The sequence below is a fragment of the Hyalella azteca genome, unplaced genomic scaffold, assembly GCF_000764305.2.
Source record: "Hyalella azteca isolate HAZT.00-mixed unplaced genomic scaffold, Hazt_2.0.2 contig15442, whole genome shotgun sequence".
Classification (NCBI taxonomy): domain Eukaryota; kingdom Metazoa; phylum Arthropoda; class Malacostraca; order Amphipoda; family Hyalellidae; genus Hyalella; species Hyalella azteca.
Genome location: NW_025945296.1, coordinates 460,774 through 604,952, shown reverse-complemented (window position 1 = coordinate 604,952; position 144,179 = coordinate 460,774). Strand labels below are relative to the sequence as shown.

Sequence of the window (144,179 nt, the reverse complement as noted above, 5' to 3'; positions counted from 1 at the left end):
GTCCGGAGGCTGTTATCAATATAATCATAAAATTTGAATCAGTCTCTTAGTCTCTCTCCTATCTATAATAGTGATGTTTTTATCAATCCAATGATGGTAGGTCAAGCCAAGTAATGTTAAATGCATGCATGAGGCTGTATGCAGAATTGGAATTTCCATCTCACAAAAATGCTGTGTGACAGAGGACCCAAAATGACAAATCGTAAAAACGTATGGAATTATCTGTCACTATTGCGTATTTTTGTTAGAAATTAAATGAATGTTGATATATCTTGCTGGAATGTGGCGTTTAGGGAAATGGATAGAAAGCTCTAGGAGTAGTAGTTGTATGTCTGATTGTACTAATAAAATACTAAAATTGTACTAATAAAATACTAAAATTGTACTAATACGTAATTCTGACATCCACGTGTTTGAAATCCGATTGCTGTGTGAGCTGTATTAGAATACGACATTGCTTTGAATTAGAACACTGTATTGAATATGTTAGTTAACAGTTATTAAGCTTTTAATTAAGAAAATTTTAATTTTTGCACACAGCTTGGAACAAGCTGTGTGTGTCCAATTCAAGTTGTGTCGGAATTAGTTTTTATGTGTCTAAATATGTTTCTCAACTTAATCATCTATTAATTTATTTACCACTTGAAATCAGCAAATACAAGTATACTTAAATGATTCCTAATATTTTCACAGACGTATTTGAAAGTCTCAAACCATAATATTCTTTCTACACAAACAGTTTATATCTATTTGGTAGAGCAAGGTCAACTGTCAACTTTGACACATTTTTTAATGATCTCATTGGGTGGCATGCACCATCTCTCTTTGGATCTCAACATTTTCCTGCTAGATGGCCCAGACCTAGTGTTTTGGCAGTAGTTTGACGTGCAAATGTATGACGTCACTATTTCAACCATCAACAAACGCATGGAACTAAAACAAAGCTTAATATAAAGGAAAAACTAGAGAGGTGTTGGAATTACCCACGATGTCGGAATATACCGCGTTAACCCTAACTAGGCTAGGGGCTAGGGTACCGTAAATGCGGTATATTCTGACACATTAAGGACGCATCGAGAAATGAAAAACTATAAAAAAATAACCATATGCGTTACTCGAGTTCTGTTTGCTTTATGTGACTCTCAAAAAACCGCACTATGCACCAGCAACGATGAAACGTCACAAAATGTTGCCATATTTATTTAAAAGCCTTTAGAATGCAAACCTACCAAATCCCTATATTCAGACACTGTGTGTGACTATATTCGGCATGTGGTGAGACGTATTCCGACCACGCTTCAAATTGTACTAATACGTAATTCCGACATCCATGTGTTCGAATTCCGATGCTGTGTGAGCTGAGATGGAATACAACACGGCTTTGAATTAGAACACTATTGAATATTGAGCACTACTTAATTAGGCTTTTAATTAACAGTTATTAAGCTTTTAATTAAGAAAATTTTAATTTTTGCACACAGCTTGGAACGAGCTGTGTGTGTCCAATTCAAGTTGTGTCGGAATTAGTTTTTATGTGTCTTAATCTGTTTCTCAACTTAATCATCTATTAATTTATTTACCACTTGAAATAGGCAAATACAAGTATACTTGAATGATTCCTAATATATTCACAGACGTATTTAAAAGTCTAAACCATAATATTCTTCCTACACAAACAGTTTATATCTATTTGGTAGAGCAAGGTCAACTGTCAACTTTGACACATTTTTCGATGATCTCATTGGTGGCATGCACCGTCTCTTTGGATCTCAACATTTTCCCGCTAGATGGCCCAGACCTAGTGTTTTGGCAGTAGTTTGATGCGCAAATGTATGACGTCACTATTTCAACCATCAACGAACACATGGAACTAAAACAAAGCTTAATATAAAGGAAAAACTAAAGAGGTGTTAGAATTACTCACAATGTTGGAATATACCGCGTTTACCCTAGGTAGAATTCCTGTATAGTTTTGTAGCTTGAATATAACCATTGCTTCTGTTTTTGTTAATGTTATCAATATCAATACTATTTTGGCTCTGTTTGGCATTAACTAATTGCTATGTAAAATTGTTACGTCAATACTAGCCTATACTTAAGTTCATCTTTATACCACTATTGGGGAAAAATGGTATTTTGTTTTGTTTTCGTTTAATTATTTTCTATATAAACTTGTCATATCTACAGTCATTTGCAAAAGTTTAAGACCACCTTCTGAATTTGGTTTTTTTGTATTAAAAAATGATAATGAGGCAAAATATTCAAACTGTTTGTATTTGATGAGACAAAGTGAATAAATAACAAGAAATTTATGATACATTTGATATATTCAGAACCTAGTGTGTCCCTCTTTATTGTCAATAACAGCCTGGATTCGTCGTGGCATACTGCTGATAATATTCTGGCAGTACTCCTTGCAAAATTCTTTGCACCATACCAGCTTAATGCATTTTTCTGATGACTTCAAATTTGAAGGTTGCATTGCTGCTACCTTATCCTTCATGACTGACCACAAATTTTCAATGGAATTCAAGTCTGGGCCATTTTTAGGCCAGTCCAGCAATTCAATGTGGTTTGAGGTCAAAAAATCTTTCACCTGCCAGGCCCGATGGCATGGAGCACCATCCTGCATGAAAATACTACACTGGTATATTCCCACGTGTAGTACAAGCTTTTCTTGAAGCAGCTTGAGGTACCCTGCTCCATTCATGGTTGTTTTCTGAGGCAGAAAGTCCAATCCAGCTGTCCCATTATGGCTAAATGCCCCCAAACCATGACACTGGGTGGATGTTTCATGGTAGGTACTGTATATTTCTCTTCAAATCTTTTACCAACTGGTCGCCTAATGTTTTGATGGCGTAACCCAGACTGCTGAAGTGCAATTTCATCTGAAAACAACACTGTGTTCCACTTGGCAACCGTTCAATCTTGATGTCTCCAAGCAAAATTCAATCGCCTAATTTTCATGGCTGCAGTTAACTTTGGTTTTTGAGCAGGCGTGAAACTCTTTAGGTAAAATTGTTTGCTTAAACGGCGTGAAATAGAACTGATGCTCAGCTCACATCCTTTTCGAAGCAAAATTCCTTGAATTTTCTTACAGGAACTTGTTAGAGATCTTGCAACAGTAAGCTTCATGATGTTGTCATCACGGCTGGTTGTTTTCCTCGGATGCCCCGACCTTTTCTTGTCTGAATAATAGCTATCATGTTCAAACTTGCGTATTGCATTGTTAACTGCAGTCTTGCTGCATCTCATCTTTCGCGAAATCTGGCATACAGAATAACCTTCGTCATATAAGAGCACAATTTGAGCCCTCTGGACTTCGGTAAGAGAAGCTTTTCTACCCATTTCTAATAAAAGAATATTCTGCTGTCTTGCAAATCTTCTCATGCAAGAGCTGGGAGGTAAATGATGCACGAACACACTTCTCTGATCGCCTGCAGCTACCGTTAGGCCCGCCGCAGGCTCAAACTTGTACATCACTTGTCCAAAAAGGGTCATTTCCTGATTTAGTTCAAATTCTGTGGGTGGTCTTAAACTTTTGCAAATGACTGTATATTAGCATATACTTCATTTTCTGCATTACTGGAAAACATGTGCATATTGTCAGACTCTTGAGTCTCACATGCCTAGCCCTAGCGGTGATGATAAGAATATTGTTCCAGAAACACCATCACAATATGCTGCTGGCCCTCTCCTGCTGCCCTGCAATCTGTACTTCAGCCATATTCAGATCAATCAGATGAAGACATCACGTCATCACCTGCTATCAAGCTAAGCCCAAGGCAGTAGAAAATGATGGAAGAACCAGATCAAGCATGGACTTGCAAGAAAGGTTTCCTTATCCTAGCATGCACAAACAACAAATTAGCACAGAATCTGAAGAAGAATCAGACAACTCAATCAGATCAACAACCACTCCTGCTAGCACTTACATCAACAAAATTCCTAGACTGTCTGCCAAAAGAAAACAGTATAAAGCATTCCCAACCAATGCAAGCGATAAATCATCTGGAAAGTCAATACCCACAAGTCAATAATACCAATTCAAAACTGAAAAGATTCAAAACAGGCGTACCACAAGACAGAGTCCTATCACCCACACTGTTCAACATATACGTTTCAGATATACCCTCACCTCCATCCAATATTAAAATAATTGCATATGCAGATGACATAGCAATCTTATACTCCCACAAAGACTATAACACTGCTGCACAAGTCACAAGTCCTTCTTCCATACCTACAAACCATACACACATGGACCACAGAAAACCAACTACAGCTCAATGCAACAAAAAGCACTGTCACTCTTTTCACACCTTACCCAGCCTAATATTGCACACAACTCAACCTCAATATCAATAATACACTCATTCCAATAGTACACAACCCTAAAATACTTGGACTTACCTTTGACCCAAAGCTCACCTTCAGCACACACATTAGTAAAACTAACAACAAAGCTAATAATACCAATAAAATAATCAAATCACTTACAGCCACACAATGGGGAAAACAAAAAGAACTACTCACAACCACATTTCAAACAATCACGCGTCCAATCTTTGAATACGCAAACATCCTGGTCACTAATTATATCACCCATGCACATGAACATACTCCAAACAGTCCAGAACGCAGCACTTAGGATAGCCACAGGCTGTACTGCAGATGCCAACATCCATCACCTTCACCGAGAAACCAAACTCCTACCCCTAACACAACACCTCAAACTTAACACCTCACAACTCAGACAGAAAGCACAAAACCCAACCCACCCACTACATACCCTCACCCTTCAGTTGCACCCACACCGTCTCATGAAACAAACCATTTTCCACAACTCGGGTTTCACCACCAACATAGATACTCCGCCTGCACAAGCTACACAGGACTCAATTGAACAAAATCTCTAAACAATCCACACTAAAATCACAGAAAACTATCTTGCAACGCTCCCTCACAATAAAATTTTAAACATCCCCACACCACAAATCCACCCATCTGAAATCAACCTACCTAGACCTGCACGCAGGAACCTTGCCCAACTTCGCACAAACAAATCACCGCTACTTCTCTCATATCTAAATAAAATAGACCCTGCCACACACCCTTCTCCACTTTGAACTCTGTCTGCCCACTCTGTCTATCCAACATGCATGACACCATTAATCTTTTCTCCTGCCCTGAAATGCCCACATCCCTATTGGTAGGTGAACTTTGGGTAGACCCCGTAAACGCCGTGGGGCTGCTGGCCTGCTGGGGTAACCAACTTGGCTGGCCCCTGAACTGGGTCTAGGCCCCGCCTCGCATCGTGAAGCGAGGCGGGGATGGGTCAACAACAACAATCATCAGGAAACAACAACACGGTGATAATCAAGCAGCTGTCTCCTGACACTAGAAAAATTTCCTTGGACCTCATTGCAGTTGCAAGAGAACTACAAAAAATAATTCAGAATACCTCAATCCATGATGTACGCATCAATAAATGGCACAACATTATTGCAGTAGAATTTAAACCCTCTGCGAAACAGGAACAGGAAAAACTACTTTCAGCAACCAAGCTTGGAAACTGGCTAATCAAATGTTACAGACTGACATTGGATCTGGGCAATTCCTGCTCAGGTGTCATTGGACCAGTAGGCCTGGATGTCAACATAGAAAATCTTCTAGACCTACAGAAACAACCCTGCAAAATAGTCAAGATTGCCCAACTGCCAAAATTTTCTGGATCAAAAAAAAAAGAAGAGTCACTGGTCCTTAAAGTGGAAGAAGAATCTACAACCCACCCACACTCAGATGCTACAGATGTCAAAGACCTAGGCACCTCTCCAGAGGATGCACAGCCCCTGTGTGCTGTCTACTCTACACAGGAAATCAACTCAAAGGAAGTGTGTACATCATAATCCACTTTTAAGTGTACAAATTGTGGAGGACCTCATATTGCCAGTCATAGGGATTGTTGATACAACATACAAGCTAAGGCAATAAACATGCTGACAAGAGATGTCATTTTTTTTTAGTCCTATGATTCTGCCAGGAGGCAAACAGACTTGTTCAGAAATTCTCTTTAAAAAATAACACCAATGTGAACCAAATCAGTCAGGCAGTAAAAAATTTGCCAAAACTACCAAGTGCACTAAAAGAATCTTCCTTCCAGGCAACTACAACTCGAGTAGATGTGCATAGACCCCAGCCTCTTACCACAGCAACCTGCCCACCTTACAAGCCACATCAACAGAAGAGAATACCTCCAGCCAAGTGGCCCAGTCTTCAAGGAGACACAACCTAATTCATAGTCCCACCCACCTGACCCCTGAACAACCATCATTGGAAGATGCCATGGAGATTCTAACCAACTTTATCAAAATTAAGATCCAGAAACTTGGCATATCCATCTGTAAGTTCCTGAAAGATGTCATTCTCACAGACCACTCAAAGGAAAACAAGAAATAAAAGAAACTACTGACCAACAGTGCCATAAGGAAGCACTTTGGAGGCAGTGTTGCTGAAGCCTTACTGGAAGAGCTTCACTCCAGGAATACCAGTGCTGCAGTACCAGTTAACTAATGAAGAATCTTTGATAGAACTTTGCACCCCCACCCAGCCCAGCTCTTCAGACTTACCCATAGACAATTGCAACAAAAAAGATGTTAACCACAAATTGAAGTCTTACAAGACTGCATCTGTCCCTGAAAAAGAAGAATCACAATCTACTCACAAGAGACAGAATACGTTAACCAGAAGCTCAAAGAAAAAGAAAAATTAAATGGCTGCAGTAAATTTTAATTCCATACAACAAGCAACTGAATAGAGTCCCAGCTTGAAATCTACCAACTAAACTGCAATGGTCTCAAGAGAAAAGTTTCAGGACTTGAGATCTATATGTACACTAGGAAGCCAAATCTGGATTGGCGAAGCAAAACATGGCTAAAGAAAAATGAACCAAAATTTCTTGGATATCAGTCACAGTGGCTACATAGAACTAGGGAAAGGGGAGGCCTGAAAATTTTAATAAGGGAGGTTGTTAAATTTAAGCCTAAGCAAATAATTCTTTTCCCAGCTGACCATCTGGAGTGCCAAGCCATAAAAATATTTACCAAGTCCAGTAGCATCAGCATTCTAAATGCCTACAACCCTTGCAAAAATGTATCAGTTCAAGAATTGCAACACTACACCAATCAGCTTGAAAATGGTTTCATTCTGATTTGGGACTTCAATGGGCATTCACCTCTATGGGACTCTCACAACAGGTCCAACTTCACAGGCAGAAGTATTGAAAGATTGCTAGACATCCACAATCTTGAACTGCTCAATGATCCAGACACTCCAACATACATTGATAACCACACTGGCTCAACATCCACTCTCGACCTCTGCAGGGCAACTCAGAATTTGGGTATCCTTGGTGAGCAGCATTGGGGTGATGACATAGGTAGTGACCACTTCCCTTTAGAAATTACCTTTGGCTTTGGGTGTGCCAAGGGCAGCATAGGTCCACGCCAAAACTGGGCTCTCAAGCATTCCAAGTGGACCTCTTTGTTTCTCCAAAGCACCAAACCTTTAAGTGAAATGACTGCTCCTCTTGACGTGAAAACCCTCAACCAGTGTATTACTCAAAAAATCATCAGAATTGCCAATGACTGCATCCCTAATACATGCAACAGCACACAATGCCATCACATCACTCCATGGTGGGACGAAGAGTGCAGAGCTGCTGTTGATGAGAGGAAAAGAGCAAAGAACCTTCTCTGGAACTATCCAACTCCCTCAAACTTGATACATTACAAATGTTGAGTTGCACTGGCAAAACATATTGTACATATTACTAAACATATTGACTAGGTGCACATATTGCACCTAGTCCCTGGGGAGCACTAGGCCCTCATCCAGAGTGTGACGTGCAATTAATAGCTCATTGGTGGGAAACAGGGCACTAGAAACCTACCAATTGGCAAGCATTCCACCTCAAATTATGAAATAGCAACTCTTTTTCTTGAGCATTTCACACATGACTCGGCCTATGCACAAGAATGCTGGATGGGATGAGGGGGTGATTGGAGAAGTGGAAAGTGTAGTGAGTGGTGCTAGTGAGCCAATGTGTCCAGAAGTTAATCTTCAAGAACTTCAGATGTCTATTCAGTGTTAATGAATGCCTCTCCAGGGAATGATCTTATTGCCAATGCCTTCCTAACAAGGAGCCTGGATTGCATCAAAATTGAGCTCCTCAACCTTTTCAACACCAGCTTTTTCAGTGGAGTGATGCCATATTCGTGGAAACGAGGAGTCATCTGCCCCATACTCAAGCCTGGAAAGGACCCAACCCAAGTCAGCTCCTACACACCCATCACCCTGCTGTCATGCATAGGTAAACTTATGGAGAGAATTATTCGAAGGAGCATTGAACACTACATTGAAACCAAGCACATACTGCCACCTACCCAAACGGGATACAGATGTGGCAGGAGTGCCATGGACGTTTTGGCGGTGCTAACACACACCATTAGACAGGCAACTATGGAGGGAAAGCATAGTCTGGTAGTCTATCTTGACATCCAGGGCACTTTTGACAGTACGTATGGCACCAAGGCCTCATCTACAAGATGATCAAATTGAAGTTTGACCCCCAACTAATCCGATGGATGTATCATTACCTCAAGGACAGGACCAACTCTGTGCAGGTTGGCAAATACCTTTCTGAGATGAAACCTCTTAATAGGGGGGTACCCCAGGGTGCAGTTCTCTCTCCAACACTCTTCAACATAATGCTGAGTGACCTCGCAAAATCCCCTAAGTCAAGTGAAAATCCTCTCCTACACTGAAGACATCACATTGGTTGCTGTCTCCAACATGGTGGAAGTTGCCCAGCAGAGGATGCAAAGTTATTTAGATTCACTGGGTTGTTGGCTTGAAAAATGGCAGTTTATGTTAAACCCATTAGAGTGTTCTCTCCAAGCTTCATGCAAAAATGTAATGTCCCTCCATTAAATGTTATTATTGCAAACTAAGCCATTAAGAATGTCCCTGTGCAGAGGATCTTGGGCATTCTATTTGAGGCTCCAAAGTTGACATTTCAGGCACACATTTCTTACCTGAAGAATGAGGGCCTCCGCTGACTGGCACCTCTGAGCGCTATCGGGCAGCAGCTGGGGGGGTGCCTCCAGCCGCCTGCTATGGCAGGTGTATATCAGTTTTATCCGTAGCAAACTTGAGTATGGCAGCATTTTATTCAAACTTTGTGATATCCCTGCAAAACACACACAAAAACTGAACGTTATACAGTCCAGCATATTAAGAATTGTTCTGGGTGCCCGAAACGCATCTCCTATTACTTCTCTGGAGATTGAAGCCTATATACCCAACTAGTGATCAAGTATGACTAACTGTTTTTAAAATGGTTCCTAAAAATCTTGCACTGTCCTCAGGGTACATCGGGAAATGAGATTTGCCATGAAGTTGGAGTTTCAGAGCATAATTTTGCCAACAGCTACTTTGCAATGAGAGCCAGGGGCCTCCTAACCAGCCTGGCCATACCCAGCTTTAAAAGAATTCCAACACCTAACATCTTGCCTATTCCTCCACATCCCAGTTTGAAACCTCACATTCAGCTCTCCACCCAAAGCACCTGCAGCCATGATGCTCCCTCAGCCATTAACAGGGGTATATTCAACAAATACTGCCACAAAAATTTTCCATCCTATGTGCACAATGATTCATACAATGATAGATCAAAGCATAGCAATGGTTCTACAGCTGCAGCCATGTATACCTATACTAAGTCTTCAGAGTGCCACTACAGGGAAGCTGAACCCTTCCCTTACAGTCATCAGTTCAGAACTCTTTGCAATCATCATCAAGAGTTAATTCACAGAAGATGAGCCTCCACAGTACTACAATGGGTGCGAGGGCACTGTGGTGTAAAGGGTAATGAAGTGGCAGACAGGGCAGCCAACATGGGCCATCTCAATGCCCAATCTGCCTTGAGTACATTAAGCTTAGAAGAATCCCTCACTGTCCTAAGAAGCAAACTACAAGAGCACTGGACAAGAACATGGTAGCCTTCCTGTTGCTTGCTCCCAGAAAGGAACTTCTTTGAGCAACATCAAATAGAATGGCCAAATACCAAAATAATTACCAAAATAGAATGGCCTATATTAATTTAACCCGTGATTGTCAAAAATCACCAGCAACATAATCATTTCTACATGAAGTTTTAGAAAGTTTGAACCAATATTACAAAATGTAATGGGTGAAATTGGCCAGATTCATGAGCAGTTTGAGCACTTTTGTCCAATTCACAGGTTATTTTTGTCCAATTTTCCAGTTGCACCATATTTTTGGTTGTGGTGCTCCCTTTATTTTTTTACTTATTTAAAGAGATTTGCTAGTTTAAGAATTTATCAAATGTGAATCAAATCAATGAATCAAAGTGATGCTTTGTGACTGTTTGTGATAACTTGTAAAAACTTTGATTTTTAAATTTTCACGTTAATAGTTAGTTTGATTTATTGCTGGATAAGGTCACTTCTGTAGTGTATACCGTCAACCGGGGCAACTCGGGACTGGCGGGGCAACTCGGGACGCACCTCTGATACATCGTAAAACAGTCATAGTAGCAAAACTAATTGGAATATTGCAAAACTAAAAATAGTGGCGTAAAAGTCAACATTTTTCCTATCTATGTAGTATAAAGGAAGTCGAAAAATACTACATTTACTTGCTCTGAAAAATTCCTGAAAAAAATGGTGAAAAACTATATTTTGTAAAGTTACAACTGCTAAGGTATGTAGGAAAAAAATATTTGCCGTATTAAAAAATTTTACTTACGTAAAAGTTGCACCCAGGTGTCGGCTTGAAAACGTAATTGACAGAATTTGCCCATCTCATTCCAAAAAGAAATGGCAGTCATTTACGCATGGCGGGGCTACTCGGGACACCCCCAAAAACGCATTTACGGTAGAACCTCAGTTAGCAATGGCTCCAATTAAAAAGAAATTTATTAAAAACAAAGAATATTGATCACATTTTCCTTGCTCAGCAAAAAAAATTTCACTTATTAAAAAATTAGTGCATCATCGGTCATCACAAAATTGTGCATAGCATGTCATGTATAGAATTGTGCACCAGGCATCATAGAATGAAAAGTAATTGACCTAAACTATGATTTATTTCTCCAAAAGATACGTTGGTTGTCACTGAAACATTCCTTTCTGTTTCAGGTATGTTTTTCACGATCTTTTTTACTATAGTAAATTCACTTAACCCAATTAAAATGATGCGAAATTACGAGCCGTCCTGTAAGCTTACAGATACAAAAAAAATGCTATAAGGCTGCTGATATGAAGCTTGCAGTGGACAAGGTTGTTGTAAATGCTCAATGGCATGTTCATGGATACGGTAATATTGCATCAATAATACGATAATTGCACATCAATAATACGGTAATTAATGTATATGGCAATATCATATCAATAAAGGAAAAACAAGTAAAAATCACATAAAATTTCATTTATTCTACCTCTACATCATCTACAATGAAAGAGGAGGACTTCAGAGTACTGTTAGTAATGGATGAGTACGCTCTGCATGCTTCAAATGTTTTGAAATGAAGTTTTATTCCCATTGTCCCGAGTAGCCCCGACTGACGGGGCTACTCGGGACAATCTTTATTTTGCGTCTGGTGCCTTACAAATAGCATATGGAATTTTTTTGACAATGCCATTCGATAGCCCTCGCATGGAGCTATAAAATGAGACTAAATTTGTTTATGAAATGTTTCATCATAAGAAGTTATTAACAGTTATTAACAAAAAAAACTATCAAATCTGTCCCGAGTAGCCCTGGTTGACGGTATTGAAGTTCTCATTTCATCTCATTCTGCTGGTCATGAGTCATGATGAGTGCAATTTGTTCCTTTAAGCCAGGGTGCAGAAAGTGAGTGAATATCGAAAGATATTTGGTGATGCATCAGCAGCAAAATTTATGCCTTCTGAAGATCTTGCTGACACATTTGGATTGAAATTATTGCATATTAGAAATTACTTTGAAATTACTGCAAAACTGAAAGACTGCAAGCACACACAGTAAGGTTTCTGGTATGCCGGATGGATCAGGATGCAGTGAAGCTTGTCCGGAAATCAGTTGCAATGTGTGTAAGTGATCCGGTGTGTGGAGAGTAAGGGATATACTTTCAATGTTGCTTGCAGCACTTTCTTATTAAAAATTACCTGGTAATAAATCTTGAAAATGGCTGCCAACACTTTGGGCTAAAAATCCATATCTTGGTGACGCTGCTTGCATCCTCTGCACCCTGGCCTTTAAGCAGGTTCCATTGAACTGATTGAAACCCTAAAATTTGTTTGGTTGACAATTTCCTTATGCGAGTTATTAGTTTCTTCAACGTATAAAACAAAATTTTTGGTTTGCCAAATAAAAAAATCCTGATAAATAAAAAAATCCAGGTCCTGCAGGACAGAAATGCTGATGGAAGGACAGCATGGTAGAAAATTTGAACTGTACACTTATTCATTACACTAAGTTTTTAGTTATAAAAGATTGAATATACCTAACTAAAATTAAAATTGAAGGTGTTATCTGTTTGCATCTTTCAAGTGTTACTTCAACGTAAAAAAGAGTGGAAACTGATGCTCTCAAGGAGCTAATTTTCTCTGAGAAAAATTGAATGATTCAATTTTAAATTAATTTATATACAGGCAGTGGCAGTTTATACATATAATATATAAATATGTATATATGTGTCCAAGTTACGCTAATCTATTAGCAATGCTTTCCTTTTTTAGTAATCATGGATCTTCATTAGACATATAGGTACATAGCTAATGGCTTTTAAACTATTCTATAATATCTACATTTACATGTCACTATACTGCTTGTGGGCTTGTAATCAATTCTGAAAAGCAGGCTTACAATTCTCTAATAGAAAATTTGATTTATATTAACCATAATTTTAATATTATTGATTTTTTGCCCTCATGTTGAAGCATTTTGAGATTTTCATAGTCATTTTGCAGGCTTAAGATGGCCAGTGTGTCAAGCTGTAATTCAACCATAAGAAATAATGCTGCTGGTTCCAGCATGTTGCATCCTACTAATAATGTGATAGAAGATAATCCTGCTTCAAATGAAAACCCACCCACTGGGTCTATCAAGAGGAAATTTGAAGAACCTCTGGGTAAGTGGATACATATACTTTATCAATTTTTCTATTATAAAGATGTTTATAAATCCTGTGGACCATTAGGGTAATTCTCATTCAATGTATTTTTAAGGCTGCTCACAAGTAACTTAACATACACACAACTTGATCATCATGCATTCTTCTTTATAGATTATTTTCATTTACTGTATACTTTTATTAAAGTTTCTATTGCTAATTTATTCATCATAATTACAGGTTCTAAACAGCAGGAAAAATTAATTTGTAGAAATCCTAACTTGATTATTATTACATGTAACAACCCTGATCACTCAAGAAAAAATTATATAGGTACCTACTGTTGGTGCTTGTAAATATTGATCTTGTGAATGAATGGGCAGTAATTTATTAATAAACAAGTAATTAATACAGATGCAGAAATGAGTGTCAATTAAGTTTTATTTGTAAACAAAAAATAAGGTCTATATTCGAGGAGCACCAAATAAGCTACCTACTGGTACCAAGAAGTAAATTCAAATATGAATCAGGAAATGAGTGTTTAACCCCCATGGGGAATAGGTACAGTGATTCCTTGTGAATCAAATTATCCTTAACACAAGTAGTTATTTTTCTGATATTTTTGGCAAATAATTTTAACTTCCAATTAAAAAATAGACCTCTTGTAGAGCATTGCTTTCATTTCTGTGTCTTGCTACTATCAACATGCTATTGATACTTCTGTCTTGTCGTCTTCAGTGTTTTCAGCAATTTGAGACTTTTTTAGCTCCAATCTTCCCAGTAAATATTCCAGTTAAAAATTAATTCATCTTGATTTATCCACAGGATCGATTGTTGCTGGCCACTACAACAATTTGGAAGAGAAAGGACTGTCGGCTCGCAATGAAAGTCGTATCCTATATATGAGAAATTTCAACAATTGGATCAAGAGTTACCTTATAAATAAATTTATGAACATGGTTAGAGAAAATTTCCACACTCATTCCTTGGCTGCAGTTGATTTGGGTTGTGGCAAAGGAGGCGATCTTCTCAAGTGGACAAAGGTCAGTAATCAAGTCAGGGATCAAGTGCCCAAGTGATACTATGTATCCTTTATAAATTACATTTGTATAGTAAGTAAGAGTGACCTTTATTTTCTGTAATTTTTCAATTTTTCCTGCATGGGAATGAGTTGCACATAACTTGAAGTGTTCAAAAGTATCTTGTTTCTTGTATGTTGGAACATGAGTTAATGTACATGTTCCCTGGAATTTTTGGTTCATGTTAAAACTAAAGTAAATGATGGCTTGATGATGGTTGTTACCTACGCACAGTACCTACTTCCCTTATATTTTTCCTTTGAATTTCTGATACAAGAAATTATCCTTGCTGGTAAAAGTACTTAACCTTGTGAATAAATCCATTGGAAAAGATACAAATGGTTGGGAATCAAACTTTATTTCTCTGATTCTACTTATTAAGAAAGATAAATTCATCTATTATATATAGGTATACTAATCATTAAAACTAATCATTAGCATCATTAGCAAATAAAAGTACTGACTAAATGAGTTCTCTTGAAAATGAAACTGAGGCTTGTAGATGGAAATGTCATTCACTTCACTTAATACTTAAGCAAGCATTGCCAGGAGCTGTTTAAAATGTACTCAAATTAACTTCATTTGCCCAGATTAGTGTAGTTTGGTGGAAGTGGTTTCTTTATACAAATTAGATTGAAGACCAGAAAAAGGATTTTATTAACAATTTTCTTGTTTGATTTTTGAATGAGTTGCTTATTCTTTATTATATTTATTGCTTTATTTAATTTTCCTACTTTCTTTGGCTGATTAAAAAGAATTTTGCCAAAAGTCATTTTAATAAAGGTCTTAACTCAGTTTGAATAAATATATATTATGCATGTCAAGGAACATGTAGGTGTTGCAAAACCTTCGTTTCACTTGATATTGAATATTTTAATTTTTTAAACATCACAAATCTGTTAAAATGTCATCTAACAACCTTCTTTTTGATCTGCCAATGCCAAGATGAATACTGTTCAACTCATGGATAAAATGAACAATATAATTGACACTCTGGTCATCAATCAATATTAATCTAGATGAACTGAATGTTGCAACTATCACAATAAAAGAACATTTGCTTTCTCCAGCCATCTAACCTTCATTTTGTATTAAGGATTCAGTTATTCAATGTAGGTACATTAAGGATTGATTATTCAAGAATCTTCCATAATCTGCCTTTCATACCATATTTAATATTCACAGTTGCTGAAATAGTCAAATATGGTATTTTTTAAGTAATTAGAGTAGACATATCTTACAAGATGATGTTAGTTACATATTGTTTCATAATGCCTTTTCATACTCATCTGTTGAATTTGAGGTACCGGTATTCAAAAATCATCTCGTGTACTACAATGGCTTTGCGTGACAACTCATCATTTTGATTTGCATTTTTAGCATCAAAATTAATTGACCTTTTAGATAAATAATCATTTCTCATTTATTCTAAACAACATCATTGTCCTAGTTCTACTATAATATCAATTACTGAATCTCATCACACAATTTCCTGGCTTATTATTCATCTTTATGATATTCATAATTTGATGCCAAAGCTTCCAAATGCATTAGGTTTTTATGTTTAACTCTCTTTCAGGCCAATATTGGGCACCTGATACCTCAGGCCATCAGGCACCTGATATGTGTGGACAAATTCCTGCCTTATTCATCTTTGTGATATTCATAATTTGAGGCCAAAGCTTCCAAATGCATTAGGTTTTTATGTTTAACTCTCTTTCAGGCCAATATTGGGCACCTGATACCTCAGGCCATCAGGCACCTGATATGTGTGGACAAATTCCTGCCTTATTCATCTTTGTGATATTCATAATTTGAGGCCAAAGCTTCCAAATGCATTAGGTTTTTATTTTTAACCCTCTCTCTCAGGCCAATATTGGGCACCTGATATGTGTGGACATCGCTGAGACCTCAGTAAGACAGTGCAAAGAGCGCTATGAGTTCAACAAACAGAAGAGGTTTGGAGCACCCAGGTTCTCAGCGGAATTCATTGTGGCAGACTGTACAAAGGTGAGCATTTTGATCTACATAACAAATTTATTTCTATGTAGTAATGTTGTCACACTGGTTTTTGATATTTTTAATTCCCTAAAATTTCTGCATTACATTCAAATATTGATGTTATTTGACATGGAACAATGCAAAAAATACGTTTTTAGACCTTGAGAAAACATGGCCAATTAAGTTGCAAGCAGTTGATTGTTATCTTTTGAGATTTGGAAACAAAAGAAACTATGGGAGAATTATTTAAATTTGCATGAACAACAAACTCAATTGAAATTTGATGAGAAAACAAGTGTAACCAGTTCATATTATTGAATATTTTCAAATTTAATTTGCAGGCAAAGTTTAATAGTTGAAAAGCAAATTAGTGGGGACAAAACTATGAATACTATTCAAGTTCATAGTAATTGAATGCAATATTCAAACAAATTATTCAATTGTAATACGGTACCTATGCTAAGATAATTTCATATTTTTTCTTGAATTTGAATAGATTCTGGAGCTGATCTCCCAACTTGTTTACTAAAAGTATGGCCATTGCTTGGCATTTTGAGATTTACAATTTTTTGCTTCTGAGTGATTTATTGATTTAGATTATTTTTATTATTAAATCCAATAAGATACCAATTTATTTTTTTTAAAGGCCTCCCACACTCACCATTCCAACAAAAAAAGAATTGATTTGATTCCAACCATTCCATTCCAACAAAAAAAGAAGAATTGATACCAATTTATGATGCTGGATATGATCCAGCAGACAAGAGTTGATTGCTAGAATGGCAGTTGACTAAAATATAAAAATTGAAACGAGTGGAATATTTTATTAGGTAGAAACCTAACAAATCATTGATGTTAAGTCTGTAAAAATCCTATACATGTTATTTGTTTTCTATTCAAGTGCTGTCTAGAAACAAGTCTTTTTAAAGCTTTAGTTTTTACATCACAGTATTTGATTTGAAGTGCTGACAGATATCTCACCTAATTTGGACATATAAATGCATAGGCTGTATATTATGAATGAGATGCTAGCTTCATGGTTTGATTTATCTTGCATGTTGTTAGGCCTTTACCTTTTTCTCCCTATTCATCTCAATGATCACAAAGGGAAGATATCATTAAAAAATGTTTGCTAAAACTTTGTAGAAATTCAATAATTTTGCACTCATCAATAGCCTGTTCTGCAGGCACATTTAATAACAAAAAAGAAGTGCAGAAATAATTATTGTTTTTGTATTTGTGTTTCCTCTGAATCTTATCAGTAAGGGAAGCCTGTGCAATGCTTGAATTATTTATAAAATGCTTCAAGATAGACGTGATGCAAAGTTGCTTCAAGACTTCAAATTTAGAGAGCAGAAAAGACACTGTAAGTCAATTCCGCATTTTGATGTTGTTGGGGTTCCCCAGTCTCCCTTTTACAGGAGACCCCTTCATATTGATATCGATTAAGCATGCAGATGATTGTTGAAAGTTCTTGTTTTATGTAGGGAAACTATTCTTTAATAATTATTATCTTGGCAGGTGTGCTTCCAGTCTTTACTTGGTGATCCCACTCGTAGGGTACATATAGTTTCCTGTCAGTTTGCCTTCCACTACTGCTTCGAGTCGCTGCAACAAGCTGAAACTATGGTCAAAAATGCCGCCTCCAATCTCGCCACTGGTGGATTTTTTTTGCTCACGATACCTGATGCCAATTACATAATGTAAGTGTAGTGTTGTTAGTGTCAAATACTTATTAAAATATGCTCATCTTAGATTCATGTACAGTTCAATCGATAAATTTTGTTTGTAGCTAAAAGAAAAAGAGATCCCTGTAGTGCAGAAAAATTTAAAACATTTTAATCCGTGAAACTTACATTGTTATTAACTATGTGAAAGAATATTTTTCTAAATTTGTGACCATTGTTTTTCATTTTGCATTTCATTCTTTGATTTTTAAAGGAAAAAGTTATCATCTGAAAAAAGCAATGCTTTTGGGAATGAAGTTTTTCGAATTGAATTCCCCGATGATCGACCAGAGGTGCCTCTGTTGTTCGGGGATCGCTACCAATTTTTCTTGGAAGGCGCGGTCGACTGTCCAGAGTTCCTTGTTCACCAACCTACATTAAAGAGGTGAGTATACTTGCCTTGTGTATTTTACCTGACTCGGGGTGCACTATCTAAACTCGTTAAAGTAAGTACAATAAGTACATGAAGCGTACCATTTCTTGCCTGTGATTGGTGGGTTTAACTTTTAAAAACTCGCAGTGATAGGCAGGTGGAGTCACAATCTCATAAAAAATTTTTATAGTACAGCCTCTGTACTTCTTTTCAGATAAATAAGGCACTTTTTCAGGTACGATTTACATCAGATGATTTGGAAATTTTAGGTCACATGAGTCATAGTATGTGAGTTAAGATTTGTGAATACTGACATAATCATGAATAGATGTTGATTAAAATTTTGGAGCAGCTTGCATAGTAAAAAAGAAGACTGCTAAAAATGTCTCATTTGACACCATGATCACACACATGTGTTATTCGAGCGATTTATTATGTTTGTATTGTTGCAAAAAATCATTTTAACTGGAACATAAATGCTTATGTTGAATGCATATGTTGGTACTTCTCCATATTTTTATTCATAGACACGTAAAATGAGGGATATTACCTTCATTTGAGGGATATTACCTTCATTCAAAAATAGATTATAGTTTATACCATTAAGAGTCATGAAAATTTCTCTTTTTATTCATGATTATGTTTGATTTTTTCTCAAAATGGAGCCCATTGAGATAGAGTTGTATAAATGTTTTTTAGGTTTAATAGCTTTCTTTACTGTTTTTTATGTTTATATTTATCTCCATTTATAACTGTTTCATTTTCATTTAAAAAACATATATATAGAGCCTGTATCTTCACATACTAGGGCTGGGAACCAATTATTGCTATTTCCATTCTTTCTTATTAGGGAAACTTTTTGGGTAAGGAACATTTCCATTAACGTTGAACTTAATGAAGAACAGATTATTGTCATTACCCAAGGTTCTTCTGTACTTAATCAAATTCCTTCCTTGAAGGATTTTAATAATACTAGTTGCCTTGTATTAACAATATCCTTATATGCTTTAACTATGTTTTAGGTTAATAATGATTTTTAATGTTTTAAATCTATATAATGATTTTAATTTCTTATTTAACCAGATGAGGAAATTTTTTTAATAAAGAGCGTGTCAAATGTTGTTTCAGACTTTGCAATGCAACAAGATTTCAAGATTGTTTGCAATCAGTTTTATTCTCATGATGTACAGACTGTGCCTGAAGTATGGCTTGAAATCTGTTTTATTCTCATGATGTACAGACTGTGCCTGAAGTATGGCTTGGAATGCGTATACCAGAAAAGATTCTCCGACGTCTACAAGGATGCCATGCAGGACGAGCAGAGCCGCATGCTGCTGCAGAAGATGAGTGCTCTCGAGGTGAGTGGTGTCTTTAAAAGGTCCATCTTGATTTATTTATTGGAATGTATAAGTTGATTTTAATCCCATCATGGTTCATCTTAATTCATTTATTGGAGTGTATCAATTGATTTTAATCTCATGGTTCGTCTTGATTCATGTATAGAAATCTATAAGTTGATCTTAATATCTGTATGGAGATGCATCATTTGATGGTAATGCATGTATCAAGATACATTAAGTGATCTTAATACCAGTGTCAAGATGTATAAATTTATTTGATTGATTTATCTGCGTATTAATTAAAAATGTATAAAGTGATAATTCGAGTACCTATTCATATCATTTGATCAATTCAATTGTGTATTGCTTAAAAATTTGTATATCAAAGAAAATTTCACAAAAAGTCACTATATTTACATAGCAAATTATTTGTTATTGCGTGCATTGTACAGATTTAATTAAAAATATTATTTTTAGCTGTTTAATTCTGTATCAAAGTGCACAGTTTTCATATGCTATTCTGCTCGTTTACCAACTGTCCAGATTTCATTATAATGTTACTGAAGTTTATTTATTTTTTGTGTGATGGCGGTTAGTGTTGGTCCAGAATTATTTTTCTTTTGCCGCAATGTTCCTTAAGTCTGTTTTTGACATAAATCCTAGCTTAAGCCTTCATTTATGAATGTTCCGCATTATAGAAATTTTTTCCAGGTTATGGATAAAGGATGGATGTGTTCATAAGATCTCAAAGCCTGAAACGATATGAGAGTATTGCAGGGTTATTTAAGCAATTAATCCTGATCCTACTTGCTGACAGCATTTCTGATTGCATGCAATGCACGCATGTACCTAACTTACATGTATCATTAAAATGGAGTGCCTATTTTCAGATATGTTTGATAGGGAATATATAAATTTTACTTGTATAACTAAATGTTAATTTGAGGTTTCTGTTGTTTCTCCTGATCAAATTCTATCCTATTTTATGTTCATTTCAGCCATACCCCAGCCCCTCCGGCACCCAGAGCAGCAGCAACTCTCAGGAATACGTGGCAGCTTGCGAACATCTTAAGCAGCAGCAGAGCGACTCGAACGTCAGACCTTGCACCCTCACACTCTCTGCCTCCGAGTGGCAGGCTACCAGTAAGCCCTTTAGTCCTCCGAGTGGCAGGCTACCAGTAAGCTCTTTAGTCCTCCGAGTGGCAGGCTACCAGTAAGCTCTTTAGTCCTCTGAGTGGCAGGCTACCAGTAAGCTCTTTAGTCCTTCGAGTGGCAGGCTACCAGTAATCCTTGCGGTCCATAAATCAACCAAGCCACCACTCATTGCATACGGGGCTATCATCAAATTACAGGATAATAATATCCAGGTGTAATGGTTGTTGTTCAGGCAACTTATTGCTACAGTTTATAAAGAAAAGAAAAAACTGTTTCATTAGCTAACAGAACAAAAGACTTGACTACTACGTTGGAATCACACAATATAACCAAAGAACATTTTCAATGTACGACTGCAAAAATTACATAACTTGAATTATTAAAATATTATCTAAGTTGTATCGAACGTAATCAAAGCAAAGAGCATTTTCTTCATGAGTGATAAATTTGTATTTAATTATATATTCAGAATTGCTTGCAAATTTGAATTTCCGGCCGAGATCAGAACAAATGTTTCGTTCAATATCAACATCCATTACTGCAAACCTTTCAGCTATCACAACTTTACCTCTTCAAAACGTATGATTAAAAATCACAAAAACTCTGTATGAACAATATGATTATGTCTTTAAAACTATAATGATCGCCTCACCTTGTTAGAATTATTTTTAAATGAATATTTTGTTATAGCTTTACTGTATTTTTATTTTATTTTATTTAAATCAAAGGCAATTAGTCAATAGTTTACCTTGTGATCTAAGCAAATTGTTCTTGCTAAAATAGTTAGGCATTGTTAAGTAGGATTTTGAAGAAGTCAATAAAAATTAATTGTGTAATGATCTCTACAAATTCATGTTGCATTAACTCTTACCCTGTAGAACTTAAGACCCCCGTTCTCTTCTTGCCCATACGTCGACCGCTTTTGTTTACTTGTCCATATTTTGAGTCTATTCCTATACTTATTTTTGCTAGTACATCGTCTCTCGTTTGTCTTTCTTAATGTGTGGCAGACATAAAGGATGTTATTGTGGCGTGCAAAAATATTGTGGGTTTAAACTTCTCTTTAATTTCCCTTTTAGCGCATTTTCTCGTTTATGGAAAAAATGCACTATTGTGCTCGCCATGTCCGTCTGTCTGTCTGTCCGTCCGTCCGTGACCTCAAGTTTTCGTCGACGAGAAAATGCGCTCTCTGTCGCTCACTGCAGTGAGTACTGAGTTATATTTTTTTATTTTTCAGATATATACACGGCTTTGGCGTTCAAGAAGATTGAGCTTCCTTGCCAGTGACGTCTCCACTGTCGTCTGTTGTCCATTAAACTTAACTATTTTTTAGCTAATTGTAACTATCGTCTCTGATTAATCTCACTTCGTACGTTACCTTATAACACGAGTAAATGATGACGTACGTGAACTATGTTTATCAACAATGTTGATTCGTGACAATTTGGATCCAACAAATATGTATTTAAACATGCTTTTGATGTTTAAAAAAAATGATCATTTGCAATGTAGAAACGTCATTTTTGTTATCATTTCAGATTTGCTATCGGTTTCTTCAATGAAATTCCATAACATGTGTAGAATAAATTAATTTTTTTCGTTACCTGCACTTTATTTTTGTTAACGTATCACCTTGAAACGTATGAACGGATTGGACCAAGAAGACGTTATTAAAGTAATAGTTTTACTTGGTTTAACTATATTAATTTGTTCTCACGCCCCAGAAATATTGATGACATATTGGTATTATTTAGGTACATATGAAAGTAATACCTTTGATGTCTTTGAATGTGAACATCTCTTCATTACTTGCACCATGCAATTTTTTCCCCTTTTACTCTTGTGCAAGTAATGACAAGTCTGTTACTCTGCTTGTGGCGCTTTCACACAAAATAACTCTTCTCTTATATTATTACTTGTTAATTATCTATGCCCAACTTTCTCTCGAATTAACGGTAGTCTGATACCATAATTTGATTACTATTATTTTCTCCAAGGCTTTTCGGATACCTTCTTCTCATATTTTTCTGTACTCAACTTTCTTTTTTGACGCTTCTCCGATATTTTCGCTAGCCAATTATCGGCTCAGCTATTAACTAATTTGATTACTATCATTTTTCCAAGGCTTTTCGGATACCCTCTTCTCATACTTTTCTGTACTCAACTTTCTTTTAGACGCTTCTCCGATATTCTGGCTAGCCAATTATCGGCTCAGTGATTAAAAGCATGGGTCAAGTGAAATGTCATTATTGCACCGGTGGTCAGTACAAGATTTTACGGCGAGCTTGGTTGCTTTGAAGTCGCGCTTTCACATGACGCGTCGATAGTTGTCACAGAGGCAATGCCTAGGCATTCGTAAGTAAACTTCATCATTTTCTTTGAAACTTTTCTTCTTCGCGCACGGTGCATGTTTTTTTGGATCAGATTTAAACTTTAAAGGCATTAATACTATCGTAGGCTAGAAAGCGAAACCTGCAAGTACGAGCTTTCATGGCAAGAAGCTTCTACCTAATACTGAATTTTGCTGCATGGATGGCCATTATTTTTTCGAAGGTTCTTCTTCTTCCCATTTATGCATTAAAAACGATTTTGTGTCGCAAAATTGTTTTTCTGGAGACGTTTCTCTCCCTTAATATCTCGACGGTTCATCTTGCAACATCCCTCTACCAAAAACTATTTATAAATTGCCATACTGAACTGACCCGTACAAGGAAAGTCATGTACCTGCACTACCAGGCTGAAATGAGCTGACAAACTGATTTCAGATGTATTCAATCTTGTACTGAAATTAGGTTTACCAGAAGAGGTAATGCATGGTAAAATGATACACAAGAACACCGTGGAACCTTGATAACAATTGAAACTTCTTGATTAATTTCTGCAATGAAAAGACAAGGATGAGAAATTGGAGTTGAAAGAAGGAAGGTTCGACTCAGGGGGGCAAGATTAAAATTATTACAACCTTATAAAGGATCATATTTTGTCATTGGTTGAATATGAGCCTGGCTTGCTTCTGCTCTGTGGGTTCGCATTGCTAGCTGTGCACGAGTCTGAAGAAGCCAGCAAAGCATTGCATAACATCATGTGCACAAAGACGCTGTAATTTAGGATTAACTCGAAGCTTGAAACTACTTCCTAAGCATGAATTGTACTCAAATGTATGTCCCAAGACGTAAAAATTAAGTCTGATTTCATAATGATTTGGTATTGAAGGTCACAAGATAATCAATTGAAAGCCATCAAAAATTAACGATTGAGAGCCTCGAAGTATTGTAATGAATGCCGATACAGTGAAATGTGAAGACTCGCCGTTAAAATTACATTTCAAGAACTCTTACGACAGTATATACATTGCTGCCAAGTGAATTCCGTTGAAAATTGAATTTACTAAAATTCTAATTTGAATTTTTTCTATAAAACAATTCAAGTCTATTTATATAAAACAATTCAAAAGTCTATTTCAATAAATTATTTCCCATTCTCCCGCTTAAAAAACCATTGCTAAACCATCTCGATAATTCCGAGTGCTTAAAGTCGAATTTTTGGTACACAAGAGCGCAAATTTGACACAACAACAAATGTCAGCGATAACATTGTGGACCAGCATGACAAAATATTCGACCGCTAAAGCGCAAACACTTGCACAACAAATGCTCATTCCAAGACATCAGGCGCAAGCCGGCAAGCTATAATATAATTTATTGCACGATCCAATAACTTAGTGCACAAAAATTTGACTTCTACATATTTGACACTTCTTCTTTGACTTCTATTTGACACTAAAAATTTGATCGACACTTCGATTCTACTCTATGAAAACTTTGACCTAAAATAAAATACGGATTCAGTGGGTACAAATTAGAGTAATAATCACAAATTTATCTATGATCCGGTGATATTGAGTTTTAAGATACCGCCAAATTTTTTCGGAAACTAAAGATTCACTCATCAGAGTTTGGTAGAAGCAGGGCATTATGAAAATGCGATTAGCATAATACATAAATAACAGAATAAATAGAGAAACACGCATTAGCTAATGAAAACGCGTGATATTGAAATTATTAAAACCATAATAGACTAGAAGGCTCATCATTGTTAAAAAAATTCTACCCCTTCATACTTATGTTCATCAATTTTAGTTTCCGGCATAATAATACGCCCTTTTATATCGAATACCATGATGTAGGAAGACGTTCTCCCATCCACCTCTTCAGACTTCACAGCTAAAATAATTTCATCGCGCGTGTTTGGTACGAATTTGAAGCTGGAGAAGCCGTGCGTGTCGATGACTTCGCCGACGGTGGCGTGGGTAATACGAGTGAAGTCTTCGGACGCGGTGAGCATGAGGTTTGTGCCCCGTCGCTCGTCAGTCTTCTCGTCGTAGGGCTGGGGGCTCGCCCTGCGTGGTAGGAACACCCATTCCCGGCGGTGAGGTGACCATGACACTGCCTCGTGGATCATGTAACCTGCAGGCCAAGAATAAGTTAAATACTTTATCAATAATAACTACCGTTAACTGGGGTGACTTCGGCCGCCGGGGTGACTTCGGCCGCGTTTTTTATTTTGTTTTGCAAACAAAAACGGGGTCGTAAACGCCGGGGTCATAAACGCCAGGGTCGTAAACGAGGTCATAAACGCCGGAGTGACTTTGGTCATCGTTTATGACCCCGCTTTTGTTTGCAAAACAAAATCAAAAACGCGGCCGAAGTCACCCCAGTTGACAGTACTATTCTCTTGTAAAAATGAGACCGGGGAACCATAACAACAACTATTCACGCTACGTGTCGACCCTATACATTCTAGTGGCTCAGTGCTGTGGCTAAACCCAAATAACAATAACAATTTTTCCTATCAAACTTGGACAGGAAAAATGATAGATCATCAAAAACAACTGATAGTACAACGTTCAAGTGAACTCAACTCATCGAAGTTTAAACGCGTGAAAAATTGAGCATACGAATGAGACCTTTGAAAACCGTCCATGAATGATTATCTGATGAAATTCTAGGAAAACAGCATCAGCAAGTTCAAATTTTTCCGTCTCTCATTTCAAGTCCAGGCCTGATGAGCAATACTCCACTATACATGCTGATGTGTAAATTATTCAGATAATATACTGGCAGTTATTCTCAATCTAGCCCATGAATGCCACAATTTCGTCACTACTTCTCTGGGCTAGAGACTAATCTAAAAACACTGTGTTGAAAACAAATCTTGCAGGCTGCATTGAGACATCATTCAAACACACTACTGTACGAACTGGCAAATTCATTGGCTGGGTGGATAACGTGTGTAATACATGCATACGAAAGTCGATCGCAACGAAACCGGCCGAAAACATGCTAATGTGAACAGTTTTTACCATGCGACCATTTTAGGGTTAGGACGGAATTAATATGCACCAAGAAACATTACATTCTAGAATTTCCTTATTAAGTTGGATTAACTAACATTTAAAAAAACAGGTATCAAGTTTCAAATTTAAGCGTTGTTTAAAGTTCATATTTACCGCCGTAATAACCCAATACCCTACTAAAGTAGAATCATCACGTCGAATAAAAACTCACCAGGAAATTCTATGCCAACAGCTTTACGCAGCTGAATGTAACGCTCAGTCCAGTTGTGGTTGTGCACTTGTCCCTGAGAATTGATGGTCTTGATCCACTGTGGGTTGTGGTTGATCATCTCTCCGGTGCTGGTGGTCCATTCCTTGCCCAGCCCTCCGATGTACAGCACCTCGTCCTTCACAGTCGCCCACTCGCTCTTGAAACCTTTAGGAGAGTTTCAAAACTTACTCATAAATTTAATTAAACCTTACTAACACTTTCATGTAAAGATTACTGTAGAAAATGTTATTGATTAGACTGTACTGTTGAATTAATATGTTTTAAGATATTTACTCAAAACGTGAATGCATTTAAAAATAGCCTCAGCAATAAAAACAATTTTTAATGAAAAAAAAAATTCGAAAACGAAAATGAGATTTTGGACTATAACATAATGATTAGATACTAACTCTCCCAAGAGAACATGCTTCAGAGTGCAAACTTGGGACTCAACTTTTTCCGTGAAATGTTCATTTCCTGAAACACTTTTCATAACTCAAATATTTCGCACGTATAAACGCTCGTAGGAAGAAATGCCACTCCAGAACCAAACCAGCAACGTCAAGTAATCTATTAAAACATAATTTATATTGTACGTTTTATGACATACACTGCGCCTTTTACTACCTTCTTTTGAGAGGGAATGTAAAAATCTACTTGAAATATATCTAATCTTAATCAAAACAGAACTGTATCTTAAAGACACAGTACAATAAACTGCAACCTCATTTAGTAAAATTTCCCATCCAGAATTAAACTTATTAGCGGAGATAGTCTAAAAATGGAATGGAATTTCAAAATCACCAGTTGACAAATTTAAAATCAAGTGGTCGAAGAAACCTGGGAGCAACAATTAGCTGAAACGCGTTGATTTCTATATGATTAGTGAAAAAAAACTGACTTTCTGAAATAATAACTGCATGCATTACATATTCCGTAATAGAAACTAAAACAACATTAGTTAGAAAATCTATATCTTAGCTACCCATGCAATAATCATACAAAATCGTCCATCGAGAGTTCAAGGATTCAATTTCAACCTGCATCCGAAAAAAATAATGCCAAGGATCAGGGGCCATACTTTCAAAACTCGCTAAGTGAACGTAAGTACTTATGCTCTATTTTCTTGTCTATGATTGGTGGATTTACTTGAAAGGCCGTCAATGATTGGCTGATGAACTTACGATATCTTAACTTTGTTTGAAAGTATAGGCCCAGTCCAGCACTGTCACCTTTCTCGCTGTTGCCATCACCGTCGGTGAGCACAACGTAAGGCACAATGCCATGTGTGACAGGGTCGAGGCGGTACACAACGCCCGTCCTGTCATCCACGCTGTACACGCGCCCGTTGAACACCACCAGCTCGCTCAACTCTAGACCACGGCCGCCGTAGCTCAATTTCGACGATACTTTGATTACGTCAGCGTCCCAAGACACTTCGGCGCTTCTGTATTCTCGGTGAAGTTCAAGGTATCCCTGCAGGTGTAAAATGAAAGCTTTAAGATCAGATTTTAAAATTCGAACTTTGATTTAAAAATATATATGATTCAGAGAATAAATATAATTTCCCATTGACGAGCTGAACAAGTTAACTCTGCTCTTACTAACTGAGTATTGACAGTTAATGGCACCCGTGAGCTAAAATGACAAGAAACTTACAACAAAAAATCTATAACACAAGTCTATTAAAGAAGCACTTCCTATCGTTTTCAAATAAATTCAGGCAAGTGTACTATAGTTTATTATGCAAACTTTGTCAGATTTTAATGATTAACTGAGTAATGTTTTGAAGCAAAATTAAATTCCTCATACTTGCCTTTCTAATGAAACTATTCCAAGTGTGGTTTTCCACAGTGTCTTTACTGTCAGTGTCTAGGTCAGCAACCACAGCAATTCTGTACCGCATTACACCGCGCTTCTCCAGAACTACAGTCTTCGTGAAAGGGTAGGTGCTGGAAAGATAGAAATGCATGTCAATGACCTTACTCAAAATTCCAATCAATAACAAAGATGAGATGAACTCCAAGCTACTTACCGGTATATAATAAGACAATTAATTTATAATGCAAATGACAGATTTACATATTTAGTAACACTCAAATGTTACCTATGAGAAATTTTTTAATTCACGAAAATCATAAATGGCATGAATTGTTCAATCTTGCATAACAATATACAGTAGTCCAAATAACTGCTCATTTTGACCAGCATAATATTTGAATGTGGAGATCATTTATTCACAATATATCACATAGAATATGAAGCAATTAACAGGAATCGCACTATGGACAGAAATAAAAAAAAGTTTCAGGAGAATATTTCTGTGGTATGAAGTAATTAGTAGTGCTAATTTCATCAAATTGTTAGATTTTATTCAGGTTTGAAGCTCAGATCTACTCATTTATAGAGCATTCATCAGAACCTGACTAGAAGTGCATTATTTAGAGAAATTGCTTGAACTAAAGCTGGAATGCAAAATTGATGTAGTAAATGCTATATTGCTCTGAATTTTGAAGTAAATACAATCACTGTTTCAATCAAATTGTTAATGAGGCATAAATTTTTACCTTATTTAAAGAAAGAGTTAAAATTTCATTCTGTCAAGAACTTACCTGTTATAAGGTGTGGGAACACAATGAGATGGAGAATGACTGGTTCCAGCAACATCAGCTGAATTTTCATGTTTTAATTGCATCTTGTCACCAAAACCATTAGATGACTTGCTCAGATAATAAGAATTCAGAGATTGAAGAGGTGAATGGTAATGGTAGTCTGTGGTGCGTGATGACGGCACCAAAACATACAGAAGAAGCAAAACACCAACTCCAATGAGAGCAACGGCTGTGACAAACTTGGTCTGCATAAAAATAGAGGAGGGGATATATTATTCTCCAAATGTGGAAATATGATGATCTGTTAAACAGAAGTAATAATGATGTTGAGGAAGGAAACTAGCATTTTTAATCAGTAGTGATGCTGTTAATCTCAGTTTCAAAATTGATTGTAAATTTGTAGATAGAGTATTGATTGCACATTAATTGTACTATGTAAACTTATATTATTATTTGACTTTACTCAGATCAGATATAGGTATAGTTTTTAAATAAATTTTCACTAACCAATAATAATATTAATTATCACTCCATCAACTAATAATATAAATTGATGCTCAGCTGCTAATAAATATTCAACTCAATTTTTCTGATTTTATGCCAATAATATATATTACATGCATAGATTTAGATTATCTTGACATTTTTTCAGATTGGTGGAATGACTATAAAATAGAAACACAATATAATTACAATGTTATTGATTCAATGTATCATCTCAAATTTGATTGAACAGAGCCATACAAATTTCATTATTGATATGTAACCATTTTCCAGGTGGCCAAGAGGAATAACATATCCTCATTACATTCCACAACACAGAAAAACATAGCAATTATTACCTGAATTCTCATAGTAGAAGATCCAACCTTATAGGAAAGAGTTGGAGAAGAAAACAAAGGTGGCCTCATCTTGTCCATTGATGACAAATATTGAGCAGATTCCAGGTGATGATAAGAACTGGTATAAGGTATTCAATACCAACTGGCAACTGCCTTCAAGGGACCTAAACTGAAAATAAGAAAAACCCAATTAGACTTTTACAAAGGGAGTTGCTGTCAATTAGTATATGTTTGAGAATCAAGGCAAGAAAAACGTATAACAATTCTACGTTACCTGCAAAGGGAGATGAAAACATTGAGCAACGACAGCAGCAGAATAGTTTTTAAATATTTTGGGGAAGAACATTCATTTAACATTGTTCTATGAAAATTGTTAGTAAGTATGTTCAATTTTATTGAATTCTATAACAGAAATTTTACTTGAGACATGGGCATGGATAAAATTCTCCAGAGGCATTAGTCATTTAGCCTCATTGTGATGGCTTGCTTGATCTCCCAATTGTAAGTGTACCTATATCAGTATATGTATTATACGTGCATGAGTTTTCTATTTTCATAAATTACTAACAACGTTTACATAACTAAAAATAATATAATAAAAATGTTGTATGCAAATAAGAAAATTAAGAAAATTTTACAATTGTTTTATTTCTATCAAAGTTGGTCCAGGCTCCAGAGAGTGTACTAAAATTTAGCCATTCCAGTGGCTCAGCAGTCTGCCACTGCCAGTCAGGACCATCTTGTCAGTCCTCCACTGTGCAGAGAGTGGATGAATATTGCAAGATCTTTGGCAACGCTTCAGTAGCCAAATTTTTGCCTTCAGAAGATCTTGCCGACACATTTAGATTGAAATTCTTGCATTTAATATATTTCTCAGTCTTCGGCCAACTATTTAGAAAAAAAGTAAGGTTTCCGGTACGTTGGATGGATTATGATGCAGCAAAGCTTGTCTGGAAATCAGTTGCGATGAGTTCCCGCAAAAAATGTAAACAACGTTTTTTTGATTGCGTAGTTTCGGTCACATTAGAGCGGTCAGACTGCTTTATTACATGTTCAGTTGACACTTGCTGTACAATCGGACTGTTTTTAGGGTAAAATTAGTTATTTGGGGTAACACGTGCATGCAACCTTGTAAATAAGTTCATGGCTTGTAAATAGTTCGTCATTACTCAGCGTAAATGGCTTTTCATTAAAAATTACCTGGCGACGCATCTTAAAAATGGTCGGCGACGCTTTGGGCTTAAAAACCCATATATTGGCGACGCTGCTTCCACCTTCTGCGCCCTGGTCAGTCCTCATTGGAAAATGGACATTGCAATGTTTTAAAGACAACTTCATTAATTAGAATAAAATAATATATAAAAATATATTTTTTCAATCAAAATAAATTTGGTGATTGTAATTTGTATATACACATCACACAATACACAGTAATGTATTTAATCAATAAATTTGATAAAAAAAGCTCTACAAATGGCTTGGAAAGTAGATAAAAAATCAATGCCTGTGGCTGTAGTCTTGTAGAGGCTGAGGCCTGTGGTGCAACAAGCAAATTTTGTTTAATTTTCAGAAGTAACAGCACTACAGGCTACAGCTGCACAGCAGCACAGGCACACAGCACTCGGTGACAGCAGGCGCAGGCTTTCTGGCTTTGTACTTTAGAAGTTAAATTAGAACAGGCAGATTTCCATTTGGAAAATTTCATCAGTTATTACCTAAATGATAATTTAGCTGCAAGATTCAAAATTAAAAATGCAAAACAGAGACAAGACTCAGTGCCCGAGTCAGTGGATTGAGTGGAATCTTTTTGCTGATCAGCTGCAGCTGAATGAGCTGATGATATGTCCATAAAACCCAAAATTACTGAATAACTAGGCCTACCGTAAATGGATGGCATTGGATGCTTTTACATAAATGATAAATTATTAAATATAGTAGGCTATGCGTCAGCCGTCAGCGTAGCTATATTAAACATTTTTTCATCTATTTCCAAAAGCTATAAAGTATAAGCTTTCTGTGGCATTATCCAGTCCCAGTATTTAATGCTTCTGCTTTGATCTCATTTGGAGTGAATTCAGTTAAATACTTAAATTGACGTTGAAAATTGAAATTGATACTCACGGCGTAAATTGAAAGTCATAATCGTCTTCCAAGTTCCAGGAATTGATCAAATTTGCAGTTCTTGATCATTCACCGTTATAATCCATAGTTGGAGGTAACTTGCCACCACCAGTCTCGTAATATTTCTTCGGTGTTCATCTAAAACGGTGGCAAAACGGGTCAAAAAACCATGCCATCATTCGATCCAACTCCAACCGTCCAAGGAATTACTATTCCATTATTATCGTGACGCAAACGACGTGGCAAATACATGTTCCTCACTGACATGTTACCCACAGCGAATCCGTAGCGGACTAATAACCTCATCGGACTTATATAATGATCTATAGCTAGTGTGAATATGATTTTCAAAAAATTTATTTAGTTTTACATGACTCACGTTATGATCAACCGCCTATTTTCCAAGGGACGCATCAGCCACTGTACGAAACTAGAAGCTAAAAACGCCAATTACGGTTTATAGTAAAATCGCAGGACAATGTGTTTAGTTCTTCTGCAAGTTTTGACGGAATAATTTGCATCAATAGTATCATTATGATTAAATAATGTCTAGTCTCCCTTGTAACTCTTCCGCAACACCTCACGAACACTTTTCCGGCCGGTCTTGTCTCCGTAACTATCTTCAGTAGTCAGAAGGCTTGAGAGGAACAGGTAGTGAGATTGGAGATTTAATAAAAAAGATTTTAGATAAATGTACAGACAAAGACATGAGATTTAGTGAACCACGGAAGTTACTTATATTGACCATCATCTGTAAAGACGATCATAATTACACAATATACCTACTCAATAAATAAGCCATTACAATATTTATTGATATTACAATCATTGCTTTGATTGGTCATCGCTTAAAAAATTCTGTCAACTTTATACTAGGTATTGAGTAAGAAGATTTAATTCAAAGTAATATACGTACCCTGCTTCCACGTATATGAGACATTTCTGTCTTCGAAAAATTCTAATTGATTAATTGACTTCATTGTCAACCTCAGTCGTAACACAACACAACATATTCACTCAGCGCAACACAACATATTCACAAACTCATGAGGGGGGAAATGGAATTGGAATTAGGTGCGTGCTAACCTTCGGTCTAGAGTCTAGACTCTAGACCCTAGATTTCATCTCAAAATAATCTCCTTAACTAAATGACAGATGTTTGTAAAATTTCGTACGCATATGTTAATCATTAAAAAATTGTTGCTGAAATGAATTTTTTGGAAAACTGAAATAAAACGTGAAATAAATAGAAAACGACAAAAAAGGGGGACCTATATGGGTCCCCCTCTCTACAATATGATATGAAGTAAACGCATAGATAGAAGTAAACGCGTGCACTTCAATTTTATTTCATTTTTGAGGATATATTAAAGATTTGTCTGAGTTTTGTCACATGACCCTTTCACTGGCTATATTCATGAGAATAGGGAGCACATAATGTGGCGAGTTAAAAAAAATTATTTGCACAGATTAACTGCAGTTGTCTATATAAAATTGAAATTATCTCTCGGCTTGGATTGTTCGATTTATCGAGCAATATAACGGATTACAGGGACATTATATGCTGTCTTCTATGATCTGAAAAATAATCATAATTTTCAATTGAATTTGTATTTTTTTGTCAGTTGTCAGCACCAATTACGCTGTTGCATCAAATGAAGTATTTGGGAATGGAGCGTAATGTGCTCAAATGGATCAGAGATTTTCTAGTAGGGAGACGACAACGTGTCAGTATTAATGGGACCGTATCAGACTGGGCTTCAGTGCGCAGCGTCGTGCCACAAGGAAGCGTTATCGGGCCTGTTTTATTAGTTGCGTTTATAAACGATCTGCCAGCAGCTGTGTCTAATGTATGCTGACAACACAAAAGTTTTATAGTACAGTGAAGAATACGTCGCAAAAAGTACAGTTGCAAGGCGATCTTGAAAGGTTGGTTGCCTGAGCTGATATGAGGCAGCTGCGTTTGAATGCCGACAAGTGTAAAGTAATCCACCTTGGCAAGAACAATGACCAGCAAGATTACAGTATGTGAAGACAAGGTTGCAACGACAGAGTGATGATGTCGAAGTCGACAATGAAAAAAAAATTTAGGAGTTGATATCAATAATGAATTGAAATTTTCTAAGCATATGGAAGCTCAAGTTAATAAAGCCAATAAACGACTAGGAGTGATCAGACGCTCTTACGGGGACCTAGATGCAGAAGCGATGAAGCAGTTGTTTGTTGCTGTCGTGTGTCCGAACTTGAGGGTTTCGAAACGCCCTGTGGTCACCAAAGCTAGAAAAGAACAAAAATTAGGTCGAGAGTGTTCAAAGACGTGCAACAAGGATAATTCCGCGATTAAAGATTATGCCTTTGTTATCGACGTCTGCGTGGTGACCTCGTTGAAGTATACAGTTATACCCACGGTTTATGCAAGGTCCCAGATGGATTACTAAAATTTTAAATAAGAACCAACTCCACGGGCCACGGCTATAAACTAAGAAAAACTGCGTTTTAACACATCCATGCGACAATATTTTTTCTCGCCTCAAGCCACCGACATGTGGAACAGCCTCCCTGATGGCATCGTTGACGCTCCGAGTAGAGTATGAACGCCTTCAAGAAAAGGCTAGACAAAGCTATACAGGAGCATATGTTCAGTCTTGAAATGCCTAACGCCTTACGGACTTGGCAATCAGTCCAGCATCTATCTCAAACAATAGTCAGTTATGGAAAGATCGGATTACATAGGCCTGATCCCTTGTGAATCAAGTCACGAAAAGTTTATGAATTAGCAACTGGCAGTTGGCTATGGGCCTATTTCTTCAGTGCCAACACTTTTATTCTATTTACATTAGATTATTTATAGTGAGTCATCTATAATAAATGACATGTTCTGAATAAAAATTTTTTATTTTTGCATAGTGCATACCTCTTCAGGCCTTATTATCTAATCATTCTAATGCTTCTTATAGACTGAAAGAAACTATATTGCCTGCACTAATTTATTGATGCGTCAAATGCGTTGGCAGAGGTGACTGGAAGCTCCCTCTGAGTGAAGGCTGAGATCTGAATAAGGTTGGTTCACGGTTCACAACTTCACCCATCAGTGTTGGCACGCTAGTCGCGGTGGGAGGTTGTAAGGTTTTGATGCGGGCGGTTGTGTTGCTTCTGCGGTATCGGTGACTTAGGACTCCGAGTTGACGAGCTCAGACGTGATTTTGTCATATTGCAAACGTAATTTGTAATAAAAATAGATTCGTAGTTCTTGCTTTAGAATTAGAAGTTGGCTTTCGAAAGAACCATTTTGTTAAAATTTCGTTCTCACGTTCCTACCTCATTGAAAGAAAGTCATAAGTTGTAGGAAATTTGAAGGACGGTGTATCTGTGTTTTTTTTTTTATTATCACCTACTTTATTTAATGATGTAGTGCTCAGACTGCGCCCTGTCGATTAGTGTTGCAAGTGAAGTGTGAACAAGCTGCAAGCATTCTAACTCCAAATAAGGTGAGTTGCATTCTCTTGCTCCGTTTCTGCGGTGTTGCGTAAGTCTAAGTGCGTAATTTTGACTGATGTTAAAACTTTCTTCATGCGCTTCAAGCAGCCATGTGAAGATTTTGTAGGAGCGTCTGGTCTGATTTTTAGATTATGAATCATAGTCACTGAGGCTAAACAGTTTATTTAGCGTGATTGTAATTTTTTGCGCAAAATACAGCGTCGTCATTCTAATATCTTTCTTCCTAATTTATTTATATTATTTCAGTTATTGTACGAGTCATGAGTGATGAGGGTATATATTACTTGAAAATTTCAATCAAAATAGAAATCTTATGCCAAAAATGTTTACATCAGTTCCACTGTTCCAGATCGCGTTAGTTGCATCTGCTATAAACTAAAGTATAAGTATAAGCGATCGCAATTCGCAAGCATCAGAAGTGGAAGCTCAATTCCAACTGCAACACTGTCATTGACTCATTAGTCGTTACTATTGTAGTAGCTATCCTTGCACGCTGCCTTATCAATTCAATTTGTAATTTCCTATTGATTCAACAATTTGATAAATTTGCAGTTCTAGACTACCTACTAATTGTTTCATAGGTACCTACCACAGAAGTCTTCTTCCCGCTAGAAGCCTTCAAACAGTCAACCGTCTCCCGTCAATGCCACATAAGTCGCCGCTCGTCATTAAAAATCACATAATAATGATCAGAACTACGATTTGTAGGTTTCGATAACCACATGATGATTTGTTTTCATAGGTAAGGTACCGGCAGTAAATCGTTTGCATTGAAGAATGGTGACAGTGCTGCGGCGACGTTATCGACATTGACGATATGGTTTCCCTTTAGTATTACGTATCCAGGATTATGTATGTATTTATTACTTATTGGTTTATTCTACCAGGTTCTAGTATGTCTGGATTAGCCTGGATTTAGTTGTCGTAGATATCGGTCACCAAAGACTATCTGGAAACGAATAACTTCAAGCGCAATGTGTAAAACCCCCATAACAACTACGGTACCGACGGCTGATGTCATTTGCCGCAAAAATAAGATACCATCAGTCTATTGAGGATTTGAGGTAGCTTCCATCCAGAATTGTGTTGATCTCGCATTAGAAAATTATATACGTACGAGGGCACTAAAATTGGTTATTGGGTACTGCTTCTGGTAAGTGGTAACCATTCTTATATCGCCTGAAAACTGGCCATTGCTCCCAATCAGCGCGGCGACAAAGAACTGTGGTTGGGAAGATTACGAGATCGGGGGTAGATCCTGAACTTAAATAAGCATTTTAACGAGATTCATAAATAGCGAAATGTTATGAAGATATTAACCGAACTGAAACGTGAGCTCTGGTACAAAGACGTGACAGCGCCAGACAGGTAAAGGAATGTATATTTTTTATTGAATATTCAAATCCCATTCTTCCAGAAGTTTTGAAGAAGCTGAAAATTGTTTAGTCCTGCACAATATGTAAATAATGTAACTTAGGTACTGATCGAGGGAGGCGTGTGGTCGCGAATAATTTCATTTAACCGGCTGTTTAATCTTATTATTCACTCAACTCGATCGTATCGTTTAGGTTTTTGCTTTTCTGCCATTCTAAGTCAGTGATAATTCCTATTCGTTGATGAATTTATATTTAATTTCATAGGCAATGATAATAGGCTATCGCAAAATCGCGACTTATTTCAACCATTATCATGTTTATGTTGTCAGTTATGATATATAACGATTCAGCACCTCATCTTCCCTATGATTCTGCTCAATAGTCTCACTTTGCTTGCTTAACGATACTCAATTTGATGGTTGAATTAACCGCCGCCCAATCATCACATTGTCTGCACGACAATAAATATTGTCAATTTTGTTGTCTCCGCGCCACATTCACGAGCGACATTCTCGGCTCTTTCACTCAGAGAAATACGTGAGGCTTTGCACAATATGACTCATCATTTAGAAAATATGATGCATTATTTGGATTATATGATCCGTTATATTGACAAGCGCGTAGCCTCTGTATTCGCACATCAAACGTCTTTTCGTACTTCTGGACTGTTGCTCACTTTATGTAGATGAGACCCATTGAAACTTAATTTGTTGACAAAAAGAATAATTGTCATGACGAAAATAATGATGTGACTATTAGATAGGACACATTGAAAGTTAAGCTGTTGACGAAAAGAATGATGAAAATAATGACGCGACAAATATTAATTTCTTCTCCGGACAATTAATCCGTATCAATGTTTTCTTTATTGCGAGAAAGTTCCCTAGTCCCGGACTGCTATCCAGGCTCGAGGCTTCTTCTCAGGCGAGTGAGGAATGACCCGAAGGCTGCAATAAACTGATTCAGTTTCTCCTCACCTCCCTCATAAGAACTGGTTTGTTTTTGTGCAGTCTTAAACGAAAGCGAGTTTGAATGAAAGTCTTTATTTGCGTTGAAATTGAATTATCAGTAACTAAAATATCCACACACGTTAGGAGTACCCATATGCGGCGGGCTCATTATCTAGTATCTTAACGTGTAAATAGTTGAGCAAAACTGAATCTTCGACTAAATATTATTAGTTATAGAACGTTAAGCTATTAACATGCAAACGAAAATTCCTGAGGTCAAAAAAGGTAGAAAAACAGCGAAAGCTTCTATATTGTAAAGGACTAACAACAACCAGCGAACGTCGAAAACAACGGATCAATTAACACGAGATGCTCTCAAAATTTCTCTCTCGTTTGTATCATTATTTTCGATACACATTATTATATATTAGTACAATTCATATTGTAGTTGCAGTGTGTTGTATGACAGAATTAACTCGATTTTCGGTGTATGATGGATTGTTATTTTGATTTATCAACATTAGCATTAATGCTATTGTATAAAAACTTGGGAAATAAAAGGTAATAACTGATTCCACCTGTTTGTACTTTCATTCACACCCAGTGCCACTGCCCTCACGCCCCTGTTTGTTCATCTTCTTACCGCAGGCAATTTCATTCATCTCTTCCCTTGCTATAATCTCTCTGGGAATCCCTCTAAACTCTTCCCTCGCCCCGACCTGTGCTAACACATCCCCGCTATTCTTGACCTATAACCTCGGGTAACCTCACTCGCTGTTCCCATGACTTACCTCTGACAACCCCTCATAGCTCTTCCATTTCCCTCTCGTACACGTACGTATAACCAGCGCTTCTCTTACCCCTTATCACCCCCACAACTCTTCCATTTCCCTTATACTCGTATGTCTAACCAGCGCCTCTCTTACCCCTTACCTCTGACAACCCCTCACAGCTCTTCCATTCCCCTCATATACTCGTACGTCTAACCAGCGTTTCTCTCACCCCTTACTTCTGTCAACCCCTCACAGCTCTTTATTTTCCTTCGAACGTCAAACCAGCGCTTATTTTATATCTTAACTCTTGTAAACCCTCAAATCTCTTCCCTTGCCCTCAGTCGTTTAATCAGTGCTTCCTCTCCCCTCTTATGTTAAGCAACCCCTCATAGCTCCTCCCTTGCCCCTTACCTCAGGCTTCACCTCCCCTTGCCTCTAATTTTGATAACCGTTCATATTACTTTTCTTACTATGCACCAAATCTAACACCTCTTACTAACACTTCTCCCACCGCCCATCTCGCCCTTTACCTCTGACAATCCCCTATACCTTTTACCTCACTAAAGTCTAAAATATGGATCCAAATACGTGTAATAAAATAGTGTTGAATACTGAATTTTATACAATTCTTATGATTGACATTAGAATGATAAAAGGAAGAAACTTTGTCAAAGTTAGAAAGAGGAAGTGGGTGCCTGGGGTTTACTAAAAGTTGAAAATATTGTTTTCAAAAGTATATTCGCATTGACCCTGAGCTGTCAGATTTATGTATTCGTGGACTTAGTGCCCTGCTAAGCAAGGTTTTGTAAAGTTATGATGCCAGATTATTAGTTTTTTGGGGTTTTCTCATCATGTACGAGTAACTTAATAAAACTATAGGTCTAATTGACACGTTACCTCGACAATATTTATCTGCCTGGTCTTTTATAGAGTAGCATCGGTTTCTTTCCTATGGTTATTAGCCAATGGTTTCATGGTTTCTAATTCCAACTCAGCATAACGGTTTTAATTTTCCACGGCTACAATGACTTATACCATTGAGCTTTGTTTTATCCATTTGCTGACGCATTCAACTCTGATATTTTGTCTTGTTTGTGGACCTCCTACACGCATGGGCGTCGACTTGAAAAGAAGTGTACACATTCTTGCTTATTAATAAATCTGCTCATGGTCGACCATCTTTTGATCCTGTCAGCTCTCGCGATCACAGACTTACACAAGCGACTGCACTCGCACCCTGGCATATCAAAAAGCTTGCAAGTGATAGTAGCCTTTGCACGATGGTGCACGCTCATTTGCATAGTAATAAACTTTTAGATGTTGGTCTGTTCACGCTAGGGCCTGCATGATGGTTTAAGCCTGTACATGATGGTTTTAACACGGTAGCTCACTATCCCTAGCATACTAGCAAGCCTGCAGAAGATGGTCCTACATGATAGTAGACACGCCCTGGCATATTAACAACCTGCATATGATGTCCCCTACATGATAGTGCACACCTTTGTATATTAACCAGCCTTCATAGGATGTCCCTTACAGGATAGTAGACACATCTTGGTATATTTACAACCTGTATAGGATGTCCCTTACACAATAGTGCACACCCTGGTATATTAACCACCTGCATAGCATGTCCCTTACATAATAGTGCACACCCTGGTATATTAACCAGCCTTCATAGCATGGCCAATGCTCATGATCTCAGGGACAAGGTAATTCCCTGTAGCTGAGCTCGGCGCCCGGACTGACGCACGATCCAGATATGTCTTGGGTGTAGGTGGCTGCAGACTAGACGGCTGTTCGGGCGTTGCCTGTAGACAAGTGGTTTACAAAAAACTATTTTAGGTAATTTAACATACCGTACCGTAGTTACAATGGTAGCCCAATATTTAATTTTTTATTGCATCTGAAACTTTTATTATTTTAGGTAATTTAACATACCGTAGTTACAACGGCAACCCAATGTTTAATTTTTATTGCATCTGAAAATTGTACTGAAACCACTTTAATATCTATGAGCGATTCAAAAAAATTTTACCCGGGTTAATATTAACTAGAAAACGAACTCCTACCACAGATTTCCCGACGTTGTGCAACCGAATGTGTGCAAACGTAGATTATATAAAGCAATAATCCAAAATAAAACTAATATGATCATAGGTAAGAAAAAATGAGTACTATGTTTAGTACTAACTTGTACCGTACTCAGAATCTCTTCATGTTAGGAAATCTCAAGGTGTAGAAATATAATTTCAATGAATTTAGTAGCATGTGGGCTACTTATTCTTGTCAAATCATTGATGGTTGAGTCTTACAATTAATTTTGGTATTATATTTAAAACTATTATATACATTATCGTAGCCTCTACTCAAGACGCATCTTACGAAATTCGGGGAACGATATGCGTGTGGTTTAGTCGAGTTTGGTGATTCTAAGTTCAAAATATGGTCGGTATACCATTGGACTATACCAAACACATTCGACTATAGTCCAATGTGTTTAGATTTTCATGATAATTGTAATGTGGCTAGGTAATTCAAATAAGCTAGGTAATTCAACAAGTTAAATTATACTTATAATGATTAGGGGCAGACCGTTTTAAGAATTGAACGTTCACTCACCGCGAAAAATACGCCGGTATCGTGAACTTTTGAATTGATAGGTAATGGAGGCATATAGGAATTAGCGTTTGGGCCATGCGTCAGTAACCATATTAAAATGCTGGAATCTCCACAATATGTACAGGTCTATACGTATCTTGATTTCGAAGGTTGATGAATGTTTTACAATTGTTTCCGTTTGTGGTATTGATAATGTGCTTGAAATCATCGATTCGACAAAGTAAGCCCAGACAAAGTATGCCCGGAATTTACTCTGACAGTCTAAATAAAGAACAGAATTAATTGTTCTTTTCCTCTCTCTGTGCGATGCGAGGTATTTCACAATCAGTTTTTGTCGAATGATTAAACCTTTTAATATCAAATCCTAGGAACTATAAGGCTGAGATAGTGTAAAGAGAAAACTTGGAAGAGTTTGTTAACTTTGTTAACATTAGTGAAGACGGAACTGTCACTCACGGCGCGACCTCCTGTCGCGACGCCGATTGGTTTTAAATGAGATTGGTTTACTAATCATCAGAAACATTCATGACTAGTTCAAGATGTTAACTTACCCAAATAAAACATAGGTTGGCTATCTTCCGCCAATTAATGTTCGATTAGATGCAGCTAATAATGTGTCTTTCTGTATATGAACGGAATCTCTCTGCTCCGGACGCAATCAGGCTTGTTAATCTGTACGGTATACACAGCGAAATATGTCGGTGATATTTCGGGTAGTCAGACCTGTTAAGTGATGGCATGGTTACCTACATAGATGAAGAGTTGCACTCTCAGAAGAATCTTGCCTTTACAGAAATGAATACATACCTATCGTCTTCGGCCCATCGCTATACATAATAACCTTCAGAAGCGTATTTAATTCAAATCCTAATCGCTGGTACGTGCCATTTTATGTTTTTCCAAACGGCCCAACTTGCCTTTACAAAAATGAATACTTACCCGTCGTCTTCAGCCCATCGCTACTACATAATAACCTTCAAAAGCGTATTCAATTCAATTCCTAATCGTTGCTACGTGTCATTTTATGTTTTTCCAAACGGCCCAACTTGGAACTGGTGACGCCACGACAGAGTGGTCGGGTAGGAACATGTCGTGCATGTGTGCCTGGGAACTCGTCGCGCGCAGTATTGTTCGTGCACCAGCTCACCTTCACCGCGGCAGGAAGGGATCCTCATAAGTTGTCTTTGCCAATTTCACTATGAATTTTCCATCGAATTTTACATGGAAGAAATCACCAATTTCACTACGAATTTTCCATCGAATTTTACACGGAATTTAGGAACCGCCAATTTCACTATAAATTTTACATGGAAGGAATCAGCAATTTCGCTATGAATTTTCCATCGAATTTTACATGGAAGGAATCACAAGTTGTCTTTGCCAATTTCACTATGAATTTTTCATCGAATTTTTCATGGGAGAAATCACAAGTTGTCTTTGTCAATTTCACTATGAATTTTCCATCGAATTTTACATGGAAGGTTCACAAGTTGTCTTTGCCAATTTCACTATGAATTTTCCATCGAATTTTACATGGAAGGTTCATAAGTTGTCTTTGCCAATTTCACCATGAATTTTCCATCGAATTTTACATGGAAGGAATCACCAATTTTATTATGAATTTTGCAGCGAATTTTACATGGAAGGATCACAAGTTGTCTTTGCCAGTTTCACTATGAATTTTCCATCGAATTTTACATGGAAAGAATCACCAATTTTACTATAAATTTTGCATCGATTTTTACATCGAAGGAATCACAAATTTACTTTGTCAGTTTCGCTATGAATTTTCCATCAAATTTTCCATGGAAGGAACCACAAGTTGTCTTTGCCAAATACGCTATGAATTTTTCATCGAATTTTACATGGAAGGAATCACAAGTTGTGTTTGCCAGTATCATTATAACTTTTCCAATGAATTTTGCCTGCAATGGTAGTGATTATTGTATAACCAAGTTCAAGTCATTATCATGAATAAATTTTGAAGTTGATCAAACTCGGTGAGGACAATGCCTCCCTATGGTTAATTCAATTTCAAAAACCCATTGGAAAAATATCGAAAGAGAGTGATGTCCATTTTTGCTTAAATCAGGGCGGGTGCTAATAGATGTATTCTAAGCATGTAAATCATGCATAATTTCTGTATAAATAAGATAAGGTTTTCGGTTATCTTTCGCCACAAAATTCATGATTATGTTCACAGCTTTTAAGTGGTTTTCAGACAACCGATAGGTAATAACAATTTTTATTTTCAAACATTCTAACTAGAGTATAAGAAGACAGTAATTCGTAAGGATTACCTTTGTATCGTTACTATGGAGTATTTTTCCTGCAAAGCAATACAATATTTACAAACCTTTTTTAATTAAGATTCTTTAGTCATTCGGCATAAGTGTACATAATCGAAGTATCCAAATCAATCAGCTTCCTCCGATATCGTACCTGAATTAATTCTATTTTTGATCTGACTTGAATCGGTCGATGAGCAATCATGCATGGAAATTCGAAAAATATATTGTATTGAACTTGCCGAGTTTATTTTATTATGATGGTTGTACATTGCATTTGTTCGTTGTGTTTGAATGAATTGTCGGATATCAATGTATTGTCTGCCGCATCGAACTGCAGAGACTCGCTCCTTTCATGGTACGAGTATCACAGAAGCAGGATCGCGTATCTTAATCGCTAGTCTTCGAGGTGAACTTGTTTCTTGTCTCCCATGATCGTCATTTGGTAGATTGCTGGGGTACAAAGGCAAGTTGGTACAATCAAGTTGGTAGGGTACAAAGGCAAGTTCACAGGAATTAACGAACCTTCGTTGTAGAACTTTTTTGGATTTATTGATCATTCAGCGAATCCTAGCGAAAATTAAGTTAAATTTAAATTAAGTGCAGCCGATTTGAGTTTAATTGTATTTTAGAGCTGCTAAAAACGCCTGTAGATTATTGTACCTCGGCTTACATTGATAATTTTTTAGCATAAGTACTGTAAATTTGCAAGTTTTTTAGCAAAAAATTTGCACACTGCGCTGTCATGAATACAGGAAATTTATTTATTTACAGCAGATAAGTTCGTGATTTTAAATTAATTTACTCTATAATAACTAGTTTCTTGACTTCTTTCAGTCTCTCTGAGAAAACCGGTTATGATAAAAAATAAATTTTAGTGTCATCGCAAGAGAGGTTAGCGCACAACATTACGCATCGCGGGATCGGTTATGATTAAAAATAAATACAAGTGTCATCACAAAAGAGGTTAGCGTTCAACATTACGCATCGCGGGAGGTATATAGCGCAGTGCGTGGGAACAGCCGCGGCGCAAGGTCAGATTGCTTCATACGCATCGCCTCATCAGCGACGCCGGGGGCCAATTTTCCATGATTGCAATTTGACTTTTTCAGTTTGTTAGTTAGAGTTGTGTATCATTTTCAAGTTTTGTGAATGCTGTTGAGTTCTGAGATTCATCGTATCATGATTGATATCATTAATGCATAGTATCATCATCGTATCTGAGGGCTTCTGCCCTCGGACCCAAACATCCGAGGATGGTAATGTACAATTTTCAAAATTTTAAGGGGTACAAACATATTTCATTAATCTAGAGGTTATGATGACTTTGTTCAGTGATGAGACTGGTGTGACTATACAGTTGCAGTAAAACCGTAAATTTTATCCCTAACAGCTAGTCAATTATTATATTCCAGATTATGTCCCAGCTACTGATTAAGGAAAGGCTACTTGCGAAGAATGATTTCTACATTCTTTTTATCTTCAGTCCGGTTGGAAGAAATGCGGCGGCTTACATCCAAACTCAAAGAATTTCATATGCGAGGCCAAAAGTTGGCTTGCTACAATTAATGGCACCTCAGATGTCAGTAGTTTACAATGACTCTGGTCTGGCAAAATTGAAAGATATTATGAAAGATGTTATTGATAATTACCGTATCGTTATGTGACAGTGATTTTCTTTTATATTAATAATATTATCTAATGTTTACTAATAATTAATAATTGAATTAAAATTTCTCTCAAAAACATCTGGAAGGCACGATTGTTTACTTGAAAATGCCACTCATCTATATACTTCAGCCGTAAGTCGAGGCAAAGAATTATACACTATTTTCTAAAATTGAATATGAATGCACTTACTTTGAAATCGTGCTATATTCTTACGCGTTGAATACTTGGAAAGTGAATAAGTTATCGGCCACTGAACTGTTAACGTTGCTTATAAATTTTTTACAGCTGCGTATATTTTGGATGCATTTTATTTACTATATACCTTTTGCGAAAACCAGAGAGATAAACTGACTTTATATCGAGTATCCGCACTGAAATAACGGAAAATATCACATTCAGCGGTTGACCATGATGAAAACTTAACTTTTCTACGCGGTGTTTGGCGTCGGCCATATGAAACTGACTTTTCATCGAGTTACCACACTGAAATAACGGAAAATATCACATTCAGCGTTTGACCATGATGAAAACTTAACTTTTCTACGCGCCGTTTGGCGTCGGCCATATGAAACTGACTTTTCATCGAGTATCCCCGCTGAAATAACGGAAAATATCACATTCAGCGGTTGACCATGATGAAAACTTAACTTTTCTACGCGCCGTTTGGCGTCGGCCATATGAAACTGACTTTATATCGAGTATCCCACACTGAAATAACGGAAAATATCACACTGAGCGTTTGACCATGATGAAAACTTAACTTTTCTACTCTCCGTTTGACGTCGGCCATATGAAACTGACTTCTCATCGAGTATAGACACTGAAGTAACGGAAAATATCACATTGAACGTTTGACCATGATGAAAACTTAACTTTTCTACGCGCCGTTTGGCGTCGGCCATATGAAACTGACTTTTCATCGAGTATTCACACTGAAATAACGGAAAATATCACATTCAGCGTTTGACCATGATGAAAACCTAACTTTTCTACGCGCCGTTTGGCGTCGGCCATATGATCTCAAGGATAACAGAGGCCGCGAAGCGTGTTTGTAACGCCCGAGTCTTCACGCTGCGACGGCCGTTTTCCGCCGCTATAGAAAAACATGACTCGGTTTCCGTAGAGACTTGCAAGCATGCGGCAACATTTTGCTGCGAGGTCGAGGCAACAATGCGCTGGATGGAGGAGGATATTGACTTCCTTGTTGCAGATAAACAGCGAACGAAAAAAGTTTGATAGGAGATATAGTATGACGCAGTTTCCTTGCAATGAAACATTTCTGGTTGAAAATATTTTAGTTAGTTTAATTTGTTATCCCGAATTTTGTTGTTATGATTGATGATATTTACTATATAAGTTCGATGATAGGAGTATTTATAAATCAACGCAGTTTCCTTGCAGTTGATTATTTATTGGTTAAAAATATTTTAGTGAGTGCGTTTTGAAATGCTACCTTTTCTTGTTTTGAGTGATTTTATTTTATCGTAACCCATAATTTAGTATTCATGTTATGTGAGAATTTTGGTTCTTTCAAAGTATGAATAATTTCAACTTGACGATTTTTCTGATTTACGGTCTTCTCAAGTTCATCGAAACTGCAAACTTGAATATATATTTGACCTGAATATAGATTCATGAATATGAATATATCTCCTCCTAGTTTGTATTATTATGTAGACGTTTCGAGTATTACCTTATTTAATATTGTAGGATATTCACGCTTCATTTGCTCGAAAAAAAAACTTGTTTACTCTTTCATTTTTTGCAGTGCTTATCAGAAAATTTTTATAGTCTATTAATTATTACCGAAATGCATAAATTTTTCCATAATGCTTTCCACAAAATTGACGCGTTTACTGCAGCTTACCTTTTTATTTTAGAATAAACGGAGTTAGCCAAAAAAATTAACATCCAATATTGACTTTATTAGTTTATTACTATACATAAATTGAGTACTATATATTGAAAAATTTTCGTTGTCAATAGCCAGTTCGGTTGCAGTTGAATTTTTGGCCAGCTTCATTTGCTGTTATTTTAAACGAAGATGTGGTATCTACGTAAATGATATAAAACGTATCTTATTGTGCGACTAGAGAACAATTGGTAAACATTGGCCTTATATATGTCCATTTGTGGCTTAACATCGAAAACGTTCAGAGATAAGTTTTCTTCCAGAATTGTCGTAGGGTTTTAAATATGGCCAAAGTATTGTTCACGTTAGCAAATGCTGGACTCGTGCACAGTAACTTGATTAATCTTAATTGGTCGTGCGCCTCAGCTCTGAGTATAAATTCGATCGGTTGTCAGCCACTCAATTCACCATGTAGAAGCGATTCGTCATCGGATGTTTTCTAGCCTGGAAGTGATACTTATTGTGACACCAGTCCGTCATGGTCAAGTATAGCGTGTTTTTAATGTTTTTTTTATGAATGAGATGCAAATGTAATATCTTTTGGGTCCGCAAAGATTTTCCTTTCGAATTTACTTCCATTTCCTTGATTATTTTAATGAATCACCGCAGTGCCATTATTTTTTTCCCCCTCAAATCATAACTGCCTGGTGAATGGTGATTGAGAAGAACTTAACCACTAATTGGAGCTATCCACGGAAACTGCTTGCAATTTTCAAAGAATGTTCATCATTTTGACTCTCCATTCAGAGTCAAGCTTTTGTAAATCGTACGACATCTCTTCATGGCTTCTTATATAAATGCTTCGGAACGTTTCTCCTGCACAAGTTATTGTGCATGCAGATTGAATTATAAGCAATTAATTACAATTTTAGTGCGGAAATTCTTGGCTTCATTAAACTCATATAATTTCATAATTAAAAGAGAAAGTTAAAAAAAACAGCAAATTATTAAGATTAAGAGCAAATTATTTTAGGCTTTCGTAAATGGAACAATAAACTGCGGCTGATTTTTTTCCTGTAGGCTTATTGTTAATATCAACGACTATTCAGGCAGCATTAGTTAGTTAATTATGTATATCATCATAAAATGCGACCATCTGCTTTTTGAATTGTATTATGTTATCGCTTCATTCGGATGCACAAGCAAACCAATCTGATAAATATTGCCTTTAAACTTTTGTGCAAAGCGTTACATTTACCTAAAGACAAGAAAGAGTTATTTTTTACAATTTCTTCCTTCCTATTCTGCGCGTTTTAAGGAATTGCTATACATTATAACCGAAAAATTGCCAAACAAGTCAAAAAATAATTATAGAAATTCCTTTAATTCTTATTGCTTGAACTGCAAGTATTTGTAGAATATTATTATCAGTTTCTTATTATTAATTTTCGATTTGATGTCAACTGGCTGCTCTGACGGTTTGAACGATGATTATAGATATATCAAAAGCTGCAAGTCACAAATCTTCAAATTATTCGCAAACTCTGTTTTCTTCGATGTTGAGTTTATGCAAATGCTTCATTCTATATTTTTAAATGGACAGCTTCAGCATATTTGTTGCACGTCATATAGAGAATACCATGAATTTACGATAGGTATGGTCGTTTAGTGACTTCATGACGTTCGCCATGATTTATGGAGTGATATATTGATGGGATCAGCGTTTAATATATAGGTATAAAGTGTTGAGATCTGCAGTTAATATAACTTGCCGTAATCCGAAGTTGTATTTTACGCCGTTGAAGTTTGTAGCGTCTGCCTGTTGAGCAATGAATATATAGGGTCGCCAGCCAGTTACGCTAGTATGTCGAAGTGAAAGTTATCTAATATTCCTCGTATGAGATACATAGTTTCATAAGCATCATATTGGCTAAAACTTACCGTCGAGATTAAGGTAAATGTAAAAGAGTTGTTTTCAGAATAATATTTTTACGAATGCCAAAAATTGAGTCGGGTTCGTCGAAATCTTTGACTGCAAAAAACACACGGCGTCGCAAGCGGTGTTGAAGGTCAGGAAAAGCGTGTCGAGAATCGGCTTGCGTTTTAAAGCCGCTCTTATGCTGTTGTGGCTCCAGATTTTTTAGCTTCTGTGCTGCAATTCACGCTCAATTCATTGGCGTTCTTATGGCGAGTGAAAAACTTTAAATTGTTATAGCTGAAGTACTTGCATTTTATGTCAAATGTTCTCTGAAGATTAAATTTTCAATCAAAAAAGCATTGCCAAGCCATGTATTGTTGGCTCGAACATCGCTTTTTTAAGTCTGTATATATAGTGTGCATGTAGAACAAGCCGTAGCTTATCGCACTTGGGCGAAAAATTAACTTGAGTCGGTCGAAAGCAAAGAATAAAACGATTCAATTGAATTGTAAGACTTTCGTCAGTACAAAGAAGCCTCCATGATTTCTTCACAAATATTCTCATTATCTGGTATTACGGTTCATAGCTGATATTCCGATGAGTTCAACACAACCGCTCTACTACCATCCAGATATTAGAATATGAGTAATACCAAGTACCTCTTTATAAATAACAATCTTGTTAATTACACACATTTAAAAGATTTCTATGGACTTTGAATAGGTAGATTGAAAAGTCGACGGTCACACCATCCGAATTTTTTACGCTGACTGGAAATTGAGAACTCGTTTTGAGAGTTCGAGAATTGAAATTAAATAAATTCAAGGTGCTTCTCATTATTCAACTTGAATTAGCTGCGAGCATGATTATGTTGATAGTAAGTGAAATTAATGGCGATGAGAGAAAAGAGTTACAGGTCATAAAATTACTAATTTTATGGTCAGTTGCGTAGGTACTAATTTTGCGAACTTTAGGACACCTTAAGTTTTGGAACACAAATTACGAAACATGTTTCCGGTTTCACAGTTTCAAAAAAAGTATTCCGTTTCACTGTTCATTTACTATGTTTTGCATGGAGCATCCCGTTTCACAAGGTTATTCGTGCGGAAGTCATGAACTAACGTTTGATCGACTCGCCAAAGCTCCTGTATATCTCAAAGCTTCGTTTTTGACCAAATAAACTTCTGCTTACAATTTTAGCCGCTCATTGCGAATAAGAATATTTTGAAAATTGTTAACACCGCAACAGAAATTAGATTGTTGATTGGGGAGCAATCTCTTTTAGAGATCTAAGTGCAGGACCTCCCATTATTTGCACAGGGTTGAATTTGACAGCTTTCTTTAATTGTTTTAATTAAAAAAATTAAGTGTCTAAGTGAAAATAAAGTTAATAAAAAGTCAATCAAGCCCAAAGATGTAATCTAAGGGGAAAAATGATAATATGTACTATATTGAATTTATAGACATGGGTTGAAAATGAACAAGCAAGTGAAAAGTGTTCCATAATTGTTACTCAATGTTTTATAACTGGCGTGAAATGGTATTATCTGATTTTTGTAATCAGATCAATGATTTCTTGCAATACTCAATACTCTATGAGGCCTTAATTTTTCCAGTTTTCGAAAAATATTTATAATTTTATTTTAATCCCTAATATGAAATAAAATATTATATAGAAAAATCATGAAATAACTTCTAGACAAGTCATTTAATCGAGATGAAAGCACTGAGAAAGCGATACATCGATGGCTTGAAGCTATTGAGTGAAACCTTGGTCTTGGGGCACAGCCATGTATACGAAGGAGGAATGGGTTGCTGCTGTCACCTCGACTAACTTTCGCTTCGTACCATCTATGTTGTTCGTGTCGTGCTTTTCCACCCATACCTTACTCATAAATCGTGTTGTTTTTGTACGAAATTACTCGTCCAAAATAGTGTTGAACTCGGTGGACTTAACCCTTTGTCAACGTATACCAAAACCGACGTCAATGCTATTCGTACTGAAATACCTGGGAACTAGTGTTATTGTCATGATGCAATGGATTACAAATTAGAAATTTTCGCGATGTTTCTTATAATTTTCTTATCTGATTCTTGAAAATCCGTTGGAAGTCGGAAGGACTCTTTGAAGCACTAGAAGTAAGGTAATAGTACTTCGATATAACAACGTTGCTATACATCATTAAAAATGCTCATGCAATCACGTCTTGTCTCGAATAGCAAACGAAGCTCATAAGAATTGCAGTCACGCAATTTCGGGTGAATGCAAAACCTGCAAAAATGTATGCTGAAACTTTAGGAAGTCGATCTTATGCTAGATCGGCTCTTCAGGTGCTAAATTAAAAAGTCACGTTTGGATTATTTATTTATGAGCGTTTTTTTCACAAAATAAATTTTATTCAATCGCTTTTTGTCTTGAAAAAAGCCAAACAAAAAATTTTATTCAATTACTTTTTTTGTCTGAAATTTATACGCATTAGAAGTATCATGGATTACATTTACTATTTCCATTCTAGATTGAATTGCATTGCAATTCGCAATAACGTTAGGTATTTATATTATTATTATCTGTGCATAATATCTCGCTCTATTTCATCATCAACCTCCTTTCCATTCGGATATTTCAGTGAATTATATATTAATATTCTAATTAATTCTGTTAATTATAAAACGGGACTGATATATAACTGAATCGTGTTATGTAACCACATTTTCCCCACATCTATAGACCAATGAATATTTATTCTCTTATCCACTGAGTAATAGAGAAGGCATATTTCGTATGCACTCTTATCTCCGACTATGCAATTTATTATACCAGTCATCGCTTGCTGTTGTTAGCTGCAGAAATATGCAGTGTAGTGCGCCGGCAACCTTGGGTCGCGTGAAAGTTCGCGTGCGCGAATACGTCTGACTCGGTGACTGCACCGCTGCGTGATGCGGCTGCTGAGCTCAGACTCGCGCGTAGCAGCGATGCTTCTCGTGTCTCAAGTGCTGCTGCTGCGCTGCGTGATGCGGCTGCTTAGCTCAGACTCGCGCGTAGCAGCGATGCTTCTCGTGTCTCAAGTGCTGCTGCTGCACCGCTGCGTGATGCGGCTGCTGAGCTCAGACTCGCGCGTAGCAGCGATGCTTCTCGGGTCTCAAGTGCTGCTGCACCGCTGCGTGATGCGGCTGCTTAGCTCAGACGCGCGCGTAGCAGCGATGCTTCTCGTGTCTCAAGTGCTGCTGCTGCACCGCTGCGTGATGCGGCTGCTGAGCTCAGACGCGCGCGTAGCAGCGATGCTTCTCGGGTCTCAAGTGCTGCTGCTGCGCTGCGTGATGCGGCTGCTAAGCTCAGACGCGCGCGTAGCAGCGATGCTTCTCGTGTCTCAAGTGCTGCTGCTGCGCTGCGTGATGCGGCTGCTTAGCTCAGACGCGCGCGTAGCAGCGATGCTTCTCGGGTCTCAAGTGCTGCTGCTGCTGTGCCGAATGACATGCCGTTGTTTTTATTGCGGAAAATGTTGTGTGTATTTTTCTTTTTCAATGTGTACGCTTAGTTGTTTGTGCTTGCAAATGTCGCTAAAACAAACACTTTTTTTGTCAATCAATTCATGTTTCATTTTAAATCGGCTTACAATATATTTTGAAATGAATTTTCAGTCGCATTGTAAGTTTGTTGCGAAAATTGTTTTTTTTTTATTTACTTATCGCTGATTTTTGCGTCAGAACATTTTTAATTTTCTTCAGCGGTTTAACCGAAAACTCGACGGACTGTTCTTTTGCGCAGAGTTATCAACTGATCTCATCTTTCCCTATCGGCGAATCCTGCTCATTATATGTGTACCTCTTTAGATGCAATATAGACGTAATCTATTTTGTAAATCGGGATTTCATTTCCGTATTCTCAACACGGTAGACAGAGTAAAGTAGTAGAAGACCAGTATATATAGTATACAATATGCTAGAGTGGTAGTATAGTAGTAGTAGACCACTCTATATTCTTTAAAAAAAGTATAGTAATAGTGTGCTACTAAATATATAGTATATTATATAGTAGAGTAGTAAAGCAGTGGACACACTGCTTGTTGAGTGTTTTATCCATTTCAAGTGAAGCAAAGCCAGGAGTGATTAACTGCATCAATTTTTATTCATTTATACTTATATTTGGGAAATTTCCGCAATTCATCAGAAGAGAATAATATTGCTCAGATTGCATACACAGCATGAGTGCGCACTGTCCTTGAATAGCAAGCATTACGTTTTACGTGCCAGCTGCACGGCTGTATCGTATCGCAGTTAACCTAAAAATTCGTGATAACGTAAAAACATCGCCAAGTTTTAGTTGTTTTATGAAAGCTCATCTAATATTGAGTTCATTCCACTTGCTAATTAGGGACAATTTTAAATTCAATATCATGTTTATCGGTATGCAAAGACACTCGTTTCTTTAGTCGTTCACTTTTGTTTTTTGTCCAGTTTGTGCTGTCCGGTACACAAATGAAAAGAGTATCAATAATTATATTATTATCAATGGCTACATGCTTTATGTGCATATGGGCATAATTGATTTAGTGTTATTTTGTTCACGTTAAAATATATTTCCCTAATGCATTTTCATGTTATTTTCAGGACTCCAACGGCCAACAGGGAAGACTTCGAAGCCGGAGTAGCAGCCGGTCCCCACGTTCTCCTACGTACATTAATATCACCAAATATAAATTTTTTGGCCACCATGAAAAAATCAATCTATCCAATCGTTGATTCACCAAATAAAAAGTTTTCTGTCTCAATTATGTGATTTTTTGGCCAGTCACAGCAGCTATTCAATCTTGCCTTTTTGAAAGTCATCCGCCCGGTGGAAGTCATGCATTTCGCATTCAAAGTTCCTCCGATTTGAGGTCATGTCTATGTTACCATGTGGCCCGTCTTCCCTTCTTCTTCCTACATCATGCGGAGAAGAAGGTTAGTGCCTTAACATAATAAACAACGAACTTTCGTAATATTATTCCTGATTTGAATTATTAATTGAAATAAATTTTAATTGATTTGAATTAATCATTCCTTATTTTACTAGCTCATATTTTTTTTGCAATATTTATTTCGCATCAATCGATGGATGCATTGCTTATAAAGTGATGATGGTTTAGTATCCATTTCACTAATGCTTCCATAGAAAAGTTTTTCGGTACACTTTCATGAGTATAGGATATTGCACTGACAATAAAACTTGTAGAGAACAATTATTGATCATTTTTAATTTTGTATCGCATCATTACGTAGGTTTCTATGTCAAAACATATCACTATTTTGGCTTGTTGAGATGTTAACATGAAACTCACTCACTACCTCGTAAATAAATAGCTGGAAAACAATCATTTGTGGATGTTTCATTGTGCCATAATTACAATGTCGGATTACGTTCAGTATGTTTCATTAAATTTTAATGAATAATCTTGATCACTTCCTGATATATTTTTCGATAACAAATAATACCAACTTATATAACTAAATCAACCTTTTTTTCGATCTTGTAAGAAAGACTTCTATTCTTCGAATCTTATACGTACCTATGTTAGTATTATTTTCTTGCATTTTATGTCTTTTTTTTCATCTTCCAGGGCACCACAGACGAAAACGCCAGACTTTACAGCGCCTGCGACCTACCAAAGCACTCAGAAAATCAAGACTAGAAGACTGCGTGGCACGCTGTACGCATGACACCCTGACGAATGGCATGTCTATTGACCATCGCCATCCTCGTCCTCTGGAACGCGCGCTGTCTAGTGCCGAACCTCCGGACACTGGATTCCTTACGGCGTTGCCCTGGGACTTTGCCCCCAAGCTTGAAGTCATGAATATTGTTAGTGGTACTGACGCTAGGGTAACAGGTGTTCCGAGTTCAAGTGAGGTCAACGGAAGTAAAGTGGAAGACTCGGTGAAGAATAAGTTGGTGTATGAACTAAGCGATGAATTAGAATGCAGAAGAAGAACTGTAACGTGTGAAAATATTGAAAAAGTGGCCTGTGTGAACAGTGTGGTTGAGTTGAGTCAAAGTGTAAGATATGATAATCATTTTAAGTGTAAAAAATTAAGAATATCACTAAATAGCCTTAACGTAAATAAAAATTATTGTTCGGTGCCAAAAGTTGTCCCACCAAATGTAAAAAGCAAAATTAATTTCGACGTTGTTGTAAGAAACTCAAAGATTTGCCAAAAAACCCAACGCAAAGAATCTTTTATGTCGCTTTTTACTTCAACTATACGAAGAAGAAATAAGTTCTTCCTGTTGCCTTCTCCAATTAACTTCTTGCATCAGTTGTTGCTGATGGCCCTAACCCTGCTATTTACTCTACCTATTGCCCTGTCAACGACGGGATCACCACCTCGGTACTCACGCGACGCCATGCCCAACACCAGCTTCTCGTGTGACGACAAGGCGTCGGGAGGTTACTACGCGGACACGCAGGCCGAGTGTCAGATGTTTCACGTGTGTGTTCGCGTCAGCGAAGAAGAGGTGAGTGATGAAACTAGATCATATCTTAATACTAGATCTATCTAAATCTAAGATATAATATAATAAGATAATATAAATAAGATTATATCTTAAGATCTCTCTAAAACTAGATCTATCATAATCTAAAGATCTTATCTTTATATTAAGATAATATCTAAATCTAAGATGATATAACGATATACATTAAGATATAATCTAAATAAGATTATATCTTAAGATCTATCTAAAACTAGTACTGATTAAGATCTATCTTTATACTGTCTGGGGTGTTTCGTATCTTCCAGCCTAAAAGGTAAATAGCTGAAATAGCTTTTTAGGTAAATAGCTGAAGCGCTAGTAAACATATGACCACTAAACTATAAGTTGTTTGCTGTTCCACAGCGATTTTTCAAGTACAACATTTCCTATGTTTGAATGCGAATTTATAATTTTTCGAAGACAATCTTTGATTTTATTGCTTGCTAAGACAGCAGAAAACAGGATTGCTAGCGGCAAAATTCCTATAAGTGATGAATCGAACTAAGAAAAGCTATTTACTTTTTGAATCTTTTATGCAAGCGATCCTTCAAAAAAGATTGTTTCTTTTTAATTTAATAGTATTCGCGAGGAGTCCTTGATATAATGAGCTATGTAGCCGTATCAATTAAAAACCGGACAAGGTTCGAGTCTGATCAATGTACTTATAGGCGGAAGGTAATAAAATGATAATATTTATCAACATGGGATTTAGCTTTAGTCGTAGGTAATAAAAGAAACTTAATTGGCATTTGGCACAAGCTTTTGTTAATAAACGAATCGCCTAACTGTTTGACTATATCAACCTTAAAATACTGGCTATAACTACGATTTGTAAGACTCGATTATCACGTTAAAAATATGAAGCTGCTTCGCGCTCTCGCTAGAAATTTGTCGTTCAGTTTTGTTATAAAATAACTCGTTTCTACTGAAGGCCGGCGTCATATGAGATGTAGCTGCTTAAGTGGCATTGACGTTATAATTAATCAAATGTACGTATACGTCTCTCGCATTTACGGTTAGAAAACATTCATTTTTGGTAATGTGTAGAACATAATCCAATTATCAGTAAAAATCGTCTAGACACACACCGTATCTGTTATCATTGTCGTGAAACGTTGTACAACTATCATCTGAATATTAAAAAGAGTAACATTACGTTTACGTACGATGTTATACTCATGGCAGTGAATGTTACACATCGGGACGCTTAATTTACTGAGCGTGTTAACAAGATCTCATTATATATACAAAGCGTGTTACATCGCTAAAGGTTCATCCATATCGTGGCACTTAAATTTTAGAATCAAGGCTATACAATCGTGTCAAGGAATGGTTATCTAACTAAACATTAACCGTACTTTGCCTTCCGCTCCTGTTCGTATCACAATATTATTCAAGTTTCAGAACATTTAAATATATTGGTACCCTATTTGAAGCATGTTCGTAATTTTTTCATCTTTCAATCTCTTGTGGTTGTCAGCAAGTAGCCAATTGTCGTGTGGGTCATCAAAAAATCATTTGTGATTGCTAAGCAATCACTTGTCGTGATTGCTTGCAAGCCATCACTTGTTGGCGCCTTTCCTAGTTATCCAATGCATGATTGATAGACCGTAAACCTGTGCCAGTCTTATGATCTTTGCTGTCGTCCATGAAGAGATGTGGCTGAAAATTACGCTACAAGGTATTAGAGATCTATTCTTGAGTTACGTACCTGGTAATGACGAATGTTGAGGGTGATGAACGTTTTAGAATCGTTGGGTATTGTGTGTTGATAGTGATGAACGTTTTCAAATCGTCGGGTATTGTGTGTTGAAAATGATGAACGTTTTCGAATCGTCGGGTATTGTGTGTTGATAGTGATGAACGTTTTCGAGTCGTCGGGTAATGTGTGTTTTGATAATGATGAACGTTTTAGAGTCGTCTAGTATTGTGTGTTGAAAATGATGAACGTTTTCGAATCGTCGGGTAATGTGTGTTGATAGTGATGAACGTTGTCGAGTTGTCGGGCATTGTGTGTTTTGATAATGATGAACGTTTCAGAGTCGTCTAGTATTGTGTGTTGATAGTGATGAACGTTTTCGAGTCATCAGGTACTATTTTGTGTTGGTTGTTGAAAATATTTTGGAGTCGTGTGGTAATGATGTATGTTGGCAGTGATGAATGATTCAGAGCCGTCTGGTTTCTTACTTCACCAAATTGTTTCAACTTTCTCTTCTATTCGACTGTGAAGTTTGCTGTCTCGAGTTTCCTGCAAAGTACTGTTGGCATGTCCAATTCGAAGTTTCTGCCAATTGTAGCAATGGGGTAGGACGGAATTTTTTTGATAAAATACTAAGAAATTTTTAACAAATTGGATAGTATTATTCGTAAGCTTGACTGTTCTTCCAGAAAAGTCAGATTTGTATTTGGTCACAGCAACGTTGCACCAGATAGATATAATCACTAAAATTCTGTCTTCAGCTCTGTGCATGCAGTGTTTTAGATATGAAAGCAAACTTTTTCCTTCCTAACCGTACAATTTTTTTCGTTTTCGATACATTTATAAGTGCAAAACCAGCCTCATAACATTGCAGTGCCAACAATGTACCAAACACTTATTAACCTCTGCAAATAATTCGTTTGTAAGATCGATAAAAACGACTCAAAAATCGGTTCAATGGGTACGAAAATTACATCTTTTGGTTACAACACTCAGTTGATATAGTCTAGTAAGATCAATAAAGAGAGAGTCAAAAATCGGTTCAATGGGTACGAAAATTACATAATTTTGGTTACAACACCCACTTGATATAGTCAAACCTCGCTCGAGATCATAGAACTTACATACATACTTAATTGACCCCTCACCTCTCCCAATGAACCAATGCTATAGTGACTGGTCTACGTGCATCGCTGCATGATACATGTTCCCGGTTGCGACGCGTGTGTGGAGATTGTGAAGTTGATTGCCTTTGTTGAGGCACTCGGAGGCTCATTCTGAACTTTCTCTCGCATTGGACGGTTTGCTTTGTTCCTGCTTAGACTGGCAGAGATCGAACTGCCGCCGACGACGCTGACCCCGTTCACTCTTACTGCGATCTACCAAGTTGATTAAATTCATAAAAAAATGTAAAGGTATGGATGGGTGATTAATTCATACCGAATTGAATTCGTTCAGGAATCATTTTCTAGTTCTTGGTAACATTTTTTATTTGTTATCAGTGAATTAATTTGAGACAATCTATTAATATTGTCATGTGTGAGAAGCAAGAGAGAAGTGCATATCTTCCTCTTCACCCTCAAATATCATTAATAACTACTAATGTTATCCTTAGACAAAGGGTTAGATTGTGGACAAATTTTTTAGAGTAAAATTCATCTACATCCATCGAAGCAACAAATTTAGATTGTGAGGGGTCGGATAACTGTTGAAAAAGCTCATTTTAAATACTCAAAAGGATTTCTGAAATTATATTAGAGGTTAAGCTAGAAACTTGGGGTTCCGTTATAGTTATACTATCAAGAAACAATAATATTGCGTCTAAAGCAACGATTAATATTGCTAAATGATTTCCGCTCAAATTTGCCACTGATAAAACATTCGTATGGTATTTCTTTTTCACAAATCTGTAATAAGTAAATGAATGACTGATTCATACACGCTAAACCAACTTAACAGCGAGTTACTGATTTGAAGATGTGTGGATGTCATTTGATTACATCTATAGATCGACTAATGTTTATACATCCTTTATGTCTGTACTCATATTTCTTTACTAAATATTTGGTATACCTGACCCTAATAAATTGTAGTTATCCTAAAATAGTCCCTAGTCTTTGTAGACAAATTCGTCTGCTTCGCTCAACCCATTGTTTAAATGTCAGCAACGAGCTGGAGAATAAGCTCTCTATCGGTCAAATGCCGGTGAAAAATTCTGATTTACCATGGTTCCCCGATTGATACGATTGCTCTGTAGATGGAAAATGTTAAATGATAAGTTGAATCATAACTTTCTAAATATTTAAAAGAGGTATTTAGTACCTATTTAAGTTCGACAGGATTTTCATTAAGCTTAATCTCAATGTTGACCTGTCGGTTTGACAACGCCCGTCCTTTCAGCCTCTGTCACCACCCACTCCCTTTCACACTTCTAGTTCTAATTGATAGGTTCGTTAAAATTGACTCATTAGTCCTAATTTCGTTGCTTAAAAACTGCAATGCACATTATACAAGCTCACTGTAATAAAATTAATCATATGAAAATAATTTTCAGTGAAATGGTTACTACACCTTCAACAATTATTAAACTCATTCCATTCAAACTGACTAAATTGATCAGACAAAACCAAAAGTTGTCTTAATGCATCTCATTTGTAGTCTTACTTTACCTAACATCAGTTTAATCTATTCTTTTCACCTATACCCAGGCAACATTGTTGAACAACGAAGCGCCAGCGTCAATTTAGTCTACCATTTTTTTTTTATTTGAAAAATATTCAAGTTTTACTTATCTCTTGGAATTGATGAATAATCTTATTTTAATAATATTGATTTAATTGATAGATAATCTTATCTAAGGGAATGTTGAACTTACTAACAATTAACAATGTCAAGTTGGCGAGCGGCAGTCATTGAGACGCCGCCGAAGGAAACACTTTCACTGCAAATATTTTTTATCGCCAACAATCTATAGCAACAAGTTTGTGTTCTAGAAGAAAGTTGTGCACTGATGCTCTCACAAAAACGTAGAACGCAGCAATTTTCGTGAGAAATGTAATCGAGGTAGGGAGGTTAACGAATCGTGCTTGAATGGGAGGTTAATGAATCGTGCTTGAATGGGAGGTTAATGAATCGTGCTTGAATGGGAGGTTAATGAATCGTGCTTGAACGAGAGGTTAATGAATCGTGCTTGAATGGGAGGTTAAGGTATCCTGCTTGAGTCATATTTTATTTCTCAACTTTTGTAGAGAGTGCTGGTGATTGTTTAGGGTAAATTACGTAGTGAAGCCATTAATTTCTAGTTCAATTTACTAATTGATAATGAAAGTTACGATGAAGAGAGTTGAAATCTTGCTACTCTAATTTCAGAGGAAATTCAAGGCAGTGATTGCTGAGCGAGGAGATTTAAAAAAAATTGTTAATTTCAAATAAATTTAGGCGAATTTCAAATAAATTTATGTGAAATTCACATAAATTTTGAGGAATTTCCAAAAAATTGTGGCAAAAAATACTTAAAAATTGATTTTTTTTTATTCTGTAACCTTGGTTTATCTGAGTTTTAAGCAAACTAAAGATATGAATACTTTAAAGCGAGGAGCATTTCACGACCAGTAACCTTTCTTTCATATCTCAGGTTCCATCGTATAAATTGTCTTCGCTGTACACCACACATGACTACAATATAGTTTATATTCAATATAGTTTATATTCAATATTTATTTACAGCACGAAAAGTTAAGAAGGCGCCCGAATAAATGACGCCTATTCAATTTTTTGCTGCCAAGCAACGTAATAGGCTGACAACCAAAGCAGTTTAAATTTATTATGAAAGCATTGTGCAGGGTAGAAAGTGCGAAAAATAAACTTTAACATTAATGATTCGTTATGTGTTTTGATGCTTTAAATCGTTGATTTGCTGTAAATTTGATGATTCTTCTAAAAATAAGAAATACTGTGCATATGGCGACAGAATTCATGTTGGAATATGAACTTTCATTAGAACCATCAAGCTATAATTGCTTATATTATCAAGTTTTAATTTAGCTTGTTTAATAAGCAAGTTAATTGCTTATATCATCGAGTTATAATTGTTTCTGGGACCTATTACTGTTTAATAGAGCTCCAATATCTTATTTTCCTGTTTCAAGTTAAGTTGCTTTTCGTTGTAAAAACTTCGTAAATTGCAAAAACTCCATTATAAGACGCGAGTGTCTTCGATATCGTCAAAACTTTTACTGTGTTGAAATGAACTCATAATTCACGTCCCTTTTTCTTATCTACGAACCACAAGCTGTTCAATTTAACTTTATTCCCAACTTTCCTCCAGCCTTGCTGTTTATGACAATGACTGATTCAATTTAGATTTACAGTCAGATTGACTGCGAGATGAACGTCAATCAAACCATTAACTATATTCATTCCTTGGTTACGAACTTTGTTTTTTCTCATACGCCATTCGTTTTACCGATAGATTAGAGAAGAGCGATTCTGTTATGAGAATACGACTCAAACAGCGTCATCACAGCTGGAGGATGTTGCTTACAGTTGGAACTTATTTTTCTCAATTTTGGGTGTGTTTAAAAGTATGTATTATAGAATACGAATCCTACTTTCCTTTTTTATTTCGTTTTGCCTCATTTCATCAAAATTTTTTATCTCGTTTCTTAACTTGAAAGGAAAATCAAGGTGTTTTTCCAAGCATTTTGGTGACAATTTTCCTAGAGAACACAAAAAAATATAATTTTTTAGAAAAAATTTAGCTTTTTTGGAAAATTTCAAAATTGTGAGTTTCCTAAAATTTTTTATTTTTAAATTTTCGTTTGTTGCAAAATATTACTGTAACTCTTCCTTCCTCTAATTACATTCTATAGTAAATTTCCCTTCGGAGTGTGTAAGTGAAACCTGACCTCTAGCCCTTCTCATTTTCTGAACGCGTATCAACGTAATGAACTCATTCATGATTATAGTCCCACTGCTATTGTTCCATGTCAGTAGTGTCCTTGAAAAAGTTTCGAGTTTATAGGCTAGTGAGCCTAAGTTGAAGTAATTTTACAGAGGCAGTTCTGCTACGGTATTGTGCAGCACCCTTGACACTAGGCTGGCGTGACGCTAGTTCACGTGTCGCAATGAGCTTCGTGGCACGATCCTTTAATATGCTTGCTGAACTTGACCCTAGACGGCTTGAAATTTCTTTATTTCTCTGTGCCGAGGTCTAATATGCAGAGATCGTTCTTGTTTCGAGCTTCTATGTTAAGCTTATGGGTTGCGGATTGATAATGTCAATACTGTTTAGAATGAGTAAATAACAGTCTGACTTAACTCAGGAGCATATATGTCCTCTTTTTTGATCGATATTTACAGGAAAATTTTGAACTGTCGACGAAATACTTCTTACTCATCATCAAGATACCCTTAAAAGTGAAGCAAGAACAACTTTTGGGCGCAGCAATTTTTAAGAAATAACATCTTAATCTATAGGTAACTTGTATCTGGACAAGTCCTCCGCTTGTTCCTATGATTGCAGTAGGGCGTATTCAATAATTATTTACCTCAACAGTTGAATTCACTATATCAATCTTCTCGCCACGAAGGTCTGTTAACGGCTTGAAAATATTTGCTATCAAAGTCATTGTTGATTTGGTCTTACCGTCTATCGATCGAAGTCGCATCGCGTCTTCAGTATGCGAAGAATTTCTTAGGCGCTGCAGCGCCAGTCACGCCTTGCTGGAGTGCCTGCCACTTTCACTGCCACAAGCCTTCATTTCGTCTCGCGCTCTGGGCTCGCTGCTTTGTACAAATATTATGTAACATGTTAGTAAGATGTGTATCGGCGTGTTTTTTAAGGCGTCTCCAAGTGATTTTGTTTCATCTAAATTTCTAGGATTGTTTAGAATCGGTGACACGAATGGAGGCTAACGCGGACCACGATTCAAATCAATTCGTGTTCCATGTGTAACACGAACCAAATAAGCGCGAACGAAATTTAGTGTTACTGATTACGTTCTCCGGTCGTTATTACGTCTGAGCTAACGGTGCGTGGAAAATGTCTGAATTATGGAAAAGAGTTTCCCTATTTACTTCACTTGTTCCCCCCCCCTCCCTCTATTTAGCATGATTACTTTTTGTAATGGCTCTTGTACAAAAAAATACGATGAAATAATACTACATATCAAGTTAATTTTTTGTTATCTCGATTTTAAACATTACTGAAACTTACCTTCTATACTATTATCGTGGTAAAAGATTAGTGATACTATTCGCCCAACTAATTTTTTTTTCTTTTTACAGATCCGCGATCACAAATTCTTGTGTCCGAACGACACAATCTTCGACCAGCAGAATTTTATCTGCGCCAGCTGGTGGGACACCGAGTGTAAACCGCTGCCATCTTACGACGATAAGAACGAATTAATTCGACCCAACGATCCTTGGGCACAACAAACTCCAATAAAAGAAGAAACTAAACCTCTTTCCGAGAAGGAGTTCTACTACGACTACTTATTAGAATATGAAAATGCCAACAGGCCTTCGGCGGGTGTCACTGAATATGAATACCAGTATTATGACGATGCCGGGACACAGGAGAGAAATTCAGAAAACAGAAATTCAGAAAACCGTCAGAATAAGGGTTTAGGATATGTGATGTCGTCTCTTGCTAGGTCTGTGTCGAGACCAAAGTCAGCAGTAAACGATATTAAAACTACTTCTGATTACGTTGTTTCTACCAAAATCGGCTCTCAATCTACATTAGATCCCGTCGTGGAATCTTCTGCCCCGACAACCAATAAACCAATTATTTTTTCAACGAGACGCACAACTCGTCAGACAGAAATCCCTACGACCTCACAATCACCGATCTTATCTCCATTTGCTGTACCGTTCGAAGTCGGCAAGCCTGTCGTTTCTATTAGTAGCACTTCGTTGAAATTCGAAGTGTCGTCTCCGAGATATGTTGAGTCTACTCCTCGTTATGGTTATTTTTCTGTTGAACAGCCGTCTTCTACACCCAACTATCCTCGACAGAGCGTATCGACTATTTCTGCCAAAGTCATACCAGAATCAACCACCTTGAAAAGCACCACTCCTGCTCCACTACTCACGTCGACACCCAAACCCTATCACTCTAACAATAATTCTACTTATCAAAGAGTGAAAGAATATAAAGCAGAAGATTTCGCTGCGTTTTCTGACGCAGAGGATCCTTTTGCAGACATTGACTGGAAAAAGGATGTATCCGATGGGACTGCCATAACCAGAACACGCTACGAAACGGATTTCGGTGACCAGGAGTTAGGGAAGCAAAAAACCTCCACTTCAAAGCCAGTTAATTTGAGGCGCAACTTGGAAGCAGATGTGACTACAGCAGCCAAAAAGCCGCCTGAACCTCTAAAAACTGTGAGCGTCTCAAGCAGTTCTAGCTCAAGCATTGGCACCAGAAATATAGAGGCGGTGACTCCAAATTCTAGACGGCGATCACGACGCAGAAAGATCAATAGAAGTGAAGTTTCATCGACTACTACGGAAGCTTTGTCTTCGGACCACACATCAAATGACCGACGTCAAAGAATTTATACCGGTCCTTCGCGGCAGGATTTTTCCAATTTTCGATATTTTAAGACTGCTTTCGGCAATACCGAAGTCATTGAGCCCAGAATAAATTCAACTCGTTCAAACCGATCTCGTCTTGCTTCGGTGCGCGTTGGCGAGCCTTTCATTGCGAGGAGACGAGGAAAACAGCAAGACGAAGCTTCCGTATCTGCATCTCGAAGTACACGCTACTCCATATATGCTTAATTACGGTCAAAAAATTCCGTTCCGTGCCTCATAACTATTTCTGACTTAATCACCTAATATTGATTATTAACTGAATAACTTTTATTGTTAACTGATAATATTCCGCCATGTGGTTTAGAATGAATTTTTAACACCACACGGATATGGACACCTATGCAGATTTGTGGGATATGGTCTCTCGACAAAGAGAAGTAAAGTTGTTGATGTTGAACTAATAAAATCAAGAGAGTAATGATATTCATTACAAATCATCAGCTGGTTTGAAGCTTTGCCACGCCATCTAATTTCTATTGAAACTTGCGTTCTCAAGAGAGTTCTGTGTCGGAATGAGTCTTCGTATGAATTGCATCATAATGTAATGATACAATAACATAATATTATTCCCGCTGTAATGTTATCCCGCGTTGAGTGGTCAGACTTCATGGTTGTTTATACAAACTGTACTATAACCAATCTGTACAAACTCTACAATCTCATTTAGAGATAAAATAGCTCGATAGTTCCTGTGGGATAAACTCTTCGTTGGGAAATTCTAAGTCAAATTCAAACTAACATTCGCAGAATAGTTTTTGATATATTTGCTGTGTGACACCTCGTGTTTCTCTTATCAATAATAAAAATATCAATGATTTCTCGATAGATGAATGATCAATGGAGCTGATAAATTTCAGAAATAATTTAGATAACCTGAAGATATTGTGTTAAATTTTTGAAATTGTGTCAGGTTGTTACCATTTAAGCAGCTGGGAACAAGTACAAGAGCACGATTTATTTGAGAGAAGTTTCATTAATCCTTACATTGTGAGTAGGAATGGGATTGTTATACTGGTAATAGAGAAGCGCATTTAGTTATTGATGAAGATTCTATGTATGCGGGCGGCTTGTTCGCAGTGCAAACTTTGGTTAAGACCTGTTGAAATAAGTTTCATCGTCGAACAAATTTCATACATTTTTCAATTAAATCTTTCTGAAATTCTTGTCTTGTGCGAATTCATGCAAACAAGAAATTTGAAACGAGGCAGAAATCGATTACTCTTGAGGTAATTTGTTTGTTATGTTTTAGGCATATATTTAGCATATATTATCAGATAATAATTGAAGAAACATCAATTAATATGCAGTCTCTTTGAAAGACCTCAAATAGTAATAAAGATTTTGTCAATTCAGATTATTTATTCATGCATAGAATGACATTAGACATTGTACATTATGTTGCAACACACAGTGTGCAGTTACGCTGGACATTTAAGTAAATAGAAAACACTTGGTACCAAATGCATTTAAACGTTAATAGAGTAAAATAATCTCTATTCGTTGTTTTGACAATTTACGTGGACTAAAATAGGACGGTTTTTAAATAATAACAGGATGTATTTACATGTTCATCTTGAAGCGATGCGATGGGGAATTAGATCGAGCTTAGATTATTTAATGAATAAAATGTACAGACCAAACTTTAGAGATTGTGCAATACGTAATTGATCTACTGCACTTAACTATAAAGGTAGATCTATCCTATGACTTTCTTAAATATTATAAAAGGCAAAGAGTATTTCCACTTTCACTGTACATTTCTTTTTACATTTCTACAAAATCGAAGAATGGTGAGATTACAGATTATCTGTGATTCATTTCATACATGAAACTAGATACCAATGCACACGATTCATAATGATCGCGTAACTCGTCTGATCCGAACATGAATTGTACACCAAGTATTAATTAAAAAGTAAAAAAAAATCTGATTAACTCATCGCAGGTCCTTGAAGTAAGGTAGTTGATTCTTAAAAAGATTCGTGGAATATTATACTGGAAGAATACGAAAATTTGAACTTCTATGTTAAAAACCTGAAAAAGCACCCGGGATTACTCACGCACCCAACTGTGGCGGCATATATGAATATGAATTAAACCAAGGAACATCAATGCTCAGGAAAATAACTTGTCGCCAATAGGCGATTTAAGGAGGCTTCTAGTATAGGAATGAGTTTGTAAAATGCTTTTATCATTCACAATTTTAACGCTGCGTTGAGATATGTTCCAATATATTATAAAAGCAATAGGCGACATAAGTACATGTCTTCGTAGAACAAGCTTTCGAGTCTCGTTCTGGAAATCATGGAAGATTTTCGATTCTGCCAAGACTAAGATAAAAATTTAATGCAAAAATTGGAGACTGCAAAGCACAGTTACACGCAGAAATTTTTTTTATTGTAAAGATTGCGAGATCTTTATTTTCCTAGCGTCAATCGACAAGTTATACGAAAACCCACAACGGCAAGCACATACAATACTCTTTGGCAAACAATAAATAACGTATAATAATGTACAGTAAGTTCTCAGAATGCGTCTTGCGTAATAGATATGTAAGCGAATAATTTACGAACGACGATGGAGAGAACTGTCGATGTCATGGCAGCATGATGTAAGTCATAATGAAAGTCAACTTCATGTAAGTCAACTTCATGGCGGTAAGTCATCATGTAAATAAAATATCTTGATCTTCATATACAAAGAAGGAAAGCTCCATACCCGGATAGAGAATTATGAGAGTATCTCTGATGCCAAAAATGACATTAATAAACTAGGCTGACACAGTTCTTCGGGCACTTTTATTTTAAAACGTTGACTCCGATTGCTCCATCTTGTACCATTATATAATTTTTTGTACTATTTTGAATTAAATTCCAGTCCTGGAGAAATACACTTCGTGGTACGCACATGTACCACTTCAGAGTCAACGTGTTAACTTCCAATTGACAAGTAGTAACTTCATAAAAATTATCTGCGGTAAAAATTAAATTAGAACAGCAAGTAATGAAAGGTGTTTCTTTCAGTCGTGAGAGTACGATTTATCTTCATCAAAAACCGTTTTCCAGATATCCAAAAGTTTCATTTTCACAAACACGGAATTCGGTTGTAAGCTTAAAGACTTAAATATCATATTTTAAGTGAAAGTTCGCACAATTCCAGATGTTTGCTCATTAATTTCTCAACTTCACGAAATCCAAGCATTCACGAATGGCATAGAGAACAATACATTGCGATAAAAACATTACATTTTACACATTACGAGTATTCATTTCGCTTTAGACACTGGGACGAACATTGCGTTTAATATTCATTTCGCTTTCGACACTGAGGCAAAAATGTTGCCTTATAGTTCATTTCGCTTTAGAGTTTAGACACAGGCAAAATTTTCGCCTTGATATTCATTTTGCTTTAGACACCGAGGCAAAAATTTCGTCTTAATATTTATTTCGTTTTAGACACAGGGGCAAACATTCCGCTTTAATGTTCATTTCGCTTTATACACTGAGGCAAAAATTTTCACCTTAATATTCATTTCGTTCTAGTCACAGGGGCAAAAATGTTCCTTAATATTCACTTCGCTCTAGACACTGGTTTCAGAGTTAAGTCTGAGGACGAACTTGTTGCTCTTGGGATGGATAATTTCTTCACTAATATTGTAGTGTGGCAAGGGCTGCACACAACACAGCAACGACACGTCGTTCTGTCGGAGCTGGAAGACCGTGCCTGCTTTGATGGGTCGGGACAACAGCTGCTCGCACACCAACCCCCACGACTGAACGCCCCGATGCTCTTGGTCGTTCTGAAAAGAAATAAAATTAATAAAGAACGTTGTTGTTTGAAGTAGCAAGGTCATTTTAATTAAAACAATTTATCTGCTGCGCGGATCGAATCAAAAGCAAGTGATCTGAGGCGCATAATTGAATTAATGACAATTTGTAAAAACTTTCGAGTCAATTTTGAATAAAAGAGTAGGCAATGTAGTAAATTAAATTACTGCTGAGTTCAAATATATTGTAAATACAGATTACGGGAATAAGTAGGTAGTTTTTTGATCTTCAATGTTAACTTCAAACAAAAAAGTCGTGTTGGGCACTAAAATACTTTTTTGCTCAACTATATTGTGAACATTGTGAACAGTGGCAGTATGCACAGTAACAGTATGAACAGGAGCATCAGTTCCCTATTGTTGAAAGAAAGCTTTATAAGCTACAGCAACTAAGTTTTCCAGAACATAAACAGGGGTTGGACAAAACAAAGGGAACACCTTAAATATCTACAAAATATTTCTTATTATGGTGTAGGTCCATTTTTTGCGGTAATCACAGCCTCAGTTCTCCGAGGTATTGATCCATTTTGTCCAACCTGTTTCTCGGTCCCTAGGCTGTCAATGTCTTGGCACTGACCTGCAGTATGGGCGTAGGCTGCCAATGTCTTGGCACTGACCTGCAGTATGGGAGTAGGCTGCCGATGTCTTAACACTGACCTGCAGTATGGGAGTAGGCTGCCAATGTCTTGTCACTGACCTGCAGTATGGGCGTAGGCTGCCAATGTCTTGGCACTGACCTGCAGTATGGGAGTAGGTTGCCAATGTCTTGTCACTGACCTGCAGGATGGGCGTAGGCTGCCAAGGCCTTGACACTGACCTGCAGTATGGGCGTAGGCTGTAGATACTTCTCCAGGAAGGCCCTAGGACTCATGTCATGCTGGAGGCAGAGGGCCAGGTGGCTGAGGATGGCATCCATGCTGTGGCGCGGCTGTTGGCGCGTCACTCTCAGGTACTTCTGAAGAGCTCGAGCTAGACCTGGGAATATGGACTGCGCTGCTTCCTGGGGGTTCATGGGTGCAGAAGGACCTGAAAAAAGGTGATAAATTTATTTCTAAACTTACTGTAAGGATGTAAAATTAGGGATGTAGAATTAGGGATTTAAAATAAGTTTTAAAAGGGACTGTATGGGAGGCGACAACAGTGGAGTGAAATATGGACTGTGCTGCTTCCTGAGGGTTCATTGGTGCAGAGGGACCTGGAAAAAGTGATACAATTTATTCTGTGAAGTTACGGTAAGAATGTAAAATTAGGAATGTAAAATTAGGGAAGTAAAATTAGGGATGTAAAATTAGGGATGTAAAATTAGGCATGTAAAATTAGGGATGTAAAATTAGGCATGTAAAATTAGGGATGTAAAATTAGGCATGTAAAATTAGGGATGTAAAATTAGGCATGTAAAATTAGGGATTTAAAATAAGTTTTAAAAGGCACTGAATGGGAGGCGACAACAGTAGGGATCGACCGCGACATGTCAGTTTGGAAGCCAGTAGTTATACAGTAAGTCAATTAAAGTTTTACTGTGCATTACTGTCAATGACACTTTAGTCGCCATTTAGCAGATATTGCATTTAACTCGCCGCTATAAACCGTACAGTTACAGTTTCGAATACGATATGAAAACTCCGAGGCTGTTTTGATCGTGCGTAGGAAATTTTTTGGTCAGTTTAATTAATAAAAATCGTTTATTTTGAAGGCCTACGACCTAAGTACTACTGCAACTTAAGTGGCATTGACGTTAAAGCTTTATAAAACTCGTGTAATAAATTGAAACAATGGTTGAATTGATCGTAGATCAATAACGCTTGATGTCAATTTTTCTTGAATTCTTCTGTAAATATTTATTAAATATTATTTTTTTTCGATTTATCATTAGAAAAAGATGAATAGAAATAATACAAGGAATAATCCGAAGATTTTTCCAGTTGCGCAAGTTAAATCAGCTATTAGAGGTGCTATTAGAGGTGCCATTTGGCCAGGAGAATTTGAAGTAAAGCAGTAAAAAATATTTCTGTTGATTGATATCAGTTGCGGCGAACCCTTTTACGGAAGTTGATAAATAATATTTAACATTTTAGTGAGAAAAATCTTTCTCTCAATTAGTAAATCTTTTTTATTGACACATTAGCAAACAGAAAGAGGATATGGACTGTGGAAAATAAATCAATGAAACTACTCATGGAAGGTGGAAACTCATAATATTTTGATAACTATTTTTTATGATAGATATTTTGATAATTTTTTTTATGATAAACATTATTCTAAATATTTTATGTGATAAATATCTTGATAAATATTTTCTATACTAAATATCTTGATAAATATTTTTCATGATAAATATCTTGATAAACATTTTTTTATGATAAATATCTTGATAAATATTTTTCATGATAAATATCTTAATAAACATTTTTTATGATAAACATTTTTCTAAATATTTTTAATGATAAACAATTTTTTATGATAAATATTTTTCATGATAAATATTTTGATAAATATTTTGGCCTAACCATGTTCCTCGTGCATGCGCTTGATGTGCGTGAAGGCCTCCTCGGCGGCGGTAAGCAGTCGTGCGCGTCGCTTCCTGACGCGGCGCTCGTACTCGTGCTCCTCGTAGAAGCGCTCGTTGTGCGCAGAGTCGCGCCGACGCGCGTTGGCTGTGAGCATCGCGCGCGTCTGGCCCTGCCGTCACAACGGTCATGGTTATGATAATATATTAATAAATTAATTAATTTCGTAGTTAATTTAGTATATCTAGCAATCAGTCAAATCAATTTTGTAATGTAATGCAATTATACGAAATATCTTTTTCGTAGTTAATTTAATATATCTAGCAATCAGTTACATCAATTTTGTAATGTCATGCAATTATACGAAATATCTTTTTCGTAGTTAATTTAATATATCTAGCAATCAGTTACATCAATTTTGTAATGTAATGCAATTATACGAAATATCTTTTCATAGTAAAAAAGCGCTCAAATAAACAATATTATGTAAGACATGACAACCATCACGGTTATGTTAATATATTAATAAATCAATTAATTTCGTAGTTAATTTAATATATCTATCAATCAGTCAAATCAATTTCGTGATCTATGCAATTATGAAATATCCTTTGGGCCTATTTCATCAATGCCGACACTTCTATTCTAATAAAAATGGGTATAAATAAACGATATTAATGTAAGACATGACAACCAACAGGGTTATGCTACTATATCAATCAATCAATCAAAATAATTCCGTAATCTATGCAATTACGGAATGTTTTTTCACAATAAAAATGGGCATAAATAAATGATATTAATGTAAGATTTGAATACGATACACCAATCAGTATATATATGCTATCAAAGAAAGATATTAATACAAGGAATTAAATAAGATATCGACTAGAACTTTAAAGCGCAAAATATACCAAGCAGGTCCCAATTTTGAAATAAATCCTTCATCTGAAGATCGACAAATCGACAAGCAACAATAATTAAGGAGTAAGACAAAATTGACGCATGTTAAATCCAAATCATTCTCATGCATCAAATGAATTACTTTATTTAATAAGTAAAAATCTCACCTCAGCCCCGGTCACTGAACCATCAACATCGTAGTATTTAAATGAAGAAGAGTTCGCGTTATTGGACTTCTTCCTCATGGGGATGCGGTCGAGGTAGGGATTGTAGATGGGGAAGTCTTGGTAGTATCTCTCCAGCACCCAGGCGGCCGCTCGCTGTACGCTTAGTTGCCCGATGTTGTACCAACTGAAATACGCGTAAAAACAATTATTATTAATTGAAAACCAATTAATTCTCACTCACATTATAGCCGATGTTTTTTCAACTGCAATACGGGTTAAATCAATTACGTATTATTGATGACATTGTAAATCAACTGATTCTCACATTACACCCAATGTTGTACCAACAGCAATACGAGTAAAATCAATTATTATTATTGATATTTTAAATCAATTAATTATCACATTACAACCGATGTTTTATCAACAGCAATACGGGTAAAAGCAATTATTATTATTGAAATTTTTAAATCAATGTATTCTCACATTACACCCGATGTTGTACCAACTGCATTACGGGTAAAATCAATTATTATTAATGACATTTTTAAATCTATTAATTCTCACATTACACCCGATGTTTTATCAACTGCAGTACCGTACGCGTAAAATAAATTATTAGTAATGACATTTTCAATTATTTGATTCTTACATTACACACCAATTTGTATCAATTGCAATACGGGTAAAATCAATTATTATTAAAGAAATTTCTTTATCTATTAATGACATTAATTCAATTTATAATGAATTAATTAAGTTTAATAATTAAAAAAGGTAATTCAATTTATTAATTATTTAAAAATATTATTAATTTAAGTAAATTAAAATTAATTTTGAAATTAATTAAATTCATTAATGACATTATTTATCACATTACAACAATTTGAGTTAAAATGGCGTTATGTATTAAGAAAAAAGAGAAATATTTTCAATATAGCAGATTACGTGCAATATCGAGGATAACACCAATATACAGTGGATGTAATTATGAAAAAGTAATTATAATATTTTAGTGGCTCATTTAGCATTTTGGAACTTTCAAAGAAATTATAAGGAAATATTTTAATCAAATATGAAAAAATAGTCTGCACTTAAGTCAAATCAGTTAATTCACGTGATTGGAGGGAGCTTTGGGGTAAATTGCTCCTTTTTTAAAGTAAACATATTCCCAAACTATTTTGCGAGTGTTTTTTTTTTTAATTTTTCTTGTACACATCTTCCCTCGGGATCAGAATATTAATTCAAGCGATTGAATGTCTTAAGCAATATTTTAACACGCGCTGATTTGGTAGCAGCTATATATTAAAAAATAATTTAGTAAAGAAAGTTGTATTCTACTTGAGTTAAAGATGAAAAAAATGATTATAAACATTTGTCGTGACCAAATAAGTATTGACTCAACATCTACTGAAAGGTAAAAATCTGTCAAACTTACAAGTGTAGCCTAGAAAAAGTTGTTCGGGCTCGTGAAATAGATAAATAAATAAAACGCTGTTGAAACAGATAACCAAATAACACGCTCGTAATATGAATAACCAAATAACATATTCATAAAATAGATAACCATAAAACAAGCTCATAATATAAATACCCAAATAACACGCTCAGGAAATAACCAATAACTTGTTCGTTCAAGTAATCACCAATTAATTACCTCAAGAAAGAATAAACAAAGAACTCGCTCATGAAATAAGTAACCGAATAACTCGCATATAAAATAAATAACCGATTAACTCGCCCTGGGAATAAATGATCAAAAACTCCAACATGAAATAAAAAAATAAATCGCTATTGAAATGAGGCTAGAATAAGTAGCATGTCACTTACCAGCTATGCCCATCCGGTGAGCGTAGAACTTTGATGCAATATTGAGGCGAGAGATGACGAAGCTCCAGCAGCACAACTGCTAAGTATTGAATGAAGAGAAGAGCATCTACGAGACTTAGTGAGAACTGCACCACACTGCGGTACTGCACCTGTAACATCACGAGACTTAGTGAGAACTGCACCACACTGCGGTACTGCACCTGTAACATCACGTGACTTAGTGAGAACTGCACCACACTGCGGTACTGCACCTGTAACATCACGATAGGAACAATTGCATACTTGCATTTAAATAGACATGAAGATTCTATGTCCTTGTCTAGGAATTGAAAATCTACATTCTGAACGAGAGCATTTTGAGTTTTCGCATTTCACATCACTTTGAATTTTCACTTGTTCGTTCACGTAAAGTTACTGAACAAGAGCTAACTTACTTACCATGACGAAGTAGAAATGCCAGTAGGAGAATTTCTAAATTCCTACGTAATTCATCTAATGTTAACAAAGAAGAGCAGTTCGCTGACCTGTTCCAGATCCTCCATGACCCTGACGACGTAGAACAGCCAGTAGGAGAATGTGAAGACGAACACGAGGAGCGAGATGAGTGCGCGGTAGATGAAGATACGTGGCATCGTGGCCTTAGGCTGCCTGTAGTGAAACATCAAGATTCAGAAAAATGATGCATATAATAAAACAATAAGATTGAGAAACAATAGGCCTGTAATGGAACATAAAGATTCAGAAACAAATCAATTAATTTATCCGATAAGTTAGGCGAACAAAAAAAAATACAAATCTCAAACATTGAAATATGATTGAATTGAATCCTAAACAATGAAATTATTTTAAGAAATACAACGATAAATACTACGATACGATATGATAATAACTACCTACTACGATTGCAAATGATACGGTTACAAATTATACGGTTACAAATGATACAGTAATAAATTATACGGTCATAAATCATACGGTTACAAAATATATGGTTACAAATTGGACGCTTACAAATTATACGGTTACGAATTATACGGTTACAAGTGATACGGTAACAAATTACTCGGAAACAGTTCGTTATACATACGGAAAAAAGATACAGGATACAGGAACACAGCAATTATAACAGCAAATTGTTCCCGTATAAAATGACAGACCTGAAAAAGACAGCCCACGAGGCGATGAGGAGAATGAGAAGCTTGAACGAGAAGCTGATGAGAAGACCATCACACTCAGCGTCACATTGAAGCTGATCACGCTTCAGCTGAAGCGCCGGCAGTCGGGGCACCAGCACCATCAGGATGGGGCTGAATAAAGAGGCTTCAGTAATTACAAGTTGATCCAGTTATTGCAATAATTCTAAGTTGATTCAGTAATTGGTTGTTAAGAAAATTAATAACTTTTGTTAAGCCGTGGCACCAGCACCATCAGGATGGGACTGAATAAAGAGGCTTCAATTATTCAAAGTTGATTTAGTAATTGGATGTTAAGAAAATTAATAACATTTGTTAAGCAGGTTACAGGTATTACACTTTATAAGATAGGTAATTTAAATCAAGCGAGATTGGAAACAAATGATAAATTTACACATAGGATTCCACACTGTCCATTCTTCGAAAACTTTATAAAATGAATTATTCTAACAATAAATACACTTTTTAACAATAAATACACTTTTCAACAATATATATACTTTTCAACAATGAATACACTTTTTAACAATAGATACACTTTTTAACAATAAATACACTTTTTAACAATAAATACACTTTTTAACAATAAATACACTTTTTAACAATAAATACACTTTCTTCCTGAATAAATGACTAAAGTCACTGCACGCGTCACCTCATGAAGGCAAAGAGCGCGACGAAGGCGCAGACTGCCGAGCCTGCGTAGCGCTGACACACGAACGTCGCGCTGTGGTCTGCGTCGCGGGACATCACCGCCAGGTCCTGATAATAAAAAAATAATTAATTGGCTAGTGAACAAGCGATTGGCTAGTGGATTAATTGGTTAGCGAACAAGAGATTGGCTAGCGAACAAGCGATTGGCTAGCGAACAAGAGATTGGGTAGCGAACAAGCGATTGGCTAGCGAATTAATTTGCTAGCGGAGAAGCGATCGACTAGCAAATTGATTAGCTAGCGAATTAATTGGCTAGCTAAAAAGCGATTGGTTAGAGAAGAAGCGATTGATTATTAATTCTGATGCCACCAAAATGTATGATCGGTATTAGAATTGCATTACAATAATAGGGTACTCATTATTTTGTTTTAAAAATTTTCAAATAGATTGTTAGTATCAACATTCATATTTTCCAAAGGAGAATGCCAAGTGAACGCTTGGCTAAGAAAACGCCAAGTAACGCTAGCATGTTTTCATAAAGAAATGGTGAATTTACTTCGAGTTTTCTTTGCATTTAAATTCTTGGTGAACTTGCGATTTAAACAGACTAATGTCATAAGCATTCATATGCGTTTTTTCCTTATTCATCAATATGATTCATTCTGGAGGAAGAGAATAAAGATAAAAGTAAAGAGGTGCAGACCTAGAATGAATCAGGTCTTAACCTACGGACCTGGAATGACTCAGATCTGACGGACCTGGAATGACTCTGATCCTACGGACCTGGAATGACTCTGATCCTACGGACCTGGAATGACTGCTCCCACGGACCTGGAATGACTCTGATCCTACGGACCTGGAATGACTATCCTACGGACCTGGAATGACTCAGATCCCACGGACCTGGAATGACTCAGATCCTACGGACCTGGAATGACTCTGATCCTACGGACCTGGAATGACTGCTCCCACGGACCTGGAATGACTCTGATCCTACGGACCTGGAATGACTTTGATCCTACGGACCTGGAATGACTCAGATCCCACGGACCTGGAATGACTCAGATCCCACGGACCTGGAATGACTCAGATCTTACGGACCTGGAATGACTCTGATCCCACGGACCTGGAATGACTCCGATCCTATGGACCTGGGGCCATACTTTCAAAACTCGCTAAGTGAACGTAAGTACTTAAGCCCAATTTTCTTGTCTATGATTGGTGGATTTTGCTTGAAAAATCGTCAATGATTGGCTGATGAACTTACGATCTCTCAACTTTTCTTAAAGTATAGGCCCTGGAATGACTGATCCCATGGACCTGGAATGACTTTAGTCTGATCCTACGGACATGGAATGACTCTAGTCTGATCCTACGGACCTGGAATGACTCTAGTCTGATCCTACGGACCTGGAATGACTCTAGTCTGATCCTGTCTCTTATACACATCTAGATGTGTATAAGAGACAGCGTCGGTATTCAGAGCGATTCAACACGCGTCGGTTCAGAGCGATTCAACACGCGTCGGTTCAGAGGATACCACAAACCATTTCAATCTAGCAAGGTTTAAATGAATAATGTTAAAAACTTTTTTTTTCTATTGAGACAGTTATTTTAATATTAAGCACGCGGAAAATCTACTTCGGCACGCTAAACCCAACGAAAGAAACTCGATAACCGAAGCATGATAATAGATGATTCCCGTCGTACCAGAAGATATTGTATATATAACGCTGTTTTTGTGTCCATATTTCCAATTTTCGAAGCATGGTAATATATATTATGACAAATTCTGAGATTGGTTTATTTATGAACAATTTTTACACATTTAGTGCAATGACATCCCAGATCGAGGAGAAGTTAAGCGGCAGCATGGAAGAGGCCTTGAGAATTCGCTAACAAACGGCCATTGCCAGCGACAGAGCGCCGAAAAACGCACGGAACAGGTGTTGGTTCGATTGAATACGTCGTTAGAACAATAATAAGGCATATATCATTCGGATTGAAGAGCTTGAAATCATTTTCCGGACTCACAATTACCCCAATAAATAGGAATGGGAAGATAAGGGAGTCAATTTAAACTTGTATGGATTCGTACAAATCGTCACAGTATCAGTATAAAAGTTAAGTTTTGATCGAACGTTGTTCAAACGCACATTTCATTTTAAATTTTTTTTTTCCATTTTTTCCCGCTTCATTTTTTTTCATTCACTTTGTATGATATCTACATTGGAATAAATTTTTACAGAGATAGCGTATGCAGTGGAATGTGAATCCCAATCTCTCAGCGGGCATTAGAAATGCAGCCTCGCAGTGACAGACCAATATATAAGTATGTGTTAGACTTACAGCCGACAAATGAAGAGTGAACTAGTTTTTCTGCAAGAACCGGCGAAGCTATGTTCTAATTAACCAAAATGTCGTGTTGAACAAATGAACACTCAGGAAGCGAGAGGCTGAGGTTAGTAAGTTAGAGGTTAGTAAGAAAGAACAGACACGCACCAATAGATCTGATGCGACTGAAGATAGGCATTCTGTTTAAGTAGAGTAGGCGCCTATTTTGTACTTGGATTGAAAGATTGTACTCGAACTAAATTACAAAATCACAAAAAATTAGCAAAATTAAAGTATTGATACATAAACGAATACATCAATATTCGACAAATTTGAGTCGTTAGAACCTCCTAGCGCGGATGATTCGTGAATGAAAGTATATCAATTTTAATAGGATAAATGGACCAACATGTCGTGACGGGCGGTAAATATACACAGTGAATTTCTAGAAGTGTCGACGCTGAAGAAACAGGCCCATGGCCTGAGCTTCTTGATTCACGACTAAATAGTTGTGGCTATTTTACTCTAAGTAAATGCATGTAACATAGAATACGGAAGATAAATATCACAAACTGAAGCCCTGGAAAAACGCAAAAATGGCAGTGGAGTCTGAGGAAAAAATGGTATGGAGGCTGAGGAAAAAATGGCATGGAGGCTGAGGAAGAAATGGCATGGAGGCTGAGGAAAAATGGCAGGGGAGGCTGAGGAAAAATGGCAGTGGAGGCTGACGAAAAAACGGCATGGAGTCTGAGGAAAAAATGGCATGGCGGCTGAGGAAAACATGGCAGTGGAGTCTGAGGAAAAAATGGCATGGAGGCTGTGGGCAAGACAGCTCGAGGACCCTGAGGGCATGAGGATAAGTTGGTGGTGCGAGGCAGGCAATTTGAGGCCATGAAGCAATTTCACGCCGCGCCGCGACACGACCGTATCATCACAGCCTTCGTGAACTTTGGTAATACATTCAAACGTCCACGGGGCGTTCCTAAAATGCAGCAGCAAAATAAAATCTTGTATGACCTAAAGTTGAATTGAAAAATTTCCAAGTTTGGTGTGGGAAAATTAAAATATTGTACCTCGAGCAGAGTTTCGTGAATGTCGAATCCGATATAAATTTTGGTAATACATTCAAACGTCCACGGGGCGTTCCTAAAATGCACCAGCAAAATAAAATCTTATATGACCTAAAGTTGAATTGAAAATTTCCCCAAGTTTAGTATAGGAAAATTAAAATATTGTACATCGGGCAGAGTTTCGTGAAGGTCGAATGATTCAGAGAAAATGCCAAATACTGAAGAAAATGTCTGAAGTATTATGTACAGTGGTCCAAACCGCAACAGTAAATAGCATGCCACGATATCAGCCCGTTTCAAAAGCACATAATAATTGTCTGTATTCGCTTAACTACAAACAAAAGCACATAAACAAACCATCTGTGTGTAAATTGGCGCTAAGGCATTTCCGCAACTCTCATCAAAATGAAACCTTGAGATTACTTGCCGACAAAACAAGCTCGTCGGAATATTTGATTGCGTCTAATAGGCTCCAGAATAGGAACCTAAACAAACAACTTTTTCATGCGCTGTGATTGAAAGACTACTCAGCACACACGCTTGGCTGGTACAACGTTGCCTCTTCCAAACTTGTAACAAAACCAACTCAATTTTTTCGCACAATTCACTGTAACGACCAGTTCAGATGGAAAAGGCTTAAATAACTGAATGAGGATAATCGATGTAATGTCATAGCACTTAACTCCACAGCGCTTATGAAAGAAAAACTACAGAAGAACTAGTACAAATTTACAATAAAGTAGCACAAGTTGTACAATGGTAGTATCAACTCCAACATAGTAGCTCGTTCAATAAAGGGAAAAATATGTTTGTTCAGCATGGCAGTTGGGATGCATGACATTTTTTGGATGTTCCTTTGTGTTAGCTGAACTAAATGCTACGAAGGTTACGAAAACAGGAACGAACTTAGCCCCCTAATGTTTTTGCTTATCTGCCAGAAGAGTGGCCGCACAAATCGCTAGCATTCCCTAAATCTTGTCAAGAAAATTATAGTCTTTAATAAATTCTTTGAGGCAGCAGCTAAACAAAATAAATAGATAAAATTTAAAGTTCCGCATTCTTCTTCCATTACTAGATTAATTAGAATTGTGTAATTAATTTGAGGTCGGTACCTAGCATGCAACCTGTCGAAAACATTCTTGGAAGATAATAAATTATCAACGAATGCATTTCTCTATTTGATCAAAAATAAATCATTGCAAAAATAATTATGCTCTCCGATTAAGAGACCTTAGTTGGTTAATAGCCCAAAAGAATATTTTCCTACGAATCAAGGATGAAATCTGAAGCGAAGATTTCAGCATTTTGCATAAAATTTTCCAAGGTTCTCGTCGAAATTAAACTCGGATTTTTGTGCAACACCAATTATTTCCATTTGGAGAAATTCTTGTCTCCAACATACTCCGCATTTTGGAGATATCTAACAAGTGACCATTTTAAAATTAAACTCAAAATCGAACAGAGTGTAATACAGTTGTTGAGCTTGACTACGCATCAGCTTCTGCAAAAAAGTTCGTACAGAATAAGTTATAATACCCTCACTTGTGGGCAATAAATTTCAGGAAGTATGATCTCATAGTAGTAGACAATTAGAAGGAAAGACTTTGTTAATGGGGACTATTAGAGACACTCGAGTACGATTATCATAGCAATGAATAAAAATTCATCAAAAATTTCGATAAAAAAAATTTCTGTTAGAGATGCTCGATACGGTTAACTTTAAACTTGAACATACAGCGACGCGACTGTATAAAAAAAGTAAATAATATGAAGATTTTTGTTTAAAAGAACAATTGAATCCCGAACACCAGTGCTCGAAACTCACTAGCCATTATTGCAGAAGATTATGTAGTATGCATATTACTTTCCACAAATGTAATAGAATATTAAGATGAGTAGTAATGCAAGAAATGAGGAAGGTGATAATTTTGAAAACAACACCTGGTACAAGGTGACTGACGAATCCCAACTCAACAGAGAGGAGTTAAACGTTTATATGCTAACAGCGTCTCACTATGCTTCAAGAGTTTATTGTTCAGCTAAACAAAATAATAAGTTTCTACACGATGTAGTCTCGCAATCCCTGGGAGATAAGTGTAATACTTTGAATTGTATGTAATCGTAAAACGCTAAATAAATTAGTATATAGCTTTTTTATTTAATGTTTGGAAATTGTAAATGAAGAATATAAGATGAGAGCGATATCCTACTCGCCCACTTCCCAATAGCGACCGCCATCGATACACTGCTCAGGAAGTGGCCCATGCGGGCGCCACCTGCTTGGCTTCTGCGCCGGAATACGGCCGGGGAGCGGCCCAGAAAGCGGCGGTGGGAGCGGATCTCTAACGATCTAACATGCGTCAAGGTTCACATCCAGTTGTGCTTCAATTGGCAGCTAGACAGAAGCCTTCCGGCAAATCGATTGATAAAGACTAGTCACCGGGAAATATAGGAAGAGACATACAGAGTTGAATCAGCTGTTTGAGGTCGATTTAATTACAAGATAAAATTTGTGTATGATTTAATGATACAATAGAATTGCAACCAATTTGTGAAAAATATATTTTTCTTCGGGAGTCTAATCATACACGCCAGGTAGGCTGTATAATTGCACTAAAATTTACACGCACTAAAATTTACATACCCACGTTTTGATATATAATTCACAATGCTAACCAACCCAACGCATTTATGATCATAAAGAACGGTTCGTTTACAACCTTATTGTCAGCAAACAACAAAACGAAAGTTCATAAAGCCATCATTTAACTTATAAAATAAGAGGGATAAGCAAAAATTTGTGTCATTTTACTATTACGAACTCGATCTTTCACGAAGTGATTCTGATTGCTTCAAACTACCCAAAATTGTCAACGTCAACGATAAGCCTACGAGTCTAAAATGTTAAAAAAACATCACCGTTTTTGGCTAGTTTTATAATTTTGCACTTTGTTTAGGGATAAACTAACTGTTGGCGACGCAATTCGTTATCTTAAAGCCCGGTAGCTGTAGTCATCGCCTGTAGACAAAGGGTTTATCGGTAACTTACAGGAAGTTGAAAATTAAACTACCTACCGTTACAAAAGAAAATGGTCAACTATGAACGTTGTTCTTGTAACTTTTAACGAATGACCAAACGTTGATCTCGTGAGTTGTGACCATAGACATGAGCAAAATTAATACGTGTAAATACGAGCTCACAATAACATCAGCAAAATACAGCGAGCGCCCTCCCACATTACTGTGCATAATAACAGCCAAATAAGTTATCAATTAAAGTAACGATACGTTGTAATTACGTTCTAGAATCTAGACCATAGATTACTGAGCTAAATTATGTTTAAATAAGAGAAAAACGCTGTATTGTTAAATCGTTGAACTGAATAACCGTCACGGTGAATAATTTGGGAATTTACGTGAATTAAATGCAACAATTTTCATTTTCATAAATTGAGAAACATTCAATTATCGCGAATAACTGGCTAAAAAATGATATTTGGATACAATTGCATTTAAAGAGGTTGTGTTTTATCTTAATACAATATTCATACGAAGCTTATTTACTCAAATTAAAAAATAGATGCCATCTGACAGATAAAGCAAAAAAATGCAACGTTACATTTCCCACGTAAATAGAAGAAATAACAATAAAAACTTCAGCTTGAAGACACAGCCAATTGTTTTTTTCGAAGCCATGAGATAAAAGATCGCGGAGACTAAAAAGGAGGATGAACGGTAGATTTTCTCGATCTGTTTTCTTGTATTCAGCGAAGCGTAGATACAGTACGTGTGATGTACGTGTTGTTGCTTGCGCTCCTGACGAGAACGCTTCTCACACTTTCACCAGCTACATTCAGCGTAACAAACGGCATACCGTTTGATTTGCTATAAGAGCAAGCGGAACGAGCGAACGACCATTCCGTACAATTGAATAATTGTTACTTTTCTCAATGAACAATTGCTGCTTAGGATTGACAAACTAAAACAAATATTGCTTCGGTAAACTTGCAAAACAATAAATTCGGTAGTGGATTACCGCGCTCGCTGGTAAATATGTACTTTTTTGTCGTGTGCACTTTCACATACTCAACGTCAACAGTAACTGCAACAAATTGTGAATTATCAATGCACGATGCACTGAAAGTTTAGCTTCAACTATCATTGTTTAATTAAAAAAAATATCACGTTTCCAAGATTATTCAAAATATTTCCAATTTAAGATGTCACGGCACAGAATAGTATATATTTACAATGTTAGATATTGTATTCAAACTTAACTTTGATTGAAACGAATACCGTTCTGAAAATACTCCATTTGCAACAAATTTTTAAATTTAGCACATATATTTTATGCATGCCGAGCGACTTTGCAAAAAAAAATTATCTCGGTCTGGATATTTACAAAAATCTATAACCTTGTACAATACAACATTGTTACTTGTAACAGATATTATTGTAAACTTGACACAAAGCCAAGCAACTGAATGTAAACATGCGTACTTTACACAGAGAAACTATTTAAAGTTGCTATTGAAACATCATATAGTTTACAAATCGCGTTGATATTACCCGCACAAACGAACGTATCGTGCAACACATTACAAATTTGTCGTTCGTTCCATTGACCAAATAGCAGCAAATCATCAATATTCATTTTCCTGAACAGCGCACGCAACGCGATACCGTAGCACAGGAAGCCAAACACCGACGAAGATATGGGTACTTGGTTACCACTCGTGCATCGGAAATAAGTTACGTGGGTAATATAAAAACAATAAAATTATATAACATATAATTAATAATATAATATAAACAATAAAATATGAACAGGTATAACCTTTAAAATACAATTTTCTAGTGAATAGTTCCATTTAGTTTCCATTTCGTCAGCATTTAAACCTTTCATCTACAATCGACCTCGGAAATTTGGTATAAATCACAACGGTAAGAAAAACTAGACAAGCTGTTTTTTAAGTAAAACTTTAGGCGTATTGTGCCTTCGAGCATGTAAAGTCCAAAGAAGTTGTAGTAAAGAGAACTAGAGCAAAAAATCAAATACTACAGGAATTATTAAGAATTAAAAGTACATTTTTGAGGTCCTTAACAGGAAAGTTCAAATCTTTTTCCCTAAGCAATTTTTTTTCCGGACGCTCGCGCGCTCTATGGATGCGAAATACTGAAGCTGAACCTTCGTCAATGGTGCAATGAGGTAGTCGTGTAAAGCGATCAGTTTAATATCACCAATACTATGAAAAATATGAGCTTAAAAACATAAATTGCAATCCAGTTCTGAAATTACGAGCATGCTCGATCTTAAAGGCTTGCAAAGTACTCACTATATACGGTGATTTCTAGACGTAATTTAATTTTTTCAACACAATGAATGGCCACCTTCGTTGGACTGAGGTGTTTCATGAATGAGTCTCGGGTCGTTATGAAATAAGCGTACATGTCTGATAAATACGGATCTCAACATTTTCTTCCCGCCCCTCTTTTTCAGTATATCTATTCTTCATTTTGATACAGTATATCGCTGCACATAGATATCGGCTATATCCGGCACATTACAGGAAAGAATTTTAAACGGCGTAATGGATGTAACGTGATGTTGCGTTGGAATATTTAGGAGATATGCATGGATTTCTACACTTTATTGAATCTACAGGAATTTTTTATGATTAAAAATAAATGCGAAGTTATCAATCAACATTAGATTAAATTAATTCAAATTTACTCCAAGTATCTCTTTTACAATGAGGCGTATATAATCGTGATTGGATAATGCGCGATGTCGAACTAGCATCAAACTGCTGAACGAACACCCCGCTCATGCCGTAAGCTAGAGAAGTGTATCCTATAGCATCAAACTGCTGAACGAACACCCCGCTCATGTCTCTTATACACATCTAGATGTGTATAAGAGACAGGCTTTGCACTAGTACAGGGTCTTTGCACTAGTACAACGTCTTTGCACTAGTGCAGCGTCTTTGCACTAGTGCAGCGTATTTGCACAAGCGCAGGGTCTTTGCACTAGTGCAGGGTCTTTGCACTAATGCAGCGACTTTGCACTAGTGCAGCGTCTTTGCACTTGTGCAGGGCCTTTGCACTAGTGCAGGGTCTTTGTACTTTTGCAGCGTCTTTGCACTAGTGCAGCGTCTTTGCACTAGTGCAGCGCTTTTGCACTAGTCTTTGCACACTATCTTCCATCTCCCAAACACTTATTTTGCCCAAATAAGTTACTTGTGTGCTGTTCCCTCTAGTTAATTGTCCTTTTCTTGTACATGTTCTCGTCTGCCCACACACATTTCCTAGAAAATCGTGAGCAATGCAGCAGATTTTTTTTTTTGCGTGAGCTTCGCGAAGATCATTCCCAGTCAAATCACGTATCTTCACTGACACTAGCGCATGGTGCCCAACATAACTTAATATATTGCTAGAATAAAGTTTAGTAAACTTGGTTCATAATTTATACGCAATCAGTAAATGCAGAAACAGGAATTAAATAGATTTTTTACGTCTGCCTCGTAAACTAATGAGCTAATCATTCAACTCATTTTCATTAATTCCTCATTTTCCACTATAAAAAATTATTAAGTTTAGTAATTAGTAATGAATTAGTTATTAGTAATCAATTAGTAATTCTTTTTATAAATAATAGGAGTGCCCAATTAGAACACTTTTAATATTTGATCATATTTAAATAAAAATTATTTACTTTTCATCTCCGTGATTTGGTCAAACAAAAAAATTATTATGCCTCATTTTTCCTCGATAACTAATTAGTAAGTTTAGTAATTAGTAATAAATTAGTAATTAGCAATTACAGAGTAAGCAAGTAAATTTAATATAAAAGTGCAGGCCTGTAATGTTTCGTTAATGATGGAAAGTTTCAACACTTCACGCAGCGTCCAGAACTAAGCAGTTCCACGATGTCATGAAGGCAAATGAGGGTTGAGAAACGCATCCCTAATCAACGTCTATTGAAAGACCGGTTTGTTCAGTTCCAGCCACTCACGATCTGCATACATTTCGTAGTAAAGCTTGTCTTAGGGAAATATTGCAGTCTTGCCAGGTGAATGAATCTTGCTTGAGTGTATAGCTAAATGTGCGCTGGGTACGTAAACTCGATAAACAAGTGAGCATTAATCGACGTTGGCTGTCAATTTGCTTAACAAATTACTTCTTATGCGAATTGAACCGGATGTGAACATCGATGTTAAAGTTTAAGCCTCAATATTCTGCTAGACAAATTTGTTTACGAACGGCTTGAGTTAGAAATAAATAACGTTATTTTGTCCTTACATGATCCTGATCACTCGCCGCTTTACGAATATTAGTTATAATAATAATAATAATAATAATAATAATAATAATAATAATAATAATAATAATAATAATAATAATAATAGTAATAATAATAATAATAATAATAATAATAATAATAATAATAATAGTAATAATAATAATAATAATAATAATAATACGCGTCAAATCACAGATTAACCATCAATGAAATCACAATTTTGGTTCGAATTAAATTTTCCCAAATAAATAGTAGAAGTTCGCATAATTAGTTTAAAATGAAATAAAGTAGACGTAAACAAATTGAATGGATTTACTAGTGTTCAACAATCACAATAGTCACTATTATTTTTATACAACTTAGGCATCTTCATCCATGCACAGAGAGCACGAAGTGAACGTGATGTCTAAAAATACCCACAAGTTCATTAGCGTACACATTACCATATAACCACTTTATGTGAAAACTTGTATGGTAACGAGAGGGGTGCGGAACACGAATCATATACGATATTGAGCACCTGGTGAATATTAGACATGGTAATGTAAGATTCACTATGAATTGCCGTTTTTGACTAACGTAATTGGATGCCAGTAAGCACTATTTTATTTTTGAGGAACTTACATAAGTTGTGAGGAACTTAGTAGTAATTCAAATACTTAGAGAAAATTTCAATACAGTTACAAGGCCCACTCAGTTTTATTTGCATAGCACCGGGATTTCGGCGGTTAATGTCAGCTGTGTATTCATCTTACTTGCTACCGCTTCGAATACTGCATATTTAAACATATTATCCCCAGAAAACACGCACCGTGTGTTACAAAATGTGAAATATATCGTGAAAGTTAGGAAAGTGTAAGTAATCGCAATGAAGTTCTTTTTCGCGTCGTCTGAAGTTTTACGATAGAAAATCGCCCATGTTTGCTGACTCGAGTGCTAGCGTGACAAATTACTCCACACCTCGATTTTCATCTCTTCCACTTTGTGCCGATCAAAAAACGATAAAATCTTTTCCATTACATAAAATTGATGTCAAGAACCGAAGAAACTAACCAAATTAAATCGTCGCCGGTGTTACCAGTAAAAAGATGAACCACGGCTTACACAAAATAAACCAATTCCTTCGCCTTCTGTACGTCAATTTTCTTAACACAAGGCGACTTGTTCTCAAACTTGACAAGTCATTAGGAAGCCCATATGCAGCCCTAGCACTCGCAGTGGCAAACATTTGTGCAAACTTTATTAGCTTGCAGCGTCATGACGAATCCGTTACGCAAGAGTTCAGCAAAAACCGACGAGTTGATTTGAAGACGTCGGCCGACATGCCTCAACACTTGTAGAACAACTCCAACTGTAGAGCCGCGACCCATCATGCGAACAGGGTGACTTGAAGTGATTAGTTCAGAGGGTTCAAAGCAATCAATATTGATTGTTGCTTAGTATTAATTATAGAAGCACTCTCAAGAATTAATCTAATGCTCATCGAGTCAAGTGGCAGAATGACTTTATAGTTTATACAGACTTGCAAGTGCTGATACAATATATTTCTGATTGCATGAAAAGGAATGCCAAGAAATTTATAGCTATACTCGATCTGTGTTGAATTCGGTTAGATAACAAGTCTAGGCGAAAGTTTAGTATAAAATAACGAGGTGACTGACTAAACTCATTAATTTTTCTGGGTAATCAGCAAGTAAACAATTTCAGAAAAACAATCCAAGATTGAGGAAATTGCCCGAAATAGAATAATGTTTAGCTGAAATATACACTTTAATGTTGGAATGATAATTTTATTATGAATCTGTCAACTTGTGCCCGGTGATGCGATTCTACAATTTAGATAGTTCTGATTAATTTTAACCTTACGATTAAGAATTTTGAAGTGGACAACCTGAAGACATAACAAGCAGTGACTGGAGACCAAGAAAATAAAAGCTATTTACATGCAACAAAATATAAACGTAATGGAATGCTGCATAAGCATCTCTATTATAAATACCAGCTACAAATTAAGTATTCAGTGTCCAATAAATGTAGATTCGTTATTGAATATCTTTGATACCCTAATTCTTTTACATTATTTGAAACGTGCTTAAAAGTAACCAACTTCACCAACTGTCGAAAGAAAGGGTAGCAAATGATCGGGTGAACACAATACATATGTCAGGAGGCAAGATTAGGTGCAACCTGACTGATTATATAATTATATATTTCTACCTCAGGACAGGGATTCGTATTCCAAGTGTGTGAGGGATAAGTTTAGACACAATCTGTTACAGACTTATCTTGATACGAGGTGGTTGTACATGAGAGTCAATAAAGAGATACAAACAAGTAAAGGCTAAGACGTCGACAGTTAGGTCGGAGTAACTCTAAGGAATGTTACATGGCGTCGTGCTAATTAGTTACTGGGGACCTTACGAAGATTCCTAGCCCTTTTATAGAATTATATGCCTTCAGTCCACCGTGTTCTTATCCTCGTGATACATATGATGTAAAAGCTGTCGACTGAAAGTCTAAAGCAAGCTCTCAGTGACACAGTGGACTCAACGCTTACTAGGTTTGCTGGCACCAGCAAAAAAATTTGGGACTAGAACAATTTTCAAAATGGCTTGCACTGGGTAGCCTTACTTTTGTTTTATGCAGATGAATTTTAGAATAAGTGAAAAAATTGGACCGTACTGAGAGACTGCCTTCATATATGCCCTTGGTCTCGATAATAGTCTTTGGTCAAAGGAAACGATAGTAAATTTTTTTGAATGCCTCAAACGTAAGGCCGCATTATACGAATAATTTGCTACGTGACGGATTATTCATCAATTTATAGCTTTTACAATAGGTTCGATTGAATTAGACTGATTTTCGGAGCGAAATTTCAAGGAATCGCTATAGGCTGCATGCAATTTCTCGTTTACTGTTTGGTGTCCAAGAAGGGTTTAGGGTCCAAGGAGGGTTTAGGTCCAAGGAGGGTTTAGGGTCCAGGAAGGGTTTAGGGTTCAAAATAGGTTTAGGGTCCAAGAAGGGTTTTGGGTCGAAAAAAGGTTTAACGTCATAGAAGGGTTTGGGGTCCAAAAAAGGTTTAGGGTAGCTACAAAAAGAAATTAGGGTCCAGGAAGGATTTAGGGTCCAAGAAGGGTTTAGATCCAAAAAGGGCTTAGGGTCCAAGAAGGGTTTAGGGTCCAAGAAGGGTTTAGGGTCCAAAAAGGGTTTATGGTCCATGAAGGGTTTAGGGTCCAATAAGGGTTTAGGGTCCAAGATGAGTTTAGGGTCCAATAAGGGTTTAGGGTCCAAATAAGGGTTTAGGGTCCAAGAAGGATTTAGGGTCCAAGAAGGGCTTAGAGTCCAAGAAGGGCTTAGGGTCCAAGAAGGGTTTAGGGTCCAAGATGAGTTTATGGTCCAAGAAGGGTTTAGGGTCCAAGAAAAGTTTAGGGTCCAAGAAGAGTTTAGGGTTCAAGAAGGGCTTAGGGTCCAAGAAGGGTTTATGGTCCAAGAAGGATTTAGGGTCCGAGAAGGGTATGGGGTCCAAGAAGGGTTTAGGGTCCAAGAAGCGTTTAGGGTCCAAGAAGGGTTTAGGGTCCAAGAAGGGTTTAGGATCCAAGAGGCTTTTGGGGTCCAAGAAGGGTTTAGGGTCCGAGAGGGGTTTAGAGTCCAAGAAGGGTTTAGGGTCCAAGAAGCTTTTAGGGTCCAAGAAGGGTTTAGGGTCGAAGAAGGGTTTAGGATCCAAGAAGGGTTTAGGGTCCAAGAAGGTTTAGGGTCCAAGAAGGTTTAGGGTCCAAGAAGGGTTTGGGGTCTAAGAAAGGTTTAGGGTCCAAGAAAGGTTTAGGATCCAAGAAGGGTTTAGGATCCAAGAAGGGTTTAGGGTCAAAGAAGGGTTGATCACACGTAAATGTAATCAAGCGTGTTAAATTAGCTTTACTGCATATAAGTGCCTTCAATTTGATTCATGAGGGAGAGCCAATATAATTTGGAACCCTACCGTTAATCCGCTGGCTTCCTATTCGATTGCTTGCTAATTCATCGCAACCGAAATATAAGTGCCGACTCAGCAGGAGGTTCGAGCCATCTCAGCCGAAATTAATGAAAGACCATATCATATCACACAACTCATTGTCCACGTATACAGTAACGGTTTTTAATATTACTCTCCAAAGGGTTGGAGATATCTTCAGCAGGGTGAGGCTTAATGAGGGAGCAGGATGCTTGGAGAATGGCTGGGCAATAGGTTGAGTCTAAGTTCATCGATCGTCTGTTGAATTAACTGTTAACATGAAAAAAGAAAAGATTTAATAGTAATAATATTGTTCATATAATAACAATTATTCTTAAACTTAGTATGCAGGCGAAAGGAAGAGAGCCAATTTTTTTATCAATTGTACGTGGAAAATTATCAACATGTTTCCAAAGCAGGTTATGCGTCGACACGATTAAACGAATTTCAAGCGATACATTTTCAAAACCCAATAAGAATATATTTTATTCCTTTTAAATTTTTTTAAAAGTAACCGGAATAGAGGAAAAGACAACTTTATTTTCTGTCCAACTGCATTATTTTATTTCATTTCAGTTAAAAATGCGTAAATTTACTGCGAGGAAAAACATGACGGTTATTTCTTCTTTCCTATCTTTTTTCTCTTTTATCCTCGCGTTTATCTAATATTTTTATCTCAAAATCCTGCCGTCGCATTAACTTCAGTCTCAAGCCGCAGCTGTCGGTGTCAGGTAATGAATGCTTATGTGGCTTGGATGAATTAAGTCTGGATTTAATTGTGTTAATACCAACTTGGTCAATAATTTTAGATGATTAAATAACTTATGCATCTTGATTGAACTTAACAATCTATTTCTTGCTCATGTAATACCTGAAATCTACTTGAATCATAACCTCATAAGTTGTATATAAAAAAATTTATATGATTGAAAAAAATATTTTTGTAAGTATCTAACAGTTTCTCTCAATGGTGCTATTCGTCGAAGATTTTCAGGCGCAACTCGTAAGTCCTGATGATTTTTTAATCTTAAAGTGACCAGAAATTGTCCATGCGTCCGCGTATCGTAGTGAAGCTGGCGGGGTTCTACCTTAACAAAATTTAGAGTCGCCCCAGCTTCTGGTAATCCAAATCAGAAGCTGCCGCGACTGTAAATTTTCACTGGGTAACAAAATTTAGAGTCGCCCCAGCTTCTGGTAATCCAAATCAGAAACTGACGCGCCTGTAAATTTTCACTGGGAAGAACTCCTACCCTAACAAAATTTAGAGTCGCCCCAGCTTCTGGTAATCCAAATCAGAAGCTGACGCGTCTGTAAATTTTCACTGGGGATAGAAGCTGTATTTCATGCTGGCGCCGATGGCTATGCCGAGTTAGGCGCGAGGAGACGAGCACCGATCACCACATTGCCGCGGATGCCATAAAATGGCTTTAAATAAGCCACGACGTCGTCATCCATTAGCATTTAATTAGAAGCCAACGGCTAGATTGCAGGATCAAACTGTAAGTTAATACGTCGAAAGAAACATGTGCTCATTTGAAAGATGTACGCTGCAGCTTCTAAGTGGAATTTGATGAAATGTTAGAGCAAGTTATGAGTTCCAAGGAGAATGTTATCGAACCGCAGTTCCCATCAGGAAAGGTTGATTACAATTCCTAGGGTCACCATTCAATGGTTCGTGCGATTGAGAAATAATGAATATTGAAGGCCCAAAGCTAAGTTATTGACATAAAATGACGTCTAAATCTAGCTGCTCGCACTTCCAGGCTTGGGAAGAAGTGGTCATTGCGAACAGACGTCAGCGCTTGATTTTATGCCTGTGTAAAAGCGAGGTATATTTATGGAGGTAAAACCCAGACCATAGCCGCAAAGCAAATCTTATGAGTCCACGTACAGATAGAAAAAATCCTTGTGATTGCATGAAATTTTACTCAGGTTGAAAAATGCGCCGGCAACAATGTTACCTTCGAGTTTGCACATTTTTCCCGAACGCACTATGATGGCTTCTATTGATGTTTTGTACTAATGAACATTTCACGCATTCGAGCTCCCAGAAAGAAGTAAGCCCTTGAATTTTGAAAATATTACCTTGAATATTAACAACATTCGATACTATTACAATTACTAATATCATCATAACAGACTATTACCTAGACAGAGTTAAGGCCGCAATTGAAAATGCAAACGTAACTTGATACGGTCATTAAGCAACTGTTCTCTTTATCCCCACGAGGTGTCGATGAAAATCGTCCGAAGATCGACTAAGTAAGCAAAGCGAACAATTTTCCATTTACTGAAATCATGTTTCCAGCATCATGTGCTTTTATCACTGCAGTTTCAGAAGGCAGGAAAACAAATGAAAGCTTGCTTCTCTGATTACAAACATAAGCATTGAGAGCATAACAGCAGCTGTCATCGCAGAACATCTTTGATTGTTTTCAAAAGGTGCAGCGCGATATTCATCCGACAGCGTAGATGATCGCCAGCAAGATAATCGCTAACATTACATACGTGATGGATGACTTGAGCGATAGACTCGCCTCACTCACCGTGCCCCGAGCTGTCAACTTGCTTCTCAGGTCGAGCCGTTAAAATTGTACGGACATTAGGCAGTGAAATATGTCAGGCTCTGAAATTAAAGGGCAGACCGTCGTTACACATATTTTGCGTCGTAAGATGAACTACTTTCATGAAGGCATGTTGGATAGCCGAGCCTTCAGGGGCGCGCTGAGCTCGATCAGCCGAGACATTCAATGGATGCATGGGAGTGCCATCGTTATTGGTAGACATGTTCTGGCTAAAAGAACTTTTGCAAAGCATTAACCTTATATATTTATTATAGTAGAATAAGTTAATTTGTATATTACGTAACTATCCTTTCACACAATATTACATTTTCCATACTGAGAGTAACTTAAGTTATCAGGCCTTTGTATACGAATAGCATCGACGACTGCTTAAATACCCATAGAATTGAAGGTTCATCTAGGATGGTTAATTATTAAGATAAGGTCGTTATCTATACTTATCACTGAATGGAAACACAGGCATGCAAGTAAAACACAGATAAAAAACAGATAAGTTGAGTGTGAACTAAATGAATCCCTTATCCTCTGAACTTTGTCAATTTTAGCTTTATTTTAGAGTTTATTTAGCTAAAATATTGTCAGTAGATGAACGGTAATTGATCGTTTGTCCCGGTATGACCAATAACAACAAAAATTGCTAGAAAAAAATTTCAGATCAATAAATGGCTCCAAAATTTTATGATAATAAAATGTGGATGTTTGTATTATACAAATAGAGCGTATTCGGGTGCTAGGCTAAAATAATTTTGACACTTTTCCATCACAATCACGATCGAAGGACAGCGCATTGAATTCTTTGCCATTCAACTTTGCCCGAGGCTCAATTTGGACACATCAGAGCCCTGGTGAACCTTGTATGCCCAAGTCAGTAAATCCTAATTACAGAACTTGTCTCCCATTTCCTCAATAGCCAACTTTATATCACTCAATACACTAAGCTTAATTAAAGAAATGGGGGCATTTGAACATTTGTCTATGTAAGGACAGACATAATTTTGCTCCTTGTAATTGACATCGCCGATCCGAATCCATCCATTACTGAGAAGCAATTTATTTAGCATTGTTCCTTTATTGCGGTAGACAAGGTCGTGATGATGGTAGTAATCAAAGCGATGATTTTACCGAGTTCTTTGTGAGTGCCGCCGAAGTTCAGTTTATTGAGAAGTGAACTGAACAAAATCGATTCCCTTGAAGTGTTGATGGTCGTGAGAGTCGTGGCAAGGCCAAACGATCTGCGATGTTGTGGCTGGGATAGTAGACGAAATTTTCAATGGGTTGAAATAATGTATAGTTTGCTGATTACAGTACCAAGTTAAGTTGCGTTGCCATATATGTCTTATATAAGGGTAGTAAATATATCCATAATAAAATTAATGGCTTCCGGTTTCTGGATATTAAGTTTGCATGTGAAATGTGAAAGTGCGGCGTGTCTGCGTTCAATGAAGTAAATGAAGATAAATATTGAAATGTCACAGGTTGAAAACATGTGTGCCTTCGCAATTAAATAAACTCGTTAAAAACAACCAAAAAACGTTTAAAAAATTTCTTCAAAATTTTGTTTTCTCAAATAGTTTTGTAAAACATTTTCATGGCATTGCATTTTTCTGGAATAATTGTACATTTGGAGGTAAGATAACGACTTCTTCAACTAGATAGACGAAATTCAATTAAATTCAAACACACCACTTTTTCTTTTTATTCTTTTCGACTACAAAATTGCAAAGAATTTGAATAAAATCGTTACTGATATATACTGATTTTTCATATTATTTTGGTGACACATATCACATTCCTGAGTGGATTTGGTTTCGATTTATGGCGGAGCAACTGTGCGATTTCCAAATCAAGTTCCCCTTTAAATTGCACTAAATATATTCTAAAAGACCGACTGCACTGGCATAGTAATAATATGCGTTTAAAAATTGCTTTTTAAAGACAACACTTCTGAACAATCCAGTATCTTGGATGTTACACATGTACAATGAATTTCTAATTTCATTTTCAAATATTGAAAAAAAATTATTCATCACATTCATATAAGAAATCCAAATTTTGTAAATTTTAAAAATTATTTATTCTGTCAATTACTTCATGCATTGTCTCTGACTTTATGCAATTGTGCAAAATTTCATATCAACTGGACAGGTCAAATTGTGTCATATATGGATTATAAGATTTGTAGGAGACGAAATTATTTTTTAATTTTTTTAATATTGAAAAAAAGTTGTTTTTTAATTTATAGAATTATTTATTCTGTCAATTGATTCCAGCATTGTCTCCAACTTTACGCAAGTTTGCCAAATTTCAAATCGATTGGACAGGTAGAAGTGTGTTATATATCGATTATAAGATTTGTAGCAGACAGACAGACAGACAGACAGACAGACAGACAGACAGACAGACAGACAGACAAACAAGAAGTGAAGTTAAAGAGAAGTGTTGTAAAAACGGTGTGAATTAAAGCGGTAAAACCGTGAAAGCAGGTGGTTTCAAGTTTTTTTTTATATACCAACCGTCAATACCGTATATTTACCGCATTTTATTTACCGTGTGTAAGCACCTATACAAAGCAAAACATTTCTCCGATAAATTTCACCATTGTGGTTGTAGAAACATTCCAGGTATTTGCATGAAAATTATTCAGTGCATGGCAATGGTTCAAGAAAATTCAGTTATTGGTCATTATATGTGAAATAAATTCCTTATTGTAAATATTGAATAGATCCCTAGATTGATGTAAAAACATAAATATAAGCTATAATATACTCTAACATGCCTCATTTCAATCAAATCTAGAACATGCTTCCTGAATATCATATAACTGACTCCGGTTAAAAATGCTAAATGATACTGAGAAGTAGAATGGAATGCATCATCTATTTAAGTGGAATGAGAACACAAAGTTCCATGAACTAGATTGTATATGTCCCGCAATGTCGCTGATCTCATTCCGATGTGCGACTTCAGAGAAGAATCTCGAGAGCATCCAGCACATCCCTGAATATGGCTACATCAAACGGCTGCCTCGTAGCTTACAATGATAAAGCATCAACAAATATTCTTTCACTGACATGCGAGACTGCCGTGAGACCATCTGCATGCTATAGATCACTTTGCGTAACGGGATTTGTAGAGACAATCTTGTCCTACTCGGCCAAGATTCTCGTCGCTGAGCTCAAATGAGATCAAGCGAATTCTTTGGACCAAAAATGACCGACCACCAAACAAAGTAATTTTATTCATGACTCGTGATTGTGACGTATGAATATGAACTTCAACGATATAATGTGATTTTTGGAAAATTATTCAATAATTTTACGCACATCTCCTGTTTGGACCTACATATTACTAGGCCCATCAAGCTAACAAATTCATTTTATTAGCCACTAACCACTTATCGTAGAGCAAGGCTTAATTTGCTCGTTTTTACCCCCACTTGTTAAACTTGTATCTCATATTTTTTTCGTGAATATTTGGACGATTTGATGAAAGGGTCATTACGATTGGTATGACCATGCAAGCTTCTCAATTTTCTGTAGGGGAAATTTCAATCAGAAGTGCTCATAGAAATGGAAAGCTATATATCACGGAACGGCCCAGCCTAAGTTATTATCTTCGAGCACATCTTCTTAAAAATCTTTTCAATATTTCTTCACAATTCAAATATTTCAAATGAGCCTGCTAGTTGGATGAAGCTATTGAAAATGGACCTTTCTAAAAAAATATTTCTATTTTGAATATTTTTCTCCCGTTTACTTCTCGACCGTATTAATGATATCGATAAGATAAAATCTATTCCACAGCAATTTTAAATTACAAATTACACATTTATTATTCTTCTCTCGCCAAAATGTTAGGGAACTGCTCGAATGCAAGCAGCAAAAATACTTACGTAGATGAACTTGAATAAAGTGCGCATTCGGCTTAAATAAAGATATTTCTGTATTTGAACACCGGACACGATGAGTTAGCGAGGTCAGGCCTCCACGCATTCTGTATAACCGATACAGAATTTTGTACACGATGCGGTGGCGATGTCAGATCTTAACGCATTCATTATATTTACACATATAACTACACATTCACAATATTATATATATTGTGTTTTTCAAATACATATTTTGTGTATTTACTACTAGTAAACTACCATCACTAGCGGTGGTATAGCATAGTGGTGAGGTATCATTGCATCATTTACTACTGCAAGCTTTGATATGCTTGTAATGTCAATAAATGAGTGGTCGGTGACTACGTAGCTAGAAAACTTGTTCGGTTACATGCCTAGATTTGTATATTGAACTGAAGATATTTATTTTGAGTCCATTCTCTTGGTTTCATTTTTCTGGTAAATGCTAATTCTGTTCTGCGAACTACTTTAATTTGAAGTAAAATGCTTTTAAGGAACATGTTAAGTTTTGATCAATTTTAACACAAAATATTTCCTCAAGTATTTTCATCCATAAATTTATAATCGTATGATCAATTTTGCTGATCTATTCTGCTGGTTAACCTAGTTGCTTTGCCAGGAGGTTTCCACCTGTGAGAGTGTAAAGTGTCTTGACAAAATAAAGTTTACTTGATTACATTATCTACGTACAGTCACATGCTGCGGCATATATCCTGATAAATTCAAGAGTACAAACAAACTGCGATAAAATTCTGGGCAACTGCCTTCATTAGTTGGAAATATAATTTAATAGCGAGAAGAAATTTTTTACAATTCAATTTTAAAAATACATTAACATGGCACAGGAAACTGCAATTTTAAAATGACATTGAAATGAGAAAAAACGTAACTTGCTACTTTCTCATTCGGATCAACAGGGGCAACTAAGATGCTTGAACACTGTTCGATCATTTAAGACAGTAACACTGCTCTACTTCATCATTTGAATGGAATATGAATCCATTCACAAATACATTATCATTTAGGTCATGTTCTCGCAAATGTTCATTCGAGTATCTGATCGCTTAAATGTAAATGTTCACATGAGTCTCAATATACACATAATACGAGGCACAATGGGTACGGTCTAACTAAATTCGGTTCAAACATTATAATTATGTTGTTACATTGCTTGATGATACCTTCTTCTAATTATATGCATAATAATATGCATAATATGCATAATAACAGGACACATCTTCTGCTCTCATTGGAGCCATGTCTCTTTTTATGGGTGCTTGCTAGCACTACAAATTAAATATTCAAGGCTGAAGTGCATTCCACGGAGTGCAGGTAATCAAACCGTTCAGCTCTCTAAGTTATTAAAAAATTATGAGATTATGCAGATGCTACTGATTATGATTCCTATCATGATCAGGTCCTAGAGACGCAGCTCGACTACCGACAACCAATGCTGCGGGGCTAAGGGGATAGTTATCGTGCTTGGACTGAATTACGTCTTTGCAAGCCACAAACGGGGAAGCTTGAAGCGTTCTACCATTACTTTTTGTGAATCATGGAGTCAAAATAATAATTGTTGTTTCGATAAAAAATCTTGACACAGTAATAACAAGTCTTGAAAAACAATAATTCTCGTTTTTTTAATTTGAAAAAAAGTTTCCTTCCCGTCTGAAGAGATTATTATTACGAGATTCCGTTGTAATGTTTCGGTGCCGTTTGAAATTTTGAATGTATTTAAATTGTATCATTCTTTATTCCTCTACACTTTGATAAGGTCTAACAATTGTACTCTACTTTACAGTGAGAGTTTCACTGTAATTATACATTTTTACAATAATAATGCAGTCAGAAGCTGTGGAGCTTTTCCTCGAGCCTTCGGGGTAACCACTTTTCTTCAATAAAGAACTAAAATTATTCTGGCGCTCAAAACCTCCTTAAGTTTCATAAATCTTTGATGACATAAGTATTTTAATGAACATGCAGGATCTTCCCTGGCATATGTAGCCCTGAAAGTTTCGATAGCATCACTGGAGATCAATACATTACAACACATCCAAAATTTATTTAGTGATGATAATCACGAATTAATTGTTTTGCTCTGAAATTACAGAAAAATATAAAACATTTAAATTAATGAAGTTACGTTCTTCCATCATTGTACGGAAATGTAGGCAATGTACTCAATAAATTGTGTAGGTGTTAAGTAACCAAAAATATAATTTTCGTGAAACAAAATTGAGAAGTTGTATGAATTCTGCGTTTCTGATGCAAGTGGAACATGAAATGGTGATGCATAACTAGAAGGCAATGACACTGTAGCATTTAAACCTGAGTTTACCTTTGTAACTTTTAATCTGAAATACCCGAGGTAGTTGATACGTTTTTAGCTTAGTGTTAAACTATACCTATTTTGGAAAATCGTGGGTGCAGCGCAACATTCTCGTTGGTGTAATTTTCTTTACATATGACCTATTTACTCTCATGATGTAGGCCTTTTAAGTCCAAGTAATCACGCACTAGTCCAATAAACTTTCGAGATCTGATGTCTTTATTAGCCAGTTTAAAATGGACGCAAAGGCTAAAGTAGAGCCAGAAGATTTTGAATAACAGCGTCTTACTGTCTACCAAGAGATTATTTAAGCTGACAAAAATTGTCTTGCAAGACGCTTCTTATAAATTCAAAAAGCACGTAAAAATTTAACTTCTACTTATTATATGAACAAAAATCTTACATATAAACATATTCTCTATCACGAATTCAACCGAATTTGGAATCAATCAGTTTTCTCCAATTGGATTGTACTTAAAATAGATATTGAAACGAGACGCAATATGTAAAATTTGTGTAAATTAATAAACAATTAAATGAAGATCACGTTGTTCAATTATTTATTTATTCAACGTTCCAAGACAATAACGAAAGTGTTTACTGCCACGTTACGTCAATTCTCGTTTCTTCCATTGTGCTATCTGTAACTGAACGAAATATGTGCTCTGTAAGTTTACTCATTCATAATTACATTACCACCAGAACTGATATTAAATGAATACTGCCACCATTCAAAATGATGCCACCACTGTTGCCATAATGACGAATTAATCACCGAGCTGGAAGGCTCTCCGTTACATGCAAATGTGCGATGGCAGCTGCCATTGCTGTTGATCATCAGAAATGTAATGGAAATGCAAATCATGAAGCCACACTACCCGCCGTCGGCCATCATGCCTGGATGATCTCGGCTATCTTTTACCTAAAAACTAAAATTCTAGCAAGAGAACAACCGATTCTAGTCTGAACTGATCGGTTGACAATCCGGTTTTAACGCTGAGGTTATTCTGCACAAACAGTGGTGAACGATACCAGTTACTGGGATTATGGCAAGCAACTAAGAGCAGCAGTCTGCGCCTGGACAAAAAATAATAATAAAAAATAACTAAATATATAAAATATCAATTTAAAAAACTACGTGGGCATGAATCTGCGCCTGGACACACAAATAATAATAAACAGTAAATAAATAAATAAAATATTAAAGTAAAAAAAGTATAACCTAATTGGAAATCACAGATTATGATCAATGTATCCATGGAACGAATGCACATACTATTTGTATGGACATTAATGTAGTATGTAGAAAATAGAATATGGATATTTTGCGCAAAAAAGTATGCGACTTTTTTTCACAAATGTGGAAAAAAGTTTTTCTTCGTATTTCTTCGTTGCCAGTCAATCATGATTAAAGTACGTTCATTGCGACAATAAATACAATGTTTGATTGAAGTCTTGGGTATGGTGCTCGTGTTGATGCTGGAATCTATCCAAAATATTGATTGAGTTTGAAATTTGTATCCAAGTTTGTCTTCCTCAAGATGCCTGAGATGAGGAGACGCAAGTGCGTAATCTTATTATCCAATATTGTCCAAAATAGACCAATATTGTCAAATATTGTCTAATATTGCCAATATTGTCCAATGTTGTCCAATATTATCCAATGTTATCCAATATTGTCCAATATTGTCCAAAATTGTCCAATATTTTTCAATATTGTCAAGTATTGTCCAATATTTTCCAATATTGTCCACTATCATCCAACATTGTGTAATATTGTTCAATATTGTCCAATATTGTCATATATTGTGCAATATTGTCTAAAATTGTCCAATATTTTCCAAACACTGACACTCATTACCAGCAACACATGCAAAGAGCGCACGTAGCACTGATGAGTCCTATTGCTGACCCAAACTGAGTCAGGATGACACCACGAAAGGCAAAAAATGCTTCACTATTCGGACAAAGCCTCACTCATTTCCCTTAGTGTGACATGGTCCCGTTATAACGCGGTGGCCGGCATTCGTCATCCCACGAACTTTGCAAGATTAATGCCGGTGATTGTGTTGCTCGTCTAATTTGCGTCGTGCTGAGCGTGGACAATGTCGTGCCATCTAACGGAGTCTTCCAAGCTACCGGGGGAAAAATCGTTAAGTTGAGGTAAACATTTTCGAAAAGCAGAGATTATCGGAGTAAATAGATGTGAAAATATTCAAAACAAGAAATTTTTCAGGATAAATTAATGTGTTTAATTCAAACAAGAAGATTTTCAAGATAAATTCATGTGTTGAATTTCAAACAAGAAAATTTTCAGGATAAATTAACGTGTTTAAATCAAGGCATGAAGATTTTCAGGATAAATTAACGTGCTAAATTTCAAACAAGAAGATTTTCAAGGTAGATCGACGTGAATGACGAATAGGACATTTTCAGATGATATCGAAGGTGAAAATTCTTAGTTTAAATCGACATGAAATTTTCAAGATAAGAGGGAGATTTTAATGGTAAATTGACAGGAAATTTTTAAATTTTTCAAGACATGAAGAAGATTTTCTGGGAAATCGACTTGAAATTTTTCAAGATAGGAAGGAGATTTTCAAAGTAAATCGGCGTGAAAATATTCAGGATAGAAGGATATTTTCTGTGTAAATTATATTGAAGAGGAAAAGATTTTCGTAAATGAGTACCCGCCTCTCTGCCAGTCATGGTGAGTTTCAGGTATTTTTAGAGCCAGTTTAAGAATCCTTGTTTGTTCAGTACATTTTTATCTTACTATGTGCGTTTATAATTATAGTCCCCGCTAGGGACTGGTATGTTTTTTCACCAAGCAACGTTTGGACGTTCAGTTCTTTTTGCACCACTGATTTTGTTAATTATTTCATGTGTTAGCAGCAACACCACCAGCAGCAGCAGCAACACCAGCAACACCATCAGCATAATCAGCGAAAACACCAGCAGCAGCAGCAACACCAGCAGCAGCAACAACACCAGCAGCAGCAGCAACACCAGCAATACCATCAGCATAATCAGCAACAACACCAGCAGCAGCAGCAACACCAGCAGCAGCAGCAACAGCAACACCAACACCAGCAATACCAGCAAAAGCAGCAGCAGCAACACCAGCATCAGCAGCAGCAGCAGCAGCAGCAGCAGCAGCCGCAGCCATGCCTGCAGCGCTGCGTGCATCAGTCGCAGCCCAGGATTCCAGAGCTCCTTGTACGGCGCGGTCGCCATCACCGCCCATCGTGCTGCTTGGCCGTGCTGCTGCTGTGGTTCGGGTTAGCTCTGCTGCTGCATGGGGCAGCTGCTGCAAAGGGTTTGATGCTGCGTGGGGCTGCTGCAGCATGCCCCACGGCACATGGCCCCACGGCAGCATGCCCCATTATCACGGCACATGTTGATGTTATAAGTGCGGGATGGAAATGAGCTGCTACAGCTGTCCCAAGAGATTACAAATACTGCTGCATCGTCATGCTGCTACAGCTTTGTCACACTGCTACAGCTTTGTTACGCTGCTTCTTTTGTATATCCTGATTTCGCTGTTCCCGTACGTTGCAGGACAGCTTGTGCTGTAAGAGACCCTTTAGCTGACATGCCCCTGCTTTACCTGACGCTGCTAAGCCTTCATGCAGTTGCCGATGCACGTTTATTTTGCTGCACCAACATGCGGCAGCAAACCTATGACCGCTATGCTTATGTAGCGACACCCATTAGCTACAGTGTACACTGTTCACTGTGTACTCTACAGTCTACTGCACACTCTGCTGTCTACACTGTACAGTGTCCACATGCGGCAGCAAACCTATGACCGCTATGCTTATGTAGCGACACCCCATTAGCTACAGTGTACACTGTTCACTGTGTACTCTATAGTCTACACTGCACACTCTGCTGCCTACATTGTGCAGTGTCCACTGACCACTAGTATACCTGTCTCTTATACACATCTAGATGTGTATAAGAGACAGGAATTATCCTAAGTTCCCAATAAATATTCCGGGCGAATCCGTCGCCAGGGCTCGAGATGTGTATAAGAGACAGTTACTATGATATATAACAGTTATATTTTGAATATGAGGATATGAGGATATGCGGAAATTGAAGGTTATGGGTAAATAACGGTGTTCATGTTTACCTATACAATGTTAAGGTAAACGTTTTTTAGCGTTCAATATTACTTTTATAATTTTGTAATTCATCCAATCGCACGATAATGCCATTTATCTTAAAGCATTTACGACCTTTTGATTATAATAATCTTGATATTACTTAACCCATTAATGACGAGAATTATTTTCTGAATTTTTTTTTCGGTTCCTTGTGAGAATATTATCATTTGTGATGGTAATAAGCAAAAAGTATGTTCATATATTTATTTTTCGTTGTATGTGAAAAATTATAGCTTGGTTCCATATGGAACCGCTCGGCATTAACATAACGTTTCTTCAAACAACACTTTTTCCGATAGTAAATCAAGCAAGGTTGTTCATAATGGATAATACGTAATAGTATACGTATTCATAATGGACAATACTGATGATAAACCAATCATGGCAGAATACAATTCAATTTTTAGCATAGAATGCTTCCATTCATTCAAAATGAATAGGAAGGNTAGAGCAGAAGACAGACCGTATAAATGACCGTACAGCAGAAGACAGACCGTATAAATGACCGTAGAGCAAAAGACAGACCAGATAACTGACCTTAGAGCAGAAGACAGACCGTATAAATGACCGTACAGCAGAAGACAGACCGTATAAATGACCGTAGAGCAAAAGACAGACCAGATAACTGACCTTAGAGCAGAAGACAGACCGTATAAATGACCGTACAGCAGAAGACAGACCGTATAAATGACCGTAGAGCAAAAGACAGACCAGATAACTGACCTTAGAGCAGAAGACAGACCATATAAATGAATTACAGCAGAAGACAGACCATAGAGCAGAATACAGACCGTATAAATCACCGTAAAGCAAGACAGAGGTCTCATCTTATCTTACGAGGTGCTGATGCTTGCCAGTAAGCTGTGTATGGGACCCTCCGCGTCGCCGGCCGTGGGAGCTGCCGCCCCCCAGGCTGTCTTTACAGTTGAGCGGCCGGCGTCTCACCTCGGCAGTGTTCATTTGCTGCACTTGCGTGTACAAGCAAACATTGCTATTTATTCTTGCTGTCTTTATACTTAAGCAATTGCTTAAGTATTGCTATTAAGTATTAATTGCATTGCTATCTTTATACTTAAGCAATATGTAAAAATATTCATTTTTAATTATAAATTCAAAAGATGTTTGCTGCACTTGCGGCGTGTATAAGCAAACATTGCTATTTCTTGACTATATTTAAATAATATTCAAAAGTGTTAATTTTTCACTCATGAATGTATAGGTTCATTTGCTGCACTTGCGGCGTGTATAAGCAAACATTGCTATTTATTCTATATACTTAAAAAATATATAAAAGTGTTAATTTTTCATTCATAAATGCATAGGTTCATTTGTTGCACGTATATACAGCGTGTACAAGCAAATATTGTTATGTCTTGTTCATTCTTAAACAATATAAAAAAGTTCATTTTGAATTATAAGTTCATAAGTTTATTTGCTGCACGTATTGTGCGTACAAGCAAGCATTGTTATGTCTTGTCTATACTTAAACAATATATTAAAAAGTTAATTTTTGAATTATAAGTTCAAAAGTTCATTTGCTGCTCGTAGTGCGTGTACAAGCAAACATTGTTATTTCTTGTCTATTCTTGAACAATGTATAAAAGTTTTTTCTCACTTATAAGTTCAAAAGCTCATTTATGCACTACGTGCATAAAAAACATTGTTATTTCTCGCCTATACTTAAACAATACATATATAAGTAAGATTTTTTCACTTATAAGTCCAACAGTTCATTTGCTGCGCGTATTGCTTGCACAAGCAAACGTTGTTAGTTCTTGTCTATATTCAAAAAATAAATATATAAGTTTAAATTTTATCCACGGTAGACAGCAACTCTTCGCAATTTTACTGATTATTTTTGTTTGCTACGTGAACTGTTGCTGGTTCTCATTATAATACATGCGCGCCATTGGAAGTAAACGGATTGGTCAAGATAATTCATAACAAAAAAATCCTTTAAAAAATTCATATGTGTAAAGAAAAGGAAACACGTGATGCTGAAAAGGCGTAAAGGATGAACAGCATATTGATTAAAAAAAATTCTACCGTTGAACCGCTGGAACTTGATTTCCGTACTCCGAAGCGAATTGTGGTTGCAAAACCCGACTTTGATTCAACACCGTAATCGGTTATTTCTCGTATACACTGCCTGTAATATATAGTTTATGAAATAAATGCCGCAAAAGCTTGACGTTTGCTTTGAATATATCACTCTTTTACTTCATTATGTATGAAAATATTTCATACCCGTTAAAATAATTTGTGTTTGCTTCGATATATTTCAGAAGCGCGAAGAAAAATAAATTTTCATAGATTAATATACCAATGAATCAGAAAAGTCAAGGTATCAAGTAATTTTGGTTTTCAACAGTAAAAAATTTTATGGTCTCTTGGCAGACAATGAATGAATCTGCAGTGACATGGTGGTACGTTTTATTGTCTATTTACAGACTAGGAAAAAACCGCTGTTGACTTATGGAGTCTTTTATGATCCATCTAGTGACTCGCAATATGCTGCTACATCTTATTTCGAATTTGATGTTCTATTTCGGCAAATAAAAAATGCCTCGTCAAAATTATAACAGTTATACTGATTAGGTAATATTAGATAATATTGTTTTATTGTCCATTTACAGACTAAAAAAATCCGCTGTTGAATTATGGAGTCTTTTATGGTCCATCAATAGACTCACAATACCCTGCTACATCTTATTTCGAATTTGATGTTTTATTTCGCAAAATTAAAAATGTCTCATTAAAATCAAAACAATTATAGTAATTAGATATAATTATAAATAAAAACAAATATGATATAAATCCAACTTTTTACAAGATGATGCATGATAATTCTCTTGCCCAGGACAATTGCAGTAAGTCATCAGTTTAATTTGTATTGCCCAGCAGTCCAGCCAGTCGTTTGAACATGCCTACAGGACGGCATTGTAATAATAAGCTAGCTACGCACTGGCATCTTACGACGCTCACACCTTCAATTACTGGTTATACGTTATCGCTTTCTTCACATTAAGTCATGGCAGCGAGATACCTGTAAAAATTCTAGCCATTATATGCCAGGACTACGACTTCATCATCTTTTCGCGCTTGAAATAGAATTGTTTGGAGATATTTGAATTTGTAAACGAAAAATTTCACAGAAACTGCATTTTAAAATGTTCTCATGTGCAGAAATTGAGCAGTGCCTGGAGCAATATTTGTTGTTAGAAAATCGTGGCAGGTGAGAAACAAGAGTTTTTCTCCGCAGATATGAATGCGTCTGAATGAGTAGCAAAAATTGTTTTCTTGCGCCGTCGGTCTAAATTTATTAAGTAGATGTCAGGTGGACTGAAATTTTAATCACGTGCAAATAATTTAATAAAAGATTTTGTAATGCTGATTAAGTAATGCTGAATAAGTAAAGTGACTATCGTTCTCACTGTACGATCGTCAGCCCCCGAACTATTTCACTAATTTCATATGATTTGATACAAAATTCCATGTTTCTAGCGAAACATTGAATTCGAAACATTGAATTTAATGTTACTGTCTCAACAATTGTGCTTAACATACGATCAATGGATTCATAGGGAATAGCGAGCCAGATCGAGGAGAGCAAACTTAATTGCATCAACCTACCTCTAAAGTGTCACGTTTAAAAATTGATTTGAATTTTACCGAGATTATTCTGAATGTTGCTAGTGTATTTGTCACTCCTTGCAAGTTTAACCTCTAGATTACTTGGTCTTTTACCATCTTAGGAATGATTGCAGATACGGTTCTGAGAATTAATATCATGATGAAAATACATCATGATGGCAAGGAAGTCTTAAGTCTTAAGGAAGTCATATTTATGGTATGACATAAACTAACATCGAGAGCTTGATTCTAGTTTGCTGTGATGTAAAACCTTTTTCACCCTGGACCAAAAAATACAATCTTTATTTAATAAAAATGGAGAAAAATCTGAATATCGTTTTTTACAGTTTTACTAACATTTGTGTTTTAATGTCAATAAAATTTCTCACAGTTTTTAAATTAAGACTTGAATCGTTGCAATGAGGACAAGATGGGCTGGAATTCGATACATTTTGATTGGGTGAAAAGTTCAGTTGTTAAAAGATTTTAGATTTGATTATGTCGAATGAAAAAGACGTAATATTGACATGTCGTCGGCTTTATAACGAAAAATAATCTCATCATGCCTTTTGTCAATACAGTTTCGAACTGAATCATTACTGATTGAATCAGACCTAAAAATTATTTACTTATGTATTCAGAATTTAAATATTCTACAACGTGAAAGACTTACGGGCTAATTATGTAATTAATATTAAAAAAATAAAAAGTAATAATAAATTTTCCCCACATTAGAGTTCCGCTGCCAGGGTCACTTAATCCAGTCATAAATATATTAAGAAGCCTGCAGTCAAAACCGGCTGTTCTTTGTTAAGCTTTGCAATTAATACAAGGGGTAAATTTCAACGTGTTGCAGCAGAGAGGAGACATAATTCTATCTTTTGAATGCCCTATGAAAATTTATTCTAGTATATGCAAGCGTACACGCTGTTGATCAGTAAACTAAAATTTGTATGATTTGTAGCAGACACCGCGAACTTTATACAATAGGGACCGTAGTTGGTATGCATTCATGCGTACAAAGATGTTGCCTACATACCGACGAGCTTAAAGAAATATCAAATTATCTGGTCATAGCTTATAAGGCATACAAGCTCTTCTTAAAATGTGCTTCTCTAGATAATTACTGAAGTGGGAACAAACAATATTACTTTTTGGTCACTCATTTGAAAATTAGAAAACTGAGGCGGAAAATTATTAGATCAGGAAATGTATTTAGGGATTATTGGTTGCATAGATAAATGTTTACTTCGAAAATTTTTATTGTATGTATAATAACAGTTGAGAAGAGACAAGCACGTCTGTAGGATAACTATATAGTGTAATTATTTATCAAGGCATTTCAATCATGAGAAAGGTTTAAGGGAAATTTGTTTAAATTTTAAACAAATTCGTCTCAAGTACGACGAAGTAATTTTAAATTGTTTTAGAGACTAACTCCCACGCGATCAAATCAGTGGTGCATATAAAAAAAGACTGTATGAATGACCGGTATAGCGGATGCCACACTCGAATATGCGTGTTTGAAACAATTTAATTCTTTAGTTTGTGAAGCGAATCAATTGCGTAGTTTTACGAAATTTAATGTTAGCAGAGAATAAGCGAAATGCAGAACCTCCGTGGCCCTTAAAATTACGTTTCACGGAAATGCTGTTGGAAAATACTTCTTAATTAAAGTTTGCAAGATTCTGATTCTGATACTGATAAGTTCTAATGATCAATTATGTTTTCTTGATAACTGCCATGTATTTTTTTTCGTTTTGAAAATACTTCTTATCACTGCACTACGATGGTGTTGTAATTATATTGCTGATTTGATTTTTAGAACTAAATTTACTGGAAGGGGTTATAACACTAGTGGTCATAAATATGATACCTTGTTTGGACATAATATGCACAATTATCGCAAAATCATTCCGTATTATTGAATTATATTTTTCCAAATATAGAGTAAATTATGGGAATTAACAGAAAACAGCGTGGAAAATGTTGAAGTTTACTGACGGTAAGAAAAAGTTTGTAGTTCACTGAACTTAATTGTACACAGCCAAATTTGGCGCAACACTTAAAAATAAATGAGTTTATGCTTTTACTGAAGAATTTTAGCGAAGAAATATTTTAAAATTTCTAATCCCTGACGAATTATGCTTTTAGACAAACAAAGATTAGATTATTGGCTGGAGCCACAGATCCTAAGGCATTTTATGAGAATGTGATTGGCTTGGAAGCTCATCGAAGCATCTCTAAAAACCCACTGGCTTGGTCGTGCTGAGTTTGATCGCGGGCTCGATAGCGACTGGTTTGGTCGGAATAGCAATCTTGTTCTTAGAGGGGCTTCCGTTACGATCAACCTGACTTAGAGTGCGACTAAATACTCATAAGAACTTCATGAGTTCATATACAGAGGTACCGTGCGATGCATACATTATTATTCATTATTTTAAATGAGGACTTAACCCAGGGTGCAGTACCTGTCATTCAAGTGTAGGAATTGTGATGCTAAATTTACAGATTCACACACAAGTTTTAATTGAAATTATATATCGCCTTCTCATTGCAACTTTGTTTTTTACATTCTAAAAGCATTTGGTATTTTGTAAGGTGCCGCGATTGCAGCAGAAAACTTATCCTCGATGTTGCAAAACATATACGAAGCAACATCATGCAAACATGCTTTCATCCACAAAAGTTCTCATAAAAGAAATAATTCACTGGAAAAAGGCTTTCCTGTTTGTTAGTTGTTTATTATTTGTTATTTTCTTCAGGAAAGGCAACGATATTACACGGGTGCAAACCCTACGCTTGGAGAAACAAGTTATGGCCTGATCCCGGTGGTGAACCTGTTTGTTCCACAACCATTACCAAGACCGTTACTTCCAGCAAAGTTTTCCAGCTTAGAACAATGAAAAACTATATTAAACTGTCCCGTGTACGGTGTTTTCCATTTTCGTAACACGAGATATTAAGTAAGACAAGAAATTAATGATTAGCAATTCTACATGTTAATCATTATGGACACGCGATCGAGATTAATCAAGTATTCAACGATCGGACGTGTTCAAGTTTAATAAGAAATTATTCAACTCAAGTTTGAACACGCGTGAAAAATTCCATTATGGGTGAGCGGATTGCTCAAACTTGCCTTAATATAATCAAAATTTGGCAGGTATATAAATATTCATAACTTCACTCCCTTAAAATATAGGTGCATTCTCTATAGAAATAATCCACCTCAATGGCACTCTTCACTCATTCAAACTTTCATGCAAAAGTTCAATAATAAGTTTCTTTTGACTTCACTTGTATGGTAATAATTTAGGGCTCAATTTGGTGATCTTACAAGACAATTTGGGATTATTGTTTGCGAATTCTCTTCTTTTGGTTTTATCATACGCATATTACCATGAAAGTTGAATTCAATTAGAAATTTTTGACAAGGAATCACATTTTCAGGAACAAGATACAATGAAATATTATTGTTTCTTATATATCCGTTTCCACATTTTTTATTTAAAGTTATTAATGAAGTAATTCAACTACTAATATATTTATACAATTTTTCTGAAATAAAATAATTATTTATTACATTCCTTGTCTATATTCAACTTTTTATAAGGAACCGATTTTTAAATTAATAAAATAATGTTTTATAGTATGTGTACTACATTGCAGTTTTGAATTGTAAACATGAAACAAATAATAACATTTAAAAATGTATACATGTGACAAACCGGGAAAGTCGATTAGGTTCCTTTTGTTCGTCTCAGGTCATTTCCTTCTTAACTGCGTTGCAACGAAGCTTAGCATTCCAATGTAAATATTGTGCATCTCTTCAATATTGGATAAACGATATCTACCTTACTTTCTAGTGAATAGATGAAAAACGATACCTATCTTTCTTTCTATAGAATTTTCACAAAATTCACTCCAGTAAAATTTTAGTGTTTTATCGCCTATCGTCATTATAGGAAGTCGACTTATAGAAAATTGGCTTGTAAACTTAATTTTCATCGTTTTCTTTTACATCAACACAATTAATTTTTGTATTTAATCTTCGTTTGTTGGAAAAATATGTACCTTGAGAATCAGCATCTCGTTGTTTGATCTATTCATTCCTGTACTAAATTGATAATTACTTTGGGAGACAATGCTTCGATTTTTTCTCCGGGATGAAACAAGGAATAAAACATTTTTCATTCATTTCACACAACGGAAATTTTACACACGGTAAAATCAATGAAAAAGCAAGTAAAGTAAAAACAAAGGCGCTAAAAAAATGCACAACTGTAATTCTCACTTAAAACGGTACTATGTTAAAGCATCTAATTTAACCATTTCCTAAGTCGGCTCGCCGTCACTGGTCATTAACGATATTTTATTGCGCTGACCGGAGTGCCGGACTACGACGCTTAACCTGTAATTTGGAGCGCGGTTGTAAAGGGCTGAATGACACCTCCCAACGGATCGTTATTAATCGCTTAAGTTCACCAGCCACTTATACAGTGGAACACATCAAGCATGCAGCCGGTAAAAGGCTTGCTTAATGCTATAAGTGGGAGAAGTATGTTCTTTGTGGTTAAGATCGATGGGTTTATCTCCCGAGCGAAAATTCGTCATCGGTGGGCGAGTTAATTCCATTTAACTATTGAGGGAGAAATTTTAGTTCAAAAATTAATTGCAATTGATGCGACGTCATTGTTTAAAATTTTGATTGTTAAGTAACAAATTATAATTTCATTTTACAATAAATTTTAAATTGAAACAAAAATTTAAATCTCCGCTATCGAGCATGGCAGTCATGTAATAAATATTGAAAAATATGATGGATTCTTTTTATGCGAGCACTATAATTTAGTTACGATCACATGTGATGTAAATCTTTAGCAAACTTACTTTTTATCGATAACCAAGATTTCACAATTCATACGCAATAATATAGAGAAGGAGCACTCGATATTGATCGAAAATGATGATGCATCAATGTTGGATGATAAATGTACTTAGGATTTTTTAATACTTTGTGTATTATTTAAAAAGGTATATTTTTAGAGGGACTGAACGATTATTATGACGCCATCTCAGCCCCTCCTCCCTCATTCACTTCACTCACTGAAGTCTTCACATAATGATATAAAATAAAATGCAGCGACGTATTCATGTTATATACCATTCCTTAATTACGAAAAATTTAATAATGAACCTGGTTCTTGTTATTTTTGTTCGAGATGTTGGATAAGATTTTAATTTTAATAAAAATATATGAACGTATAATTTAATTTTTAAATGGAATAGCATTTACCCACTTGGCCTAAAATATCAGTATGTACAGGCATTATCCGATTAGGAATTAAGTGCCTCGATTAACTATATACGTCAAATTACTAAAATATAAGCATACTTACAAAATTTTGCTCTGAATATCAATTAAAACTTACTGAGAATACGATAATAACATTAATTAGCTGTGATTTGTTGAGTAGCTATTATGCTGGGTAGATAAAAATAATTTCAGGACACACTGATTTAACAGCTATAGTTTTCGCGGCAAGCATCCTTCTGGTATTAATTATTATCCGTAATTAATGATTAATCTAACGCAAATTAAATAATTATCCATAATAAATTATATCCGTAGGCTAAATCCGGAGAATAGGTATTACCGATATCCATTACTGTCCGAGAACCCTCACATGCAGGCAAGGAGTCTGGAGTCTAATTCAAGTCCAAGTTTTGTTAAGTATATTGTACGTAAATATATTGTACGTACAAAAGTTCAAGCGACCCGTTATCTTCCAAGAGAGTTACTGAAACGACAAAGTTATTACACACACGTAGAATATTCTACATATAACAATGAAAAGTTAGATAACTGCGAACCATATGGTAGATGCCATACAAAGTAAAGCGATATCACTTATGCAGAATTCTCTTTATTGCATATATTGATTAAAATATATTTTAGATTTTATAAACACAAGGTTGAACTAGAACGAGTACGGATTATTATCTGGTTGTTTTACTACATGTGATGAGATCAAATATATCAATGTGCATTCACCTTGAATGGTCAAGGACCATTCGAAAAACGACCATTCGAAGGTGTCGAAATACGTATGTTGAATGTGCAAAACATACTTAAAACGTGCATATCTCTTCATAGAACTAAAGGCCGATGAGCTCACCTCTACGGTCGCCATCAATATGTGAGTGACATTTCAACAAAAAAACGTAACACCTAAACCTTTCACGATAAATCCACATAAAATAGGAGGAGTGTGAACGTAAAAGTTAAAATTTTTTGATGTAGGTTCAAAAAACGTCAAAAGCAATAAAGTCAGTCGTGTGTCAGGGGTTAGATTTCATTCTAAATGTCGGGAACAAATTTCCACTCGTGATGAACATTGATAACTTAGTAGTAACAAAGAGATGATGAAAGACAAGGGAACTTTCGAAGTGATATTTAGACTCAATCATGTCAGTGACATTTTCCCTTTTAAATTATTGGTTACATGAATCAGTCGTTGTATAGATACATGACACTCGATATAATATGAAAAAAATTTTAACGTTCCAATCCGAAACACTTTTACTGATCATAATCGTGGCCAATAAGTCAATGCAAGTCGTGAGTCCGTCTACATTATCAGCCACCGGGATCGAACCTCAGGCAAACTGTATAAAAAACTACCGACGAGAAGCTTTCTCATAATTTGCAATCTTTTCCACGTAACGGGAGGCCCCTTCCATTATCGATGTGGAATTTTCGCATCAGGAATTCGCTATAAACTTACTAACAGTGAATATTAGATGTAGGAACAATGCGTAATAAAAAATTCTTTTTAATAGTTGATTGCGCATGTTTATGTGTGTAACCGAATAAGTGAGTAATGCATAGCAAATATAATGTAGGAACTACCTGAGCAATTACTATGACGATCAGAAAGCAATTTGATTTTCAAATGTTCCTTATTTAGAATATATGATCAGAAAAACAAAATTGATCCAAAATGATTCAACGAAAGAAATGTGGTATTTAAATATGAGATAACCCTTCAATGCTCAAGTTCCATTTCCTGTATATGTTTTAATGTGAGAAAATATGTTAATTTTATTTAGCCTGGTATAAATCGTGTTAGTAAAGAAAATTGTGACACTGGGCTGTTAGGAAGAAAATCAAATCCAATTAAAGCGAAATTGAGCAACATTGTGGTTCTAGAACAAAGAGAACAAATTTTGCGCAGTATACTTTCTTCAGATAAAAAATTCGAAACCCTTGATTTTCATAGTCAAAAGCAACTCAAACCATGCTAATTTCATATTCATAAATTGGCAATTTCTGGAAAAAATAAACCAACAAAATGCTTCAAAATTTGCTTGTTTCCGAACTGAAGGGGCATGCAAATTCCCTTTTATGTTCATGTAAATATATATTTTAATACGACAACAATTTTAAGACGATAGAAGTTTTATGCGGTGTAAATTTGTGTAACTTATGGATAGTTATAAACGTTATAATACTACATCGCGACAATAATTAGAAATTTCAAAGCTTCAAGAAGATATTACAAAGATATAATGTTCGAAATTAATACCATTTGGCTTCATCTCTAATATATAAAATCTTAAGTACAATTTAATTGTCAAACATTTATAATTATTTATACTATACATATAATATAAAGCGGTTTATCCCCACAAAATCGAAACTGAATTGTATTTTCATGCAGATAAATGTCAAAGAATCATATGAAAACTGACGCACAAATAAATAGATATATATCTCTGAAAGAATGATTTATCTCAATTCATGCAACATTGCTGCTTGGTTTTGGCATCAAAAGCGTTTAGCGTCTTGAAAGTTATTATGTCGACATGAACGTCTCTTTTTCATTGACGTATTGAGATTAACGCACAACACATAAATTATTCATAAGACCCTCAATAGCCGCTTAACTCTCTCGCTATGACGCGCCAAGACGGTTGAAGACGAGGCTTGCTACAGGTTCATTTATTATACTGAAGGTATATAGAAATGCACACTGTTAAAAAAATATAACTCGGTACTCACTGCAGTGAGTGACAGAAAGCGCATTTCTCGTCGACGAAAACGTGATCACGGACGGACGGACGGACAGACGAACGGACAGACGAACGGACAAGACGAGCACAATAGCACTTAAAACAAATGAGAAAATACGCTAAAAACGGTAGAAAAATGGTCTCACCGGCGTTCTAGTGGCCGGCCGCCACGTGGAAATAAACCGTTTATCTGTTTTTTTTTTAGATGTTGTGCGGTTTTCCAGTGTTAAATTTGAATAATAAAGGCCATACTGAGTTTCTTTTCACATGTCGGCCGCCACTAGAACGACGGTGAGACCGTTTAAAGGTGATTTTTCTAACAATGCATGATGTGACTGTAAGTATTTAATACAAAGGATATCTAACAACCAATATGTGAACTTGTTGTACGAGTATGTGAATACTCAAAGCAGGAGTATGCAAACAGAATAGAGAACTTCATCATGTATTATGCAACAGTAGCAACCTTTCATTCAGTAGTTCGAATTGACTTTTCCGCTCCAGCTTGGAATATTATCAATACTCAAAGAATTATTTGGTACCTTTAAATATGATCTTTTATTATCAATTGAACCTTGTTAATCTGTTGAGATTCTGGTGGAGATTGACTAAGCGGCCGAATGATTAACAATTGGCTCCAGGGAAACAAGCATGAACGAATTATATATTCCGATATAAAAATCAAAGTGCACTATACATTTCAAGCCATCGGGAAAGAAATTGGAGTAAACATACATTCTAAACGTATACGTGTTTCGTCTTGCCAGTTATCTCCATTTCGGCATTGTTTTGAGCATTCCAAACAATTGCCGAACAATGCCATTCTTCAATAATCTTATGTACTAGTATTCCTATTAAGAAGATTATCTTCTACAAGCTTCATTTCATTGACTTATTAGAAGAGACCGTCGTCGTTGTCTTGTATCGCTCCGCTGATCCGAAAACCTGTCAATATAATTGGCCGGATACCCGCCCACTTTAGTTGTCGGAGATCAGCGTTTACATGTGACCAAATTACACAAATACGCGCACTAAATTCTCAAGAAAATATAACTCAGTACTCACTGCAGTGAATGACAGAGAGCGCATTTTCTCGTCGACGAAAACTTGAGGTCACGGACAGACGGACGGACAGACGGACAGACAGACAGACAGACGGACATGGCGAGCACAATAGTGCATTTTTTCCATAAATGAGAAAATGCGCTAATAATGCTTATTTTACTTTTATTTATGTGTCAAATCACATTCAAGTAACCAGATTACAGTTCAATGCATCTTTTTCCAGCAAAATTGATACTCTTATATGATTTAAAAAACCCAACTGACTCTTAAGTTCGGGCATTTTAATTTATTAGTAGGAGGACGAGGCAAGGTCTTCTCGTTAAAGAATTTCACAAGTTTTTTTAGGTTCCAAGAAGCTTCTCGAGACTGGATTCCTCTGCAGGGAGTCGTGATCAACAGCTCAATGTCCGTCTCATTAGTGATCTAATTGGATGCTCTAGTTTAATTATGGTTACAAGAGTTGCAAGCCTCGTCATGAATTGGATTATTTTTTATTATAATTTAATATTTATTATTATATAATTTTTATTTTTTAAGATAATTTATTATTTATAATTTATTTTATTTAAATTATAATTTTTATACATGAATTGGAACATGTAAAAATGTTAATCTTTGAGTCGCGTTTCAATGATGAATGTTCGAAAAAATGAGGAAATTTAATAACTCTAAAGCTTCGCCTCAATTGTATTGTTGTTGTCTGATGTCAATCCTATTCGTATATCTCATATCCCGGTAAACAGAGGTAACGTCGATAGTCTAAAATTTAGACTATCGACGATAGTCTAAACTCTAAAGTTTAGACTCTAAACATTGAAAATTCATAAGACTGAAAAAACGTTCGGTCGCTTAGAATTATGCGTAGCTTCAGTCTGCAATGTTAATCAATAATTTGTCTGATAACCCGTAATTAGAGCGTTGGGTGGCCTTCAGGCGTCATTAAAACATTAGCCTCATAATTTCAAATCGGTTGTTCATCATGTTTTGGTAGATTCTCCTACATCCTGACATGCCATAGTTCTGCTTCAGCGAGTATATAGGTAATTGGCATATTTTGGTGCATAGGTAGGCTATAAAGTATGTAGGTATTTGAATGTAATTTACACACCAAAAGATTAAAATTTTTCAATCAACGCGCTTAGATCATAATTATTTTAACAAATGATTTGATGACAGCAGTTACACGAATAAATTTCCTGAGATAATATCCGAAGCCCAAGTCCGACGATTTTTTTTTTGGCAATTCCAGACATTATTTTACTGCTGTAACATGTTAATTTGAATGTTCTTCTAAGAATTTTAAGTCCCATTATCCACTCGCATTAGTTTCACGTTTTTGCGTGTCGCAACTGAGCAGTATGTCTTCATTTAATTTTATCCGCTGATTTGCATACAACTCCTGCCAGCCCCGTGCTGTGGTGCGATCAGAATGCGAGATCTGAGGAAGCCTTGGTGGGTGTAAACGAAGGCAGCCTTACGCCTCTACCGCCTGACATGAGAAACCGGAGCAATATTGTCACAATAATAATAATAGCGGTTTCAGTTTTTAGTAGGCCGTAGGCCTGTCGCCACTTCTTAACATCGCACAACATTCACAGCATTTTGCGGTCTCGAACTCGCAACTTACTGCTACAATTCTGCTGTGCTTAATCGCCCGGCCTCCTTGCCGATTCTGACCAGAAACTGTCGCACAGAGCTGGGATCGAACCCGCGCCTCTCTGCGCCAATCCTGGTACTCTGAACTGTAACCATGCACTGGGCCACCCTGCCAAACTTACTTTTCACAAGCCTACTTCCCAAAAAGGTTACGTTCTAGTGAGCGCAAAATGACTTGCACTGATGGTTGCCGCCACGTACAACTTTAAAATATTCTCTGTGGCGTACAAATGTCCTCAGCTTGCTACACTCAATAGTTTACGTATAATTTAAATTTAAAGTAATGTTCCCAAAGAGTGACATACGGCGGTTGAGGGTTAAACTGTAATCTCTTCTGTTACCCCCTGTAATTTATTTTTCTTATTTTAAGATTTTCCGGAACAACTAAATCACTTATACTATAAATGAATAGTTTACGTCAACGGTATTTTGGAACTATTGCACGCTAAAAATAGCGCTTGATTGAAACCTTCCTTGTAAAGAAACGAAGAAAACGAAAGATTGAAGGTCTAACTTCTGTATATTAATATGAGATGACTGGTACATTTGGCAAAACACCCCTAAATGATTGTTGTACGGCCAGTTTTTTAAAAAACAAAATTTCGTCCTTTTACTGCATTCAAATTCAAAAGAAATTATATTTAAAACCCTAGAAATTTGAAACACGAATTTTAATTACAATGTTTCAAAATTTAAGTTTGAATGATTAAGAATATTGGATTTTTGGAGCACTAAAGAAACTATAACATTATTATGCAATATGCCAATATTTTTATTATAGTCTAACTATTGATAGTCATTATTGAATTAATTTTAAATAGCTCTAATGAGGCCGGCATCCATCAGCAATAATTTTCAATTTTTCACAACAAATTTTTATCAATGCGAACTAATGGGAAATAAACATCAACACGATGAAGACTAAAAAACTAACTAACTGAATAATTTGAAACCAATTGAGTTTTGAAAAAAAGGTCTAAAACTCCGGTTACTTTTGCAGGTGTTTTAGGAAAAATTGCTGACTAGGCCCAAAATCACAATTTGTATATGTTGAATTAAATTTGTGGCATAATTACATTCGAAAATATAATGCTGATTAAACGATATTATCCATCGTGCAAATTACAACGTCTGCACTATTTTGTTAGCAACATTTTCTAAGGTTAATTTAGAGGCAGAAATTTTAAATTCATAACATGTAACAAAAAGAAAAATTAGCGGGCAAACTTTATTATTGAAATTTGGACGAGGTGACGATCATCAAAGATGTGAAAATAAATTATTTACCTACACTTAAAGGATATTTCTTGAGTTTAAAATCAAATTATCATTGAATGGCAATTTGAACTTTAAATGAAAGCATAGATTTATCTAATGCAGTCATTATAACAAAATTTTACAATAAATTACAGTATATTAATTAAAAAGTTTTCTCGGTACATTAAATCGAAATAAACAAAGTCGGAAGGCAATAACCCATGTTTAAATTCTTGAACTAGTTCGAACCGTGTAATAAGATTTGGACTTATCATTTGATCTAAATATTGGTTAATAGAAACAATCTTTAAAAAAATTTGATCATATAGCATTTCTAGATGTTAAATTGAATTTTTTAATTGTGTAATATAGATTATAGGTAGCTGCCCATTTTATCGCACCAGAATGTTTTGTAATTAACCTATATATTTACCTATTTAGTAATCCCCGTAGTTTTTGTTTGAATTTTTATTACATGGATATTCATGAAAAGCTCTCAAAAAATATTTGATACTTTATACAAATAAGAATGCATTTTTTGCCTCTGATTGGGCCATCCTGACGCAGTGGACATAACAGATGGGCGCATCAGTGCTACGTCTGCTCTATGTTCAAGAAAGTGTCAATATTTGAACAATTTAACCCACTCAATTTTATGAGTGTAGTCAGATTATAGTTTTTTCATACAATTAATATCCTTTTTTATGAGTTTATTTACCTACGTTGAAAATTCGTATCAGTTTCCAAGATAGAATTGCCATCGAAAATGTTCCAGAGACTAAAATGAAAAGCGATATCTAGCTACAATTGTTCCAGTGAACGTTAATTAAGATAATTATTATGTTATAGATAGTACGTTGTCAACTTAGATTTATTTATAGAAAATATTACTTGGATAACACACGTGATGACAAAAGACATGGGAGGTAACCAGGAGGTAACCGACCCCAGTTCAAACCAGTTCCTTGCTGAAGTGCCCATGCATGGTGTACGTGGTGGGGATTAAATTTCCATCGGTATTCAAAGATACCTTGCTTTGCATATACCAATATTAATTATTTGGTACGGGAAAGCATTGATCAGTCAGATAATTATTAGTTCAAAAGCAATTAAGAAGTCACCATGGAATTTAGACCTAATTATATTGTCATCCTTACTATCTTATGAAGAAGAGATTCGAGTTATTTATATTTCTTTATATAAAAGACAGCGAACCAACACTTTTTTTCATTGTTTTCACTACACGGCAGGAGCTTGAAGGTAAGCTTAAAAATTTATCTCATCACAAATACTACTTCCATGTTCAAGAAATATGTCGGATTATCAGACTTTGAAAAAGCTTATGAAAAAACACGATTGCATTGAAAAGACCGGCCATCGTATCACAGGACTCGCTTCAACGGATGCCACATTTCCTTGAGCTTGCAGCAGATCATTAATATGAAAACTGCGTGATTCACTCGACAAAATGCTTCTCTTTGAATAATTTGATGTTGAAACTTATCCATGCAAAGCATGAACATCTTATGCAGCCACAGGCTTCGTTTCCTTTTAGGGGAAAAATAGCGTTCACGGAAGGACTCTGCGGGGCAGTTCGCTTCTGAAGGATGTTTGGCACCACGGTCGGGGCCATTATACTGTCTAGCAGGGCAAATTAAAATTAAACCTAATCGGCAATTTAAATTTATTTCTTCAATTTTTAAATACATATATATATAATAAAAACCTTACAGAACTCAATGGGCCATATATCCTTTTCTATGCGGTGAGCCAGCCCTACGCAAAAAATCTCAGAAGATATTTAAAGGGAAATATTGAAAATATTATTAGATTGACATGAATTTTTCTTGGGATTAAATCTAATTATTAATCGTCTGCAATAGCACTGGAGGAGGACATAAATTACTTGTGAATCTTTTTACGGACAGAGATCTAGATTATAAATATTATTTGATCATATATTGATGAAATTCGAAACAAACATGATTAAAAGTAATGTATTTTTGAGGAGAGAACTGGTGGAATTTTTACGGATAAAGACTTTAATAAAAAGTTTTACGCTTTAAATCTTAAGGTAAATTTACACTTGTAGTCGATGTCGTCATCCCAGTGCAGATCAAACCATGGGATTGCAGGGAAACTAAATTTTATATATGATTAGTATTCATGAAATTAGATTGGGAGGGCATTAAACCTTTTCATCGTCAAAAATGTGGAAATTCACCGTTTTTTTCTACCTACTTCATTGACTGGGAGTTCTTCTATGAATAATTGAAGTTGCTTGTACAAAACTTTCTCTCATTATCTACCTAACAACTTTAATCTAGATTCTAGAAGAACCAATAATTTACTAGAACAATAGAAAAACTGTAACAAACAACAAAAAACCTTACGTATTGCTTATTTTCGATTTAAAATTATATTTTTTACTAGTATTTTACTTAAAAAAATTTAAAAAAACTACGCGCACATGACAATGTTAACAAATTATGGCAGAAACACGGCAAGAGGAATTATTTTTGCCCGACTAAATTAAAATCATATAAGGAGCTAATTCAAGTGAGAATTTGGTAAACTACGAGAGAAAAATCGTAACTATTCTTTTGACGATGTACCTGACCAAATAAAATTAAAATAGAATGGACAGAATGATATAAATATAGATACGATAAGGCCATCATTCTTCATCAGAGCTTAAGGGGCAGTCGCGTAAGTCAATAGCAGGAGTGGTCGACACAGATGACTGGCGCCTGAACATTGATTCGGCTCATGGCGGCACAGCCCCGTGGAGTTTTGAGCAACCAAGCTTTTGCTTTCTTTCCTGGGAATCAATGTTACCTGCTTCTCATATGTTCGATTTAGGTCACTACTTTCATTTGTTGACTCTCTACCGCTTGACTTGAGTAACCGGAGCAATATTGTCACAGGCCTACTTCCCAAAAAGGATCCGTTGGTATATGATGAGCACAAAATGACTTGCACTGACGGTTACCGCAACATAAGACAGCTTTAAAATGTTCTCTGTTGCGTACAAACGTCTTCAGGTTGATACACTAAATAGTTTACGTATAATTTAAGTTGAAAGTTATGTTCCCGGAGAGCGACATACGGCGATAGAGGGTTAATAAGTCAGAATAGTTGTAGAAGAAATTTTAGAATTTTACAGACAAATTGCATAATACAAATAGTCATGTATCACAAAAAGTTTCTTGCATTATCGATCGTATTAAACTTGAAATATATACTTGAATATTTGGTTTTGAATGAGTTAACTGTTCTAAATTCTGCAAATGACGATGACAGCTGCACTTGCAGGCTGCGACTTATCCTACCGTGCTCGATCATGAGGGGCGCAAAATATCAATAGCTTCTACGGTTAACTGCAGAAGGCTTCTGATTAGTTTTACTTGCAGGTTAATAGATTATTCAAGGACAAATATTTGATAGATATTTTCTGGGTTCTGGGCCTGGGTTCGTAAATTATACTCAGCTTTATCGTGCACCACCACCAGAGATAAATTTCATGGTTCTTTCTTACTCGTGTACCTACAAGAAACTTTCAGAAGAACTTTTGTTTTGAGACATGGATATGAATTACGTTTCGAATCTTGCATTAATTTTATATTTATAACATGCCGTTTTGGTAGACATTCGAAAAAAATAGCCTCTGTGGTACACACATGATCGTTTTTATCAAGAATAATGAAAAGAATGGTTATTATTAGTATTAGTATAAGAACTATTAGTATTACTGGTATTAGCAGCAAAAAACTTTCATTGTTTAAGCATTCAATGTAAGAATGGCTCATTTGGTATCTAAATAAATGAACATATCTAACTGATCGACACACGACGAAAACCATTGTGAGTTCTATCGATCCAAGCAAACACATCGCTTATTTCTTCTCTCTGAGCAACACTAGAATGAAAAAATTATTTCAGTGAATGCCATAGCTTTTTGCTCGTCGAACCGAGACGGAGTTGAATTAGTGAGACGGAGAGGCTGCCAAACAACGAATTTCACGATGAGCTCAACGCTTTACATGGACGACACACGCTGCGGTGGTCTAACAGGAAAATACTTCGGCAAGAAGATCCTGTCTGACCAAGCAACACGGGAGACAAAAACTGGATTTCATTCTTCGAAGGTTACGAATTTAGATTTTTGCATTGGGACGAAAATAAATACGCTAGGTGGCAAGAAAATACACAGAAGATTCATGCATGCAAATAGAGCTTCAGAAAAAAAGTCTGAATCTCTTTGGAAGTGATACATTAGACTATTCATATGGGATGTGAAAATTGTTCATTTTATTGGCAACAGCTGTACGATCTCAGCCTATATATAATTTACACTAAAATTAGCTTGAATAACTAGAATTAGACTGACTAGAAACGTCACTAGAAAATTTGCATAGGAACAAGAAAGATGTAACATTCAATGTTGGTTGGTTTGGCTTACAATTTGTTGGACCTACAACAAAACCTACAACTCGTTGGAAAAGCAACACACAACATTAACCTTATATATCTCCGATATTCATACGTTCTAAAAAACCTACAGGACTGAATGAGATTAAGTGATACAGGAACACATAAATTTTATTATATATTAAATAATAAACTCAGTTACTCGGAGATCAAAGACTTTCAAAAACCTTTCGCCATTATACAAATATATAATAAGCTGTGTGCGAGTCATTTAATTTTAAGCGACGTTGCACAATGTTTGGCGCTGCTGCTGGGCCAGACTTGCGTCGGTCGTGTGGTGTGCTTTACGGTCGCTGCAGGGGCCTCGAGGCTCGCCAAACAAAGCGCTTTGTTGACGCTAAATTGAACACGTGCTGTTACAAGTGCCTCAGTAGCATCTGTTCTGCGCAGTGGTATCTACCACGTACGAGTTATAGAAACTTCAACTTCTCCGGCAAGGATTTTTCAGTCATTTGTTGTTTCATAAATTGAACACGTGCAGTTTCAAGTGCCTCAGTAGCATCTGTTATGCGCAGTGGTATCTACCAAGTACGAGTTATAGAAACTTCAACTTCTTCGGCAAGGATTTTTTCGGTTTCGGCGAAGTTTGATTACCGCGAGAAAAAAATTCATGTTTATGGTGGCGCGGCTAGTCCAGAAGGACTTCCCAGGTCATGGCTTGGTGTTTATATTACTTCAATAGTTGTAGCTAGCGCATTGAATCCATACCATCACCAGAGGTAAAATTAAAAAAATATAACTCAGTACTCACTGCAGTGAGTGACAGAGAGCGCATTTTCTCGTCGACGAAAACGTAAAGTTACGGACGGACGGACGGACATGACGAGCACAATAGCACCTTTTTTCCATAAATGAGAAAATGCGATAAAACAGTCGTATGATGAAGGCTTGACATTAACAAAATTTTACTAAATAAATGAAACTTTATATTCTACTGCTTCAGTTTAAATCTTCTAAGTTAAAAAGTTATCAGAATTTTTTCGAAGTTTTTAATATATAGGACTAAGTTAATTATAACTAAGTGATTTTTTGTGTGGAATGGATGAGCCCAACAGAAATCCAATAAATTTTTCAGGGTTAGTAATGAGCAAATGTACTCGCTAAAGATAAAAAATTTAAACTAAATGAGCTTCAAACATCATGCTCAGTTGTCGTATTAGTGAGTAAGTCTCGACTGGATTGCAATGCGATGCCAACGGAAGAGCGACGGAGCCAATACGATGAACTTCGCCTTGAACTACGACAAAAGTTTTGAAGGGCTTGGCAATGTGCATTTTGCAGCGAAAAATAGTTATTTTCTCGTTCATTAATTTGTTGCAGTCAGTGTATTACTAAGAAATTAAAAACGTTAGGTATTTAATTCGAAAGCCATTTTATGCATCATAAAAATACTAGTTGCTGAAATTGTTCAGAGAGACTAAAAATTAGCGGAAAAGAGCAAAATTTGTGCGCAATTTTTAAATGGAGAATAGCTGAATGACTGACATATAGATTAATTTTTTCAAAACACGAATGGCATGAGCACTGCATTTAAAATTGTTTTACAAGCTCAATAACTCTAGTATTATGCGTCAGAATGACTATTATATGAAACATCATTTACATGCACTTTGTCATTAGAAGTTCCAAATACTCGACATGTCAAATCATTCTAAACTATGATACTATAGTCTGAAAGAGATTAATGAAAGTTTTGAAATCAGTGTGATTATAAAAACTGTTAAATAATAGCAGCAGCGTTTTGCATCAGCTGGCTGAAAGGAAGGCAGATGCACCGTGGTCACGCTCAACGTTACCGAACAGGTAACGGTAAAGGCAATTCAACCCTGTGGCGGATGACCTGCCTTTCAACGACGGTAGACGACAAAGGCGGCGCATCAGCGCGACCACCATGGACAAGGACGTGCTAAACATAAGGACAAAAGCATTGACGGACAAAAACATAAGGACAAAATGCATCCATAAGAGCATAATGACAAAAGCATTTACTTTTGACACCTACGCGACACAATGACACATATGCGAAGACGTGTAATTTTGAAGCACTTATTGAATAAATTTAGAAATGATAACCGAACAGTAATTAACCGTTAAGGGGGATTTACAGACTAATATCCAATAACAAAACATGGAAATAAATAAGTTTGTAATGTTGTTTTATCTTAAAGTTACAAAATCTGATGTCACGTTGATTTAGAGAGCAATGAAAACTTTGCTTGAATTGGAATTTGAGAAATTGTACGGCAAAAATGAATGAGCTAATGAATAAGTAACCCTTTTCAGAAGAACAAATATGAAACAGTATCTTCTCGAATTCAATTGGATTTCAAGACCACTACTTTTTTTTAGTTGTTTTTAGTTGTAGGTCATTACTTTCGTGAGCCTTAGAAGGTAATTTAGTTCAACGAAGTAGATAGTTAGAACAATTCCAATTATCATGTCTCATGTTTTCAGTTTTAAAAGATTTCGTAAAACAATTCTTAAGCAAATTCTAACAATTATAATCAATCCTAGTACGCAAAATGCTAGGATGCCAGGTGGCTTCACTGAGGAGTGTGTGTTTCGGTGCTCTGCTGTGCGCAGAACTCAGAGTTGTGCTCGTAAAACCTAGCAATTAAAGCACCCTCGCTAGACCAGCCTTCCTCCCAGCTAAGGGTCGTAAACCAAGCCTATAGCAGAGGGCTGGAAGAACGTAACTTCATACGGTATTCGGCCATTAAAACCGAGATGGCTGCCGCCGCCGAACTTTATATCGGTTTTGCTTTCCCGCGCAGACTATACTGACAAAAAAATACAGTGTGTGTTGTGTGCAAACTGTGAGCTGATTTTTCACTGTGAATTTCACAATCTATTAAGTTTATAAACGCTTGTGAAACTTATTACTTCTTGTGTTTGTGTATTATTACAATACATTCGCAAAAGTATTTATCAAAAAAGTTGAAATACATGTAAAATTATAGCCTGACATCGCGAGCCACAGGGCAATATTTCTTATCGCTTTATTTCTTAGATAATTTCAACGTCTGACATTTCACTCACCGGGAATTGACATCACTAAATTTGTATATTTAGAGTATTCATCATATCTGTGTATTCTATTTGACGTTTAAAGCAACTTATTATCTCAGCACAAACTGCACAATATCAACAAAAATTTTTGCATCGGCTTTTATTTGAGTTTCCCTTGGAATACTTAATGACAGAAAATTGACTCTTTGAAAACGTCTACGTTAAACACTCTTCGTGCTTCACTTCCTTTAGTTGAAATGGTAAGTTACTATTTTGCATACACTTTAAATTACACAAATAGAAACAACTTGAGTTTTAATAACATTTACCTTAAACTCCATTAATCGAACTTAAAAGTTTTTCTACTCCATTCAGAGGCAAGGAGTTGAAAACTGCCGAAAACGTTGCGACGATGAACGCCGCAACAACCATCGGTGAGTAAAATATACGAAAAAGCAATGGATTATATCGTCTAACTAGTGACACACTTTATGCTCATATCACCAATGTGCCCATTTTCCGGGGCGAACTGGGTCAAGATTGCCCACACAAGGGAAAAAAGTGCATGCATCGCTATTTGGGCCAAGTCCCACTTATTTGTTTGAGTGTTGAGTGCGTGAGGGTAGCTGCTGCCCTTGGATAAAACTCGCTCGATCGCCAAAAAATTCTCATAAGTCAGGGTCTCAGCAAAGTATTTTAGGCCGTTATTTAGAACTCTAGTAATTATTATCTGTTCAGAACGTTGTGCTGCCGAGATCAGTCTACATTTCAAAAGTATTGTTATAGTCATAAATATATTCGAAAAATCATGTATGGTTCGTTGGATTCGAAAGCTGGAAACAAACTAGCAAAGAATTTTTTTAGAGAGAACAAAATATGGAGGTAGCGAGATTATGACAAACCGGGAATAAACTATTGAAGACAAAAAGAAAAACAGAGCCCATTAACTGTCCATGGTGATGAAATTGTTTACTATCGAAGAAAATCGTTAGAAAGTAAAACGGAACTTTTTTGTTTTTTTATTAATTTATAATTTTTAAAAATTTACATTCAGCTAATTTTTCAGCATTAAATTGGTTGGCTTGAGTTTCATGAGGTCGTGAATAGTAGATATTGAATCGGTATCTAACATTAATAATTACAGTCATATTTTTGCAGAATTAAACGGTCAGCAAGGCAAGCTGTATAATGAATCTCAAGGAAGCTTCATACTTAAAAGACATATGAGTAATAATGCCAAAAATGTTGCGTTCTCTTTCAGATGTGACGAATTTTTCTGTAATAAAGTTAAGAAATAAGAAGAATTACACGATACGACTAGAAAATGAATGGAGTAGGAACTGTGGGCAATAGTGCATCATTGTGTATTAAAAACCATTTAATTGTTGAAATGAAATTACTGTGAAATATAACACGCAAATATATATTTTAGAATACAAAATCTAATGAGTTACAACGGATTTGAGCTCGATGGAATGAAAAAATAGTTAATTTAAGTAACATTCATACTGTAATTAATCTAATTGAAGTAATCGTTTATTAGCAGAGCAGCACTGGGTTAATTAATTTTAAAGAACATGAAACTCATCAGTTTAAAGAACATGAAAAAATGTCAAAGTCCATTGAGTTGCTATAATCTTTATGTTAGATATAGAATTCGATGAAGCAACACTCAGAATAATTGGCGCAACCGTTTCTTAAAAACCAGATCAGCAGCGTTTCCCTTCAATCGTCTATTCTAAAGTGCAGAGAAGTGCGAGCCTCGCGACCCAATCGATGCCACGAGAACAACGATGTCAATAAATTGAGAACGTTCACAGTAAATCGATATTGAGCACAGCAATGTAGGGCTGTAGTCCTAACCGCGTAATCACGTTACTGATTGAGCGCGCCTCGAATCTTTTGGAGGCCCATATAATAAAGTAACAATACGCTAGCCATCTAATGAAGAAAGTTCCGTCGTAGTTTAGACAGATACTTAAAAAATATAACTCAGTACTCACTGCAGTGAGTGACAGAGAGCGCATTTTCTCGTCGACGAAAACTTGAGGTCACGGACGGGCAGACAGACGGACAGACAGACAGACGGACATGGCGAGCACAATAATGTATTTTTTTCCATAAATGAGAAAATGCGCTAAAAATCAGGTGTACTTTTTTTGACAATGCGAACAAAAGATTCCGGATGGAAGTCCTCGGACAAGCATATTTATCAATAATGCATCGAAATTACAGAAATTTTCACCCACGTAGTAATGTTGATTTTATATTCGAAAATAGTGTTGAATATGTTGAAAACTATTTGAAAGTTTAACTGCAGTAATCTTTCATCACTTAATTGGTCTGTGTAATAGTGGGGACGGGAAGCTGCTGATACGTACGTGTTTTACTGGAGCGAATAAATCGGAGTTCCGAATTGGGACATTTATACTTTCTCGGGTGTAATTTATGTCTCGTTGTTTATCAGAATATTAGAAAATGATTTTCAAGTAATTTCAAGTTTTGACCTTCGATCACCGAGTAAATCGCATCGTACGCGACTCGAACTTCGGTAAAGTTAAGAATTTAAAATTTCACATCTTACATTGTACATACCGACGATTACGTTCGGTCATTTTAAAAAATTATGTAGAGGATCAGATAGCTTTTTTTGCATCCATTCATGTCACTATATCGATTTTTGGCATTTTACAACAAAAGAAGACTGCTGATCTGAAGCTTATATGTGAGAAGGCCCAAATCTTGTATGTTTTATTTTGTTTTTTTAGCAACGAAACATCATATTTAGCAACGACCCCTCGGAATTCTGCCAACTAGTATTTTTATCATTAGTTTGCTTATATCAAAAAGCAACCAAGAATTTTATATCAAAGAGAAGTTAAAAAAATTGACCATAAAGGTTTCGGGAAAATTTCAGTGACCTCTATCAGATCAAAATTTCAAGAAACGAACTGATGAATGAACGAACTTCTTAACTTATAATGGAGCTGTTCTTCTAAGATAAACCATAAATTTTATCCATTTCTACGAATACAGTAATTTTCATTTATATTTCTCAACATTTGTTAGTTCTTTCTCTAAAAGGCAGACATGAATATTAGTGAATTTCTTAATGGCTATCATGTTAAGGTCAAAGAATTAGTATTTGTTGTTCCAATATATGGCTATGAGAAAATACTTGCAATTGCTTGAAAATATCGAAATAATTCATTACATTGTTGGATTTTATAAAATTAAATCGATTAAGTATTTTTGCTTTCTCTATTTGTTTTCTTATAAGAGTTTCCTGTATTTCCGCAACAGCAGAGAAACAGTCTTGTTATAAAACGTGTGTATGGAAGCGGTTCACGAATTTCATATCAGTTTTCTCGTGTATCCAGGAACAATTTTTAAAATCATTCCATTTATATGGCCAAATAGTTACTAACGACCCAAACCGTGGTTGAATTATGGCCAAAAACATTATTATACCGTGAAATTATAAATTTCATGCCAAAAGATGTTTGATTGAAATTAATAGCTGCGAATTATTTGCTAACATGGTTTCCTTGCGATATATAACAGCAAAGTAGCGTAGTTTGAGCTCTGACCATAAGCAAGGCACGCGTCAGGCGCGCGGTCTTGTCTCATATCGCGCGCTGTGCTGCGCGTCATCAATCTTGGGTGCCTGGTGCATACAGAAAAATTAATGGCTCATATTATTCAAATAATGACAATCTTCTTACCTCAAATACGTGCAAAGAACGGGCGTAGCACTAATACCTGCCCGAGCCAAAGTGAGTCGTGATGATACAGACAAGGGCCAAAATGCATCGCCATTTGGACAAAATCTCACGCAGGCCTCTGAGTGTGTGGTGTTCGCTAATCGCTAGGCTACGTTTTATTTGGCCCAAACCGTCCGAGATGAATGGAAACTCGGGCCTCAGCTCGATTGTGATAAAGAAAATCTATGTTAAAAAGTCGAAAAGGAAAACTTAATTAATAATGGAATCAAAAGTAAGTTTGAGTAAATTTTATATTGTATTATCAGTTATATATTAAATAATTTCTTCAGTTTTTATAGTTAAACCTATGATGTTTGTCCCTACTTCTTCTCTTACGTGATAATCAACACGAAAACAATAGATCAGAATAGGAAATAAAAAAGCAATCCTTGGCCACCGTTTGTGTACGCCAGCATTTTCAAGATAATTCTTACTGCAAATGGTCCAAAAAGTTATATAATGGTCTGAGCATCGATTATTTGGTTAATATCTTGTTATTTCGATTTCCTTATGGTTTTCGTTAGTTTTACTCTGGATTTTGTATGTTTTGTCCTCTAGAAACCACATGTTACGGAAGATTTATCTAATTTTCTGCCATGGCGGAATGTCTGAGTATACGAATACAAGTTAAAAAATAGGATAATTAAATATCGTCTGTTTACAATCAAAATCGACCATAGAAATGAATATCTTACCTTCGATGCTAACTGTTTTTATTTAATTTTCTGGGCATCTGTATGGCAGTGGATGTTATGTGAGTATAATAATAATATATTCACTTGACGTTGCTGTAATCGGCAATTTCTAACGCTGTGTGGCATACATTTCATACATTTTGCTGGAGTTCATAGATTCATTCAGTTTGCTCGGCGAAAATCTAACGCTTATAAAATAAAATTTTTTGATTATCACTCGCACACAAAATTGAAAATTAGCTTTAAAAACCTTAAAAAAGAAAATAAACATGTTCACTGTGAAACTAGCGCTCTGTGAAAATCTACAAAAAAGTCTTGATTGGGAAAAAATCAAATTCTTAAACATTCAGCCTCTTACTAGTGCTCTGAGATCACAATGAATAAAAGTTAAGTTTATTAGTTATGATATTTTGAGCTCATAGGAGCTACTAACGTTCAAAGTGTTATTCCCATGAGTAAATGTAAATATGAGTAAATATGCATGCAGTGTAAATATGTAGATTCGCAAAATCTTGCGCAGAGCTTATGCACGTGGATGTTTACTTCTCATCTACGTCCAAGTCTCATCACAGCTCGCTGAAAAAGTAGATAAAAATGAACTTTTCGCTGGTATGCAAATTTTGGCTGAGCCTCCATCTTGTTTATGAGGCATGCATGGAAAAGACTTGTTTGTTAGCATTCGGTAAAAATGTTCTCAGAAGGAAGTGTGAGCACAAGAATCTTGTCAGGGGCAGCAAAAAATTCTAACTTTGGTAAGCAAAAACTAACCAAAGTTTTAGCAACGTTATGGAATAAAAATATAATCGATGACTTCCATTTCTTCACTTCGTTCAAAATATTTCAAATATATTTTTTCAAGACTACCAAATAATGCATTGGGCTTGCAAAACGTTTTATTATGGGAACAAAAAATGTCACTATTAACACCAAACAAACAGCCTGAATTAGTAAAGTAGGACGCGCATACAAATAATCAAAATTACTGTGAGCCAACGTGGACATCCATTGAGCCCATGGCTGTTGTGGAAATATCAACGACTGGTGTTCGACGCTGAACATCTTTACGTGTTCAGGGGATTATTGTATCATGTTTTGGTATTGCAATCCCTGCAATTTATTAATTTTCTCAGCAATTGCAATGATTATGGAATAATCATTGCAATTGATAAATTACAGGGCCTGGAGTTTGTGCATATGTTGGAGTTTTCAAGTCCAATGTCCGAAGGATGTAAATACTGCGGTGGTAATTTCTATAGGAGTGTAAACATATTTTTAATTAATGTTCGATGACTGAAATTTCGTGAGTAGGAAGAAACAGTTTAAATTTTTTTTCTTGTTTGAGGAAAGAACACTCTGAATATTCGAGACCCGCAGAACTCGAAATGAAATATGAAAACTAAAGTGACCTAATTGCAATTAATGTGCAAAAACATCGAATAACCAGAATGCCAACAAACACTGAAAATGTTGTCCTCAATTTATTTCGATTATTTTTTCTCGAACCCCTGAACCACCGAGTTCCATTAACCACACCCCACGCCCCATGGCATACCTGGTAAAGTATAGTGTGTGCCACCACGTCATCACGGAAAAATTAGATCGTTTGTGCTTGAAACTATAATCTTATAAAATTTTTGCGACGCTGTTATTATAAACTGAAACAGTCGCTGGCGCAATAATAACATGGTGACGATCTGTTTTCTAATATGACTTCTTTGGTGTTGGCCAGAATGCAATCACAGGGCATCTGTGCTCGAAATTAAAATCCTATAACAACTTCCATGACTCTATTACTATTATTAAAACTGAAACAATCGAAAAATTAATTAATAACACGACGACGAGCGTCTTTTTATTCTGTCTTCTCAAGTGTTGGCAGAAATGTAAGGTCGTGACAACGTGAGCAGCTTTCTGTCACTGGAAGTGAGCCAGTTTCACCTGAGCAAACACCAGCGCCTACAGCTTCGATAAGCGACAGAGAGAAGAGAACCTATAAAATGTTCTGACTGCTGGTGCAAAGTGTCTTGTAGTAAAATGATAATTAAATATTGTTTATAATTTATCTAAATTGATTTAAAATCATGCCGTTGATAGATCTTGCTTCGAAGGATTTCTTACAAAAAAAAACAAGCAAAGTTTACCAAAATTTACGGTTTACTTACCTAGCTGAAAATACGGTTTACTTACCTAGCTTACCTAGCTTTTCCATAGTCTCATCTCTAAATAAGTGTATCATGCGATAGAATATCAAATTTTGCCGTTATTGTACGCTTGTCTGTTGAGTGCTTTTGACACAACATGCCTTTTAGAAAAATTAGCCACAAAAACAAAGGTGAAGATGCAAATGAGTTTAAATTCACCTGTATTAAATGAAATTTTCATTAATAAAGGCGTCGTTTTCGTAGAACGTTAAGACATGATTTCCATGCTTACATCAACTCGTCTACCTGAGATTTCGTGTACATTCACTATGTATATGCCGAGGAACAACCGCTCCTTCGTGTAAATTCTGAAACCTTCAGTGCGAGATCATCAGGAATTCTATAGGAGTCTATAAAAATATTTATTATGGTCAAGGCAGCCCGCATTAAGTTGAACGAGTCTGAATTGAACAATTGCACGGAGTTACATGAGGGTGGAAGACTGATCAACATTCGACTGATCACCATTAGAAGAAACGATGCAATTAAATCCACTAGGTAGTAAATCACGATAAGAAAACTCACTTCATTCAGTGTGGATGACGTATACAATCCGTGTGCTTAAGTGACAATTTAGGTAATAATACAGTAGGTTAATTACATGAAGCTTAAATAGCCTGTTGAATTAACTAAATGAAACAGTTTAGGCCTGAATTCTGAAGTCAATTCACATACGTCCAAATTCTTCCCGTATACTGTACCCAATAGTTTAAACCATATTCTAGGCAAATATTATACTATCGAATATTTATTATTAGATGATTAGTCTTTTCAAGTACATATGAAAAGTTCGATCATGTCATGTATCAGGTAATATTTATTTTTGCTGCCGATCTTGACTACGACGAGAGGTTCGAGTTGCAACTCTAGAACAAACAATAAATCACATGTCCTATTGTCTCTGAATTAGAAAAAGACTTGGATGCAAGTATTACTACTTTTGTGTAATTTTACTTGAATATACTATATGTCTAGGCATATTTTCAGGTATGAAGACTATAAGTAGAGTCATGGCATCTAATCTAACATACTCACCTGAATAGGAGGATCGATGAATATTTAGTTTATATGAATTGTTTCGTCGACGTTTCTCTTCACTGGGAATTTAATTCTGGGGGAGTCAAAATTTCACTGGGAGTCAAAATTCTGACAAGCACGACAACAAGGTAACGATTTTTCAACTAATTTCTAGCACAAATCACAGCGATTCAACGGATTCTGGCCTGACGACAAACGTAAGCGAAAACAGATTCAGCTTTTCCAGTATTTATTTAGATGGGACGGTGTAATAAAGCGGTTATAGTACAGAATACGCGCAAAATTATCGTGGGCAGGAATCAAGTGGATGCAGCTAGGTAACGACACTTATGTAGAATTCTATAGTTCATTCAAATGCGTATTTGAAAATTGGTGTGTATTAAGAGCGTGTTTGAAAGTAGATGATGTTTATCAAAGTTACTATTTTTTTAATTTGATTTTTTTTTGCCGTGACGCTAATTTATAGGAGCACAATGCATTCACTGAGCAGAATTTATAACGACCACCCCGATAATTTTTTATAATAATAATTTTATCCTTGAGCCCTCTTTTCCTCACAAATTTTCCAAAAATTTCAATTTCGAGACCAGTTGCTTAAATTGAGCTTCCACTTTATTCTGACTAATTCTCGGACTGGTACCACTTGGTGAGCTGGAATGTCACGACCCACGCACAAAGCACTAATTATCGGTGTCAGCTATAACATATGTTCTAATTGTTCATAGATGCTGATTTGTAGCTCAGATTATTATTTAACGATGAGTTGAATAATGCGTTTTTTAACAAGTTAGATCGTTTACGAAATGGGCTAATATAAAGTCATCGGTAGAAGTGCTTGTCAGCGGACACACGTAAAATATCAGATTATGATGACTATTTATATATGAGAAAGCTACTTATAAAAACATTAAAAGAGTATAACAAATTCGCATGGACACGTGGAAAGGAAGGTTTGAAATATAAATTTGAAGACAACGCAGAACTTCAAAATAAAGAATTTGTTTTTACGTTCGATTTAAATATTTCTCCGGCAGTATGCAGAGGAATGAGAAAGATTTCTTGATATTTTCTTGATTTATTAAAATATTTCTTGAGCTTCTGTAACTGATTAATCGAATATTTCTGTTGGACACCACTGATCGTTGATACTTTGTGCGATTAATTTGGCTTTGCGTTCTCACAATTATTAAGTGAAACTCCTGAAAAGAAAAAGAGTTAAGCATAGTGGTCATAAATCACTGCGAATCCTTGAGCATTCATATTTGTAAGTCATAAGAGTATGTTCCTTTTAGTCGTAATTCTTTATATCACGCGTGTTTTAGCTTCAAGGAAATATACTCGTATACTTGCTTCGTGTTTTCTACTAAATTTTAGGGAAAAAATGTAAAAAGCAATATTATTTTCACGCAACAGAAAATATTTGAAAGAAAAAGTTGCACCCTCAAAATTCAAAACAAATTTCCGAACGTTGTGATACTTGTGTGGTATAGGTCTTGCCATACAATGGAATTAACCCAGGTTCTATCAGTCGGCGATGGTTTAGAATGGTTTATTTACACATGACGGACAATGAAGTATTGGCAGGCATATGAATGACTACACTCAGATTGAATTAGTTTGACATGTGACGTGGACGCTTGCTAGTGATTGACTGACAAGAGATTCGAGAAGAATGGACTATCGTTACTTAACTACAAGTTACGGGACGATCCCGTATGTTACGGTCGGGCTTACGTTCGTTTCCCCTACAATTCTTGATTGAGCAAGCAAACGATTCTTGCAATTAGATCCTCTTGCAAATCAAAGGATAGCAAAATTCCGACATTTTACCTGCTTTGAATTAGTTACCCCCAGTATAGTGGAATAAAATAAGCTAAGCGCATGAACTATTTGTTAAATAAGTTAAACATTAAATATTAAAGATTAAAATAAGTGGTATGGCGACTGTATGGTATGACGGCGATCTTAATTGTTTCAAATAGCAGTTTATTACATAATTGTTGTGTTGAGCTCAAAATTTTGTGACTACGATAAATTCGCGTAAATGAAGAGTTGAGTAATGCTTGTATAACAATGATGCAAAGTAAAAAAAATTAAAAACAATTGAACATCGCTTCAATGTACAGATAAAACAATTAAACAACTGCTGATGATAGAAAATAAAATTTTCGGAAATGGTAATCCTGATTTGAAACTACCCGAACTCGTTTTTTTAACTTAGCAGGTTGCAAACCTGTAACACAGCTTAACACATTTAAATCTAGAGTTATTAAAGGCAGAACGACTATTGTTTCTCGAAATATTTGAATGCAGGACGTATACATTTTTTTCAAGGACAAAACATTTTTTTGAATTCTTTGTCAAAGATTTACACGAGAAAACTCACAATCACCAGAGTCTGGTTTTCTCTCACATGTATTGTACGACTCTCACATGTACTGTACGGGTCTCACATTAACTGTACGTTGTGCGATTGTGACCATCGGACTGGATATCGACCGACGCCGTGAGAGCGTTCAGCACTCAGATCGATATTGCACCCCTACCCTTTAGCCTCGACTAACTCTGAATGTTTGTTATAAAAAAATATTTTATTCTAGATTTGAAATGTATTAAGAACGGAGTAAATTGGATCACAGTTAACGCAGAAGATTTAATAATGATATAAAAAATTGTCATGCACTTATTCGAGAAGATGTGACAACTAAATCATTCATCGAACTTTAAAATTTCACTAAAAATTACTGAAGTTAGATTTTATTTTAGTTAACTTTCTTTTCGTATAGGGAATGATTATGTAACTCAATAGTCACTCTGCAGTGACTGCATTTGTTTAGTTTTAAATTTTCAAAACTTGTGTTATTGAAATGGCTGGCGCGGAGAAGAATTTACTTTAATGTATGATCATGTGCGAAGCAATGGTTGAAAGAGAAAAGATAACTTTGCTGAAAGATTAAAGACGTGTTTCATTTCCTGCATTTCCGTTGAACAAGATTGAGATTCATTGTCGTTGTTGATGTTGTGTTTGAAGATTGTTGAAAAATAGTTGCTTGTTTTATTGACATCAGTCAGTATTTCAGAGTTGTCATCGGGAAACAAAATGGTAAGTTTAATCGCAGCAAATCGAACAACCAGCATTATGTTTCTGATTGTTGATAACTCATCAAATCTGCAACATTTACGATCAACGTGCTTGCAATGCGACTAATAAAAGTCGGAGAATACTGCATTTTTGGGCCTTGTCTTTAAAGTCATGAGAGTTTTTTCAGTTTTGAATGTCAAAATGTTTCTGGAATATGTTAGCAATTTAACCGACAATTTTCAGTCACAATGATTTGCTTCATGCTGAACGTATTAAGCGTAATGGCTATTTTTGCGTTAACGTTGTGCAATCCTTCCGAAATTTTGATAGTGCAAGTAAACGAAAACTTTCATGTTTGTATATTGTAGTACATTGTACATTGTATTTACATTGTACATTGTCATGTTTTGTACATACATTGTAGGCAAGAAATTTGTTCATTTACAAATTCGCATTTTGTTGGGAGAATTTCAAGCGTAGGATACCACGTGCGTAATTGAGATGCGAGTCGTCAGGGTGTGAATAAAACATCAATTTTCGGACAATATGGGAATTGCATTTGCGCAAAATTAATTTCAACGAAATAATTCATTAATTTCTTTATTCCTATAAGAATTTTTACGCCCTAATTCTGCATTCTCTTACTGAAATAAACAATGATAAATCATATAATTTTTTGATAATCTTAATTATTTCAGATTATTTTCATATAAAAAATATTCGTAATTCTTTCATTACATTTCCTAAGATTCTCAACACACACATTGTCGTTATTAATTCATAAAAATCACATTAGTATAGAAACCAACAGAGTATTAATGCAGAAACTCATCACTTAACACACTCTGTCATCTCTTCGGACTCTCACTATTCACTTCACAATTGGACTCTCAAAGTCCTCACAATTTCAGTCATAAAATAAACTTGAGCAGATGTTACACCACACATGTTCACCGCGGCGCAGTCAGCCGTACACTGACGCGCGCCGTAAAGGGGAGCAGACGCTCCGTGGAGTGATGGTGAGGGAAGAGTGATGGTGGCAGGTGATTGTGGAATTCCCGGATACTCTGTGATGCAGCCGGCAAGACTTACGTAGCATGCAACATCGGCTCATATAATGCGTATGGAATGATATTTTAAATTTAATGTACATAAAAACATTCTTTGCAAGCTGAGAAGAGAAATGATAATATAATTACATATATAAAATCATAATCATAAACTTAATGAATTATTCGTTTATAAATCTACACGTTTTGGCGTGTTCTTCTATTCTGTTATTATAATTTCAATTTTTTTATTTTTTATTAAGCAAAAACTCAAACGTGAGCATATACGTCAACTTGATTGCAATATTAATAAAGGCTTCATATTATGTGCATTTGCTCTATGCAGTGTGAATGCATAAATGAATAATTAGCAAATGAGAAGTACTTAATAAAACAAGCTGATCTATCTCTTCCTACAATATGTTTTCGATGTCTTGCAGACATGCAAGCTTTGGTCCGGCGAGAGACTGGGGCGGGCTGGAGCTACTGAGCAGCGTAATCGATGCCAGACGCTGCCCGTGAACGGAAACTTGTATCGGGAGCTCGCGTTGCAAATACGCTCCCTACTGGACAAGAGACGATGAGTTATTGTTGAATTGAGCGTTGTTTTGTCAAATCAATGTTGAATTAAGCGCAGTTTAGTTGAAACAACGTTAACTTAAATATAGTTTCGTTGAATCCATTTGGAATGAAACGTGTCATCGTTGAATCATCGTTGGTCTAATTGTTGATACTTCGAATCAAAGTAGAGTTAAATGTTGTTTTGTTGAGTCATCGTCGAATTAAGCGATGTATTTTTTATCAACGTTAATTAAATGGTCTTTCAACGTTATTTGCTTGCTACGCTACCTGCGGAACGTTTGCTCCACAGTTGTCTGTTTTGTCGATAAAATGGTAGCTATCTCAATAAACATGGAACCAATATCGAGCCATGGTAAGTGAAAGACATCCGACGAGTGTAAAAGAGAATATAAAAAATAAAATTTCTATCGTCAAAGATAAGCAGATGGAATTTGATTGAATGGCTAAGCTTTGATTGAAGCTAAGCATTCACTTTCCAATGAACATCTTCAGATTGATTAGCCGAAAAGTAACATCACTGCTGTGTTTAGCGGAGAACTTCTTAAGCCGCCTGTGTGACAACTTAAATTACTAGTGTGATAATAAATATTTAAAGGAGAAAGGGTAAGAATTATGCATAGCAAATTTTTAGGTAAAAAAACATTCGTTCTCCACGTCTTGAACAATTTTTTATAATTGAGTTCATATTTAATCCGTGTTCAAATCTGAGGACCCGGCCGTCACAGCCACCATAAACTTCCTCGCCTCAGATTTGTTGCAAGTTTCACGAGGCTATAAACCACTGCCTGCTTCAATTTTTCCTGGACCCGAAGACTGAGTTTACTGAGCTTCTTTCAGGAGGGATTCACTGACGCGACTGGATATTGACGTATTGCATTTCTTTCAGCATAGTAGATTCGTTCAGGAGCTAGTATAAGCGGAGAAGGTTTACAGTGCTACAATATTCTAAAACTGAACAATGGAATGTCTTTTAAACCGAACAATATATCATCATACCAATGGATCATTTTAAAAACCGAACAATAGACTGTCTTCTAAACCGAACAATAGATCATCATACCAATGGATCATTCTGAGAACCGAACAATGGACTGTCTTCTAAACCGAACAATAGATCATCATACCAATGGATCATTCTGAGAACCGAACAATAGATCGTCATTCCAAAACATTTTAGCAGCTATCCTTTCAATAGAATGATGAGCCACTTCATATCATATGTAAAAAAAATAATAAACTCAACTTTATTCAGGTTTAAGCGCAATATCCCACTCGCTGCTTAGCCTACTGGGCTCAGTTTATGTATAGCTCTCTTATCTCAGTTATGAACTTCCAGTAACAAAACCACATCAGGCCTCAACCCCTCGCGCTCTCATGCGCGCCATTGCATCATTATTGGATTAACCTTCGACCACCTCGACCCTCATCTCCCCTCGGCGCGTTTACCCTCTCAGTGTGATCCCTCTGTGCCATAACCCTATAACTACAGGGAGGGAGACCTCGCTCTGCGTTCCTTGGTTTTGTTATCTATGTTATTTATTAAATGAGACACTCTCTGCTACATGGATAATGAGACACTCTCTGCTGCATGGAGAAAGAGTACTCTCTGCTACATGGATAATGAGACACTCTCTGCTACATGGATAATGAGATACTTGCTGCTACATGAATAATGAGACACTTTCTGCTCAATGTATGATGAGACACTCTCTGCTACATGGATGATGAGACACTCTCTGCTCCATGGATAATGAGACACTTGCTGCTCCATGAATAATGAGACACTTTCTGCTCAATGCATGATGATACACTCTCTGCTCCATGGATAATGAGACACTTGCTGCTCCATGAATAATGAGACACTCTCTGTTACATGGATGATGAGACACTCTCTACGCCATGGATAATGAGACACTCTCTGCATGGATATTGAGACACTCTCTGCCCCATGGATAATTTTCTGTTACCGATTACCTGCTTAATGAGTGAACATGAAGAGAATAATTGGATTCCATCAGCGTTTATTTAGGGATCATAGAACAAAATTCTAAGGATTTTCCAACTATTATATCAGTGATTTAGAAAGAACTAAAATGTACCAAAAGAGATGCTATTTATTAAATGCGAATATCGAGTGTTCTGACAACATAATTTACAATATCTTTCGTTGCTGTCGCATGAAAAATACGTTGATATGCAAATTCATGCCATTGAATTGTTTTGATATGTTCAATAGGTGTGTCATTGTAGAGTAATTGTCATGGATTACTTCCAACACCTTCCGACGGGCTCACTCAAAGAAATGAGTGTGTCATTTTCTAAATGGTGATGCACTTTATCTCACTTTGTAGGTACAATTTATCTCATCTCACTTCTATGTAATTTATCTCACTTTTGTAGCTGGCAGTATGTCATTATATGGACAAGATCAACCAATCATTTTTCTTAGTGATGATGGAGCCCTTTCTGATACAGCCTCCCCGAAATCATTTTCATTCTAATCATTTATTCAACGGCAATCTAGCGAAATGCCAAACTTCGCGGATCAATACAGCAGATTGCCCGTTGGCCTTATGATCAAGGCACGTGGTAGGGGCTTACAGATGCGACTCCTCTGACGTGACCACAATGTCTGCTAACTGATTTATGGCTACAGAATATGATTAACATGAATGAGGTTTGATCGTAATTAAAATTAACTTAGTATATGTTAATAATATACGCCCAAACATGAATCTAAATACTTTGGGATTGAATGTATTAGCAGGGGTCAATTTGATTTACAATAGGTGAACGGTGATTGGTAAACCCTAAAATGGTTGGTACTATGGAATTTACTTGTGGTATGAAACTACTTTTACAAATTTTCTATTTCAAAATGAAACGAAAATTCAATAATTGAGAGTGCATATTAAAGTGCTCTTTTTTGAACATATAATGTTAGCCTGAAACAGAACGTTAATGGAGCTACAATTCTGTTATACGGGTAAGTCGGTAGCTGAATTTTTGAAGAGAGAATTTTAATGTTTACAGGAAAATATTTGGAATGATGATCACTTATTTATTTTCCAATCGCTTTGATTAAAAACCGCTAGTTTACTTGCTAAGCGAATCTTACACTTTAACAGAGACTGAGACTCACTTTCTAACATAGACTGAGACCACACTCAAACAGAGACTTACACTTTAACAGAGACTTACACTTTAACAGAGACCGGCCAGCCAGATGTGGGTAGGCATATACACGCCTCATTTGTTTACAAAACTAAGGAAAACAATTTCTTATGCGATGAACTCACGGTAAATCCGAACGATTGACCATGACCAAGTCTTGCAGTAGTTCTACATTCAATCTGCTATGTAAGTAACCAACTAACATATACAGCGTGCATTGTAAAACCTAGTGTTCATGACCGAAAAAAGTATTCAGCAGTGCATAAAAAAGTATTCACAATGCAATATGCAGCCTTTTGGATGGTTTGAGAAAAATTAAAGGACCTTTTATATTGACCTTCGAAAGCTTTTATATTTTTCATGATTAATGCTCAATTGCTATGAATGAATATAAGCTGAGAGCAAACACACTCTGCCAGTTTTCGTCTTCAGTGCGCTAAATTTGGAAAAGTGCATCAGGCGTAGCTGTAGTAGATGTAGCCGCAGCAGAAGCAGCTGGTGCAGATGCAGCTGTAGCAGATGTAGCCGTATAGTAGCTGTAGCTGTAGCAAATGTAGCCGTAGAAGGTTCAGCTGTAGTAGATGTAGTCGTAGCAGGTTCAGCTGTAGCAGATGAGGCTGTAAAAGATGCTGCCGTGGTAGATGCAACAGGTACAAATGCAGCTGTTTCAGATGCAGCTGCAGCAGCTGTAGTTGTTCTACCTAAAGACGTGAGTGGGGAACTTGTCCTGCATTGCCCCATGGGGCTTCGATCGCAGGTCTGGGCTGATGATTTCCCACGAGAGTCGTCTTAGCCTCATGGGGTGAGACGCTCCAGACGCCGCTTCTCCAGAGCTTCCAAGATTTAGTTACTTATGTAAGTTACACTGTATTCATGTTATAGCGGCTATTTACAATATTGTTTTTAACTCATTTTACCGCAAAGTTGCGTGTAGGATATAATGTTTATGAAACGATTTTTTGCTGCATATGTTGGGTCTGGATCTGGGTTATTCTAGCATTGTGACCCATAGGCTTTGCGGTACGTGGGATGACTCATAAATTCGGATTAATTTTCAGTGATTGTAAAATCAATAGATTACGAATTAAATAATAATGGATGCAAACTTATGAATGAATCAGCAAATAGAAGTCAGCCTAGTTAGTTAGCCTTTTCCGAGGCTTATTGTGAAAGCTCAAGCAATTTTTCATTGCCTCAAAAAGGCAAGAACGAATCAAAAAGCTTTAATTGGATGGACCGATGCATTCCTAGGCAAAGGTCTTCGCTTGTCTTTCTTGAAATTCTTCAAAAAATTCAGTCACACCATGACATGAAAAATATTTGAAAAATTAAATTTATGAAAAGTCATACATTTTTAGAAGTTGTTATTGTTCAGGAAGTAACATAGATCGCGAATTGCTCCTGTAATAAATGCAAGTGAAGATTACAATATTCAGTACTATGCTGTCAATATTTCCGGTTCTATTAATCATTTATGAACTAACATAATAAGATTCTCAGCTCTGATATTCTCTATTCATCATTTATTCATTTTATGAGCATCTTAAAAATTAACTGCAATGTTAGGTCAGGTACTTAAACTTGTCAGCACGAATTTAATAATTATATTATAATATTAACAGCAATTTTGCCAATTTACTTGATGTCTCGGGTGTGTGTCGTGACAACATCAATCTGTTAATAATTAAACGTCATGCCTTGGCATGGCATAGCTGCTTGGGTCATCTGTTATTATTTAGTTTCTTTATTGTGACGATAAAAAGCATTTAAATGTCACCGTAGTCACCTCGTCATCAATAATTGTGAATGGCGCTATATTCATGCAAGTTTCTGCCGT

At 36.2% G+C, this 144,179-nt stretch overlaps 5 protein-coding genes across 5 annotated transcripts; 2 read left to right on the top strand and 3 right to left on the bottom strand.

The window, feature by feature from the left end:
- Positions 1-12,954: 12,954 nt before the first annotated feature.
- LOC108664586 (mRNA cap guanine-N7 methyltransferase-like) lies at positions 12,955-22,356 on the top strand. The gene is made up of 8 exons (XM_018151206.2): positions 12,955-13,195; positions 14,003-14,220; positions 16,126-16,266; positions 17,779-17,960; positions 18,199-18,369; positions 19,598-19,715; positions 20,696-20,840; positions 22,090-22,356. Exons 1-8 carry the CDS (start codon positions 13,042-13,044, stop codon positions 22,137-22,139), a joined length of 1,179 nt encoding a protein of 392 aa, XP_018006695.1. The 5' UTR covers positions 12,955-13,041; the 3' UTR covers positions 22,140-22,356.
- A 1,922-nt stretch (positions 22,357-24,278) lies between these two features.
- Positions 24,279-32,300, bottom strand: LOC108664585 (soluble calcium-activated nucleotidase 1). The gene is made up of 7 exons (XM_018151204.2): positions 32,034-32,300; positions 29,913-30,081; positions 29,071-29,315; positions 28,275-28,410; positions 27,691-27,934; positions 26,420-26,623; positions 24,279-25,318 (listed from the first exon to the last, which is right to left on the bottom strand). The coding sequence occupies exons 2-7, from the start codon at positions 29,988-29,990 to the stop codon at positions 24,948-24,950; spliced, it is 1,278 nt and encodes a 425-aa protein (XP_018006693.1). The 5' UTR covers positions 29,991-30,081; positions 32,034-32,300; the 3' UTR covers positions 24,279-24,947.
- Positions 32,301-35,137: 2,837 nt separating this feature from the next.
- On the top strand, positions 35,138-65,758 carry LOC108664595. The gene is made up of 4 exons (XM_018151216.1): positions 35,138-35,521; positions 53,590-53,922; positions 54,579-55,474; positions 63,480-65,758. Exons 2-4 carry the CDS (start codon positions 53,862-53,864, stop codon positions 64,983-64,985), a joined length of 2,463 nt encoding a protein of 820 aa, XP_018006705.1. The 5' UTR covers positions 35,138-35,521; positions 53,590-53,861; the 3' UTR covers positions 64,986-65,758.
- Positions 65,759-68,248: 2,490 nt separating this feature from the next.
- Positions 68,249-89,805, bottom strand: LOC108664594 (vang-like protein 2). Its single transcript, XM_047884426.1, has 10 exons — positions 89,502-89,805; positions 76,956-77,005; positions 75,881-75,987; positions 75,190-75,339; positions 74,557-74,680; positions 74,033-74,232; positions 72,203-72,386; positions 71,133-71,304; positions 69,443-69,651; positions 68,249-68,598 (listed from the first exon to the last, which is right to left on the bottom strand). Exons 1-10 carry the CDS (start codon positions 89,803-89,805, stop codon positions 68,380-68,382), a joined length of 1,719 nt encoding a protein of 572 aa, XP_047740382.1. The 3' UTR covers positions 68,249-68,379.
- A 61-nt stretch (positions 89,806-89,866) lies between these two features.
- LOC108664577 lies at positions 89,867-102,781 on the bottom strand. Its single transcript, XM_018151191.1, has 2 exons — positions 102,636-102,781; positions 89,867-90,260 (listed from the first exon to the last, which is right to left on the bottom strand). The coding sequence occupies exons 1-2, from the start codon at positions 102,779-102,781 to the stop codon at positions 89,867-89,869; spliced, it is 540 nt and encodes a 179-aa protein (XP_018006680.1).
- Positions 102,782-144,179: the final 41,398 nt, after the last annotated feature.

Excerpts from the sequence above, each read along its gene's own strand:
- LOC108664586 (XM_018151206.2), top strand. The coding sequence starts at position 13,042 with ATGGCCAGTGTGTCAAGCTGTAATTCAACCATAAGAAATAATGCTGCT. Across the intron at positions 14,221-16,125 it reads ATCTTCTCAAGTGGACAAAG|GCCAATATTGGGCACCTGAT; the intron begins GTCAGTAATCAA and ends CCTCTCTCTCAG. Across the intron at positions 19,716-20,695 it reads AGAAGATGAGTGCTCTCGAG|CCATACCCCAGCCCCTCCGG; the intron begins GTGAGTGGTGTC and ends TGTTCATTTCAG.
- LOC108664595 (XM_018151216.1), top strand. The coding sequence starts at position 53,862 with ATGTCTATGTTACCATGTGGCCCGTCTTCCCTTCTTCTTCCTACATCA. Across the intron at positions 53,923-54,578 it reads TACATCATGCGGAGAAGAAG|GGCACCACAGACGAAAACGC; the intron begins GTTAGTGCCTTA and ends TTCATCTTCCAG. Across the intron at positions 55,475-63,479 it reads TTCGCGTCAGCGAAGAAGAG|ATCCGCGATCACAAATTCTT; the intron begins GTGAGTGATGAA and ends TTCTTTTTACAG.
- LOC108664585 (XM_018151204.2), bottom strand. The coding sequence starts at position 29,990 with ATGGACAAGATGAGGCCACCTTTGTTTTCTTCTCCAACTCTTTCCTAT. Across the intron at positions 28,411-29,070 it reads GTTCCCACACCTTATAACAG|CACCTACCCTTTCACGAAGA; the intron begins GTAAGTTCTTGA and ends CTATCTTTCCAG. Across the intron at positions 26,624-27,690 it reads TGATGGCAACAGCGAGAAAG|GTTTCAAGAGCGAGTGGGCG; the intron begins GTGACAGTGCTG and ends ACTCTCCTAAAG.
- LOC108664594 (XM_047884426.1), bottom strand. The coding sequence starts at position 89,805 with ATGGACCATAAACCCTTTTTGGACCCTAAACCCTTCTTGGACCCTAAA. Across the intron at positions 71,305-72,202 it reads GTTCAGTGACCGGGGCTGAG|GGCCAGACGCGCGCGATGCT; the intron begins GTGAGATTTTTA and ends TTGTGACGGCAG. Across the intron at positions 68,599-69,442 it reads AGCCTACGCCCATACTGCAG|AACGACCAAGAGCATCGGGG; the intron begins GTCAGTGTCAAG and ends ATTTCTTTTCAG.
- LOC108664577 (XM_018151191.1), bottom strand. The coding sequence starts at position 102,781 with ATGGGGCATGCTGCCGTGGGGCCATGTGCCGTGGGGCATGCTGCAGCA. Across the intron at positions 90,261-102,635 it reads GCCAAGCAGCACGATGGGCG|CTTCTTGGACCCTAAACCCT; the intron begins GTGATGGCGACC and ends GGACCCTAAAAG.